At 51.7% G+C, this 140,024-nt stretch overlaps 2 protein-coding genes across 12 annotated transcripts; both read left to right on the top strand.

Moving 5' to 3' along the window:
* Positions 1 to 34,895: 34,895 nt before the first annotated feature.
* Positions 34,896 to 89,708, top strand: CREB3L1 (cAMP responsive element binding protein 3 like 1). 4 transcript variants are annotated; one of them, XM_051620398.1, is made up of 12 exons: positions 34,896 to 35,154; positions 59,950 to 60,178; positions 64,847 to 65,007; positions 66,614 to 66,692; positions 67,644 to 67,801; positions 70,621 to 70,770; positions 71,553 to 71,611; positions 73,404 to 73,472; positions 75,308 to 75,407; positions 79,421 to 79,541; positions 80,016 to 80,262; positions 89,361 to 89,708. In XM_051620398.1, the coding sequence occupies exons 1-12, from the start codon at positions 35,047 to 35,049 to the stop codon at positions 89,689 to 89,691; spliced, it is 1,812 nt and encodes a 603-aa protein (XP_051476358.1). In that variant the 5' UTR covers positions 34,896 to 35,046; the 3' UTR covers positions 89,692 to 89,708. The 4 variants fall into 4 exon arrangements, with proteins under 4 accessions (XP_051476358.1, XP_051476359.1, XP_051476357.1 ...); XM_051620399.1 differs by having other exon boundaries at positions 67,641 to 67,801; positions 79,421 to 79,535; XM_051620397.1 differs by having other exon boundaries at positions 67,641 to 67,801.
* Positions 89,709 to 89,908: 200 nt separating this feature from the next.
* DGKZ (diacylglycerol kinase zeta) lies at positions 89,909 to 139,371 on the top strand. 8 transcript variants are annotated; one of them, XM_051620393.1, is made up of 33 exons: positions 96,450 to 96,523; positions 105,208 to 105,306; positions 117,565 to 117,673; positions 118,375 to 118,470; positions 119,228 to 119,305; positions 119,614 to 119,670; positions 120,713 to 120,781; positions 121,223 to 121,294; positions 121,595 to 121,711; positions 121,804 to 121,875; positions 122,167 to 122,262; positions 122,545 to 122,627; positions 123,164 to 123,224; positions 123,633 to 123,746; positions 124,141 to 124,281; positions 124,770 to 124,848; positions 125,154 to 125,209; positions 126,207 to 126,269; positions 126,513 to 126,586; positions 126,694 to 126,805; positions 127,085 to 127,284; positions 127,570 to 127,670; positions 127,793 to 127,872; positions 128,879 to 128,923; positions 129,180 to 129,249; positions 131,047 to 131,087; positions 131,653 to 131,843; positions 132,408 to 132,439; positions 133,156 to 133,199; positions 133,546 to 133,666; positions 134,185 to 134,221; positions 134,511 to 134,610; positions 137,037 to 139,371. In XM_051620393.1, exons 1-33 carry the CDS (start codon positions 96,465 to 96,467, stop codon positions 137,151 to 137,153), a joined length of 2,886 nt encoding a protein of 961 aa, XP_051476353.1. In that variant the 5' UTR covers positions 96,450 to 96,464; the 3' UTR covers positions 137,154 to 139,371. The 8 variants fall into 8 exon arrangements, with proteins under 8 accessions (XP_051476351.1, XP_051476353.1, XP_051476355.1 ...); XM_051620390.1 differs by lacking the exon at positions 96,450 to 96,523 and adding an exon at positions 97,664 to 97,892; XM_051620388.1 differs by lacking the exons at positions 96,450 to 96,523; positions 105,208 to 105,306 and adding exons at positions 109,456 to 109,604; positions 115,977 to 116,741.
* Positions 139,372 to 140,024: the final 653 nt, after the last annotated feature.

Raw genomic sequence — 140,024 nt, 5'->3', positions numbered from 1 at the left:
GCCTCCTCTTCTCCAGACTAAACAACTCAGATGGTTCTTGTGAGACTTGTTCTTCAGGCCCTTCACCAGCTTTGTTGCCCTTCTCTGGACTCTCTCCAGCACCTCGATGTCTTTCTTCTATTGAGGGGCCCAAAACTGAACACAGTCCTCAAGGTGCAGCCTCACCAGTGCCGAGTGCAGAGGCACAACCATTTCCCTGGTCCTGCTGGCCATGCTATTTCTGAGACAAGCCAGGATGCTGTTGGCCTTCTTGGCCACCTGGGCACACTGCTCGCTCATATTCAGTCAGCTGTCAACCAACACTCCCAGATCCTTCTCTGCTGGGCAGCTGTCCAGCCACTCTTCCCAAGTTTGCAGTGTTGCATATGGTTGTTGTGACCCAAGTGCAGGACCCAGCATTTGGCCTTAATGAACCTCAATACAGTTGACCTCAGCCCATTGGTCCAGCCCATCCAGGTCCATCTGTAGAGCCTTCCTACCCTCAAGCAGATCAACACTCCCAACTGGTATCATCTGTAAACTTACTGAGGGTGCACTCAATCGCCTCATCCAGATCATTGATAAAGATATTAAACAAAACTGGCCCCAGAATTAAGCTCTGGGGAACACCACTTGTGGCTGGTCAAAAACTGGTTTAACTCCATTCACCACAACTCTCTGGGCTTAGCCGTCAAGCCAGTTTTTTACCTGGCGAGGATGATTGGACAATGATTAGGCAATGGCTAAAACAAACAAAAAGCAATACTTTTCACTGAATGCATAATTACATTTTGAACTCATTGCTGCAAGAATCCATGGAGCCTGAAAGCATAAATGTGTTCTGAAAGGCATGAAACAAATCTACTGAAGGATGCATCTGACTCAGCCCTTTTATCACTGATTGCCAGAGGCTTCCTAGAGGAAGACCCTGCATTTCTGAAATGCACCCTCTTTCTTACAGGCCTCCTTAAGTACCTGAGTTGGGACATTACTAGAGAAAGGCTGGGCTAGATGGTGCATCTTTGGTCTCCTTCAGTACTGTCACTTTTATGAATCTACAAATATAGAATTAGTGATATTTTGGTGGAGAAGAAAAAAAAAAAAACCACAATCCAAAAGGCTTCTCTATTTGTGTGTTCCAGTGGTGTATAGACTTTGCTTTTTACTTGAACAGAGTGAGACTTCTTGTCCTGTGGGTTGTTTTTTTTCTTCTGAGAATGAAAACAGGCCTTACATTATCATTCATATCACATTTATTGGAATGGGAGGCAGTTTATCTTTTAATAAAAACAGATCGTTCAAACGGGAATCACTTAAGGGGGCTGTTTGACGGCCACGGAGGAGCTGTGCTACACATCCCTACCAGCCAAGACATCATCCTGACTCTCTGCCTCGTGAAATACTGTTTGCAGGCAGCTGGTACCAGGCAGGAGCTGGCTGGGGGATGTGGTGCCCGGTGGTGCCCGGTGCCCAGTGTGGCTCTGCTGGGCCCTGAGGTGGGTTTGCAGCCACCCTCTGGCACACACCCATCCCAGCCAGCCTCTTCCCTGGAGAGATGGAGACCAGGGTCAACCCACCCAGCAGCTTCCACTAGGGGCCACTGCTACATAGAAGAGGTGAAGGAGAATCATAGTATCACAGAATTGTGATGGTTGGAAAGGACCTCTAAGATCACCGAGTCCAACCATCAATCAAAAAAAACAAACCCCAAACAAGCACAAACAACCACACACACTCCAGCAGAAAACACCCACAGAAAAAAACCCGTAGAACCTCAGCCACTAGAGCATGCCCTGAAGTGTCACATCTTCACGTTTCTTAAACACCTCCAAGGATGGTGACTCAACCACCTCCCTGGGCAGGCTGTTCCAGTGCCTGACCACTCTTTCAGTAAAGAAATTCTTCCTAATATCCAATCTGAACCTCCCCTTCCACAACTTCAGGCCATTATCAGGGAGAAGGATTAGGGAGAGGAAGAGGAGGGGGAAGAAGGCTTCAAGAAACATTGCAGTCTTGAGGTTTTATTTCCAGGCCTGAGGACATCTGTTTGTCAACCACTTGGCAAACATGTATAAAGTGCTACTATTCCTGTTGAGGTGCACAAGGGAAAAGGGGTGGCTCCTGGGAGCTGCAAGGGGCTGGATCATTTCCACCTCAGATGTTACTGACAGGGACTGAAAATCACCCCTTGACCCAAACCATTTTCCCTGCAGCCCTTGAACTTGGAGGAGCAGTGAATCCCTTGTTCTTGAAGGGACCTGTGATCATGGAAAGAAGAAATGTCCTATGGGACAGCACTTCAGAGAGGAATCAATGCATGTTATAACAACAATGAGGTTGTATTTACAAATATCTCTGTGAAATTTGCTGCTTTCTTTTCAGACTTAAAGAAAGCCTGAAAGCTTGTTTGTGTTTTCCAGCAACACTGGTTGATGTCCCAATATTACTTTCAAGACTTGCCCTTCTTTATTCTTAGACCATGGCAACAACAGCACTACTAAATATAATATTGAGACTTGACAAAATATATTTTTAACTCCCTAGTTACACATGAACCATGTCTTTCCTCACTTGCATAGGATGCTTGCTGCTTTCTAGGGCTTTAGCATGAGCAAAACTGAACTTACAGGGCCAGGGAGTAATTATATCAATGGATATTTCTGGGGGATTCATTGAAAAGTTTAAAATTCTTTAGGGAATCCCTTCTGGCAGAGATGAGAAGACTGCATGAAGAATATTAACCTTGATGGATAAAATGACATACCTTAAATTCTGCCTGCCCTCATGGAGAAGAAATGCCGCCACTCCAGATTTAGAGAGAGATTTGAGGAAAATGTCCAAATACATAGAGGTGCTAAAACAACATTTCCAGCCCGCTGCTGCCCTCAGCAATTCTACTTTCACCCAAACCTGAAAGAAATTCATTATTCCCCAGAAACAAATGTTTCCCTGCTATTTGTAAAGAGCTAAGGGATAGGAAGTTACACCCCTTCTACCATAGCATCCTTAGAGGGGATCGAAGAGCTTGTGTTTATTTATCTTTACGAGCATAACCGTCTGTCAGCGGATTATCTCCTTCTGGCATCGAGATGGCTCCTTTTCACCATCAGGCAGCTGCAGAAGCAGCAGAGATTTTTTTCGCTGATTTTTGGCTTCCTAGTTCCTTGTGTCTCTTCCTTTGGTTGCTGGTGTGAACTGCTTTGTGGGGAATCTGCCTCTGATGCCAGTCTCTCCTGCTTCTCTGCTACACATCTGGAAAGTGTAGAGTCTCGTTCTTTGTTTTAATATTGAGGATAAAATGGTGTGCTTAGCTAGATTAACAATAGTGTCATTTTGTGTCCTCTGGCTCAAGATACAGCTGCCTCCTCGATGTGCTTTGAAATTATACAGGCGCAGGAGCTTGTGCTGGGAAGCAGGGGGGATTCTCCACTGCAAGGTGGGATTGTTCCAGATGCAAAAGACTTGCCATGGTACAGCAGCACCAACACCTGACTCAGATGAGAATCATGTTTTTTGGGCACTGTGCAAAATTTAAGGAAAAGACTGACTATTTCCACCTACAAAAACATAACATAGAGCATGGGCATTCACAAACTTCAGCCCTTATCTCTGTCTGAAACTGCATACACAGAAAATGTGCCATTACCTGCCTTACTCCTACTGCCACCCTTAACCTTGGGCTTACCATCTGCAGAGGGGACATGCCTGGGCCAGAACAGAGATCGCAGCATTAGGATTATGGAGATATGGTCCTTGTCTTCATCTGGAAGAAGAGGCTGAATACAGTTAAAAGTCCTCTATAACTGCTGGCAGCTCCTTCCACATTGCCACAGCTTAGTACATGCAGGAAGCACCTTTGTGTTAACTTCACCTGAGAGCATCCCAGGTCGTATAACTTTAAGGGAGACTTAGGGGTGTGGGATGAAGAAGGTCCCTGTGACACCTTTGTCTGTGGGGGTCTGGGATATATCAACAGTGTGTGGGCTAGGGCAGGGAAGTGCTGTGGGGGTGCACCTGCACCTGGAGCACTTTGGGGTGCTGCCATGTGGCAGGGCCTAGAACAGAGTAATTTAGAGGCTGATACTTCTCAGCATTTTAAGGTGACGACTGATCACCTCAATTACAAGAGGACTGTGATGCCTGCTTTGAGGCATCACTGAGGTTCCTCAGTCCCAAGGATAGGGACAATGCCTCAAGAAAGAGGCTCCACACTGCCACAAATCACAAGTGTTCCTTAAGCCTCCATTTGGGGTGTTGTGAGACATCTCAGTTTGGCTTTGACAGGACACCTCAGATTTGCTGTGGTGCATTGGTTCTGTGAGGGGCACGCAGGGGGCAGTCAATATTCGGGGAGGTCTCCAGACTTCAGCCCATTGGTCTCAATACACCAATACTGAGGGTTGGGATACAACCATCTGGATGGGGAGCTAGCTCAAGGCACACCAGTTTTCAGAGTGCAGGACTGTGGGGAACCTCAGTTTGTGGAGGAGAGGTTGCCCAAGTGCACCTCCATGGTGCTTCCAGGATACCTGAGTATCTGGTGTCAGAAGAGCAGAGCCTGGAGATGTCTGCGTGTCTAGCTTTGGGAAGGTACCAGGAAGCTCAGCTGGAAGGCATGTATGGTGCTAAGCTCCATGTCCACTGTGTTGCTGGCTTCTTAATTTGGGAAGATTGAGCATTCATCTCCTGTGAAACCCCTGGTCCAAACAGTGCTTCTGGCAGCCTTTTGCAGTTGATGGGAGGAGTGTAGGGAAATAGCCAAGTCCAAATTTATATGGGCTTCCCATGCCTACACCCAGGCCTAGTGGCGGGGCTTGGCCAAGGGGTGGGAAACACAGGGCTAAGTAGCACTCGTGGGTATGGCAAGCACCTCCATGGTCAAAGCCAAGAGGGTGGTTGCTGTGCATTAGTCCCCATGCTGCACAGCAAGGTGGGAGCTTGCATTGCAAGTTAGGGTGATGCTCAGAAAGTGTCCTAGTCAGGCACTGTCATCCCTCCCTAGCTCCCCATCTTCCAGCCATTGTCACAGTTCAAAAGCATGGCAGAGCACCCAGGGTGGGGGAAGGCCTGCCAGCAAGAACAGGGTAAAAAGAAAAAAAGGAACCTTCACTTTTTTTCTAATTGAGATCAAATATTTGGATCAGAAGGTGAAAAGAGATTAGGGATGTTTGAATGTAAAGCAGAGGGGACCAGAGATGATGAGGTCAAGGTTTGAAAGCTAATAGACAATAGATGTGTGATGGGCCTACAATCAGTGGAAGGCGATAATCCTTTCTGCTGATGTTCAAAGAGAAATTGTAATGCTTTAGATATTTCCCTTTCAAGAGAAGGAGTGAAATACTGCAGGTACCCTGGGAAGTTGCATGAGCTCATCAGGGGGAGTACCCCGTCTCAGTGATATGTGAGGGCACATGATTTGGCAGGGGTAGGTAAGAGATGGCTTCTAGAAGTGGGCACCTGGAGAGAGGGAGGGAGAGGAGTCATGGGCAACAGAAGGACCCCCAGAGGGCATCAGGATAGGGTAGGTGAGGAAAATACTGAGTAAGTTATTTGAGAACAGTAGGCAGAAAGTTAAATTGGGATGAAAAACGTGAAAGGGAAAGATTAAAAAAACCAACAGAACCAGGGAGAAAGTAAGAACAAAGATAGAAAACCACGCTGTGAACTCCACCTGAAAAGGTGAGTTCCTCACTCCCTATCTCTCACTGCAGTGAAAGTTTGGAGGATTTGACTTGCTGCCTGAGGCAAATTATGTTAAGTAATGGGGAGGATAATGGGGTTTACACATGGAGGGATCTTCTTGCCTCCCTAGTGCTGTTTCAGCAACAAGTGTGTGGCTTTGCATTATGTCCTTTGTATAGGGAAGGGCTCTACAGTAAGTTAAGGATTTTATAGTGAAGCAAGGGTGGTAAAGGCTGGGACCAGGAAAGGTGACTGAGCATGCTCAGGAACATTTCAGTGCTTAGGAAAGAGTGTATTCATATTGTTTCAGTGATATTTTTAATACATACTCAGTTTGGAGCTGTTTTAGGGAATTATTCTGAAATGCTCTGAGGCTCTTCTCCTTTCCTCCAGTATTTCTGTCTTTCCCAAGATTCAAACAATCTTCACTTTTTTTCACGCTGTGTTTTAGGATTACTGTTGTCTTCTGTTTTCTACCTCCTTTTTTTCCCCTCCCAGACTCTCCCTCGCCCATCCTAGGATTTGAATTTCTTTTTTGTTCTTTCATTCCTTCTTTTCCCCCTTTCTTTCCCTTCAGCCCCAAGTGAATTCCTTATTGCAATTGAATTCCACCTTTAATTACTCTCATCCATGAAATCTCCCTTCTCTCTTGACCCCAAATGTACATTCTTTTACTTCCCCTTGCTCTTGCATATGCTCTTTGCCAGCTTCCCATCTTTTTTCTCCCATCCTTCCTTGACATTTTATTTCCTCCCCTTGTTTCTGCCTGTATCCCAGTGAGTGTCCCTCCCTGCCTTCCTTTCCCCCCATCCTCTTCCTTCCTTGATAGCAATGCCCTTGATCCCTAGCTTTTCCTTGCTGTCAATGCCTCCCTCCAGCCCAAATGTCTCCATCTCACCCCCTCCTCATGGGAAGACAAGCTTGGAGTAGCCTGTGAGAGAGACAAGCCTGAAAAGAAGCACTTAATGAGAACTTGAGAAGAACAAACCACAAGGAAAGCTGAAGAGGAAGCAAAGTGTGTAGGAAGAAAATAAAGGAAGGGAAATGAGGCCAGGGAGGCAAAACCAGAGAAATGAACTAAGAGTCATTAAAACACTCGGACGCAGCAAGGGGGAGAGAGAGAGAGAACAAAAAAAATTCCAGCTGGAAAATGCAGTAGAAAAGATAAGGGTGGTCCTAGTTATCTGGCGCTGTGGCAATGAGTCAGAATCTCTGAATTTCCGATCTCCTATTCAAATGTAAACAAATATTTCTTCATCTGTATTGCAGTGATGCCCAAAGGGTGCCAATCAACCCCCAGCATGGCAGGATTATTCACACACCAGAGATCTTGCAACCCCAGCAGCCTTTTTGCTATAATGCAAAGGCAGGGAGGAAGGTAGAGCACACCTGCAAAGCTGTCAGGTGGGTGTCAGGCAGGGGGGGCATCACTGGTTGGGTTGGGTTGTTTTTGTTTTTTCCACCAAATCTGAAATATATCAAGATGCTTGCTCATGGATGAGCCAGGATAAGCCCTCTGGCAGGACAGCATGGCCCTCACCAACTCTGGTACTCCTCTTTGGCCTGATGAGATGCCCAGCAGCTTGCTCCTCTGTCCTTTGCTTCCTGTAACTGAACCCTGCATGCTCCCACTAACTCTTACCTTGCCTATTCAGGAAAGTCTGACCTTTGTTTAGCTACGTGAAGTAGACTGACCCTCATTAAAAAGTATAATATTTCTGGACAAGGGAAATCTGTAAGACCTACTAATTTTGCTCTTACCTTTGGACTTGTAACGGCACGAAGATAAATCAGCATAATAAAGAGCAATTACTTTTTCTAGGTATGTCTTGCCTACATCAGGCTGTATGTCAATGTGAGACTGCCTCATCCTTTATATTTGTCAGGAGAAGATAAGTAAAGGTTGTATGGAATGCTATTTACCCTGGTCCTGTGGTATGCAGCCACTGTGAAATTCAAAGACAATTTAGAATGTTTCCACTGATTCTGCTGATCTTATTTTGCACTCCCTTTATTGAGTACAAAGCAAGTCGTACCCCAGGCGCTTAGTTTTCTTCTAAAAAAATTAAGACATTAAACATATTTGCTTTTCAGCTTGCAAATGCTCCATCCCTCTGATGCAGTGGTTCTGATTTCCTGGGAACTGCCTGTCTAGAAATGTTTGTGCAGAGCTGCTCACTGTACAAATACACCTTTACGATCCACTCATAGCAAGTACTCTCCATTTAAATCCACCTAAGTTGGTGGTGAAGCAGAAAGGTCACTGGGTATACTTTGGTGCTTACAATTGCAATCACTTTCTGAAGCGCAGAAAGTTTACTCAGGCATCGAAAATATGTTCACTCCATCAGCAAGACAGCCCAGATTGAGGCTGTTGGCACAAATTGTCAGGAATTCTGAGCTGCCCATCCAAACCAGGTCTTCTGAAGGCAACACACTGCGCCCTGTCTCTCAGGACAACAAGCCTTGACCAACTCTTGTTGGCTATTTCTGGCATGAGCTAGTGAAATCTTTCCAGAGTTTTTAGTATTGGAAGGGATCACACCTTTTTAATGCCGTATTTCAAACACATAGCAGATTACAGGAAAAGAATCTGCAAGAAAAGCCCTCTATGTTCAGATCTTCTCTTTTCCAGTGGCTTGCTGGTGGTGTGCTAGCCAAATCACTGGATTTCTCTGCCTACTCTTCCTTATGCAAACAAGGGGAAGTGATACTTAGTCATTATTATAACATCTAGGGATGCAAATTACTGTGTCAATGATTACTGTTTGTTCTCAAAATACATTCCATTTTCCTTTATCCCATTTACAACACTGGATTAGTCACTTCCAATGTTACAGAATCATAACCATTCATTCCTTCGGAAGAAGTACTACTTCCCCTGAAGAGAAAAGTGACTCCAGGGGTGGGCCACTATTTAACACAAGGTTATGCAGGATCAAGTCACTCAGATACTAGGCTGATGGAGGCTATTAAGTACAGAGGTGACCAATAAGCAGCACTAAAAAGTGCATAATATATTGAGGATACAGCAAATGCTTGTCTAATGTAACATCTGATGGCTAATGAGGATTTGTAACTCATCTGTAAGAACAGCTATACTTTCTTGCAGTGATACTGATTGCATCAGGAATTTCATAGTAGTGCAGAACAGTACATAAATTAAAATAATTAGACTGATGGGATACACAACTATTAGCACACATCATTATGCTTCCTTGAATGTGGATTTTACAAAGTAGGAAATCTCTTCAAGAACCTACCTACATCTTCACATTTTCACAAAGGAGTTTTTCACTGCTGCGTGTGTATTAGGGGCAACTTCTCCCTTGCTGAATTTGGGATTGTAAAAAAGTCTCTGATCTCCGACTACATATTGTCCTAGCAAAGGAGGAAAATGCTTTATTGAAGCTTGCTGGAATTTTGAATGAGCTTTAATCACTGCGATACTGGAGACAATTACTCGGGCTATGGCTACACACGTAATTGCAGCAATTGAACTGAAGATTGGAAACTGATAAAGCAGTTCAAGCCTGTATAAAAATCCTTTTCTCAGTTATGGTCAGTGTGGGCTTTACACACCCTTCTTTGCAGATAGGGAGGAAGTAACAGTTGTCATACAACTTGATTCTCAGAAGGTCTTGACAACATTCCGCATGGCATTCTCCTCAGCAAACAAAGAAAATATGGTTTAGATTAAATCTTCATAAAGTAGACACATGGGTGGTGAAAAAAAATAGCTTTAAAACTCAGTTATCGGTTCTTCTTTGTCAGACTTGCAGGAATTTTTAAACAGGGTCTTTCCAACATCTGTGTGGAATCCATTTTATGCAGTATTTTCATTAACAACCTGTGATGAGAGAATAAAGAGTACTCATAAAATCTGCAGACATCATCTAGCTGGGAGAGGATGCAAACAGTTTGGTGGATGGACTGAGAATTCAAAATGATCTTGCTAAATTGGAGAAAATCAACGACTCAGTAAAGAAAAGTGCAAAGTGCTACACTTAAGAGGAGGAAATCAAAGGCACAAAGAGAAAATGGGGAATAAGTGGCCAGGCGGCAGTGCTTCAGAAAAGGCAGCTCGGGGTGTGAGCCCTGAACTGCACAGGGGTCAACACTATGATGCTGTTCCCAAAAAAAGGCACAGCTCATGCAGGGTGTTGGGTGCATGGCACAGCAGGTGACTGGTTTGCTCTTCCTGGCATGGGGAAAGGCAGACACAAACTGAAGGTTTCACCGCCGAGCAGCAGACCTGAGATGAGGCTTTGAAAGCACATCCTGCAAAGAGAGATGAAGAAGGTTTGTTTAAGAAGGGCAAGACCAGAGAACGATGTGGTAACTGTTGGCTTGTAAAGATGAAATGTTCTCACCGACTGCTGGGAGCAGGACAAGGAGACATTTCTGCTTCAAAACAGAGACCCAAAGAAGGTATGAAAACACCTCCCATTTAGGCATAAGGGAATGAAGTTGTGGAGCTATCAAGGTGGCCGTGCAGTGTCCTTCAACACATTGTGACCAGCTTCCTCCAGGGATGCTGTAGGTATGCCCAGGCTGTCAGTGGGCAGCCAATGGGCATAGGATGCAGATGGAAACAAGCTTAAGGCATCTACACAGGGTGGGCACAGCTGAACTGTGCCACTTCAGAAATGAAGACAAGATGGCATATTTTGCTGTAAATCCCCAATATGGCAACCCTCAGTCTGACAGAGAAAGCAGAGCAACTTCCTCCTACCTACCAAGTTGCAGAGAAACCCTATGGCACCTGGTGGGAAAAGGCCATGAATTATGCCTCCACCCTTTCCTTTTGAGCCATTTCTGAACACCTTGGTGAGTAGATGCCAGGAGGCTTTCCAGGGAGCAATGTAAAGTACCTAAGCCCCTGTAAGTGCAGGCAGTCTCTGCTTGTCAGCTGTGTCTTGCCTGCATCCATGTGGACATTTTGCTTTTCAGTAGCTGCTAGTCTCTGTTGTGATTTAGCTGGGGAAAAAGTTGACAATATTTTCCTGTGCATTTTCATTTTTGCCCAGAGCTGGCTGCAGTTTGTTTGAATTCTGGAGCTTTGAATTTCATTGAGGAAACAAATAACCAAAGCCACAGAACAATCCTGGAACCCACTGAGTTTTTCACCCTGTTTCTCAACCAGAAGGAAAGCATAGCCAATGTGAGTGGCAAATATGGGTTTGCTAATGTCCACTGTCCAAATTCAGTGACTAATGTCTCCTTTCTTATGGATTAAATGGGTTTAGCAGATGTATATTTCTCTTGAAAACCAATCAAGAAACCTAGGCTTCTAGTAAAAGTTGGGAAGCTCTAAGGAGATTCATCATTACTTAGGAAGCTGTATCCTCTGCAGTAGACCCATGGCTGGAAGGATGCAAAAAAACCTGAACTACCCTGTTGGCTGTGGAGCAAGGGGGAGAAGAACCCATAGGACCATGGAGGAGTGTGTGGCTCAGTGGGCAGGAGGGCTGGATGGGCAGGCAGCAGGAGCTGGGATTAACTGGGCTTGCTGCATGACACTGGGGAAACTGTTTCACCTGTCCCTGTGCCACATCATCTCCAGCTATAAAATGAGATAATGAGCCTGGCTTTTCCTTATAAATAACTTAAACTTACCATCCTTATGAATGACTTTCCTTATAAATAACATGCCTTATAAATAGCTCACATGGCAAATACCACAGACTCGGTGGCATTTTTTGTAATAAACACATTTCAGAACCCAAATAGCTCAGTAGAACGGTTGCAGATGCTATTTTTCTTAAGGGAAACATGTGCTTTCAAAATGTGTTAGTTTAAAAAACCCAATTCATTGCACTGATTTTAAATGTATTAGTTAGCATCTAACCTGCAAAAATTTAATTGCAAAATTAAAACAATTAGCAAGGCAGCCCTCCATGTTCATTATACTACATCTATTTTGCACAGAAATTGAGAGCACCTGAAGCACCCCATAAAATAAGCAAAATAATCACTAATTAAAGACGGGTTTTTTTGCAGACCTGTCGGTTTAAAGTTAGAACGAGTACCTTTACCCATTGCACATAGAGTGGCTGCTTCCTCGGGCTGGAAGCCAGTCCGTGCCAGCACTCACTGGATCAAAACCAAATGCTACAGCTCAGCATAGCAGAGATGCCCTAAGTGGCAGTGAGTAATGGGGCAGTGAGGTGTCTTGTGATCCCAGTTCATGTGCATGCAGAGCAAGATCTATAGGGCAAGTGACAGCACAAGAGGAAATGGCCTCAAGTTGCACCAGGGGAGATTTAGATTGGATATTAGGAAAAATTTCTTCTCTGAAAGGGTTGTCAGGCACTGGAACAGGCTGCCCAGAGAAGTGGTGGAGTCACCATCCCTGGAGGCATTGAAAAGATGTGTAGATGTGGTGCTCAGGGACATGCTTTAGTGGTGGACTTGTCAATGCTGGGTTAACAGTTGAACTTGATGTCCTTAAACCAAAACACTTCTGTGGTTCTGTGACTCTATGATATTCCAACAGTTAAACAGATAAACAAGTTATGACCACAGACGGAGCTCGTTCACCCAGGAAATTGCTTCACATGAAAGACCCTGTCCACTCTGCTTTCTGGAAATGTTCTTGCAAGTCAGTGGCTTCTTTTATGGTGAAGCTTCTCCTGTACTTGCAGGTTGAAGTTTATACACTGGATAATATGCTTTTTGGTGGCCCCAACATGCTGCCACTCGTTGGCAAAGATAAAAAACATGGGTCTGTTTTATTTTCTGCCCATGGCCGGACAACGGCGATTCGTTGGGGAACATTTGAATTGGCATTAGCACCTTGGCACCTCTTCGCTGGACAGATGCTTTGGGTTTCTCCTCTGACTTTGGCTGGGGCTTCAGAAGCCAAGTTCATGCCAGAGCTGGTGGGCCTGGGGCCTTGTTCCCATCATCTTCCAGGAACTGCTCTTCACTTCTGAGAATTACTGAGTGCTGAGATTGCCAGCTGAGCTGGTTTCTTGTGGAGCAGGCAGAGCGGATGAACTTGACCTGGTTAGCAGGAACATACTGATCTTTGTCAAATATTTCTGACAAAGTATCCAGTGGTTTCATTTCAGTTAGGGTAAAAGACCAACTTCATTTCCACATGGTGGAAACGTGTAATTTACATTATCTTAAGAAGGCAACTGTGAAGTTCAGTTCTCCAGCCTTGTCAAAATAAGGGTCTTCAACCAGGCTGCTGCTGCTGGGCCTCCTGCACCACCCTACCAATGGGGCTATTTCTGTGTACGGGCAGTTGTTTGTGAAACTCGGCTTAGCCCTTTCACAACACCCTCTTTGCACTTTCCAAGAGCCATTTAGCACTTAGCACAGTAAGCAATATGTGGCCAAGGAGATGGGAAGAGAGGAGGGATATATCAGGGCTGACTGCTGTTTGATGGAATTTGCTCATTAAAGCAGATAACAATATCAGAAACAGTCATCAGGTACTGTGGTAGACAGAAAAAAACCCAAACCTTCCAGGGTTAAATATCCCCAGACTTTGGTTCTGACTACTTCCCAACCATTTCAAAAGCTGCAGTCATTAGAACCTCAGTGGAATCTACGTCTTTATTCAGTATGTAATTTGTTTGAACTTAGTTGCCATCAGTTGAAGAACTGGCTGATCATCTAGATATTTCCGCTTTTAAATAAGCACACACATTTGTGTGTGAGAGAAAGTGCCTGTAGGATTATCTGTTAAAAGGGAAAGGATGTCTGGTGAACTGTTCCAGGACAAACTGCTCCTGAGCAGCTTTCTTGTTCTTTCTTTCACATTGGCGGCTCATGTGTCCATGACCTGGACTTCAGACTGGAGTCTCCTGTATTTGATACTCTGCTTGCAGCACTTTGCTGCAGCCTCAGCAGTGCCTTATGTCTGGGAAAGCTCTGCCCATGCCCTCCATGGAGCAGACAGCTCAGCCCTGGCATTCCTTTACAATCCTTTGTATTTCTGTGCTTTCAGTCCATAGACAATTTTCTGTATAGTTTCCTACCAAATGCAATACACAAACTGAGCCTATGCAGCTTCACTGGCATATTTTGAAGCCCTTCTTCTAGAAAATCTTTCATACTTAAGGAGCAACTTCTATGCAGAAACTGCAGGTCCTAGTGTGCTGAGCCAACATCAAAGATAAAATATTAAAGATACTGACACAGCAGTGGCACTGGTGATCAGCTCTCGCACGTGTGAAGAATCTGTAAGGATGTCCTCATGCACCAAGTCTTTCTTCTATCCATCTGATTAAGATGATCTGCTACCATTTACATCACACTGCCAAATGTATATATACTTGCCAGTTCAGACTGTGTTACCAAGAACATTAATATCTGTGAAAGTTTCATGTTCTTTTAATTATCTGCTGCCTGTTACATGTTTGATCACTTCTTGAATATAGTTTTCCCTTTAGCCAAGCACTACGATCCCTTGTAAATCCTATTTTATACAAGGGTGGGGAGATCACTCGGGTTACCTCTGCACTTATCATTTGTTTCTCAGCCTTGTTTGGATTTGTATTTCTCTTAATTCTAGGTGGTTTTGCAAAAGGTAGGCGCTCGATGCAATTTAGAACAGAAAAGGCTGCAAAAGTGGAAATAATTCATCTCTCGCTCCTTCCACGGTTCCTCACAGCAAGCCCAGGCTCCTGCAGGGAACGGATGACATGGCACCACCGACATCCTGGCGCACGGAGTGCCCGAGTGCTTCTCGCTGCACGGCCACCTTGTAGCTGGCATGAAACGTCACGCTGCTCCCCGCATACCCGTTAGCAGCCAAGCTGTCAGTGAACACCAGCTCTACCACACCAACTGCCATCACCTCTGAGTCAGAGTCTGCTTTCTTCAGTGGGAAACACGAAGCCACAGCCAGCCTGGACAGCTAATCTACATCCTCAGTTATCTCCTCCTGAAAGATCTTCCTCCAGATTGACACCTTGGACCCGTCTTGGCATTCAGATGAGGCCAGGGCTTGTATATTAGCTGTACAGGTGGGTCCGGATGCCAAGATGGGTCCATCCATCCCAGTTCTCCCCCGAAGAGCGCATCCTCGGACACACGCATGCCCCTGTACCAGGGCAGCGACACATGCCTAACTGCGTGACAGACACACCCGCAGCCCCGACGCAAAGCCCCTCTCGCTACGAGAGGCAGCTCTGGGAGCGCCCCTGTCCCGCGGCCCCCAAGGAAAGACCCCCCTTCCTGGGCGGCTCCGCCAGACCGACCCCTCCCTCCTTCTAGGCGGGACCACCGGGGGCGGCGGGACCGCGGCTCATGGCGGCGGCACGAGGCTCCGCCCCCGCGGCGGCGGCGCCCCCTGGCGGCCCTGGGCGTGCGGGGCCTTGCGGAGTGCGGGGCTCTGGGCGTGCGGGGTCCTGCGGGGTGCGGGGCTCTGGGCGTGCGGGGCCTTGCGAGGTGCGGGCGGCCCTGGGCGTGCGGGGCCCTGGGCGTGCGGGGCCCTGCGGGGTGCGGGGCCCTGCGAGGTGCGGGCGCCCCTGGGGGTGCGGGCGCCCTGCGGGGTGCGGAGCCTTGCGGGTGCGGAGCCTGGGGGTGCGGAGCCTTGCGGGTGCGGAGCCTGGGGGTGCGGGGCCTTGCGGGGTGCGGGGCTTTGCAGGGTGCGGGCGGTCCTGGAGGTGCGGTCCGTGCTGAACGAAACGACGTTAAATACCAGCACTTTTCACTGGTATAAACACACTTAGAGCAAAAACAGCAACAACAAAACACACCAAAACCAAACCAAACCAAACTCCAGCGTCGTTTGGGGGCGTGAAATAAACCGGAGGAGGGAACGTTTGGCTGTTCCTGTCACACGCAGGGAAGCGGGTCCTTCGCGAAGGTTTATTCGTCCAGACGAGGTTGGGCAGGGGCAGGAGCACGGGCAGGGCAGGGGCAGGGGCAGGGGCAGGGGCAGGGCCGGGCAGGGCAGGGCAGGGGCAGGGGCAGGGGCAGGAGCACGGGCAGGGGCAGGGGCAGGGGCACGGGCAGAGGCAGGGACACGGACACGGCAGGGGCAGGGGCAGTGCAGGGACAGGGGCAGGGGCAGGGGCAGGGACACGGGCAGGGGCAGGGCAGGGGCAGGGGCAGGGGCAGGGCAGGGCAGGGCAAGGCAGGGGCAGGGGCAGGGGCAGGAGCAGGGCAGGGGCAGGGGCAGGGGCAGGGCAGGGGAAGGGGCAGGGCAAGGCAGGGGCAGGGACACGGGCAGGGGCAGGGGCAGTGCAGGGACAGGCGCAGGGGCAGGGGCAGGGGCAGGGCAAGGCAGGTGCAGGCGCAGGGGCAGGGGCAGGGGCAGGGGCAGGGGCAGGGGCAGGGGCAGGGGCAGGGGCAGGGGCAGGGCCGGGCAGCGCTGCCCGCCCGCCGCCAGGGGGCAGCACCGCCGCGGGCCGGGAGGCTGCTCCGGGCGCGCCGCGATCGTCAGGACGTGCGGGGCGGGGCGGCGGCTGATGGCGGCCTGGGGCGGGGGCTGCGGGGGCTGCGGGGGCTGCGGGGGCTGCGGGGGCTGCGGGGGCTGCGGGGGGCGGTGGGGGCAGGGGCACCCCGCGCTCTTGTCAGGGTCAGGCCCTGGGCCCTGGCCTGCGCCGCGGTCCGCCCAGCGGCGAGCGCTGCTGCCGCCCGCCCTGTGTCGCGCTGCCACCCGCCGTAACGCCAATATTTGTTAGGTGAGGTGGGAGGGAGCCGGGCTTGTCCCGGTCTGCACCCCTGGGCGGGTAGAACAGGTGCCTGCAGGCGAGTGCGGTGAGCCAAGGTGGATCCCGCGGGCCCTGCGAGCTGAGCCCTCCCTCCTTCCTCTCCAGCGGTTCCAGCGGCACCATCTGTCCTCGCTCTCCTGCTCCCCAAACCTGCGTGCTTCACAAATTGCCACCATTCGCCTTCTGAGCACTCCATACAGTGTGATTTGCCTTTCTTTTCCTCCTTCCACTGCTCCCACTGCTCTTTTCTCCACTATGAAGGGCAGGAAGCAATGAGTGGAGTTGAGGTCCAAGGGAGAGAACTGGATTGCTTCAAAAGTGAGGAGGGAGAAAGTACAAACAGAGTTTCTTGGCGCTGTTCCCAATGTTTTGTGCAGAAAGGTGAATAGCGGTAGGATAGGCACGGCTCTGGCCCACGTGTTCCACCTGCACAGGAGGTGGCAGGTTTCAGGACTCGAGCAGCCACCCCTGGGTTCCAGCACAGCAAGTTCTGTGCTCCTTTGATGAAGAGATTGGGTGCAAAGGGCCAACCAACCAACCATCTGATTTTTTGGGAAGGAATCCAAAAACAGAAAGGAAATTTAGCAGTCCACTCCTTTTGAAGGTAAAGGTGGCACAGATGTCACCCAAATTGCTGAGCATCTCTGTATTGCCTGCGTTACCTTTACGGGTCAAATACAGTGTGAGGGCAATGTGAAAGTCTTAACTGCCAAGGCATCTGGGCTGCGTTGGAAAGACTTGCTGCTCTCTGTGCTTTTGGAGCTAAAAGAAAATTCAGTGAGTTGCTGAGTTGAATGCTTCATCCTCCTCCCTCACAAGCTTCTGGAGGTGACAGATGTTTCCTCAGGGCCTGTTATTTTAGACACCTCCATGTTTTATATATCTCTGCAAGCCTGGTGGGTGGAATTGGATGTCACAGACAAGCTGAAAATAACTTGTATACTCAGACTCTGATATCTACTGGCCCATGTAGAAAAGCTCCAAGATCAAATTGAATCACGTTTTATGTGCCTGGCAGATGCATTGGGATATACAGATGGAGCAATGGTGGGTTAAAGTGGAGCTGAAATGTTCTGTGGAGAGGGCTGGCAAGGACTCTGCAGTAACATTGTGCCCAGCAAAACCACCCTGGCTTACTCTGCAGTTAGTTTGCTAAGATCTGCAGTAGCATGCAGAAGAAAAATTCATATTTCGAGCAATATCTAATTCCCTGTGTCACTATGGTGTAAAACTGGACAGAATGCCTTTGGCCTCCACTATGAGGGGTCCAGGAAGATACCCGGATAGATGGCCTTGCAATGCTGCACTTAGGTTGTGCCTTGAGGTAAGGCCAAGGGGCTTCAAACCTGCTTTAAGGTCCTTCTTGCTAGAAGAAATACTCAGTGAGAAAATACTGTGGTGGCACCTTAGAGTCTCAAGTTGTTAATGCCATGTCAGGTATTTTGGGATAGTCTGCTGGAAGAGGTAGACAAATAAATATGCTACATCCACATGTGTCCCGGACTCCAAAAAATATAAACTAGGGGCACATACAGAGGTGCTGGGCTGAATGCACAGTGTCAGGGCTAAGTTGTAAGGGAATATCCTCAGGTGAACTTCTCAAAAGCTGAGGTCTCTGCTTCCTTCCACATGCAGAGCCCAGGGAGTTTCACCCAGCCATTCATTAAGGATCTCAGCCTTCCCCAAGTGCAGCCTGGCCTCCTCTGGGTACAGCTCAGAACCAGCATTCTCTGGAAGATGATCATATTTTCCAAGGCTGAGCCATTCATCCATGCCAGCCTATAGAGGATATGGAGAAGCTGTGCAGAGAGGGCCTGGGCACACTCGCCCACACCCTGTAGCCAGCAGTAGGACGTTCACAGCCTGCCAAGGTAAACTGCATGAGCAGTACACCTCGATTCACAGCCAGATCAGATCTCTTAGAGCACAAGCAGTGAGTGAAGAGTGGCAGAACTTTTAACTCCTTGTGGGAAGCTGAAGACAGAACTTGTTGCAGAGGACCCAGACTTCTGGAGGATATTCCCACCTCCAGGGAGCTTGTCTCTCACGGGTTTTCTGCTCAGGGTTTCTACCACAGCACAGACTTAGCGCATGTCATCTCTGCATTTAAAGCTTTCCCCCCTTCCAAAAATCACCTTCATGTATCTGTTTCCACTTACCTGGGTGCTTCCCAAATACTGGGCTTAACCTCACTGCTGTCTGTGAGGACCCTTTGAGCACCAATATGTGATGCCTCAGATCTCCTGGGGCCTAGCCTAGTGCTTTCATTCAGGAATGGATGAACTGGATCCAGGAACCTGCCTCTTTAATTATCTGGATTCAGCATGTGCTCCTTTCCCTTTCTTCAAGGCTGCATGCCTTCCACTCTTGATTTGCACATCCCTGTCCCCATGATTGGTTGCTGTTCTCTTTTGTGTCTCTCTGCCACAGTGTCACACGAAGTGCTACTGTTGGATGTATGGTGGAAGAGACAGGGGACAGGAATCCTGCCCTCGAGGTTCTTTAGAAAAAACATTTCGTAAATGCTCGCAAAGACTTAAGCTAAAAGGTTTTCACTTTTAACCTGATAAACAAATAATTAGTCCACAATCAAAACGTTTGTGCTGATAATGGTGCTCTGCCTTTAAGGGAATTCACTTGCCTGCTCACAGGTTCCTCAGTGCAGTTATACCCCATGTTCTACCCTAATTGGTGTCACAGCCCCACTCTTGCAGGAGGAAAATGCTGCATCTTTGGAAAACTGGGATGAAATTTTAAGTGGCACATCAGGAGTAGAAACCAAGGCCTTGTGTTGGTTCACTGGCACGCAGTACATTTTGGACTTGTCTGTCCAAAACTTTGGATGACACCAGTGGGGTAAGAGGTGAAAAATTGCCATTCTGCCCAGGAGATCCGTTTGATCTCACCACGTCCAGGTGTGTTTTGACTCTGCAGGAGTGTGGCAGCAATGCCTCTGATCTTCATCCTGTTGCTGTAGTGGAAAAAAGTTACAGAAATATCACATAATTGTTTAGCAAAAAAGAAAAAAAAAAGTTTAGGTTTGTTTGTTGTTGTTTTTTTTTAAAAAAAAAAGCCTCCCAATTTTCCTGTCACTAGTTGCAGTTCAGGAAACTCTGTATTTATTAGGCAATGTGTAAATTTGCTGCTCTTTATAAATGTAAAATCAATAGCAATGATAACAGCAGCAAAGTGCTTATTCCAGCTCTGCTAATAACCCAAGACTGCTAACTTCTTGATAAGGTCACTTGCTTCACATGGACACCTCCTCTGTGTAAAACCACAGGGAGCAGAACAGAAGATAGTTGTGTTCCCTGACAAGAAAGGAAACACTGAAAGCATGTAATTTTCAGCAGGTGACAATGGCAGGCAGTGACCTTTGGACTCTTTTATTGTGGGGGCCTTGGCCCCTCCACTGACAGAAAATTCTAGGAAATTAAAATCTTAGCAAAGTCCTCCTCATTAATGGTATCTTTACACACACATTTCAGAACTAAACAAGAAAGGGGAATCCCCAGTAACCTGGTGGTGTGGGTAAAATTGCATTTCTGGAGGATGAATGGAGCAATGAGGCCATGGATTCTGTGGCTGACCCCTCTGAGCTCTGGCCTCTATCAGCTGCTTTTATCAGGGCACAGCCTGAGCAGTTTCTGGGGCTCAAAGCAGGGGTCACCTAGTGTATGTGGGAGCCATGCTTCCCCCTCTGCCCAGAGGTTCTGCAGCTCTGCTCCTTCCCATTACCTACCACCGTGGTGATTCCCTTAAGGGTAGAACTGCTGCAGGCAGCTTGTGGATGGTTCCATCTAGGCTGCTCCTCTTCCACAAGGTCCTCTTTAATCCTGGTTTAATGCCATCTGACTGGCCTCCATCATGACCTTCCTAAGGAGTTCACAGATAGACATGATACCCCAGAAGTAGTCCCTTTCCTCCTCCCTGCCCACCTCTCTCATTGAACCTGGCCTCATCTTCCTCAGTGGTAGGTCCACCACCACCTTTGGGATTTTACTTTGCTGTCCTTCTGCAGTTAATCAATCCATCTGTATATCAGTTCCCTTCTGGTTTCTTCTTTCCTGACCTCTGCCTGTGAGCCTATCCCTAGAACTAGTGACCTTCAGTGCAGGAGGACTCCTCCTTAAGTGCCGATGCCAAAGGTGGCACTGCCACTGTTAAATAACAATCATACAGTAATAATCACCAGAGGGCTGGCAGGGACTTCAGGAAGTTTCTGAAGCCTTCCCCCTCCTCTCCAAGGTGGAGTCACCCAGGAGCAGTGCCTGATGTGTGTGTGAAATGGTTCTAGCTAATCAGGAGGCTGCAGCCTCCCCAGCAGCCCCCTGCGGCCCAGGAGACCTTCCTGGGAAGAAAACCACTTTCTTGGGCGCAGCCCAAATCCTTCCTCCTGCAAATCAGGCCAGTTGTTGCTTGTCCTTCTTCTGGTGGATCTGGAGAAGATCTGATCACAGTCTGCCTAATAGCAGACCTTTTATATAACAGCAAGACAGCTTTTAGAGTAACCAAAAAAGAGGCGTTTGCTCCCTTGCAAAGTCAGGAAATTCCCTGCCAATGGACATTCTTTGTCAGGGATCCTTTGCCAGCATAGGCTGAGCACTAAGCCCCACAATCTGCATTTTCCTTTTGAATGACTACCACAAAATAAACCAAATATCACATCCAAGGAGATTTATTACATCCCTTCCAACGGCGAAGCATTCCTCAGCTACATTCCACTTCTGTCTTTTGTGCTTAGGGAAGGGGAAAAAAAAATCTCTGTGATGCCTCTGGATCCCACCCCTCGAGGGCTTCTGTCGTTAATAAAGCCAAGCAGCTGGAGCCAGATTTGTCAGACTAGTCCTGAATGGCTGGCTTGCTCCTGCTGCAAGAGAAGCCCCAGCAGTGCAGCCCTAGGATTCCTGCCTCTGCTAGAAGATTAGTAGCTCTTGGCACCACACTTCCTCAGTAAAAACACCTTTTGTTGTTCCCAGTGACACCTTATCCCTGTGGCAGCAGCTGCCAGAGTGGATCTTCTCACTTCCTAGCTGCTCCGGCTTCTCCTGCCTCTGCATGATGCAAGAGTTTGCAATGGTTTTTGGGAGCTCAGACGTGCTCTCAGGGACTCTCTGCTTGAAGCAATTGCTCTCTCCAGGCTTTGCAGTGAAGCTTTTATCCAGATGTATAAGGGAGGATGTGTACAGAGGGAGGGCAAGGGGGTACAACCTCTGCTGTGTTATTGGAGCTTAATTAAGCTTCTCCCTGGGCAGTCGCTAATTCATTGACCCCAGGACTGCAAAAAGGGAGCAAATTTACTAGAGCTCATTAAAAGAGCAGAGTTTGGAATCTGAACATTTTTATTTCAGAAGTACATGTGACTGATGTCTTGCTGATTGATACCAGTGAAACAAACACTACTCAGCAAATGTTGGTAGGTGGACTTGGCTTTTTAAATCCAAAGGAGAGAAGTGGTGAGTCCTCACATGTCTGCTTATCCTCATCAGACTCCTTGCCACCATTTATAGGTATCACTTAACTGGAGCTCTGATACCACTTTCTGCCCCAGCCTGAGATGTGCTAACCTGCCTGTCATCTCTTCCAGTGGGTATCAAATGCATTTCAGTTTCACAGGCCTCAAAAGCATTTCACAAAATGGACCAAAAAGACCTTCCCCAAACCAAAAATCAGTTCACCCACTGCAAAATACAGCCACTGCAGGCGTGGGTGAGGCCAGCCCTGCAACAGCACGAGGCAACACCCAACAGAACTGTATAGAGGAGGAAAAAGCACTGTGTCCCAGGGGAGCTTCAGGAGGAATGAAGGGAACTGGACCATCCCCTCCCAAACACCTGAGACACTGACTTCAGCAAAAATGCTGAGATAATTTCCAGTCTGATGGTGTTTGGATCTGTCTTATACAATTGAACCCCCACTCAGAGCCACATACAGCACAGAGCAGGGGTTCAAGCATGCACTGAGTCACAGATGTCTTCTCTTCAAATATCTGCAGCTTGGAGCACCATTTGCAGGTCTCCTCTGCAAATACTACTCTTGGCCTTTTGCTGGTGAGATTTGTCAAAATGAAAGCTCACCCTGTCAGGACTGCGAAGTAACAAGTATGCAAAAGAAGCTATGGGAGGATAAGGTGAGCAGAACAGTGGAAGGGATGTGCATGCCTGAAGATGAAGGAGACCATCACAAGAACAGGGTGGCTTGAAGAGCAGCCACTGGCCAGCTGACAGAGGCTGTTAAAAGGCCAGCTTTCACAAGCAGCCCAGCCAGAGCTCCCCTCGTATCACGTGGAGCCAATTCACTGTGGCTCCAGTCAGCCTTAAAAACCGTTTCAGCTGGGCTTTAAGGCAATTTAGAGCATGGAGGAAAAACCTTCATGTGTAGCAAACTGACAGAGTTGTGTGAACACCCTGGGTGTGAGATGATGCTGCAGATTTGAAGTTTCTGCTGTCGGTCTGTGAGTTGCTTCCCTCTTTTTTTCCTTGCTGAGACAGACTGGTGTTCTATTTCCTCCTCCTGTCTATCCTCGAAGAAGATGCTTATCAATCCTCTTCTATAGAGATTTCTGTGCATTCTGTGAAGTTTTGCAGGGATATGATGGAACTGGCAGCTGAGCAGCAGTATGGGCATGTGACATCCTCCATGGTTTCCACTGTGAATATATCTCTACAGTCGTCTCTGCCTATTGCTGTCCTAGGCCTGTTCACCTTTAGGTCCTTTAGAGCACTTTTCAGTTGCTTTTCTGTCTCTTCTGATTTGTAAAATGCTTATCACCAGTGAGTGTTTATAGGAAAGTCTCAATTTTCACATCATGTTTGAAGGGCACTGGTTTGTTGGGTCTCTGGGTTTAGGTAGTGCTGCAAGAATAAGTCCCTCTGAGGAAAAAGGACTGTCACTGTCTGTATGGTGGAATTACATTTGTCAGCAAGAACCCTCCAGAAGAAGACACTGGTGAGGAGAGGAAGCCAAGTGTATCCTCTCCAGAGCACATGGATTTTCCTATCCTGAGAAGGACACTTGTGACCTTCACAGTCCTCCCTGCTACTGCTTGCTCTGTCTGCTTCTTTCTCTTTCTTCTCCTCTCTCCCCAACCACACCCACTATTTAACCATTAAATATAAAAATAAAAAATATAAAAAACCACTCAACCCACTAGACCGAGGGTTTGCTGAAGAAGGGTAATTTTAAAAGCAAGTCTTTGAGGTCAATGTGTAATTGTAACTTTGGGACTATGCGATCTGAGACAAAAATAATCCACTGGGTATCTGGTCAAGGAGGAGAGGATGGCAGCCTGCAGTGAAGGGAGAGTGATTTACATTGATCAGACACCAAAAGACCAGGCAGAACTACTCACTGGCAACAGGACTATTATTTGTGTAAGATACTGCAAGATTTTCTGTCTGATGGGATAATAAAAGCTGCTGTTTGGGGTCACAGCCTCCTGGAAATTTCGTGATTTTCCATGGAAATATAGATATGATGTGAAGTATACTTACATATTAACCTGCTCATGAGGAACATCTCCTGTTTGGTCTGCTGTTTAGGGTGCTGACGTATTTTAATGGATCTCTGTTTTCAATTCTCTGCCTCAGGTATTTTATGAAACCCTGTCTTCAAAGGGTTCATGGGGCTGCAAGCCGTGCCCTTTCCTTGCATAGTATAATGGAGGATGTTTTCACCCCCATAAATGCTGGATCCTTTCTTCCCCACTCCTTCTCAGTTATAACTGACAGCAACGAGTTATGTGGGCCAATCATATAATGTATTTTACCAGTGTTTCCTCTACTGCATTTGAAATGAAGTAAAGAGCCTTTTAAGTGTCTGAATACTTCTGCTGCCTGTGAACTCTGAGAGTACAATATAGGGGGTAGAAGGGCCAGACCACAGTGCTGGTTTTGCTTATCATTCTGGTGAGAGACAGTGGATTCCCCCATCACTTGGAAATAATGATGCTAGTTCTTGTACTGGGGCAAAGCACCAACTGTCCACAGAGGTCCATGATTTTTCTGGCTCTAGAGGTGGCATGGGTAAGACACCAAGCAGCCTTTCATCTCTGTCATTCTTGAGTTGCTTACGTATTTTCTCCCAGATAAAAGCACCATAAAAATGAGTTTTACTGTGAAAGAAGTAAGTGTAAGAGGAGTGAGCACACCTGCACATTGATGTCAATGCCTGGGAGTATAGAGCTATACCTGAATTGATGCCATTTGTGTCACCATTCCAAGATGCCCAGCCATCAAATCTCCAAGCTTTCACCACAGTTCACTATTCTGCTTCTCAAACCACTGTCTGTGCATGAAAGGGATTTATTTTTAATCAGAGGCCAGCACTGGTTGCAGGGGTCTTTACTTTGTGACCTTCAATTCTGTTTCTAGGAGGAGACAGTGGGTTTCAGTACCTTCTTGCTGTGGCTGTCTCGGGGTCAGCCCTTCCCAGAACAGATGCCACTTATTCAGATGCCTCCCCTTTATTTAAGTGCTGGTTACACAGCTCCGCCAGGATCCATTGCAGTCTTAAACCACGCTCAAGGGATGAGCAATTTAGGGTTTGGAGTCATTGTGGACTAGCCCTGGAGACCTCATGCAATTGTTTTTCAACTCTCTTACACCCACAGTTTTGCTAGATTAGAGTTACTGCAGAACCCAGAGAGTTTCTGGCTTGAATTTGAGTTGGGAAAGATGCATAAAAAAAAGGAATTTGTTTTGTAAACTAGATTTCTCAGATTTCAGTGATTTGTCATGACAATGTGGCTCAATAAAACCTTTTCACATGTTCGAGCTCTTACCACGCTATTAAGTTCCCCAATGTGACAGGATACAATGACTGCAGGAGGTAAGGCTCATTTCAAATCAGCTGTAATAGAAAAATGACTTGGTACCTCAGCTAAACATACAAAACAAGGTTTAACCTGGACAGTAGTCCTAGCCATCTATGTGAGAAGACTGGATTCTTGGCTGAAGTTGTTTTCTGCCCCTTCCTAAGAGTCCAATGGGATGTATGCTTCCTCTTGGTGCAGCTCAGGTCAGAAGGAGAGCACCCAAGGACCTCCCTGCATGCCTTGTACTTCCCCACAATCCAAAACGAAAACCATAATTCAGAGCTTAGTCAGTGGGGGTGGTCTAAAAATAATAGGTTTGAAATCAGTGAATGATGGTTTCTTAGGTTTGCTGCCTGTGTTGTAGCCACGGGGGTGCATTTTCAGCTGGTTCCCTTCAACCATCAGAAGCTACCTAAGAAAAGAGCAGGGGAGGTGAGAAGCTTCCATATTCCCAGGACTCCAGGTGCTCAGGATTTAAGAAAGCCATTAAATGTTCTGAGATACCTGGAGAAAGAAAGATCTGTCCATGCTCTTAGTCCCATTTGCCACAGAAACCAGGACCTCTCATTTCTCTCAAACACCAGTGGATGTTGAAGATGAACAGGCACAGTGCTGGAGGCACTGAGTTCTTGAGCACTTCAAAGGGCCTTTTCCTTAGTGTTGCTGCCTTTGGGCATGTTTCCTGCTTCACGTTTTGGGCTGCTGCCATACTCAAGTCTTGAGGAATCAAGAGCTGTAAAGGACATGGCAACACCAAAGAGACCATGCTCAGCATGCCACAGTGACAGGTACAGGGACAGAAGAGAAAGGGACTCTACAGCCCTGCCTTGCCTTGCATCACCTGTCTATGCCCAGTCAGCTGGAGAAATGACATCTCCTTGCATCTCTGTGTTCTTGCTGGGCATCAATCTAGCAAGTGTGAGTGAGGGGTCTGCTCAGTGAGGCTTCTGAAAGGCAGCTGATAACTTTTATCTCCTTATTTTGGAGCTCGATCAGTGCATGAAGAGGGTGGCATTACAGGCTTGGGTGCAGCTGTATGAGACTTGTTGACCCAGAAAGTCACTCTCTATCTTATTTGCAGGTTGAAAAAGCTACACTGGGGCTTTTCAGTCTGGAAATGCCAGTCAAACAGGGAGCTCTGCAAAACCCACTGACCAGCGTTTCCCCCAAAGCAGTTCGTGCTCAGTGAGAGGACGGCTGGCTGGCTCAGGTGGGCTTTCCTGAGGCTGGGAGGATAGCAAGGCCAGTGCTGGGCTCCTCCCAAATGCAGCTGCATGCCCAGATGCCAGGAGCAGTGCCAGCTCCACTCTGCCTTCCCGCTGCCAGCTCCAGCCCCACGCACCACTGGGGCAGGGGAAGCCAGGCAGGGGAGTTTGCTGCCAGAGGGACATTTCTGTGTGCGCCTGGCAGCATCTGTTCCCATGGCAATGCATATCTGAGCCTGAGCTGCATCTTCCCTGAAGTTGTGAATTGAGCTTAGCTTTATTTACTTAAAGTCAACCATAATGAGTGATAGGAAGAGGAGATTGTTACAAATCCCCTTGCGCGGGCCGTAGCCAAATGAGTCAGAGGCACTGCAGGCTTTAATCAGCCCACCTGACGTCAAACCTCCCCATCAGAGGCAAGTGCCGCCTGGAAATGTCAACATGCCCAAATGGAAAGGCCAGAAGGTAAATCTTTTCCTATGCTCACTCACCGGGTAGGAAAGGACAACTAAAATTCATCCAGTTCCCCAGACACATCTTAATAGCAATCTAGCAATCTGATTAAATGCTTTTCTCCTTGTGGTCCTCTCCCATCCCTGCCATAACTGCCTGGGGACAAGGCCTCTAGGTTAAATGATCTTTCTAATCCAGCGTCAGACCCCAGATGCTGGAAGAACAAGGTGTTACCATCAACAGCAAAAATGGGCTCTGCAGGAACACGCAGATGTCACTGGAATGAACTCTCCCACAAACACTGAGCTAACCACTTACCTGGGATCTGCATTGCTTGCAGACAGAAAGTTGGGATGAGGAAGAAAGCAGCAGGAAAGAGAAGTGTATGCCAGAGAAGGTGTCAGCCACCTGTGGGCGGGTCAATGTCAACCCTGAGAGGTGGCCTCAGCAATGGGAAGCAGTCCTGGGCTGTAACAGGGGAGTGTCTTACTGGGAAGAAAAACCCTCCTGGGGTCCCTTGCTCTAGACAAGGGGAGAAGAAGACCCCAGCTTTGGATACAAGAAGCCTGTTCAATTGGGCATATTGTAATTAGGTTTGCAAAGTGGAGGGGGTCAAGCCAAGGACACCTGCACCTTTATCTTCCCCTTTGAGGAACATTAAATTAGGAACTCTGGGGAAACCATCCCTTCCCAGCCCACTCATGTTTGCCAAGGGTGACAAAGGGACACACACAGACATCAGGGGACACGAGCATGTCGAAAAAGAGGAAGGAAGAATGTAGGATGCAAACCACACCACTTAAAGCCAGGGTAGCTTTCCAGTTCCTCCAAAGTGCTCCCCACACCCAGCACTGTACAGCAGCCAGCCTGATGGGCTTCTGATCTTCTCAAATCACTTAACACTTCTCCCCCTTTTATTTTTGTCCTAAATGCAAGCACTTTGCTTTGGTGGCTGATTCTGGCAACGTGCCCCAGACATTACACTGAGGTTGCTTTTGCACTAGGAGATAAGTCTGTAATGAAGGTTTCCTTTACTATGTCTCTTTCCCTTGCAGTGAAAGTCTGTAATTACCAGTGAGGGGCGAGGCCGACAGCACTAAAACAATGTCATTTGAAAGGGGGTGAGACATGCCTGAATTGCTGGGTTGTGCTTTTCTCCTCAGCAGGACTGCTTGTGGATCTGGACCTTGCTTTTAACCCTTGGCAGGGCAGGGAATGCTGTCCCTCCATTCCCTGACCAGCCTGAGTGCATCAGATCTGCTGATTCCAACTGGGGCCGATCCTGTTGGACATAGCCCAGATGTGAGTGTCTGACTTCTCCACCATGTTGGAGGGACTCAGGGGCACAAATCAACAGGGATTTCCCCCTAGTGATCATGCAGGTAACTGGGGTTTTGGAGTTGACTCCATATGGCACATGCACTGTGTCAAAGGAGAGCTGTTGCAGCCTCCTTGCCTCAACTTGGCTAGTCCTGTTCCAGCGGCTCTTCTGCTCCCTCCTGCACCAAAGCCATCTGCTCCCCACTCTTTGATACAAGGCATCTTTTTGTGGTAAAATTCAATCAAACAGTGTGTGCAGCTATACCCCTCATCCTTCCTGGGAAAAGGATTGAGATGTAGGAAGTGGATAAGAGAAATGAGGCAGTAGAGTCCCCTCAGAATGACTCTTCAGATTGTCTGCAGCCTCATGAAGGTTGCCAGGGTCCCTTCTGCAAGCTGGCCTTGTAACCACACAGGCTAGAAGCCTGATGGAGAATCAGTGCATGGAAAGCTGAGGCAGCCACCCTTCTCTGCTGTTCCTTAGCTTCTCCTTCACCTGAATTTCCTGAAGAGGAGTTATTTACAATGTATTCAAATGCTAACAAACTGCTGAAAGTAGATGCGCTCATACTAAAATTATCCTTAATTCAATTAGTCACCCTCAAAGTTGTCTGATTCTCCAAGGAGATTGACAGGAGAGGAGAGGAGAGGAGAGGAGAGGAGAGGAGAGGAGAGGAGAGGAGAGGAGAGGAGAGGAGAGGAGAAGAGAGGAGAGGAGAGGAGAGGAGAGGAGAGGAGAGGAGAGGAGAGGAGAGGAGAGGAGAGGAGAGGAGAGGAGAGGAGAGGAGAGGAGAGGAGAGGAGAGGAGAGGAGAGGAGAGGAGAGGAGAGGAGAGGAGAGGAGAGGAGAGGAGAAGAGAGGAGAGGAGAGGAGAAGAAAGGAAAGGAAAGGAAAGGAAAGGAAAGGAAAGGAAAGGAAAGGAAAGGAAAGGAAAGGAAAGGAAAGGAAAGGAAAGGAAAGGAAAGGAAAGGAAAGGAAAGGAAAGGAAAGGAAAGGAAAGGAAAGGAAAGGAAAGGAAAGGAAAGGAAAGGAAAGGAAAGGAAAGGAAAGGAAAGGAAAGGAAAGGAAAGGAGAAAAAGGCAGTGTCTCTGCTTTTCCCAAGTTATAGAGCAGGGAAGGCAGATTGTTTATGACAAGACAAAGAAACATCCCTTCACAATGAAGAAGTGAAGGAAGTACAAGGTGATTTTCTCCCCTTTAACAGTTACTTTTCAGGTCTCATCTTTTGTTATAGTACCCATTTACTCTTTTGGGACTTTAGTTTCTGATGTACCTAATCCTGCCACAGGCAGCTCAGCTGCATTCCCAGGATGAGGGGGTTCCATAGGGAGACATTGCTAGAGTCTGGTGTCTTGTATTCAAGGCTTTCCTTTCCCTAGGTCTTGCATTCCCTGCTTCCCTGCCTGTCACCCACTCCTTGTTTGCAAGGCCAACTAAATCTATTCAAGGGCCCTAAGTTCAACCCAGAAAGAATAATAATTGCAGCATTGAGTTCTGTGGCTTCCTCTTCATTTCCCACATAGCATTAGGGTACTCACTGAAACTGCAGCATTCATGGATCCTTGCCATATGCAAAGATGCAATTAATATGCTCTTCACTTTCCCCTCTACTTCCCAAGCAAGATGGGGAAAAGAGCACAAGTTGTGGCATACAGTCCCTCAACACACACAGATGTGTGTCTCTGCACCTTGCTTGAGTGCTCCAGCATGGCTTGCATCTATCTGGACTTGGTGGTTACCAATTAAACATGTCTGCTTGCAGACAGATGTTTAATTTAATGCAGCACCAGTTCTGGGTAGCTGCACGCAAAGCAACATGCACAGCACAACTCGTTCCCTCTTTCAGTTATAGCAGCAGATTTATGAAGATTTCAGAGGCCTCCCCTCCTTTCTCTGGTCTTAGCAGGAAGCTGAGATAGGTGTGCTTTCCTTGCTGGCTCCCCTTCCTGTCCCTCTGCTGCTGGCTGGTGATGGGAGCAGGTGTGCTGGGTACCTGGCTGGAAGACATCACCCAGAAGGAAAAGAAGAGCAGCTGAAGCTGGCTGGAGGGAGAAGAGTGTGTGTGAGAGCTGCTGGAAAGAAATCAAAAGGGAGATGGATCTCCCAGATGAAGTGGGGCTGTGGAGCAGAGGGCAGAGAAAGCCTCCAACATCTGCAAGTCCTTCCTCAGAAGTTACTTTTTGCTGGATTCCTCCCCTCCTATCTCGACTTCTTTATGGGCTTTGAATTGTTCCCTCAAAACCTGAATGAAGAAGTCACATCTTGACTGCTATATATGTAACTACTTGTGCCATTGCTCGTGGCCTAAGTCTTAAGTGACTGTCTGGGGACTGCAGTGCCTCTTCTTTGAACTAGGCTGAAAGTCCTGTTTCCATCCTCACCTTGTTCTCAGTGGGACTTCAGAAGCAGAGGGGACCTACAATGCAGTAATCACTCCTTCTGTCTGTGTTGCACAAAACAGTGAGCAAAGCCACCCCTGAGCAATGCACCAAGAGGTAATCAAATCCATAGAAAAACTGGAGACAAATAAAGGCAGAACTGCTATAAAGAGCTACTGAAGAGCCAAAGTATGGAGCCTGCACAGTTCCAGAAAGCATTCATGGCTAGGAAGATGGCTTGTGGAAGAAACCAGCTACTCCATCCACATGAAAGCTGGAAAAATAAATAGCACCAATGCTTTTTTTCATGAGACTTGAAGTAAAAGCTCTACTGTGGTAGCAGTCCTGAAAGAGCCAGCCTGACCCCCCAAAGCAAGCAACTCTAGCAGCATGAATCATTCCCACATCGGCTCTTCAGGCTGCAAATGAGGGCAAATCCCAGGCAGATGACCCCTCCTGTAACAACAGAGCCTGCATGCAGCAAACCAAATATCACTGACAAAGGCAATTCACCCCACATTCCTCAAGAAACACTCATCCTCAATGGGTTTGTGAAAACTCCTGGCTCAGTCTGGAGCAGGGGAGTGAACCAAAAGCTTTTGCTTTGCAGGCTGCAAAATGGGCTGGATTGCTGTGTGTGTGTGTTCAAGCCCAGGGGCTGCTTCCCTTGTCTAGCACGTCTCACTGAAGCATGTCCAGAGAAGAGCTACCAAGCTGGTGAAAGGTCTGGAGAACAAGTCCTATGAGGAGACGCTGAGGGAACTGGGATTGTTTAGTTTGAAGAAGAGGAGGCTGAGGGGAGACCTCATTGCTCTCTACAACTACCTGAAAGGAGGTTGTAGGGAGGTAGGAGCTGGCCTTTTCTCTCAAGTGAATAATGACCGGGCAAGAGGAAATGGCCTGAAGCTGCACCAGGTGAGGTTTAGACTGGATATTAGAGAGGATTTCTTTACCAAAAGAGTGGTTGGACAGTGGAACAGGCTGCCCAGGGAGGTGGTGGAGTCACCATCCCTGGAAGTATTTACAAGAAGTGTACGTATAGTGCTTAGTGACATGATTTAAGCACTGAAAGGGTAAATTAGGTTATAGTAGGGGGGTTTAGGTTATGGTAGGACTTGATGATCTTCAAGGTCCCTTCCAACCAGGACGACTCTGTGATTCTGTGCTCACAATGCTGCAGGGTGAAGGCAAAGTGAAGGCAAGGTGGCCTGATGAGGGACTTGCAGTTTTCTCTCCACAGGTATCAAGGCAGGCAGTGGCAGCAAGACCAGGCAAGGGAGAGCACAGGACTTTCTTGTGAGAACTGGGTTGGTGATTCATTTCTCAGCACTGATAAAATGAGCTGGGTCATATATGTGCATTTGCAGTATCCAATGTTGTGAGGACAGGAAGGCTTATCTGCTGTCAGCTTGAGACCTATTCAATCTAAACATACTTGGTTACGGTTTTGGTCTCCTGCTGTGACTAGACTACAAATAAATCTAAATATAAAATCAGAGAAAATAGGGCTGAAAAGGAATTTGAGCGATCATGTGATTCAGTCCCTGTTCGAAGCTTGCCTCCTGATCAGAGGAGAGATGTATCTGTGTCCCAAGAGGTGGCTGCAAAACTTGGTTTTAAAGATGCTCCAGTGAGGTTGTCATTGCCACTTTTCAGGCACTTTGTCATTCTTATGTAGATTTTCTATTACCTTCTCTGAACTTCTATACTCAGGAGTGAGTCTGTTACTGCTTGTCCCCTCCAGTGTGGCAATGGCAAGCAGTTCTTGCCTTGCTATTTCCTGCAGCTCTTTGAATGCCTAAAGACTGTTGGCATGAGTGTAAATCTCTTTAGACCAAAACAGCCCAGTTCCCTCAGCCCCTTTTTCGGGTCCCGTTTTTCTCCAGTCATTCCCACTGCTCTCCTCTGGACCCAGCCCAGTTAGTTCCCTTCTTGTTTGAGGGGTGGCACCCCAGATGGGCATGGTATTTTGGCTAAGACCATATTCTGCACTGGTCCTCTGCAGAGCAGAAGGGGAACTTCACATTGTAAAGGTTTTGTGGGAGGATTCCTACATGTATATCCCATTTGCCTTTGCCACAGCCCTGTGAGGCTGCTAACACTGCTCCAGTGTTGTAAGGGCTGAAGTGGCCAGGCCTCTTCTGCAGCGGAGCCACCCAACCGGTCCCTGCCCGTCCCCCTGCAAGCACCTTCTGCCAGCTGCAGCAGAACATCCCAGTCTTTCTGAATTGTGATCACCTCCCCTCACCCCAACAAAACTTTCCCCTGTCCCTGGGCCTCTTTTGGAGCACAAAACTGCCCATCTGCAGAGATACCTCTCCTTTTTGGCTCCAGAGGGTCAGCAGTGACACTCTTTGAACACAGACGTAAATTTGCATTGCTTTAGAGGACTGTACCCATGTCTGCTGGGGGGAAAACGTAAATTCCAAAGCTCTACACAAGTGCTAGGGATAGGGGTTCCTATCAGAGCTCTCTAAGACAGGATAGAGCAGCTTTGCAGTGTGATACTGAAGAGAGGTTTCTTATAATCCTTCCTTGTCTGCAGAGGTGCAGCGGTGCTAGAGAGGAGAGCTGCATCTGGGGCAGTTATGTTTAATAGTAGAAGTATTAAAATAGAAGCAGGGTTTCAGAACAGGCAATATCAATTTTTTTTCTGAGATATTTTAATCTTCCAAATGGACTTCATGATCCCTATCTGAATGTGCAAAAGCATTTTTCCTTCAGAGTGCAGACAAACAAGTGAGGTTTACTTTGCTTGACCTTTTCTGATGACACTGCCACCCATGCTGAGCAAACAGGCGCTGGAGCTGACACCATCTCAGCTTCCCCAGCCGGGCGCTGAGGATAAATACAGCATGTGTCCTGAGAAGCTTCCTTGTGTTAACTTGGGCGAGGCACTGAACCAGAAACTCAGTTGCATCGGTGACTCTTTGCAGTTAGGGAAGCAATATCCGTGTTTGGTTTGCAGCAGGAGGTGAAGCTGCCCCTGCCGTGGCTCAGCCAGTGCTCCATGACCCTGAACTGTCACCCCATTAACATCTCAGGGCTCAGTCCTTCTGTCCCACACAGCTGAGAACCCTGCTGACTCGGATGTTAAAGGAAGTATATCTGTCCCCTTGCCTGGATATAGATGTTTGCTTCTCGCTGAAGTGTCTGGACCTACTTCTTCTCCCCAGTTTACAGTGGCAAAGGTTTCTTTAAACACACTGGCACCCACATTGACAAAGAGGCTTCTTTACCATTGAGGAAGGAGGAACAGCATTATTTTCTCAGCACAACTCCATCCAGGCTGAATTTACCTCTCTGACCCTTTTACCCAAAGCTTGTTTACGCTTGACTGAAATGTAAGGTAAATGTAACTGAAAGAGCCCATTGTGTGTGCAAGCATAAAGGCTTTTGTGTGCTGGAGGTAGCACAGGGCTGCTTGTGCAGTGAGTAGCCCAGGAACACCTTGCGTTGAGCTGTTACTCCTGAGATCTGTGGGGAGTGTGGAACACGAGCCTGTGACGGACATACGGATGCAAAGCCAGCGCCTGGTTCAAGCACAGGCTCCAGCCAGCCCCAAACCTGCACTTCCCCACCAGGACCCTCACTGGTGGCACCTTCCAGCTAGGTTTCTCCCAGAAAAGGTGCTCCACTGTCTTTTTCTTTCTTTTCTTTTTTTTTTTTTTTTTTTTTTTACCCCCAAATGTCTGTGACCAAGAAAGGCACTGCTGGGCACTGGGACTCCAGTCTGTTCCCTGCAGAGCCATGAAAGCAGCCACAGAGCAATAAAACATCAGGGCTTCTTCAATGGGATTATTCTAAGTGGTTTTCCAGGGTGCTGGCTGGAGTGAGGATCAGAGAGGACAGGGATCCATAATCCCACTTATCTGAAGCCATATAATCTTCCTGAAGCTCTTTAATGGTGCCCAACTCTTTAATTACAGAGCAGCCACATGGGCTGCTGCAGCCAGGCCTACCTGCAAGCACGCTGGGGAGAGCAGGGGCAAGATTTCCCTGCCGACACCGCTCCCCGCCAGGCGCCGACCCCTCGGAAGACCCATCTTTCCCAGCCCTGCTCCCGGCGGGACGCAGCGGGGCAACCGGACGCTGCCACGGCCTTTCTGCCGGCAGGGCTGACTCCGGGGCTGCTGAAGGCAGGGTCTGTTCAGTTCGCCAAACCGAAACGGCTCTGCCGGGGATCAACCTCGCCCCGCGCCCCCTCGGCGGCCCGGCAGGAGCGGGGTGCTGCCCGGGAGGCGGGCAGCTGCCTGAGGGGTGTGTGCGGGAGAAGTCCCGCCCCGCCGGCTCCCGGTGCGGGGCGGGGGCGCGCCGGGCCGGCCCCTCGGCAGCGGGCTCTGACAGCTGCCCCGAGCGGGCGGCCGCGCTCCCGTCCCCGCCGCCGACTCGCTCGGCTCCGCGCCCCGCCGCGCCCCGCCGCGCCCCGCCGCCCCATGGGCCGCCGCCGCCGGGGGGCGGGGTGGATCGTGCCGCCGCAGTGAGCCCGGCCGGCGGAGCGCGGGGGGCGGCCGAGCCCCCGCGCCGCGGGCACCATGGACAGTATCCTGGAGCCCTTCCCCGCCGAGCGGCTCTTCCCCGCCGCCGGCAGCGGCTTCCTCGACCTCGGCGACTTCAGCGAGGCGGACTTCCTCAGCAACGTGGTAAGGGACCGCCGGCAGCTCCCCCCGGAGCTGGGCCCCGGGCGGGCGGCCGCAGCCCCGACAGCGCGGACGGGACACGCCGGCGGGCTCTTCGCTGCCCCCGCCGGGCTCCGCCTGCCCCGGGGTCCTGCCCCCGAGCGCGGGGAGCCCCGGGGGTGCAGGTACCCCGGTGCTCCTCGCCGCACACGGCCAGCGCCCCCCGGGACCGGCCCCGCCACCCCTCGGCGTCCTGCCGCGGGCACCCCGAGGACGCTCCGCTGGGGAATCACAGGTTTTTTTCTTGTAATGCGCTTTTGTGGCTGATGTGGCTGGAGGGGATGCGTGTGGTCCCAGGCGGGGACCGAGGCATGGCCGGGGGCCATCGGGAGACCTTTGGGCTCAGCACCTCCGCTATCCTTTGCTTGTAACTTTTCCTCGGAGTGGCATTTGGGAGATGAAGCGTCACCCGGTTGGCCTTAAGAGTGGGCAGATTTGCTTTGGAGAGTGGCTTGGGAGGAATAGGTGCTGCCAGTTCCAAGAAAGCAGAGGGGCATTGCTCACCTCTAGGAACCTGCCCAGCCTCTCCCAGGAGCCATGCGAGTCCCTGGTCCCGCAGCACTCCCAGAGCAGCACGCACAGCCTCTTTGCTGTCCTGCGCTATCTTTCCGTGGGAGTTTGTGCTGCGAATCCTGCAGCTCTTCTGCCAGGGAGGACACAGCCCTGAGGCAGAAGGGGGACGGGCCTCACCCCAGAGGTGTTTTGGGCAGCGGAGCACTGCCTGCACTCTAAGCTCCAGCAGCTTCTGTGCAGCTGCAGCCGTGACCCGGGCAGAGATTTAGCCATGGCTTGTTATTCCTCTGTCACAATACAGGCACCTCCCGCCTTCCCGGTGTAGCACTGTCAGTGTCTCTGAGGTCTACTCTTGCAACGGGAGAAGGGGAGATGCCAACACTATGTCACAGGAGCAGGGGATAGGGAGAGAAGGGCTGCTTTGCTACACAAAACATACCTAAAGCCTTTTATGTTGCCTTCTTTGTCGAGGAGACAGTAGAGATGCAGAATTTGCATAAATGTTAAATGCACCACACTTGGTGCGCAGAGACGCACCAGGTCTGGGAAAGTGATTGTGCAGGCAGCCCCATCTCTCAGAAATCTTGCCAGCTCCTTATTTCCAAGGTACCACCGAGCCTCAAGGACTGACTCTGGTCAGGCTCTATGGGAGGCAGCAGAGTCCTGCTGTGCTCAGGCAAACCTTCCAGTGGCTCCTCACCCCAGGGCTGAGGGCTCACTCGTCCTGTGAGGCCCTGTCAGCTCGTATCTGAGAGACCTGTTGTTAAGAGTCTTGTGCTTTCCCTAATTCCATATACATCCAGTGTGGATGAAGCTCTGCTGATATGAAGTGCTTTATGCCAGGACCTCTACTCCCTTACCAAAGTGAAAATAGTGTGTATTGGCACCACCTCTTTTACCTAGGTGCAACATGGGCTGCAGTCATAAGACAAGGAACACCAATATAGGTGATACCTCTTAATAGCTTAAATACAACTTCTGCCTGCAGGCAGACCCTGTGAAAAAGAAGCTTTTGTGTAAGAGTGCCATCTGGTGCCACCTGCCAGGACAGTGTGTCTAAAGTGTGTGGTGGCCATGTGCAGGCTGGCTCTGTCCTGCCTCATTTAAATGGCCTTTCTCCTCAGAGAGCTGCTTCTCAAAGTAGCCTGCCCCTGCCTTCACATTAAACTAGGTTGCAGTGACTCAAGCATCGTTGTGCTCAGCTTGTAAGGAGAAAGGATTTTTTGTGTGTGTGTGTGGATTTTTTTCCCAACTGCCAGCACCACAAACTTCTGCTGGAGTGTCAAGCTGATACCTTCTCTTCCTGCAGATGATATACAGCTACTTCTCGCCTACCAAATCTGTCGGTGATACCAGAGCCAGAACATAATACATCACCCTCTTTGTTCTCACTCTGCATGACAACATGGGGGGAAGGAATACAGTTACATTTTCTTAACAAATTCAGCAAACCTCCTGGGATCTTGAGATGTGTTGAGAAGTAGAACTGTGCAGAGCATCACCGTGCACAATAGCTCACCAAGTTGCCAGTGCTTTTTCTTCAAAGACAGGCAAACTTTTCCAGATATTGTTCAGCAAGCATTTTTCTTAGAGCAGGCCAGGAATTTTGACCATAAAATGCCAGTATGAAACTTTTTTTCTGAGGATGATTTCTTCAGTTCAAAAAGGAAGCAGAAAGAAAAGATGGATGAACCTTACTGCAGAGACTGTGCTCCCTTGGGGCAAGAATTACATTTCTCTGAACTACTCTTTTTTTCTGAACCTCAGCTCTGCTCATGAGTCCTCTTCATCTTTAAAAATTATTCTCTGTATTGTTCATCTAAAGTTGTGACAAAGAAGTAATGAAGGTATGTCTGCAGATGCATCCTCAAAAAGGTCCTCTTCTGAAACAGAAAAAAAAAAGAAATAAAAAGGTAATTTTAATAACTGTCAGGGCTGCCATTCAGAGGGATCTAGCCAGGTTGGCGTAATGGGTTGACAGAAACCTCATGAAGTTCAGCAAGGAAAAATACCAATTCCTGGCCCTAGGATAGAGAGACTGACCCACCAAGGGTGATGGGGCAGTGCTCTGCCCTGCTGGCAAAGACAGCTAGTGGGTAGCAACCGGAGAGTGGTGGTAGATAGACAGAGGGAAGGGATTATCCCCCTCTTCTTGACAATTATAAAACTGTGTCTGAAATACAGTGTCCAGTTTTGGACTGCCTGGTAGCAGAAAGACCTTGAAAAAATCTGAGGACATGGAGGGGATGGTCATCAAGATAGCTGGGAGCTCGAGAACTTTTCATCTGAGGAGGGAGGCTGAGGGAGCTGGGCTTGCTCAGCTGGAGAAGAGGCGGCTCCAGGAGGACCTAGCAGCAGCCTGCCTGGGCTGGTGCGGGAGTTACTGAGAAGATGGAGCCAGGCTTTTTCCATAAGTGCATGGCAGGAGGATGACTGGTCATAAATTGGAACAGGGAAGGTTTAGACTGGGTGTTAGGAAACAATTTCTCACTGTGAGGAAAACCAGGAGTGGATGAGGCTGCCCAGAGACAATGGAAGCTCACTTCTTCCTCAGAGGTTTCTAGGACCTATCTGGACAAAGTCCTGTGCAACCTATATTTAATGTTGGCCCTGCTCTGAGCAGGAAGTTGGATTAGAGACCTTCTGAGCTCCCGACCAACCTACATGAGTATGATGGAGTTTGGGTTTCTCTGGAAAATCTTAAGGAGAGTGGTGTCTGCTTGGTACTTGGAGCAGAAATCTCCAAGGGACACAAAATCCTTCTTTTTACTTCACTTAGCTTCTGCTAACCAGACTTACATAAGATGACTACTAACAACATTATTAGTCTCCTTTTGCTCAGGAAGCCACTTACTGCTCTTGAACTTAAGCAACTTTGCTCACCTTTTTCTGCCAGAAGGACCTACCAGAAATGAAGCTAATCCTTCATGCAGTACTAACTTATCAATTTCATCCATCTGGTGCCCAGTCCATGATTTCTAGTCATTCCTGTGAGCACCTATGTATTCGCTTAGGGTCTGTTACAGCTGCACTCCAGCTTACTTTCTCTCTCAGCTCTTATCAGTGTTATGAAACTCTTCAAAAGAGTTTTCTTATCTTTTGAGTCAGATTCACTACAGTGCTTCACTGGGTTTGTGACAGTCTGATTTCAGAATGAAGCTAGAATAAACCAGCCAAACAAGAGTCACGTATTTCTTTTTAACCCAGTACCCCAGTGGGTTTGTTTCTTCTCTATGCTTCTGTATTTTATAGTATGAAGGATACCTTCAAAGATGACTTTGGATGTTCACATCAACACAGCTCTATTTTGACTCTATATTTACCTCCTTCTAAAAGAGAGGCATTAAGGCAAAAAAATAGCCTACATGCTAGTCGAGGTCTCCACTGTTAAAAGTTGCAAAATGGCATTTCAGGCAGTCTCAGTAGTGCCAGACCAGCTCCTTTGGGGAATGCACAGTAACGTGCTCTTTCACTGTGTGATCCTACATGCCTGGGCAATGTGACAAGTGGCATCATCTGGAGCCTCCTGGGGGACAGCAGAATGGGAGAACTGCTTGATTCCAGTGGGTTGCTTCTTGAGTACAAACTGAGTTTTGTGTCTCCTGTGAACTCTTTCCTTTAATACTGTTTGGGCCTGTGAAAAGGAGGAGGGTTGCAGGACTGGATGCAGTGAGCAGGCTGAGAGCAGTGCTGGTGCAACTTGCACCCTTTGTCTTCAGATAAAGAGATGCTGTTCACCATGGGTGATTGTCACTCTTGCAAGGAACCTGCACACACTCCCATTCCTCTTATGCCTACTGCAGGAACATAAATAGTGGTGCTTAGGTCTTGGGCTGACCTTTTTTTTGAGTGAGTTTTGTGCTGTGTAAGCTCCTTTTCACCATCTCTGCACGCAGTGAGGAGGAAGAGCTCAGGCAGATTTGGTCATCCACTTCTCATCCTGTTCAGTTTCTCGACAGGGGAGCTCTGCTGTAATGGGAGGCTGGGTCTCTGGGACTGATGGCAGTGCCTCATGGGGACACATGCAGCAAGCATTTTGGCCTTCAGTTGCCATTCTGCATAAAATTTGGTCAGTGACACATCCCTGGTTAGTCAGCCAAGTACTGGGTAAGGCAAGACTTTTTTTATTTAAGTTTTGCTTGGAACTTGCTAGTCAGAGATTCCTGTGGGATCTGGAGCACAGATTCGGAGAGGCCTGGTGGGGCCATCAGACCTGGCCTGGTGGAAATGAATCCTAAATTAATAGTTCCCAGATTTTCCTATTTTATTAGTCTCTTTGGATCCATCTGGTGGTTTCTCTACTTCATGTCCATGCTACTCTTTCCTCTCTCATAGCAGGACGTACACCTGCATAAGTTTGATAGAACAAGAGGGAATGGCTTCAAGCTGCAACAGGGTAGGCTTAGACTGGACATGAGGACATTTTTTTTCACAGAAAGAGTGGTTAGACACTGGAATAGGATGCCCAGGGAGGTGGTTGAGTCACTATCCCTGGATGTGTTGAAGGGTCATTTGGATGTGCTGTTGGTGGAGATGGTTTAGGGGACAACTTTGTAGAGTACGGATGATGGCTGGACTCCATGATCCCAAGGGTCTTTTCCAACCTGAATGGTTCTATGATTCTGTAAGTACTAGCAGCAGGATGAAACCAGAGCAGAAGACAGAAGTTCCTGGGTCTCTGAGCCTACAGAATCATCACTGCAGGGTCCTAATCAGGAAACATATTTCCATTTTGGTGATGAAGAGGAGGAGAAACTTGAATTTTGTTTGGAAGACTTTATGTTGGTACTTCCTCTGCAGAGACTGGGGATTGTTCATGTGTCCCTCATAGCTGACAAGAAACTGATAAACACTTGGGATACTCTTCTTAAATAAAAACGTTCATCTGTTGAACAACTGCTTGCTTGTGCTGGGGCTTCACTGGCCTAAATGCTCATCTCAGCTGAAGTGGGAGAACCCTTTAATTGCACTGGTAGGCCATGGCTAGGAGAGAGGCTACAGCTCAGAGCAGGAGTGTAGAAAGGCTTGTGTCCAAAACAGGGTTAAATAGTGGAGACAGAGCCATTATCTTGGTGGGGAGAAGCAGGAAGGACTTTGGTGAAGTGCTTGCAGAGTAAACAAAGGGAGGGCTTGGCAGGAGGGGGAAGCACATCTGTGCATACAGTCCACTCTGACTGAGGGAGGGTGTCAGCAGCACCAGCTGGGAGATGCTGGAGTTGTGTACAGCTTTGGCCAAATCTGCCAGGTGATCCCCATCCCCTATGGCATAAGGCAGTAATTTGTGACCACCACTTTCAGAGAGGAGGAAACCTGAGGTCTCATTTGTACAGACGAGACTGTAGAGAGCCTCTGAGATTGGCCCATTGGACCTCTTTCTGGTACCACTATGAATGCCTAAGCATGGTGTTTGGTGGCTTCTGAATCACAGAATCTCAGAATGTTAGGGGTTGGAAGGGACCTCCAAAGATCATTGAGTCCAACACCCTTGCCAGAGCAGGACCAAAACTAGGGCAGATCACTGAGAAAGACATCCAGACAGGTCTTGAAAGTCTCCAGAGGAGACTCCACAGCCTCTCTGGTGAGCCTGTTCCAGTGCTCTGTAACACCCGTGGTAAAGAAGTTCTTCCTTGTGTTGAGGTGAAACTTCCTGTGCTCAAGTTTTAATCCATTGCCCCTCATCCTATCAAAGAGCACAAGTGAAAAGATGTCCCTGCCTTCTTGACGCCCAGCCCTCATGTATTTATAGACATTAATTAGATCCCCCTCAGTCTTCTGAAGCCTGACAAGGAGCTGTCTCTGGTAGAGGGAAATTTGGAAAAAAGTGTTTTCTGAAGCAGCCCCTTAAGGGGAAATTTAGAATAAGGGATTTCATAGTCACAGGTGCCACCTTGCTATTCAAAATAAGGCCAGACTGACACCTCTGCAACATGCTCCTCTCTTGCCTCCGAGAGATGTCTACTCCTGCGCTTGCTCCTTTTTACAGCTCAAATAAGAAATGACCAAGAGTCACTGACCTATGCCTCTTGGCCTGAATGGGCTGGGAGATTTCCCAGGAAAATTCCAGGTCTGTGCTGCAAGGTCAGGTGCAGCAACCTATGCTTCACAGGCAACTTTGTGGTCAGCATTATTGTTCTTCAGGAGAAGTATCAGGAACCAACTGTGTTAATCCTCACTTCCAGGTCAATCTCAGTCTTGGGAGATTACCACATTCCACCAATGCCAGCTTTCTGCTGAGTACTGTATTTATTGTCTTTTACACATCTGAACTGCTGGGCCATCATTTCTCCACATGGGAGTTGAGAAGTGAGAGCAAGGGTGGAACAGAAGCCATGTTTCTCAGCTGATGCCCATGCTGGCACCATGGTTGTCCTGCTGCAACAGGTGACTTCTGTGCATGCAACTTTAATGTAATTTGGTGTCCTCAGGCTGAAATCATTGATCCTGTTTTCATGCTGGCAGTAGGATAGGATGGATGCTTACACGGAGCCCTTTTCTTACTCTTTCCGGTATTTGGAGCTCAGCTTGTGTGGTGAGTTGTTAGGTGTTCTCTTGGGTTGGTGCCTGCATGTTTCACATTGTCCATCAGAGCAGGAATAGCTGAAAGGTTGTGAAGAGCCAAGAGCATGGCCAGAGCAGCAGGGCACTGCAGGTAGCGTGCTGAAAGGCAGGCTGTGTCTTTCAACCCAGTTGCTCCCCACAAGTCTGCCATGCGCTGTTTACATCTAGCTAACTTTTTCCCACCTGCTCAAGAAAGCTTTTTTATTTTGCTTCTGCTTTCCTGTACAGTCACATCATTTAAGGTTTTCCTTTCCTGTAGTCTCCTGAGCCAGCCTGAACACACCAGCCTTCTCCTCTCACCCACGCCTTTCTGGGTTCTTTACCCACCTTCTCTTCTTCTTCTTTGCATCTCTCCTCTTACTGCTATTTTGTTAAATCTCCCCAGGGCTGCCTGCCTTTGAAATCATGTGGAGCTGCTCTGGTCTGATTAGTGTCCAAGTGATATATGTTTGACACTGATCTTGACATGTTGTTCAGCCAGAACAATGTCTCATGAAGGCTGGATCTGCAGATATCCATACACTGTTTCACTCCTTTCTTTCTCTTTCCTATTTTATCTTCTCACTTTCTAAGATTACAGCCATTCCTTGTCCAGGGTGGAAGCAATGTGCGTGGTTATTCTCTCTGAAAGAAGTATGTAATTTAAACCAGAGCTGGGATAATCAGTACCATCTTTAGGGCTCAAAGGTGATGCTTCATGCGAGATCATTCATTATGATCACTGTCCAGCCTGTTCCAGAGGAAACTCACCCTTGACTAGCTCAGCAAAGTTGATTTTGGCTTTTTTTACACTGTGACTTTGTCTTGATTAGGAAAAATGTTCATTTAGGTCAGTCTGGCTGACCCAATTAGCAAAGCCTGCTCAAAACACAGTAAACGTTTTTCCTAGAATAGATGCAACGTAACACGTTCAGCTCAGGGATCTGTGTCAGGAGTTCCCTTCCAACAGGAATGTCAGGGCTCCCCTTGGGAGGAATCTGGCAGCTGAGGCTGGAGAAGAAATACAGCTTGGGCCTGACACCAAGCACATTACACAGGAGGGAGCTGGATACATTGGCTTTGGACACTCATACTGGATTGTCAGCATCCCTCCTGCAGGTGAGCTTCCTTCAACGATGCCCAAGGAACTTCCCCCATGCTGAGCTCCCCACAGCCATATCACGGGGGCACTGGCTTCTCCTCCTGATGCCATGGCATGTGCAGGTAGGAGCACTGCAGCTCAAGAATAACTAATCTCTGCTGGCCGAGGCTCAGGGGGTCTACCTTGGGAACCTGCTTCTGGCTCTGCAGTATTCACAGTCCTCCCTCTCCTGGGAGGGGAGCTTTTCCCTCCAGAGGGGGTAGCTGAGGCAGAGGGAGACCAGAATGAAAAAGAGGACCCAGGTCCAGAGCCTTGATAGTTAATTGTTGCATGTCAGAGCAGCTTGATGTTAAATGAGTCCCACAAATTCATGACAGTTGAAGGAAGGAGCTGGGCAGGTGCTTTTGGATGAGCTCACTGCTGCCCTGGAGGAGGGACTGCAAGCGAGGCAGCTCAGGGAGGAGGAAACCAGCTCTGACATTTGTAAAGACTGTTGATGGAAGGTTTCTTTCAAAGCCTTTTCAGTCTCTCAATCTGAGAGCTCTTTGCCCAGGGAGTGCTGGAAATCTGGCTCTTCTTTCCAGTTAAATGTGGCAGACTCTGAGAGTTGATGAGGTGCTGTTGAGCCACAAATATAGAGTTGCCAATTGAATTATGTTTGGTTTGTTTTTGTTGTGTTTTTTCTCTCCTTATGGACAGTAGTGCAGTGAGTTTGTCGGGAATGGGAGAACCAAATTTTAGTCCCAGCTCTGCCAGTTACTTAGCATGTGATCCTCAGGGTGTCACTTACAGCAATGCAGCTTTTGCTTGCTATAAAACAGTGCACATCCTTATTCTTACTGACATGGGGCAGTGCCATTGCTGGGTGAAGCAGACTGATGTAAAGTTAGACTGGGGTGGGGTTTTGCTAGTAGATATCTGCCAGGAAAGGTCCACAGGAGCTATGACTTTGCTTCCCCAGTTAAAGGCTCTTTTAATTACTTTGCAGCTATACATGATATTTGCAGCATTCTCACTTTGCCAGATCCACCCTCCACTGATGTCCCAGCCATCCTTCACCCCTCTCCTGCTCCTTACCCCGGGGGACTGCACGTGTCCGATTCTGACCTCAGATATTTCAAGCTGATCCAGAGTAATCTTTCTGTGTCAGTCTGAATGACTGTGTTGGTCAGCTTCAGGATTTAAACTAAAGTACTTGGCCCATGCTGTTGCTGGCCTGACCTCTTTGGGCCTTACTGAAAACCAAACAATTTGTGCTTTATAAATCCACTGAATGGGCTGTACTCATACCTCATCCTCCACTGCACAACCAGATTCTGGCTCAGTCGCAAAACCTTACTTCTCCCTGGGTTTGGCACAACTTGCTGAGAGCACCCCATAACATTTCTGCCTGAAACTGCTGCATGGTCAGGGCTGTTCTGAGTTCCCAGGCTCCCAAAATATGTCTCATCTGGTTTGTATCTGAGAACAAGGTAACAAGCCAAAAGTACCAGTGTGCCATGGCTTTCTCAGTCCCTTAGCACGGCGTTCAAGACCCACATCAGTCCTTCCTGCTGCCCAGTATATGGTTTTTCAGTTTTCCTTCCTCTTTGGAGGTGCGTTTTCGCCACAGTAAGTCTGCCTGACCTGGTATAAAGTTAGGATTGCCATCCTCCACTAGGAAAAGCAATGCAAAGGTTACTTTTCAGTTCTGTGATGCTTCTGCTCTTCAGGATTTGTCAAACCTAGTTGGCAGAAGTCCAGCAGCTGGATTAGCATTAAATACTGAGCAAATGGCCTGCAGCCCTGTCAAAGCACACACCTTCCATTCTTTTCCTATATGTCTTCAAGCCCTGTTTTCATCACAATAGGAGAGAGCTGAGTACCAGATGCTGCTCTGGTCAATGCTGGGGACAGAACAGAGGGTGCTGCACTCCTGTTTTTGACACTAATTAGTACCAGGGTGGTAGCTAGAGGCTGCGAGAGCAAAACTGTTTCTCCCTCTCCTTGTAACTGCAGCCACGGTGAGCAGCCAGTGCAGCTGTAAGCAGCTGGGGTGAGCTGCAGCAGAGCAGGAGTCATGCTAATTTCTTAATTTTCCTGCATGCTTCTGGCTCCAGGGGAGCAGCCTTGGCAGCCTCTTCCTTTGTAGCCAGGGGCTGGACTCCCAGGTGAGGTGAAGGCACATAATATTATGTCAACCCCAGCAGCTACACAGCGTGGTGAAGTCACCCAGCAGCCTCGGTATCTGCAAGTAAGTGCCAGAGACCCGTGTGCAGACCAGTGCCCTTTCCACTGGTTTCTGATGCCTTTCTGATATTCAATGAAATTGGATTATATAGAGTTGCCAGAGGATTTATTTGTTTGTTCTGGGAAAAAGAGGGAAGGAGACCAGGAGGGATGGAGAACAGGGAAAGAAAGAGGGAAGAAAAAGCAAAGACAAGAGAGAGGTAGCTATGCAGTTAGCATTCCTGAGCCATCTGGACCTGTTGGCATGGCCCCAGCTGGACAGGCTCACAGGTTTATCCACAGCATGATGTAATCTCCACCGTCCATCATTTGATTTTTCTCCTTGAGCTGGATGGCTTTGTATCTGGTGCATGTCTGGAGCGGGCATTTTGATTTCCTGTTGCTATTTGTGGACTTTTCCTGGCCGATTCTCAAGAGCAGCTCGGTCGGTTTGCATTCCTCAAGCTGAAGGAGCAGTGCCACCCCGCCGGCCAGGCCAGCCTGCGTGCCAGGGAGGGACAGCCCTGCATGGCAACCAGCTGTGGTCTGCACGGTGCTGCAGTTGGAGAGAGGGTGACACCTCTGCCTGGTGCTGGGGCCACTGCAGCTGAGCTCGGGAGTCAGCTCAGCCTTCAACACCAGGGCTGGCAGGACTACCCTTCCCCGCTGCTCCTGGGCTTCCCTGCCCTGCTGGGTCTTGCAGCAAAATGGGAGGAAGGAGAATTTGAATTGGCCCAAAACCTGTTCCTTCCTTTGGAAGATGTGAGTAAAAAGCAACTGATGATCTCAGTCCCTCTCCCTTGCTAATGCCAGCACTGGGAAGCACCAGGGCTCTTGGCTGTGAAGCAGGTGGGCTTCCCAGCACATTAAATGAAGAGGTTCTGCATGTCCACCTCCATAAAAGCACACTGTTAGAATGTCTCTAAATTACAGGAGCCACACGGGAGCAAAGTGGTCTTCTTTAATACATAAATTCAATGTTTGGAGAGCAAACAGTAGAGCCATAGGTCTCCTGCCTTCAGAAGCAGAGCAACTCCCACCCTCTCACATGGCTGGAAAGGGCAGAGATGCCTAGAGGATGAAGATGGGACTTCTTCACAGTGTACCACTGCTGCAAGCAAACCTCAAACACAGTAACATGAGGGGCCTGCTTCAGAGTACACCATTCTCTGCTCTGACTCAAGAGATGTGGGTAGCTGTGTGATGAGCCATTAGGCAACAGTTTGACATAAGCACACAGTACTCGTCATCATGCCTCATCCTGCCCACATGCCTCACTTAGTTTTATTATCTCCAGGGGCTTGGGAACAGGGAAGCCGAGTGCAGTGACCCCCAGGGAGCAAAATTTTCTTCAGTGGAGAATCCTACCAGTTGGTTCAGAAGCTGTCCTCGGTGCACCTGGAGGGAGCAGGAGTGCTTTCATAATACTGCAGGGACGGCCTGTCCACCCGGGATGGACTCACTGGAACCACAGAGCTGAGCTTTTCCACCCGATTCAGCTCTGCTGAGTGAAATAGTAGCTAAGGAAAACGATGGCCTCTTTATAAACCAACTGGCAAAACTCTTGCATCTCTCCTGGGAGCAGGCCAGGGATTGTGAGTCACTGCTTAAGTGTGTTGCAGCCAAGGTAGTTTTACCCAAGACATTAAGTGAGAGAAGAGAGATCCACCCAGGAGTCCCAGCAGAAAGAGAAATAGTCATGACCACAATTAATAATAATATAATGATGAAAAGATTCAGAAATGCACTGCCCACTCCAAAAATAAAGTTTGAGGACTATTCAAATGCTGTAAAGAGAAGAGAGGAAAGAGTTGAGAAAGACCACCAAAGCCTGCATGTCAGCTGCAATGCAAGGAGTCCTGTCCAGCTGGCCTGGGTTCAAAGAGCTCCTATTGTCCAACAGCATTTTCAAGACACCATTCAAAACTTTCGGAAAATGAACCCAAGATGCAGGGTGAGATTTATCACACAATAAAGTCAAGCCAGATGTGCGCACCCTTTCGGAGAGAGGACACAGGAGGAAGGCAACGGAGGAGTGTCCTGTTTTTGCTGGGACAGATTTCTAAAATAAATTTTCTGTTTAGAGAATCTGTAGTTGAAAGGCTGCAGAGTCCAGTTCTGTGAGAACACAAGATGCTCTGGTAGGTAGGTTTCTGTACCGACCAAGGTGGAGGGTAGTTTTGACCCACGCAGGTGCAGTGGACTGGGAGGGGTGAAGCCCAGGGCAGCTGACCCAAGCCGGCCAGCCTACGCATTCCATACCATTAATGTCACCCTCACCATAAATCAGGAAGTTTGTGGAGGTGTTTGGGGGCTTCTACCACAGCTGCCTTCCTGAGAGGGTCCCGTCTGTCTCACTGGTAATCCCGTGCCTGAGGCCTCCTCCTCAGCTTGCAGTGGCTGCCATGTTCTCACTGGAGCTGTTGTGCGGGCAGCGTTGGGCTGCGCTGCTGGGAGTGCACAGCTTGTCACTGCTGCCTCAGCTGAGCATAACTTTGTGTCTTAGATTGGCATTAGGGTCAAAATTAGCTCATTCGTGTTATCATTTGTGTTTTCATTTCAATCCAGGGGTCTCCCGTCCTTTTCCTGTTTTGGTTGGGTGATAGAGCAACTGTCCAAACTGTGATAAGGAGCAAAGCAGGGGGGAACCAGGTGGCAGAGGCAAGAGGGAAGAGGGTGGCATGAGAAGGCCTGGTGCTGCAAGCATCCAGGCAGGAACAAGGGGCTGGGTGTGGCTGTGCTGGGACACATGCTGGGCACTTGTTAAGGATTTCATGTATACGCAGAACTCCATAGTTAGGAAAATTCACTTGGTGCTGGGATTAAGGGACAGAAGAGGAAGATCTCACTGATGCTGCTTCTCTTTTGTTGCACGTAAAACCCTGACGGGAATTAAGAGGTTACTGCTGCTTCTGGTCCTGGATTATAAATCTGCATAATAAGGCCATGTCTGAAAGGATGCCCAGAAGCCAAACCACTGTAGATTTTATCTTGATTTTCTAGAGCTCGCACAGCCTTTATTATCACTTTGCAGCACTGGCCACCATGGCAGGGCTGTAACTGCTTTTGCCACAGGAATCACTCACTTCCACCTGTGATTTGATTATGTTAAAAATCTAGCAATTAATTATACAGAAAGATAATTTAATCTTTGAATCTGCTGCTAATGCAGAGTTACATGACTACAACCTGCCATCAAGTAAGTCCTCAAGTTCTCCTTGCCTGCAATTAAACTAGTGTTGTTTCTGCTGTTTACCAAAATAACCCAGTAGGGTGGCCATGCCATACCACACTCCACAGATTAAAAGGTGACTTGGTTGTGTTCTCAGGAAGACCTCTGGTAGTATGTACTTTTTCATCTAAGAGCAAAAAGCCTGAGAAAACACTTTGGAGGCTTAAGCTAGACAGTCCCTCTGCAATGACTCATATGTTTTGTGACTATAGTTAGCTTCTGCAACAGTTCTGGTTCTTTTAGAAAGGGGTGGATTTATCTAAAGCCTTTACACTGAAATGAGATGTTTCTTTCTGTGAAGCTCAGTTACAGACGATGAGTCTGAAGCAGAAGGCATGAATACAGTTCCTGCACTAAGCTATGTGAAGAACCATATTTGATTACCAGACTGGTTCCTCCAGATCCCAAAACCCATTAAGCCATCCATTGTCTCTCCTTGTGCTACTCCAGGTATGTCCAGAGACTGGATTCCCAAGTCCACTGGTTTCTGGAAACCCCTCTAATGCTAGGGTGCAGATGTCTGCTTAATCTCAGACACAGGAGCTTTCAGGGCACAATAGGTTTCCTGTCTTCAAAGGAACATGGGATTTTTTCTTCCCAGAAGCTTCTGACTTTACTTGGGCACATGATTCCAGGCATTTTCACATTTCTACTTCTTTTCACTGGCTACAGGATACTCAGCTGCTGAGCCCTGTCATGGAGAAGTTTGGCTTGGAAGGGAGATAGCTGGAGACCCAGGTGTTGGGAAAGGCTTTTCACAGGCTGCCTTTCTCCTTCAGCCTTGATTTTCATCCCATGGTTGAGGTGACTGCAGTATCTCTGAGCAGTCAGATCTCCATCCTTGTCTTTGGAAACACAGGCCTTTGACCCCTGGTTCACCAACATGGCACCTTTGTTGTCCCCAGGATGGTGTTAACTCAGATTGCCCCAGTAGTGATGAATGGTCTGAGAGGTGTTACTGCTCTTTGTGGGCTAGGAATGATTTCCCCATTGTCCAGAGACTCTGGTTTCTGCAGCTCCACTGCTGAGGTGAAAATGATACCCTCAGCATTGGAGCTGAAGTTTAATTTCCTATCTGCAGCTCAGGGCACAGATTTTCCACTGGGATATTGGCAGAAGGTCAGAAATCTGCATTCCAAGCTGAATTGCTTTGAAAACAGTCCTAGTGTGGAACCCCATTCAGTCTGCTGGTTGCAAAACCCAGCCCTTGCCCAGCCTGGCCACTGAAGAGAGTCCCAGCTCTTGCTCTCTTAAGGTTTTGAGTGAAAATCCCTCACATCATTGAGTCACAAATTAGCTGGTCCAGACTTAGTTGCTCTGTAATTGCCCTTTACAAAGGCTTAAGGAATCAAAGCCACCAGTAATGTTTGGTATTAGCTGCGTGCCTCAGCTTTTGGACTGGAACAGAGTACAGCTATCTTCCTCTTCCAAGGCCTGCTTTTCTTTATGAGTCTCCAGGGACCTGCCAGGGGACAAAATGTGAATTATCTTTCATTTCATCTGAGCACTAAAGAGAAACAGTTTCAATAAGACAAATGAAGCTGATTGTAAAGATAATACAGACCTTTCCTTCTTCTCCGGATATCTCCCAGAGCAGATTCCCTCTATCTCCCATGGCACCTTTCTTATTGTTTATACTGCCTTTCTTGTAAGATGCAGAAAAAAGGCCCATAATGGCATGGGGGTGACAAGCTGTGTAAGAGCAGAGACCTGCCAACTCCAGTGGCTCCAAACCCATATTGGGCAGGGCCAGAAGCTTCCAAGAAAGATGGAAGAAATAGTAGAGTGTCATATATTCCAGTTCATTTTGTTTTTTGAATAAAATTCCACATCCCACAGACTAGGGACTGGCTTGAGCAGTTGCACCTCTCTAATTTGTTTTTAATTGTACTGAATGTTCATACTGAATTTCATTTATTTTGGAGATACTGTGATCCAGCTTCACTGCAGCATGGCAGTATAGTTCACAGAGTCATGCAGAGTGAACCAGTATTTTCTTTTGCTTGCCCTGCCTGCTGCTTTTCATCGCACCTCTCGTCCCTCTCCATCAAGCAGAATTTTTCCCTAAACTGTCCAAGCAGACATACAACACACAATTAAATCCATGTAGGCTTTTCCAGGGTAGATTCACCTCTAGATATGCAGAGGATGGGCTGGAGCTGCATGCCTAGGTTATGCAGCAGTGCTGCACACCACCAGGCATGGCTATGGAACACACCCAGTTGTGTTCTGTCTGCTGTGCCCTTGTGGGGACTGAGAAGGGATGGATGTGTCTGGGCTCTGCAGAGGCAGAGGTGGATCAGGGTCACACAGCAGGCAGGGCCTTCCCAAAGATGATGGATTGTATGCTCACACATAAGGAAATACAGTTCACCCTGATGCTAGAGCAGCTGAAAAGACTCCTGGCCCCCCATCATGGTGTGGAGTTATGGGGACCATGGGGAGTCTGCTGCAAGCTCAGCTGAGGATGCCAAGTTGAGGCAAAGAGGTGAAGCACCAATGCAGGCAAGAGGGCAGAGACCTGGGGGCAGCGATGACAATACAGCTTCTTTCTCTCAGAGCTACTGCTTGTGTGAAGTCTCTTTCTGGAGACTGTACTGACCTTGTCTTGGGAAGGAGCAAAGCAGAGGAAGAGATCCCTGCCAGCGTGTGCAGGGGTACCTGCATTCCCACTGAGAACACCTCCCACACATCCCTGTTAGAACACAGTCCAGCTGCCACCACAACAGCTCAGAAATAAAGGCGGCTTTGTTTTGTCGCAAGCAGGTGTCTTCAGTTCTCCAAGTTCAAGAAAGGCCTTGCAGGACAAACTTTTTATTTACCTTTCACAGACTCCTAGAAATAGCCCCCAAATCTTCTGCCAAATGTAGGTTAAGAGCAGCTGATCGGAATGTTTCACCCTGAGAGGGTTGTGTTCACTTCTGCATGCTGTTTTAAGTGCTGCTCTAATGTATTTTGTAGGCTGCAAGGGAGTTGTAAGTCAAAGGAAATTTGGGATGTTCATTGCATACGTAGCACACACAGAAACAGCTCGCTGTAAAGCACAGGCATTCATTCCTCTTCATCTTCCAGGGTGCTGCTGCGGGCAGGAGAGCTGCTCCTGTCTGCAGATTCAGTGAGGCTCATGCAACAGGCAAACTGTGTTCTGCAGCTGCTTTCCACTCTGGCCCAGTGGAGCTTGGTTGGCCCCAGGGGAGGCTGACGTGTTCCCCTCCTCCCTAGCATACATATACCTTCTCTGCACCCCGGCATCCGCCGGTGGTTTGAGGGCACCCAGGTGGCTACACTCGGATGCCATTTGTATTTTCCTTCACCTCCTCCTGGTCTCTGCCCTGCTCCACAGTCTTTTCCCTCACAGGACGCTTCCAGCCTCTCCCATGTCATTGCTGCCCACGCTGGCTGCTAATCCCATTTACGCTGAACACACTAAACCCAGGTGTGGGCACTCCAGTGTCCATGACTCTTCTGCCACCGCAACAGCAGGTGCCTTCAGTGCCTCCTTCAGGGACGCTGGGAAACCCAGTCACAGGCTGGCAGGCTTCAGCATCCCACATACCTTTTTCTCTCTCTTTTGTTTTTCTTTCAAGGGCAAAACCATTTAAGCTAGAGACGTAACTCTCCCTGCGCCTGAATTCCTCCCAAGATTCCTCCGCAGCGAAAAGCAGGCTCGCCATCTCTGAGCTGAGTGTTACGCAGCTACAATCACAGCCACAAAGTGTTGATGTGGCCTGTATCCTGCGTACGCTTTTAACATCACCCCTTCTGTCAGCTGGTATTTTTCTTCCCCCCTGCTGGGTCTGTAGGGAAGGGGGAGGGGGGAACCACAAAACCTTTATGCCTGCCACGGAGGTTACTGCAAACCGTGGGAGCAGTATGTACCCGAAGTCTCCTGGAAAGGCTGGGACGATGTCCTCTACGGCACGCTTTTATCCCTGGAGGAGGAAGCGCCACGAAGGGGTAGAGGCGAGGCCTCCTTGAGGGGCACAGACCGCGGGGGTCGGGGCGGGCGCCCCCCTCCCAACTACACCCCGACCGCCGCGGTCTCTGCCCCTCGACCTCAGCGTCCCCCCCCGGACTCAGCGCCCAGGAGGCACGGCGGGGGAGCCGGGCGCGGGAAGCCGGCGGGGCAGGGCGGCACGGCGGGGCAGGGCAGGGCAGGGCAGGGCGGCGGGGCAGGGCAGGGCAGGGCAGGGCAGGGCAGGGCGGCACGGCGGGGCAGGGCGGCACGGCGGGGCAGGGCGGCACGGCGGGGCAGGGCGCTGAGGCGGCCGGGCCACGGGCCGCGGGCCGCTCCGTCCTAACCCTGCACTCCTCCCGCCCGCCTCGCGCGCCTCCTCTGGCGGCGGCCTCCCATTGGCTGCCGCTCGGAAGCCCCGGCCAATGGACGCGCTCCCCGGGCTGTGGCGGCGGGCGGGCTCCGCTGGCAGCGCCGGGCGCTCCTGCCTGGCCGGGGGGCGGGGGACGGGGGGCGAGGCGGCTGCCGGCACCCGGGGGGCCTCCCCCATCGCTTCGGGGTAGCGCCTTGCCTCGGCGCCGCGCCCTCAGTCGCCGTCCTCTGATTGTGTCTTGAGCCTCTGTCGTCCCTCCTAGGTCTTGTGGCGCCTAGTGCTGGAAACTGTAAATCCATGCCCTTGGCGCGGGTGCGCGGTGATAGGAGGTTTCCGCAGCGAGCCGTGCCCGAGCCTTGCTGGGTCTTCGCGAGGAGGGCATGGCTGCTGCTGCCACGGAGCATTGGCTGTAGCACCTTCGGCCTGAGAGGCCGCAAGCCCTGCAGGGAGGGCGCTGATGGCACAGCTCACCTGTGGGAAGCAGGTCACCTGCCTTGCTTTTGGTGGCCCTACCCCCTTCTGTCATTCTGCATTATTCTGCAAGCAGCAGTTCTGCGCCCGGTTGCACGTCAGGTTCAGTCAAACCCACTGGCGCTTGGAGTCTGAGTGTCAGGGCAGTGTTTGGTTCGCCGTACTGTCCAAGGCTGTGCTGCTGAAAATAATCACAGGTGACTTGGGCATCACTGTCAAGTCTCAGAAAGACAGAAGGGTGCTGCCAGTTGGGATGTTGTCCTGTTGCTGGAGGGAAATAACAGTGGGGTCTGCAGATGGTTTGGCCTGAAGTCCTTCAGCTGTGCCATGCAGCAAAGCAGGAACAGCAAGAGGGTAGCAGGTCAGTGGCAAGTTGTCCAGGCAGAGTAGGAGCCTGGGCAGACCAGGCATGGAGCAGCAGGGAGCTGTGGTATGTGAAGGGAGAGATGAAGATCAATACAGGTCAGGACAGAGAGGCACCAGAGGGGACTGAGAGCAGGCCAAGAGGTGGTTGGGTGATCACTTGTGCCCCTTGGGATGCAGACACACTGACGAGACTGTGAGGATAAGTGTGCACAGCATCTGTCCATCCTGTCTGGATCTTGTTAACGCTGTCAGGACCTTCATTTTCATGAGGTCTAAAATTCACTGCATTTTAAAGAGAGCAGAAGGACTGTCTGGAGTGTATGGGCTCTTCTTTCCTGGAATGTAAAGGAAACCTCGGCTGTGAAGCTGGAGTGCAGGGGGCTTCATTCCTTACTGAAAGCAGAGAAGGGAAATGCAGATGTCACAGCTGGGACAGGAGATTTATCTTGGCAAGCAAAGAGGAAAAATATTTTCAAAAAGAAAAGAGAAAATTCAGAAGAATCCCCTCCCCATCTGCACTGCCTGCCAGCATGAGCAGAACCTCCAACCTGCAAAGGCCTTTCGTCTCCTGGGCCTGGGCTGCCGCCCAGCTGGATTAGCCCCTCGCAGCTTTCTCTTTGGAGCAAGACCATCGTGGTGGGAGCAGGGAGGCTGTGAGAACCAGGCTGATCCTGAAGGGAGATTGCCTCCAAACAACTCAGCTGGAGGTGGGAAGGAGAAAGTCACAGTCAAACGTTGGAAGCATAAGAGGGAAAGGGAGGGACAGATGCAGCCAGGGTGACAACAGAGGAAAGGTTGCTCCAGGGAGAGGAACTGTCCCCTCCTCCGCTGTGCATGGTGCCATTAGGCTACAAGAGTGGCATCTCCAGGCATCCTGTGTGCAGCCACGCAGAGGAGAAGGCTTAATGCCTCTCTTTTTGCTTGGAGCCTCCAGAGGTATAACACCAGCTCTGTGTGGGAGGAAGTAGAGAACTTGCATTTGGATGTCTGGATGCCTTACATTAGCTCCCAAGATAACGGTTGTACAACAGGAAAGGGTGTTCGAACGAGAAATGCACGCACACACATACAGTATGCTATTTAGACAACCCTGAGCATGAGGTCAGGGTGAAAACATGTGGTGGAAATATGTTTGGAAGAGTCAGTGCCTATGTTGGTCACCAGGAGTGGGAGGGAGCAGGAGCCGGCAGCTGATGGTTTCACACTCTCTCCACACAGCTGAGGTGGCCTCAGCCCGAGCAGATTCTCCTGAGGCACCAGAGCAGCTTAAGGCTCTCTGTTGGGCCTGGAGATACGGTGGTCGTTGCCTCCCCTGTACCTGTGCATACTGGCTTGTCCCCTTTGGGCACTGCCTTCCCATCCTCCCAGAACTGCAGTGGGGGGACAGGCAGCCAGAAAGCAGGCTTGGATCAGGAAATCCAGCACATCCTTACCATTGCGTTTCTGTCCCTTGGCTGCCCCCTCCCTGACCGCTCATTGGTAATACAGCTTTGGAAACACATCTCGTGCTATTTCTTGGCTTTGGCACATAGTTAGAAGGAGAAGGAAGGAGGGTGTGAAAGGGAGGGGGAGATAGCAGGAGCAAGTAAAACAAAATGAGACTGTGCTGTTTTCCCTTAGTACACTACACACCCACTCCCTCTGGGCCAGGATGGTAAGGACCATGTGTCCCATTTGACAGATCCCCCTTGCTCAAGCTGGACCCATCTGCATGAAAGCTACGGAGCATCTCAGCAGAGTTGCAGAGTCCTTCATTGTCACAATTATCAATTCTTGGCCGCTTTCTTGAGAAGCAGGAGCTGGCTGATCTCAGCCTGGCTGGAAGGTGCTATCAAGGAGAGTGTAGGCCTTGAAGAGAATGTGAGAGGATGAGCCTGCTCTCTTTGTGCATCTCTGTACATCCCACCTTCATTCACATCTAAGTCCTGTGGACTCTTTCTTGGACCTTCCACCAACACATGCCTGCTGGTGTGCTGAGATCTCCATTGCCACCACATTGGCAAAAGTCTCTCCAAAACCCAGCACAGTTGTTTCATTTAGATGCAGCAAATGCAGGCCTTCAGCAGTGCTGGCCCCAGTCTGGGTGGGAAGGGAGGGCTGATGACTGCCCAGCACCTCCTTAGGCATGTGACCTTCTAACCAGGATAAAGTTATGGTCCTCTTGGTCAAGTGATAAACCTGCCTCTGTTTATTGCTCAGAAACTTTGAGCACCGACCCTGCTGTGCTCTGCAGTGACCCACACAGCAATGGGACACTGTACCCTGTGACCTGCAGTTCCCCAAAGCCTGCTCTCTCACACATGTTAAGGAGGAATATGGCTGAGGCTTTCTCGGAGTTTTGCCTGATAGGTGCAGCTCCTGCCACAAGGCTGGGTGTGACAGAGTTTGCATATTCTGGGTTAGCAGGCTCAGTCTAAAGTAATTGGCAGTGATTTTGATGACCACTATCCAAACTAAGCTCTCGGCTGCTCCTCACTGTGCCCATCACAGCTGGATCTGGAGAAGAGGACAATTTTTCCTGTCACCATGTGGTTGTGTGTATGGCTGTCTATACTAATCCAAAATCTATCCTGAAATTAGCAATACTTGTTGGCATCAGGAGAGAACAAGGCCAACCAAAGAGACATGGTTGCTTAGCTTCCTGTAGTCTCCGTTGTGGATATAGCCAGCCACAAAGCCATTTCATTATCTTTGTTTGCTTTACTCTTCCTTCCCCTGCTTTCCTCTGCCTCTTGTCACCACCTTTGAGTAAAATAGCAATCTCCAGCTCTCTGGCAGCTCTGGGTCCTTTCCTGGGTGCTCTCTGAGGGTGTCTGATCCTTGGTGCCCTCTTTGATAATGACCATAATTATTATAGTTATTGTATAGACTGTAGTTAATGATATAGGGTAGTTGCCTTCTCTCCTTCATCTGTGTCTGGTGATGTTGGATTGGTATATATATGGTTGATGAAAGCTGAGAGGGGCTGCTTTGAAAGGGAGGCTTTGCCAGTACTTAGTTGTGCTGGAGGATAAGACCCAAGAGCCCGTATACAGGTACATGCACCAACGTTTCTGGATTCCTACAGAGGGTGTGAGTATCATTCCCTACTTATCACCCATGTTTTTCCCATACCGTGTGATAGGCCTCTGTCGGTTGAGAGAGAACGGGCTCTTGGGGACCTGAACTGGGGACCAGCATCTCTGGGTGAACAGTGTTGACTTCATCCTGACTTCCAAGCAGCAACGTCCTCCAGCAATGCTGCTGTGTGGTGTCTAAAATAAGAACGAGAAGTTAACTCCTGTCAATGTTGGTGACTGTGTAAAGGCTCTGATACTCAGTACCTTGCACTCATTATTCATCCCTCACCCCTTAGTGGCTGGTGGGGAATTTTTTTGGTTTCAGAATAAAACCAGAGGCACATCTCTGCCTCTTCCCTTCAGGTAGGTTTGTCCTAGAATGGGAAGGTTGACCGAGAGATCCTTGTACACATGGGTGGGATGCCACTAAAAGATAGTGTGATAAACAACTGCATAAATGCATCTTCTCAACTCTCTTCACTCCCACCTCTGGCTTTGTTAATGCACAGTTGTGAAAGAAATTTGAAGCACGTGGCAGAGTCACAGACAGCTCTCCCTGCAGCTGTCCATGCAGCCCCGCTTCTTTTCCAGGGTTACAGAGTGGTTCTAGTTTTGATAGTTAAAACAGTAGATATGATTTGAGTGCCTCTTGTTGGATCCTGGCTCTGCTGTGCTGTCGTGGTGTGTTGGCAGCCAGAACTCTGAATTCCTTCACTTTTCTGTGGTTAGATTCTCACCCTTACCATAAGGCTATTGTGTACATATCCTGTGTTTGCTTGTGTTGTTTAGAGAAAGCAAGACAAAGAACATCTGTTAGATGAGCAAGCACTCTCTGGGGTTAATGCTCAGGACTCCAAACTCTCTGCCCCTCTGTGCTTTAGGATAGGTCAAAACCTGGTTTTCCAAGTGCTTTTTAGGTAAATATCTAACCTAGTTCCATCTGCTGACTCAGCTCCCTCTGAAGAGCAGTTATGCTCAGCACAGATGGGAGGTGTTTTGTGTCACTTGATTCAAGTGCAGAAATGCTTCTAGGCAACATGGAAATGGCTGGGTAGATTTTACAAAGCTACCCAGCCAACTCAGCTTCTGGTATGGGAACAAGTGGAGAAAACTTCAGCCCAGACATCCCAGGGAGGGCCTCAACACTGGGATTTAGCATTAGTATACCGTCTTTGCCTTACCTGCTGTTGAGAGCCGATGCCAGGGGGGGCTATGGGGAAGGGAAGAACAGTTTCCCACACTTCCACAAGCAGTATCTGCCCTCCCAGGGGAACCTTGGATGGTGGTGTGTCAGGCTGTCACTCCAGGCAGTGGGAGGACAGGACAAGTAGGAAGGAAGTGAAGGGAGAGAAACCTAGTGTCAGGTAGAAAGTAGGCAGCAGGGAGTCCCCCCCGTCCCGCCCCTGACTTCCAGCATGCTCTGAGGGCATCTGAGTTTTTCAATTGCATGGCTGAGGGTTGGTGTTGGAGGGTGGAGGGCACTGGTGTGTTGGAGATTGCTGCAGCTCATTGTCTCCCTTCCCAGCTTGGTGGGAAGTGCGGGTCTGTTCAGCCAGATCCTACTTCACTCCCCAGTCTCGCCCCAACCCTCTGACAGCAAGCATAATGTTGACAGAGTGATATTGTGCTCAGATAAAACAAATATACCTTCCAGTAGGAACAGGAACCTGTAGGCTCCAGCATCCGGGGTGCTCTGGCCAACTCCTCCCTCAGCCCTAGTGCTGGGGGAAGAAAGCACTGCATGCACCCCATGCTGCTTTAGGAGCCGGGCTCTTTCCTGAGCTCAGGTCTCACACTGGAATTCATTGGCATTCATGTCTGTGCTCTAGGACCTGCATGCTCTCTCCCACTCTCTCTCATCCATACCCTGTTCCTCTTGGTATTTCAGTATGCTGCTTTAAACGCCTTTCTGCCCACCCAGACACTTTTCCAGGCTGGGGGGGGGGATGACCCAGTCTGGCTTTGCTGAGCTCTCTCCAGTTCATTTAAGTTACACAGTTCTCTCTGTGTAATATAGTCACTTGAATGTATCTCTCTTCCCTCTCCCTGAGCCAGTAGCCTCGATCTGCCAACAAATGGGATAATTTTTCAGCTGGTGTTTGGCAACCATAATTTTTCTCCCTGCCCAACCAATGCTTTGTTGTAGCAAATGGAAAAGTTAGTGATTTGACTTCTGAATAAGAGGGTATGCCCCAAAGGAAACAGGTTCCCTGTAGCATCAGGAGCCCAGCTCTGCAGCAGCACTGGCCAGATTTACTGACTGTTATTGGAATGATTAGTGGAATGTTTGTTTGTTGTTAATAGCCCATCTGTAGTGTTTAAACTTCATCGGGAAGCAGAATTTCACAGGCATTATCTGGCTGGAGAACAGCCTCATATGGTCCACAGAGGGGCTGTGAAATCCCAGAGGAAATGAAATACAACAGGGGGCCTTCCTGTTATGTTGATTCAATTGATCTTTTTTTTCTCTGATAGAAATCAGCAGCTGGGTTGATGTTCTCTGGGGCATCAGAGTGCCTATTTCTGCTGGCAGAGAACATGAGAAAGTGTCTGTCACCAAGAACAGATGCCAAGGACCATGATTTTCTGTCACACTTGCATTTTGCCATCACAGGGATTTCTTGCCTTGCACTCTATTCAGCTTATTGTCACAGTGAGATGATGCTAGGAAGCCAAAGATAGGTACCTGTAAAGGAAGGGGCAGATGTGAGAATATAGAAGTGTCTGTGGCACAGACAAATGAGCAGAAAAGATGTACATCACCACAGCCCTTTCTATCTTAATGCAAGGTGTTTTTATCAAACTGATGCAGGCAAGGGACAGGAATTGCGTTTTCCATCCAAAAAGGGCTGTTGCTGAGGTTTAGCTCTCAGACTATGGGAAGGCTCTCAGATCCCTCTTGGAGTTGACACTAATGCTCTCTCTCCCTCTGTCTTTTCTCAGCATTTCTCAGAGAACCTGGATCACTTCTCTGACAACATGGAGGATTTCTCCAATGACCTCTTCAGCAGTTTCTTTGATGACCCAGTACTGGCTGAGAAGAACCCACTGCTGGACATGGACCTGGATCCACCCACTCCAGGCATCCAGGCAGAGCACAGTTACTCCCTCAGTGGAGACTCTGCTCCTCAGAGCCCCCTTGTGCCTGTCAAGGCTGAAGATAATGCTAATGGTGAGCACCCTGCACAGCTTTGAGCACATCTGTTAGAAGAGGCCCTGGCTGGCTTCCATATATAAGGACAAACTGGCTATTCCTTTGGCTTGTGCATGGGTAATCTTGGGAAGAATCCAATCTGCTGTTGTCAAATACAGCCCATATTTTTTCCTTCAGTTTGTGCTCTGACAGTCCCATTGCTCCTTAACCAGGCTAACTTATTTATGAGGATGATAACTGGTTGTGGTTCAGTGTGCTGCCAGCTTCTGGCAAGCAGCAGGCCATGTCTTTTTAGGACCCTGCAAACCTGGGTGTGGATGCCTGAGATCCAGGTCTGTTTTGGCAGCAGTGTTTTGGCTTGAATATGGGAAGCATGAGTCTTTGGCTGCAAACAGTGCTGGTGCATGTGGAAAGTTAAATGGCTTCTTTACTAGCAGATCTTTTAGCAGGAGACAGAGAGGAACAGCCATTTCAAAACCTATTTTTAAAACAATTCATTTCAGGATAATTTATGATGGCTGGATATTTTTAGAGCCATCCTTACAGAGAGTCCTGTAATTTGTGGGACTGTGTGGGTGTCCCAACAGCTGATGGACACCGGGATGCCTGAAAAAGCAGTAGCACAGGCTCAGTACACGCAGAAGAAAGCCATTCCTTAGAGCGAGAGTCAGTCCTGGTACAGAGGCTCTCATGGCCAGGAGTGATCCTCGCTCTCTGGTACAGATGCCAAGGCAGGAGCATGGGAGCTGGCTTCTGCTGCCTCTTTGGTCCCTACAAAGGGTGCAGCCATCAGTGCCACATTCCTTAGAGGCCACTCAGATTGGTGCTGGGAGAGAGGCTCTGCCTGAGTATCAAAAAAGTTTTCCATTTACTTTTCTTTTTCCTTAGCTTTAACCCCAATACAGCCTTGAAGGGCACTCAGCCCAACCAGCGAAGTGGGTGATTAACAAAAAACAAACCAGCATGAACACATAGATACATCTTTATTTTGCCCCTGCAAATGAACAGGAAGGGATGAGGCTTGGGAATGAGAGACGCAAAAAGTGTGAGTTTGTAGAAAGCAGTGAAATGAAGTCTGCCTGCATGAAGCTACCTCAGGGACTTCTCTCTGAGACACTTGTCACCACTTCTGCTGCACTCCTCTTTGTCTGGATGTGTCCCTGCTTCAGCTGCAGTGTCTCCTGAATGGAGTGCAACACTGATCCTTGGGCAGAGGCTGTACAGCCTGTAACCCGGGAGAGCTTGAGATGGACCTCACACTTGGTCTCTGGGAGTGCAGGCCAGCTCTACACCAGCAGTAAGGCCTAGTATTAATGTGGGAGGTACAGGGGTATCTGTGCACCCAGTCCAGCAGTGGGGCAATTCAACCCATCTTTCCAGGGCTATCTTGGCTTGTAATTGGATGTGAGTCATAATGCTAGTGTAGTCCTGAGTCATGTCCAGTGTTTATAACACTGTGCAGTCCTTTTGGCATAGCTCCCCAATCCTTTTAGACATTCACTTCAAATTAATTACCCAGGAATGGCTTTTCCTTAACATTAGGCAAGCTTGGTCTGCAGAGCTCCTCAGGAATGCCTGGGCTCTGTCTAGGCTTGGAGTTGGCTGAGGATTGCTATTTATCAGCTTTTTCCCATCTTTTCTGCAGATCTTCAAAACACTTCCAAATCCTGCCCTTTCCCACATGGTTCCCACTAACATGGGTCAGCTAGGGCAAGCTGCTGGGTGCATTGTGACCCTGCTTATCAGTGGAGACTGCTTTCCAGATGGTTTGCAAATTCAGACTGGCTGCTTAACTTCTCAGTACCAGCCGTCAGTTCTGCAGGGTGTGATTTGATGCCAGGAGCAGGGAGAGCCCAAGCTGTGCACAACAGCATGTGCTGGACCAGCCTCAGGCTAGTGCCCATACTCCTGTACAGGTCCTGTTTCCTCACTGCGCTGTGCCTCTCCTCCTCAACCCAGAGCAGCTGTGGCTACCTCTCAGCCATACTTCTTCCCATTATGTACAGAGTATCTAGAGCAAGGGATGAGCTTCCTGACATGCCTCACACACCAACAATACAGGGAAATCTGCAGTTGTTACAGGCTGGCCATACCTCTGAAACATCCTCTCAGGCAGTAGAACATATGTGTCCACAGAAAATGCCTTCTCCTCAGTCTCTCATTGACCCTTTAATGGCTTATGTGTTTCTGATTCTGTAACCCAGTCGCTCCCCAGATATATCTCTGATGGTGGGAAAGAGAGCAGGCTCAGAATGTAGACAGGAAGTGGGAGGACAGAGTATACTTATTTGGGTGCCTGCTCCTTGAACTGTCTGGACTGATAGCACTGGGGATGCTCTCTCACGGAGTCGAGTCTGGATGGGGAGAGCCCTTGGTGGTCTGCTCTCCCTTGTCTAGTAACTTGCTTCAGCAGCAGTCCTCCCAGACAGAGATGCCCCACCCCTCTGAGAAAAAGAGAGAGACAGAGTTTTGCAACAGAAAGGGAGGATGAGGAAGATGAGCCTTAAAATTACAGGAAGGGAACTTCAGATTAGCCAGTAGGCAAAACCTTTCCATAGTGGGCATAGTGAAATTGTAGAAGAGATTCAGTGAGGAAGCTGTGTACTCTTCATCACTTTTCAGAGGGTTGAGATCAAGTCAGACAACCATCTGTCAGGACTGATGCAGATTTTAATTGAACTTGCCTAGAGCGGTTGGGATAGACTGGAAGCCCTCTCATAGCCCCTCATTTCTGTGACAGGCTGTGATTAGGCACAATAATTCAGTCCAAGTTTTCTGGCTGCAAACACTTCTGGCTGTGTAATACTTTGCCTCCTTCTATCAGAATGGGCTTGTCTGCATACCAGGGGTAACTGGGACTTCGCTGCCAGCTGTGGGCTTGGTGTCCTTAGCAGGACGGAGAAAATGCAACTCAGTCTGTGTCTGCACAGTAGCCTCTACGTTTTCATGGCTGTACAGTGCACCCCTGCTTGAGATGCTGCCTGATGCTGTTGGCTCTGCTGCATTGTGGGAAGCTCTAAGAAGTGGTCCAGCAGCTCTGAGAGCAGCGCATAAGTCATATGCAGACAGAACAGCCACGGGGACTCGTATTTGTGCTTGAAAATGTCCAGTCACACAGGGAGCTGGAAGGAATGAGCCTCTGCTAGAGAGACCTGTCTAGGCAGCAAAATAAGAGGTGCTAGACCAAAGACAGGAAGGCAATGTACTCCACTGGCAAGGGAACACCATGTTAACAGATACAATTCTTGCCCAGTCTTCAACACTACTGTGTCTATGCAAAAGCCAGAGGCAGGATTCTTCCCTGTCATCTCCTGAGGGCAATAGAGCCTGACTTGAGGTTAAGTTACCTTTAAGTTTAGTTCAGATATCAGCTTCCACACAAAGAGCTGCTTGCTTATACTCTTTATTGTGCAGGCTTTTCTGAAGCTTAGAAGGACCTTTTTCCCCCTCTCCTCTTGCCAGCACATCTTCTAGACTGAGACCTGCACTGCAGAGCTGCTTTGGGCAGTAGGCAGCACCCCTGGGTCTGTGAGTGCTGTATGCATAGAGCAGTGCAGAGCAGTCAGGGATTGAGCCTGACTGTGGCTTCACGTTGAGCCAACTGGGGCACTGTTTGTTGACACACTTAGCAATAGTTTGTCCTGTGTCAAGACAAATGCATTCCTCACTGTCAGATAAAAAGGGGAAGGGAGGAAGATGCAGGCTCCAGGCCAGCTAGGAGTAGCTTTTTGGCAGGCTGAAGTGTTTGAAGAGCAATGAGGGGACCAAAACTTCAGAGCAGAGCTCAGGCATTTATGCTGCCTAGCAGGTTTATTTCCCTATCTGAGCTGCAGCTTATCCACCGCTGCCTGAATCCCAGCTTCTGGGATTTCTGCTTCCAGTGACAAGCCACAGACATGCACAGGACAGAGCACACAGGGAGTGAGGGAAATGTGCCCACACAGCTCCATTCAGTTGTCTTGACACTTCCTTTCCCTGACTGCTGCTTCAGACCCTGCCAACAATGGCAGTAGGGCACGGCTGCAGACAGCAGCCCCCCTGAGCAGCATGGGGCGAAGGAAGGAGCCTCAGAGGTCAGACTGGGGGAGCAGCTGTGGGAGCAGCCGCTCAAGCAGCTGCCACATTGGACTTCCTTCCACACAACTGGACCTTCTTCCTCTTCTGTCATGCAACAAAGCTCTGGTACTTGGCACAGCATTGTCAGGAGGCCAAAGCAGCACATCCAGCCCTCCGTCAGCCTTCTGTTGTCTTTGTGCTTGCCCTCTTGCCAGGTCTCTAGCACAGAAATGGTGCTATTCTTGGTAACCCACCTGGCAGCTCTGTGATGCTGCCTAAAGAGCAACAGCCCAGCATCCTCCTCGTGCTGAGCCCTAAATATAAATAAGCTCCAGAGGATGAGACTGAGACATCACTGAGGGAAGAAGCCCTGCAGCTGTCTTCCAGCACTTGGGTTGCAGTGAGAGCAGAAGAGACATGATCCCTCTAGCTCTGTCCTGTCTGCTCCCCACACGCTGGGGGTTCATTCCCTTTTGTTCTGTGTGTTGTGGGCCTGCACATGCTTGTGTGGTGACAGTACTAAACTTGGAAAGGCAGCCTCCCCAGACGGGGGGAAGCTGTCTGCATGGGTTCTTTTTTTTCTTGTCCTGTTCTTGCTGGAGTTTGACTCTCACATTGTGCATGTTTCAGAGCTGGAGAATGGAGTGTGGTCGCTGGGGCCCAAGCTCTGCTCCATCATGGTGAAACAGGAACAGAACCTGGCTCTAGACCTGCCTGAGTCCCAGCTAGCTGCCAGCTCCATACCAGTACTGAACCTCAACCCTCTGCAGAGACTGCCAGTCCCCGAGGAGGTGAGCCCATCTAAGATCCATCGGGAACCCGGGCTCTCACACAGCAGCACCCCTGGTGATGTGGACTCAGCCATGTGGTTGCAGCATCCTGCTAGGTGATAAGCCACTGGACAGACAGGAGAAGGTGATACAAAGCCCACATACTACATTATTTGTCATTCTGCTCTTGAAATGGCAGTCAGAGGAGAAGCACACCTGATGCTGGCCAGAACTGTGTTCTGGATTCCTGCAGGCAAGCTACAAGACAGCTCATCCTTCCAGAGAAAACTATGGAAGGAGGGTGTTCTCCAGCAAGGAGGCTTTACAAACTTGGTTAAATACAAGCATGTTTCCTCAGCACAAAAGCCACTTTTGGCTTATTTTCATTTTTCAGAGAACAGTGTCAATTAATGTGATGCTAGTGACCCCTCTATTCCTGAGTATAAACCCCTGCTCTGCCACTGTCTTTATCATGGCCTTGGGCTTATCATGTGGCCTCTCACTTCTCTCAGCTGCTCACTGGAAATGGAGGTCCTGCTCCAGGTCCTGCTTGCTTTTTCCTATGAAGCAGCTGGAATTATTATTTCTGTGAAACAAGGAGCCATCTCTTTTGGTAATATCTAAGTTCTTAAGAAGTCTGTCTGTCTGAAGGAGGCTCACTTATGTCATCAGCTCATGGGTGTAAATTGGGGGTTCAGTTCATCTGCCCTTGAGTCCAGCCATGTTGGATGGGAAGGTCTGACCAGTCTCACACAGACCATGGCTATCTTGGAGCAGCTCAGTAGATAAGATTAGAGCATTTCAGGGGTTCACTTCCTTTTTTCACTCATGCTGAGCATCTTCCCATTTAAACAATCCAAAACAAATGGGTGCTTCCAGCCAAAACTGTGCACAAAATTCCTCCATTATTTACACAGCTTGAACTTGCTGTGGCCTTGAAGTTCTGCTGTGTGTGCTCAGCAGCCACACCATGGTGCTCTCTCAGCTGTGTTTACAGTCTGGAGGAGTTTGCAATGTGTCTGTTTAGTGTAAAAACTCACCCAGCCTATGGTGGGCTGGGGACTGGTGAGCTAGGGAGCTGAGGGGCAGCATAGCCCAGATGGGAATAAATCTACTCTTTATTTAACTCTCAGTTTCCTCCAACTGGAAACAGCTGCCCGGCAGCCCTGGTGAAGATCATGTGAGCAGGACAGGGGATTTGTTCTGTTTCTGTACAACCTCTATACTCCCATTTCTAATGAAGACAGATAGAGAGGAACTTCCCATGATAATACATAGGTTGATTTGAATTGCAATGTCTGGGTCTAGCAAGGGAAGAATTGCTAAGGATAAAAGTGCTCTCCCTTTTGGAGGTACTCAGTGCACAGCTTGGCAGCACATCCATCTGCCACTACTTCTTCCTCTGCAAATGTGTTTGCAGTCTGTGTGCCCAGCAACAACGGACTTCAGGGGGCTTATGTTTGGACTCCTGGTGTCTGTTCTGTGTGGTGAGAGGTTGCTTTGGGGCAGAGCTGTGAGACAGGGCAGTATAGAGAGCAGGGAAGCAGTGGCTATGAACAGAACTGTGGGAGCCCTCTGGGTGGGGACAATGGCAGTGCCCAGAGCTCTTTCTGCTTCTCTTCCACAGACTCCCATAGAAATGACTCCAGCACCTGTGATCAAAGCTGAACCCAAGGAGGTGAACCAGTTTCTAAATGTACCTGCAGGTAAGTAGATAGAATTTGCTGGTCAGCTTATCCCTGTATTACTTAGATCTAGATCATTACAATATAGGGAGGAAAGATAACACCTGAGAGCAGAGCCATGCATGCAAGGTAATACTGGGGCACAGACCAACAGAGGAGTGAGCATTGCATTGTTCCAACTCAGATCAGTGTGTGGACCAGCAGGCACACACAAAATTATTCAGACAGGGACTCCCAGGCAAAACAGGCTACCTCAGAGTTGGAAATATGCAAAGAGTGCCTTTAAAATCCTCAGAGGGACTGTAGTGTTATCCAAAAACAACCATCTAAAAGTCAGGAAATTCAGGATCCAGTTTAATTTGAAAGAAACCCAACCATCTGAAAATCTGCCGATGCACAAAGGAAAGCACTATAGGAACTCCCACTGCCGCAGAGAGACTTTTTCTTAGGCATATTCCCACCTCCATTAAGGCCCCCAGGGCTCTCCAGTACAAAGTGGGGACAGTTTTCAAGTGCTTGGCAACCAACTGAGTGACCTGAGCCCTTTGCATCAAGTGTGCTGGCAAGAGTGTTATCCCTGCGGTACTTTTGGAAGAGCTCTTCTCTTACAGAGCTTCCTGTGCTTGTGAACAAACTCTGGAGCAAAACATCACAGGCTTTGTGCTCCATTTTGGTTGACACTGGAGTCCTTTATTGCTTTGTAAATAACTTTAGTGTCTTGGCAAAGCCACTACCAGCTCTCTGACTCCTGTAGTTCCTAGTTTAGCACATTTGAGGTCAGTCTCAGCTCTGTCTTGGGCAGCGTTCAGTCCAGCCTTGTTCTCAGACTCACCCTGTCTTGTGAGACTCATCACCCTCTCCTTTCAGTCCTGTGTCACGGCAGTGTCTTTTTCTGTTGCCACTCAGGGTCCTGTACCTGTACCAACAGTCTGACATGAGAGCCATTGACATTATCTCCTTATTTCTCAGTAGATGACCTGGTGCAGATGCCTCCAACTCCACCCAGCAGCCACGGCAGTGACAGCGATGGATCCCAGAGCCCCCGGTCCCTGCCTCCCTCCAGCCCAGCCCGACCTGCTGCTCGCTCTTCTGCTGCCATCTCCTCCTCACCTCTCCTCACAGCACCACACGTAAGGAGGCATCAGGACTTCACTGGGACACAGGGTTCCTGGGTGCTTAGGGTGGGCTGGAGGCTTTCTGAGGCTCGTGTGGAGGATTCTGCCCTTTTTAAGGTCTCCAAGCTGAAATCATAGAATCATAGAAGCATAGAATTTTAGGGGTTGGAAGAGACCTCTAGAGATCATCTAGCCCAACAGCCCAGCCAAACAGGATCACCTAGGGCAGGTCATACTGAAATGCATTCAGGAGAGTTTTGAAAGTCTCCAGAGAAGGAGACTCCACAACCTCTCTGGGGAGCCTGTTCCAGTGCTCCATAATCCTCACAGTAAAGAAGTTCCTCCTCATGTTGAGGTGGAACTTCCTGTGTTCTAGCTTATACCCATTGCTTCTTGTCATATTACTGGGCACCACCAAAAAGAGACTGGCCCCTTCCTCTTGACACCCATCCCTCAGATATTTATAGCACATGCAAGAGAAGGTTATCAGGAGTAGTGAGCATGGATTTACCAAGAGGACTTCATGCTTGACTAATATGATAGCCTTCTGTGATGTTGTGACTGAAATGATAGATGCAGGGAGACCAGAGCATATAGGAAGGCTTTTGACAGTCTCCCATAACATACTTGTGAGCAAGCTCAGAATATGTGGGATAAAAGAATGGATAGTGAGATGGTCTAAGAACTGGCTACATGATAGAACTCAAAGAGTGGTGATCAATGGTGCAGAGTCCAGCTGGAGACTTGTAATTAGTGGAGTCTCTCAAGGATCAGTGCTGGGTCCAGTCCTGTTCAACATCTTTATCAGTGACCTTGATGTTGGGACAGTGTCTTCTCAGCATGTTTGCTGATGATACAAAGCTGGGAGGATTGGCTGATTCACCTGAAGGCTGTGCAGCCATTCAGCGAGATTTGGACAGGCTGGAGAGCTGGGCAAAGAGGAACACTATGAGGTTCAACAAGAACAGAGTCCTGCACCTGGGAAGGAACAACAAAATGCACCAGTACAGTTTAGGAGGTGATCTGCTAGAGAGCAGCTACGTGGACAAGGACCTTGAAGTCCTGGTAGGCAACAAGTTATCCATGGGACAACAATGTGCCCTTGTGGCCAAGAAGGCCAATGGTATCTTGGGGTGCATTAGAAGGAGTGTGTCCAGCAGATCAAGGGAGGTTCTCCTCCCCTTTACTCATCCCTGGTGAGACCTCACTTGGAGCACTGTGTCCAGTTCTGGGCTCTCCAGTTCAAGAGGGTCAAGGATCTACTTGAGAGAGTCCAATGAAGGGCTACAAGGATGATGAAGGGACTAGAACACCTGCTTTACAAGGAAAGGCTGAGAGACCTGGGGCTTTTCAGTCCAGAGAGGAGAAGGCTGGGGGGGGATCTAATTAATGTCTATAAATACATGAGGGCTGGGCATCAAGAAGGCAAGGACAAGCCCTTTTCACTTTTTCACTGTGATAGGATGAGGGAGCAATGGATTAAAGCCCAAGCACAGGAAGTTCCACCTCAACATGAGGAAGAACCTCTTTACTGTGAGGGTTTCATAAGCACTGGGACAGGCTTCCCAGAGTGGTTGTGGAATCTCCTTCTCTGGAGACTTTCCAGACCTGTCTGGATCCCTTTCTGAGTGTTCTGCCCTAGTTTGTTTTTGGTTTTTGGTCCCACTCTGCGGGGAGTGGGGGAGAGGGGGGCTTGATGATCTTCAGAGGTCCCTTCCAGCCCCTAATATTCTGTAATTCTATGACATTAATAAGATTCCCTCTGTGCCTTCTCTTCTCAAGACTAAACAGCCCTAGTTCTCTCAGCCTTTCTTCATAGGAGAGATGTTAAAGTCATCCTTGTAGGTTTCTGTTGGACTCTCTCCAGTAGATCCCTGTTTCTCTTGAATTGGGGAACCCAAAACTGGACATAGTATTCCAGGTGTGGTCTCACCAGGGCAGAGTAGAGGGGGAGGAAAACCTCCCTAGACCTACTGGACACACTTCTTTTAATGCACCCCAGGATACCATTGGCTCTCTTGGCCACAAGGCCATTTCCAGCAGGATGGCCCCAAATCTGTACTGGTGCCTGGTGTTATTCCTCCCCAGGTACAGGACACTACACTTGTCCTTACTGAACTTCATTAGGTTCACCTTTAACCCAGCTCTCTAGCCTGTCCTAGATCTCGGTGGATGGCAGCACAGCCCTCTGGTGTGTCAGCCACCCCTCCCAGTTTCGTATCATCTGCAAACTTGCTGAGGGTACACTCTATCCCCTCATCCAGGTCGTTGATGAAGATACTGAACAAAACTGGATCTAGTACTTATCCCTGGGGAACACCACTGGCCACAGGCCTCCAGTTTGCCTCTGTTCTCTGGCAAGGCAATGCGATGTCTTAGCCACAGGGGTGTGGAAAAACAGTTGTGCTCACAGGAGTGAGGACGTGCAATGAGTCTTGCACAATACCTGCCTTGGTTTAGGAAGTGCTGTCTTTCACCCTGTACTTTGGGAAATGGCCTTTGCACTGGAGGACTTTGAGGACATTAATGGAAGAGAAGGGAATAACTGAGAATTCCAATAACAAGACTGTTTTTTAACCATTGCCCAAAAGTTCTTCAGCAGTGTCCTGCAGTGCAAATGTGTAGCCAGCCTCACCAGGGAGAAGCAGCTGTCCTCCTGAGTAAAAGGGGAAGGCAGCTGCAGAGCTATGCCCGCAGGATCAAGCTGAGAGCAGGAAAGAGCACTGCCCTGCACCTGTTTGCACTGAGTCCCTAGCTGCTCTGCAAGGCTTCAAAGAGAACCACTGGGATAGGACTCCTTGCTGATGCTGAGAGCTGCTCTCTGTGTGTTTCAGAAGTTACAAGGGACCTCTGGCCCACTGCTCTTGACTGAAGAGGAGAAACGCACCTTGATTGCTGAGGGCTACCCCATTCCTACCAAGCTCCCCCTCACCAAAGCAGAGGAGAAAGCACTGAAGAGGGTCAGGAGGAAAATCAAGAACAAGGTGACTGTTCAAAAAAAACCCATAATCCTACAGTTCCCATGATTCCAGAGCATCCTTGGCTGACCAGTGCTGTAGTTGCCCTCACCTCCTCAGCTGCAGTGCAGCTCAGAAGAGGTGGGATCCTCCTGCCTTTGGTGCACTAGTATGAGCCTTCCAACCCACAGAAAAGGTGCCATGGGGCATCTTTGCATGAGTGCTGTGCATGCAGCTGTATCTGGGGAGTGTGGCTTCCAGCCCAACTCCTGCAAGTGTGTGGTCTGTGATGGGCACCACAAGCTAAGGCATCAGAGATCAGGCCTGGTCAAGCCTTGCTTGGGGGTGGGGAAGCAAGAGCCATTGCATGGTGGAGGATGAGTGATGCACAGAGCTCATTAGCCAGGCAGAGGCTGTGAGACTAGACTGTGAATAGAAAGCATCCCATGGAAGAAATTATGAGACCCTGAGTCAGTCACCCAGTGACTCAGAAGTGGTCTGTGGCCACAGCACGTATCCATGTGAGTCAGACGAGTTCAAAGCAACCCTGAAGATGCTCTCAGAAGCAAGGGGGTCCAGCATACTGCAACAAATGGTTGTGGCCTACAGGCCAAAGAAGGCTACATCCCTGCAGCATCCATCCCTCCCAGTTTTGGCCTCAGACCAGTAGCAATGGCAGACTGGAAGGTGACTTCCCCATTTACCTTTAGGGGTGCTGTGTGCAGGGAGCAGACAAGATGAGGGAGCCACAAAGAAATGTCTAGAGGCTTATGATAATGACTCCTCTCTGATGGCTGACCCCCTCACAGATCTCTGCTCAGGAGAGTCGCCGGAAGAAGAAAGAGTACGTGGAGTGTCTAGAGAAAAAGTAAGTTCCTTCTTCTCAGTCCTAACTTTTAAAAAGGAGCCCTGTCCATGCACAGCCCGCCTTTCTAGTGCTTTTGTCTCTGAATTTCTCAAAGAGTACGATTCCTTGGAAAGCTGGCTGCACAGAAGTTTGGTTTGGGATCCAGCCCCTACTCCCCTCTCTCCTAGAAATTCTCTTGCTGGATAAAGATTGTTCTAGAAACCTTTTGTTTCCAACTGCTTAGTTTGGCTGGTCCCCTGCAGAACACAGGCCATTTTGCCTACCAAGAAAGTAGGATTTGAGGTAAGAAAGAGTCATGTTTCCCCCACTAGAAGTTGCCTATATTCTGTCAGTCCTGTAAGTTTCTGGCCCTCTGGGGGACTGAACACAGCTTTTACCCCTCTCTTCTCATGAGGGTGGACACAAAAGCATTTGACAGCAATAAAAACCTTGAACTAGAGTTATTCCCCACTCTCTCTCCCCTTCCACATTTCCCTGCATGAGCTTTGTTTTTCTCCTTGCAACCCTGAGGTCCTGCATGCGTGGCAGGCATAAGGCAAAGGTGACATCACATGACACTGATGTGGTAGAAAATAACTCTTAGAGACCAGAACCTGTGATCCTCTTTCTACTATCAGCCCCTGATGGGCATTCCCAGTCCAAGAAGAATGCTGGGGTCCAGGTGCAAACTCACATGTCTGTTTAAATACCATCTTGTTCCTGTTACTAGCACCATCCTGAATGAAAACAGATGATTTGAGTCACCTTCAAGTTCTCCTGCCCTTCCATAAGCAGCACCCTGGCGTGCACGTGTGTGTCCAGGCATCAGAGCACGTGACCTCCAGTTAGTGTCCCACACTGACACCCAGATCCTTCAAGCTGGGGATGGGGAGTTGGCTGGCCTCGCTCAAGTGGCAGGTCCAGGGCTTTCTGTGCTGGGGCCTCTTCCCCAGACGTGGCTGTGGTGCCTGTATGTGCTCAGCGGTTTGTTACACCAGCGCGTTGCTGTGACAGATGGCTTTCAAACAATGCCAGGTTTAAATGTGAACCAAAAGCAGCATTCAGGGAATTTTGTTAATGCTACAAGTATTTGGTCAACTTGGCTTTCTGTAAGAGCTGGTTTGTCAAGACCTGTACTTTTGAGTCCTTTACCGTTCAGTTTGACACCTTTGTTGCAAGCCCAGTTTTTACACGGAACACCTGGTTCGGAGGCAGCACTGGAAACCTCTAGCAGGATCAGGCTGTGTTCCTGGCCTGCCTTCCTCCGAGCGTGCAGACATTCCCCTTTCCTCCTCCCCTTAACTAACCACTTTCCCTTCCGAAGCAGTGGCAGTGAGCCTGCAAGTTCTCTGCTGCCCTCAAGTGCCTGCAGTCGGAGCTGGCCCAGCGTTTGCACTGAACTGCCTGGTCTACGTGGGCAGGGTGCACAGTAGGGCCAAGGTTCTCAGTCTGAGTGGCAGAGGTTTGAATTTGCCCATCTCCTCCTTTTCCATGCTCCTTAGAGGGGTTTGGAAGTGATGGAAATGCCTACATAGCTTTGGTCTGTCCTGACTTGACCTCCTGTGACTGGGTGCTACTGACTTTCCCAGCCCTTGGGAAAGCCTGAAGTCACACAGCTGTCCAGCTGCAATCTCATCCCTGGTCCTTTGAGGCTGGCTGAAGCCAGCTGGGTAAAGGACATCTGGCTCCAGGACCATATCTGCAGGTGATGGATGGGGCCACCAAGCCTCCACACCCTGAGAGAGGCAAGGACTATATTTGCTTTGTTTGTCTGGCCTCTGTAACTAACCAACTATGGGTTTTATTTCCACAGAGTTGAGACGTACACAACAGAAAACAATGAACTCTGGAAAAAAGTGGAGACCTTAGAGAATGCAAACAGGTAAGAGAGGCTAGACCTGACCCTTGGTGGGCAGGAAGGGAAGCCTGGGGAGTGTTGGGGCAGGAGGGCAAGAAGAGAAAGGCAGGCTCCCCCAGTTCCAGGTGAGATAAGTCCTGCTCAGTGAGGCACTGGTTTTCAGCCCGTGGCAGCAGCAAGGCAGCTGGGTTTGGTTAGTGAGCCTGGAATGTTTGTGTTGGGACCAGGCCGTGCTGCAGAAAGGGGAGGGATGGGGGGAAGGCATCTTTCTCACATCTCTTCCTCCTTCTCCCTGTAGCCCTTTGGGCTCATGTTGCCCTCCCCATTGCCCTCCAGGCCTCTGGCTGTCTCCAGGGCAGTTGCACTGAGGGAAGCCCCTCACACCAGCCTCTCAGCCCCATTATTTCTGCTCTTGGCCTCTTCAGAGGAATACAAGGCCCTGGGCATAATGTGGTTGTTTCAGGTTTCTCTTGAGAAAGAGCTGAACAGACTTGGTGAATAACAGACTTGTGCTCCTAATATGCAGAGCTGGTCAACTGATCACCAGGGGAATTTGGTCCCGTGGAAGCAAATAATGAAGACTCCCACCCCTGTAGCTGGGATGGGCAGCAGGAGCTGGAGGAAGGCCCAGCTATGCTCCCTCTAACTGGGTGCAATAGGTGTGAGCAAGGACAGGGCCAGCTGCTGAGGGAGGAAGCTCATTTCTATAGCCCTGTTTCTATAATACCCAGCTACAATTGAAGGGAAGAGCCAGTCCCCCCACCCCACTCTCTGCTGCCACTACAGTTTGTGGAGTACTCTCTAAGGCTCTGCTGCACTCCTTCCTACCATCCATGACACAAGTGCTGGAGCCCTGGCTGCCAGGCCAGCCAATGGTGCTGGGACCAGGCATGGTCTGGCTGAGGTGTGTGCAAGTGGCTGAGAACCTCCCAGCTGCCCAGCTACTCTCATCCACAAGGGACAGCTTGATGCATGTCCTTGCTGGGAGTGCAGGCAGCCCCTGCTGCTGAAAAAGCATGAGCCCCACCCTGCAAAATCAGGAGATTGGCCTAAAACGCAGGATTTTTAAAATTATTTTTTTTTAAATAGCACATTGTGTTCTTTCTGATTTGGTTTGGTTTTTAAGAACTGCCAGTGGGATGCCCTGTGCTTCTCTTCACACAAACAAGGAACAGAAGAGAATTTGGAAAAAGACAAAGCTGGGATTCTCCTGCAATCTCCTGGCTCCAGGATCTGGCATTTTATAAAAGCTCAAACATATTTGTGTAAGCCAGTTAGTATTCCCAGGGGAAAACACTCAGTAGTCTGCATTTCAGTAGTTTGCAGCCCTTGGGAACTGTGTGCTCCATGGTCTCCCTCCTCACAAATTTCATCACCAGCCCAATGAAGGGTTCAGTGGCTCTGAGTAACACACCTACCACTATTCTGTGCTTATGTGTGCTGATGCTCATGTTCAGTTAAATGGGGCAGAGAGACCTTAGCATGTGTTCCAGCCAGGGCAGCCAGAGAATGAATTAATCGCTGAACTCAATATTTGCCTTTGCCCATATCCCTCTTCAGAGTTTGCCAAGATGGAAGAAGCTGGAGGAGAGCAAAATTGGTTTTTATTTCTCTCTACACCATATGGCTCAGGGCACAGGTCGAGATGCAGAGCATGTATCTCTTGAGAGAAGGGGGAGCAGGCAGGCCCGTGCTTGAAGTCTGACCTGACTACAAACTTCAGCCACTCTCCCAGAGTTTGGTTTTCCTGGTAGCCCACCTCTCCACTGCTTTGGGAGATGACTGGCTGGGCTTTGAGGCACCACTTCCTGGTTGTTACCTCCTTATCAAGTCTTAATTTGGGTTATTTCCTATCCTAGGACTCTGCTCCAGCAGTTACAGAAGCTGCAGGCTCTAGTAGCTGGGAAAGTCTCCCGACCTTACAAAATGGCTTCCACACAGACTGGGACGTGCCTAATGGTATGAGCTTCATATCCATCTTCCTATTTGCCATGATTTCCCAGACAGCTTTGTGAATTGCTCATCTCTTCCGTGCTGCCTGGCTCTGTTGCCACTTACATCTGATCTCTCCTTTTGTCTAAGAGTCACCAGAACTGGGCCCTGTGTCATACATACATGGGTCGTGTCAGTTATTGATGCAATGGTATTAGAAAAAATCCTGTGTTTTCACTGTCGTGTTCTTTGGGCAAAATAGCACTTTATTTGCTTTTCATTTGCTATCAGCCATTCAGCAAAAATCTTCAATGAGTTTCTAATCATAATGGGCAGAGTTTTCTTTTGCGGAGTTCGTAATGCTTAATGTTTAACTCAGCAGGGCAGACAAACAGTTCAAGAATTCCCCCCAGTGGGCATTACCTCGCATTTATCAGCAATAAATGGCGTCTGCTCTTGCTATAGGCAAGCACATCAGGCTATGTTAAATCCACCTGGAATTCTCTTTGTTTGCCCTTTTGCCTAACCAAAATGATTCAGGGTTGTCTGCTGGTTTTAGTAGTCCCTGTTTGCCTCTTGTTTCTCATAGTGGAGAGTGGTTCTCCAGAGTGGTTAAGCAATATTGGCTTCACTGTGGAGCTTTGGAGCATGCCAGTATGTGGCCATAAATAGACTGAATTGCTTATTCTTCATCCCATTTTTTGCCAGGGGGAAAGTTTCTGATCCATTATAAAAATATAACCTTCAACCCTGTGATGTCTTTGCAGGATTGTCGTAGTAGCTGCTTGAGACAAATTTGTCAAAGTTAGTTATCTGTATCTAGTTATTCTGTACTGTTAACAGTCATGAAATCCAAACAGATGGTGAGGTGCTTGCCCCACTTTCTCAGCACCCTCAGTGTCCTGAGGGGTTGTTTTTTGCACTTGGTTCAATCAGTTTCCTTGGTTCCAGAGCCCCTGTTCTGAAATTTCTAGCACTTTCTCCTTTCAAAATCTGCTGAGACTTCTGCTACTCTTTGCTGCCTCTGTGTCAGACCAGATTTTAATGACCTGTCTTTTCTGTTGGCTGCTCTGTGGCTTCATTCCCAAGTTCTTTTCACATTTTGGGTGTGACCCAGCTGAGCCCAGTGACTCATTGCTCCTTAATGCAGCAGCTCATCAGAGCACCCCTGGCTCCAGCAGTTCTTCATTGCTGCTACCTGGAATGAGCAAGTCCAGGAGAGATGCTTTGCAGACATCCCCAGAGCTATAGGCTGGCAAAATACCTAATTTAGCTTCCCAATAATGTCTTATCTTTCCTTGCTGCTCCCTTCATTCCACGCATCCCAGCCCACACACCGACTCACTCAGGCTTCTTAGTTCTGAAGCATTTCAAGAATTCGTAATTGGTTATTCTATCTTTGGCCAGTTCATCTCTTAGGCCTCCAAGTTTTCCATTTTCAAATACAGCACTCCTTATCACAACAGATACGTAGAATCATCATGCCTTGCAGCATGGGAGTGGAGCAAAGTACCCTTCTTTTTTAGCTCTGTGTCATTCCTGCTGGGTATTTGTCCAGCCAGTTTCTGAAGGCCTCCAGTGATGAGAAGTCCTCAGCCTCCTCAGGCAAACCATTCCAGTGCTTTGTTATCTTTCCCAGATAAAGCTTTCTTGCTATCTTGTCTCAGTCTTCCTTGCAACAGCTTAAGCCTATTACAACTTCTGCCCACTGTAAGCAAGATCAGTTTACACTCCCTTTGTGCAGTACATTTTACATATGTAAAAACTGTTGTTTTCAAGCAACTCCCTTCAGTCTGCTTGGCTAAATCACCATAATTTCTTCAGTCTTCCCTTGTAGGTTGAGTTACTGAACAAACAGCAGCTTGTTCCTGGAGCGCTCTTCCAGACTTTCTCCAATTGCCCTGTGTCCTTTTGGAAGTACAAGGCCCAAAGCTGTAAAATTGTTCCACCTGAAGGGCAGTGCAGACCCAGCCAGGCAGCCAGCAAACTGTTCATACTGCCTGGGCTGAGATTTGCCCTTTGCAAAGTGACACCCACTTGTGCCCACTTTGTGCTCTGTAGTCCCCAATCCTCTTCTGTACAACAGCTGCCTGGCCATGTCATCGCTGACATGTTTTCTTTACTAATCAGTCCTTCCACTTCACAGGTCTCAGCAGGTCTTGGCAGTGATCTGTATGGATCTGCCCAATGTTCCTGTGGATCACTTCTCCCCATGGTCAAGATTATTCTGAATTTGGATCCTGGCCAAAATCCAGCCTACTTGTAGTCTCTTCCATCTGAAGATTTGATGAAGTGTATTATCCCAAGTCAAGCCTAAAAATATTGAATCTTGCCAGAGTCATAATGGGTCTCTCCACTACTCCAGCTGCTACTTCTTCCCAATTTGACAGTGAACCATTTGATAACTACACTCTCAGGATTTCTGTGTTGTTTTTTTTTTATTATTAATTTTGCCTCTACCTTTTCAACTGGATTTGCAGTATTTTCCTCTAGCTTAGTTTCTCCCACTTCTTAAGAGGTCAAAATGGTGAGATGGACGAAATCTGTGAAATAAATGGTACTCAGAGTCAAACCAAGAGTTATTGCTATGAGCAATTACAGAGCTTGAACTGGAACTGTATCCAAGCATCAATCAGAGTTAACCTGAAACAAAACAGATTAAAAACAATGCTGGTTTGCAAAGCCTCAGTTGAAAGCCCTGTTAAGGCAAGATGTTGAGTACACTGCTCTTTCTCAGCCCATAAAGCCTGTTTTGTTTTAGAAGAATAGGCTTCACAGGGCTGGCTCCCCTTTCTGGAAGTTGTGTTTGACTGTGATAATTCCAAGCAACATCTATTCAGAATTAATTTTTTTCTCCTGTTTTTGTGGAATAAGGGTTCTAAATCCCTAGTGTGCTGATCTGATGTGCTTAGCATCTATGCTGCCCATGTTTAATTTTCTTACTTTAAAGCCACCTATGAAGAGTCTGGACAATTAAAATCCCTCTTTACATCGTGTAGTATTCCTGTGCTATTATGTGATCTACATCTCTTGGAATCCACTGGTGGTCAAAATGACCTCCATGTACCAGCTTCTGTGTGTTACTTAGATATAGCTATTCTGAAAAGCAATCAAGCAATTGCTGGCTGTCCCCACAGGTCAAATGTAGCTAGTTTGTACCTAGGCAGTAGAAATGACCAAGAAGCATTGTCTCTTTGATGTGCTCAGTCTGAGCACTGAGATGGCAGCAGGTAGTTACACACCACCCACGGTACGTGGATATTCAGGTAGTAAGAATTTGGCTCTGTATCGTTTCCCATGTGTCCCCTCTTGTTCTGTACAGGTAGTTCCCTAAGCTCTATAGAGTCCCTTACATTCAGCACTGGCATCTCACTCTGCCACCATTATGGCAGAATTTGCAGACCTACCAGAGGAGGATTTCCAGGGAGCTTTCATCTGCCTCTCTCCTTTATCACTGCCCAGTAGCTCTGACTGGTCTGCCTGACAGCAGAAGGCATGGACACATGGTCCTGCATACGTGCATGCCAAGCATAAATTTAACCCTTTCCTTGGACTCTCCATCCTTGCTGTCAGGTATTAGGAGGCTGCAGTTCTGTTGTCACTTTTGTCCTCACATGGCCAGTAGCTTCTTTTTGCTATGTGCAGTGGTACCTCACAGATTTCTCCCAGTGAGCTTGTTTTCTTACAGGCCCTACTGAGCCAATGGTCAGGTTCCCTTTGGTCAAGGAAGAGTTAATCCTTTCTGGTGAGCCTTCCTTTTTCTCAGCTTGTTCCCTAGCTATGCCTTCCACCTTCTCTCATCAACTGGATGCGCAAGTTCTCACCATTGAACCAAAAATACTTCAAATAAAGCAACACAAGGAAGCTTCTCACTTCCTGTAGGTTGGTAGCATGGATTAGCAGAGCAAGCCCTTCCTTGGGGGACCCCAGCAACCCAGTTGCCAGCCTGACCACATGTCCTCATACAGCCCTGTGTTTGCTTCAGGGGAAGTATTTCCTCATGGCTAGCAGCACTAACTCTTTTCTGACCTCTGCTCTAGGTCCTGGCACTCTGTTTTGTTCTGATCCTGGGATCCCTGATGCCCTGTCTCCCTGAGTTCTCTTCAGCATCGCAAACAGTGAAAGCAACACCAGCACCAGACATTTACACAACTAGTAAGAGTGAGTCTAACATGGTTCTTCCATTTCACCCTGTCAAACCATTTCCTGCTCTTCTCTCAACACTCCTGGTTCAGGGATAGTGTCCTGCCCTTGGTGCCCACCCCATACACTGGGGCTGTGGTAAGGGGAGACTGCAGTCCTGTGAGTGGTACAAACTCTGATAACAGCACCTTATTTGGGCCTTTTTTCAATCTCTGCTAACCATTGTCCCAAGACATGACAAATGTCAAAGGAAGAAACATGAGGAAAAAGTCCCAGGGCAGATTGATTGTCTTCTGCAAAGCCTGTGTGCCCAGGGGGACATTTGCCTCCTGAAGCTGGGGGGAGGCAGGTGTCCTGCAGAGCAGGTCTCCTGCACAGGTACACATGGGCAAGGCCATAGCTGGGTGAGCATGTGCTGAAACCACCACTGTGACCCACACCCATGCAAGAGACCTTGTCTTCATCGTTAACCAGTGCTCTCCTTTTTTCCAGTTCAGTCACGGAGCCTCCTTTTCTATGATGAGGGTGCTGGCTCCTTAGAAGAGAGTTATAGCTCCTTCCTAACCATGGACCATCCCGAGGGGTGGGAAGCTGAAAAAGGGCAGTCTGAGGACGGAGGGCCTCATCTAGCCAGGACACATGAGACGGCCAAATATCTGAGCAAATCCCAGCTGGAGGGTTCTGACCAGAACCAAACTGACCCAACACTCACCCACCTCAAAGAGCAATTCCATGAGAGGTAAGCAGGTGGGGGCCACCCTCTGAGCCCAAAGACACAGCATGGTATCTGGGAGTGAGCAGCAGGCATGTTCCCTCTGCTGCAAGCTAAGGACAGCTGAGCTGCCTGAGACAGGCAATTATCTAAAGAGCAGGGGCTGGAGGAGACAAGTGCTGTAGGGAGCATAAGACCAAGCTTATTTTCTAGAGCAGAAGTCTGGGACTCAATAAAGCATTGTCTCATTGGCATAGAGCTAAGGAGGACTGGGTGATTCAGATGGTCCCAGGATTCCTGGTCATTCAGTGCCTTGGGGAAGGTCTCCATCCTCGTCAGAGCTAACCAGCTGAGCACACAGAGAGGTGAATTTGCATAGGAGGCTGCAATGAACCTTGAACCTTGACTGATGCCTTGTCTTTTCTTTTCCTTAGGGAGACAAGTTCCAGTGAGACAGCTGAATACTTGTAGCGGCTGCTGGACCTCAAGGCCTCATCTTTCTGATTGCAGCATTCCCTCCTCACTGAGCAACTGAGGAGACTTGGTGGGAGAGGACACTGCATTCAGACACTCTTAACTGGCCTTGGGTTCAGCTCTTCCCCTTCCCCATGTACGCCCCTGCCCCCTTAGTACTGATCTCTCTGGGGAGTCTCAGGACTGCCAGAACCAGCAAAAAATGTCTGGCGAAGCCTGAGATGCCCTCTTCTGGCCTTACCTCCTGCTTACATGAGCACACCCTATGGGTGTGGGCTCACCTTGGAGTGGAGGGAGATATGGGGAAGCCCTCAAACTATTCAGGTCTCTTCCCAAAGCCTCCAGACCAAGGGGGCTGTCCCAGGCATGTACCCCTTGGCTACATCAGATGCACCTGAAGGAGAGAGTGTGCTGGATTTACTGTCCTGCCAGGGCGGCTTAGGAGTGGGTGATGCTGGTGCTGGAGAGATGGCTCTGGAGAGTTTGAGCTCATTCCTTCCCCTCCATCTGTTACTATGTTTCTGCTTCCATTGAGAGAAAACCTAGTTCTTCTTTGCTCTGGTTTTCTCTTTATGGACATGCCTATATAACTTCCACGCCAACTATCTGCAAAGATCTGCACACAAACGGAGTGGGGGAGACAGATCCCAGACAGATAAACCACCATAAAAATTAGCCAGCAGCTTCTGGGCAACCAGAGCTCTGAAACAGAGTGCAGTTTTCCCCCACAACCCAGTTCTTCCCATCCTCTGCACCCCTGCTTTGACAGGGGTGGTATTTCCCTTTCTATTCCTAGCTTGGGCCCTACAGTGCGGTGCTAACCAGGCCAGTGGCCTTCTCACTCCATTCTGCAGGCCTCCTCCTTTGAGAGTGGGTGTGAAAAACCTGCTTCCATAGCCTGATCCCCATCCCAGCTCTTCATCCCCAATTCTGCTTCATGCCAAATGATGTCTTTTTTAGGAACTGCCAAGGAGAGCTCTGCAGCCCATCAGATAGGCATCATTCCCCTCACATACTCCATGTGCACAGCAGTGTTGTGAAAGACACTGAGGACATACTTGTCATCTCTGGTGACAGGTACATCTGTCAGGAAAGACTTGGCATGTTGGAATTGGCCAGGGTCACCAAAGACTGTTTTAGACCTCTTCCTTCAAGTCTTAGCACCAAAAGTAGCAAACTCATGCCATACCACACCCTTCAGGCCAGCCCTGCCAATTTTGGTGCTGAAATGAACTCACCTCAAGCCTATGTCATACTCTTCAGCACCCAGACACCCATTTCTGACCCTTCTTCCTCCCTGACAAAAGCCCTGCTGAAAGGCTCAAGTGTCTGCTCACTCCATTCCCTCAGCTGCCATTTGATGGAAGAACAATGTGGGACATGAGTATTGGAGATCTGGGATCCTGTGCACTCTGCCAGGTCTCACAGCAGGCACCTCTTTGGCTTATTTCTCTCCAAGCACCCGGGACTCACTCTGCACTGCCCCAGCAGCCCCTCCTCTCCCTCCAGGCTGGGAGTGGAGAGGGCTCTCCAGAGAGGAAGGATGGGACGGCTTTTGCTCAAGGACTGGGAGAAGTGAGGAAAGGGCCCTCACATCCCTCTTTTCTCCCTTTTAAAAACTTTTTTTGCCCCGTGAAGCCATTTAGGAAAAATTTGGACACAGCTAGCTGCAACCAACGTGCATGGCCAGTGGGATGAGGAAGAGGAAAGCCTTCAGCATAGCTCTGCTTTTCTCGAGGTTCACACAGGACCCACTGGCCACCAGATACCACTGCCTTCCCTGTCTTCCACCCCAGCACAAAGAACCACTGCCGGGTCCAAGCACACCCTCCTCCATCCCAACACTTCCACTGAGCATGTCCCAGTGCCTCCCACTCCCACCGTTGTACAGAGACCAAGAGCAGAACTCGTTTGTACATAATGAACCTTATTTTGTATTATTGCCAATCCCTTAAGATATTGTATTTTGGAGACTCTCAGATCCTATTTTCAGTATTGTATTTTATTAAGAATTAATGCGGGCTTGGCATCTATGAACTTCTTTCTTGTTAGCAGCTCACTTTCCCCTTATACTCCAGCAGCTGCCTCTTCCCTCCTGTTTGTTTTTTGTTTGGGTTTTGTTGGGTTTTTTGCTTTTTCAAGCCACCTTTCCCCCTCCTCCTATCACTTGCTCTGCATTTGCTTAGTGAAGCAAAATAAAAACAAAATAAAAAGATGCAGCATCAGCCCTGGGTTGACGGGTCCTTTCATTGAGGCATGGTTATCACAACAGCCCACATTCAAGCTCCTCCCCTCCTGCTGCCTGACTGTCCTGTTCCCTGGCCACATGCAGAATTGGTTCAGTGCTGGGACCTCATGCTCAGTGTCAGGGGTTAGAAGCAAACTTGCATGTTTTATTTCCAGCACCACTGTGATTTCTTTTGCAGTTCTGAAAAAAATCAGGACTGTTCTGCCTCAGTTTCTTCTCTCTCTGATATACACCCAACATAATCCTCTTGGAAGGCTGAAGATCATGGAAGAAAGTTTATGAGGTGCAATGAGCTTCTCTGATGAAGGGACTATGCAGGGGTCTGTACAAAGAAGACATTGCTTGTAGCACCATGGCTCTGGTCCCACCCTGTCTGAAAAAATACTTAAATCCTTCAGTTAACTGTAAAAACAGAGCAGCTGCTCAGATCAGTAATGACTTGGGACTGGGCTGTCTGTCAGCCTGTACCCCATTTACATCTGCAAAACCTGATCGGTTTTGTCCTGATTTTGTGTGAAACACAATACAACAGGGAAAGAGAACACAGGAAAGCTCTAAGTGAGTTACGGAATCACAGAATCATTCTGGTTGGAAAAGAACTTTAAGATCACTGACTCCAACTGTAACTACCAACCATTAACCTAACTCTGCCAAGTCCAGTGCTTAAACTATGTTCCTAAGCACCGCTTTTAAACACCTCCAGGGATGGTGATTCAACCACCTCCCTGGGCAGCCTATTCCAGTGTTTAATTACCCTTTCAGTTAAAAAGTTTCTTCTAATATCCAATCTAAACGTCCCCTGGTGCAACTCAAGGCCATTTCCTCTTGTCCTGTCACTTGTTACTTGGGAGAAGAGACCAAATCCCCACTCGCTACAACCTCCTTTCAGGCAGTTGTAGAGAGCAATAAGGTCTTGCCTCAGCCTCCTTTTCTTCAGGCTAAACAACCCCAGTTCCTTCAGGAGCTCCTCATAAGACTTGTTCTCCAGACCCTCCACCAGCTTCACTGTCCTTCTCTGGACTCTCCAGCACCTCGATGTCTTTCTTGTGTTGAAGTGCCCAAAACTGAACACAGATCTTGAGGTGCAGCCTCACCAGTGCCAAGTACAGAGGCACAATCACTTCCGTAGTCCTGCTGGCCACACTATTCCTGATACAAGCCAGGATGCTGTTGGCCTTCTTGGCCACCTGGGCACACTGTTGGCTCATATTCAGCCAGCTGTCAATAATATCCCCAGGTCCATTTCTGCTGGGCAGCTTTCCAGCCACTCTTCCCCAAGCCTGTAGTGTTGCAATTCATTAGGACATGGCCACTGAAAGCACTTCATGCAATCAGGCCCTCCATAGAGGGAAGGCAGCTTAAGCAGGAGCCCCTCTCAGAGATGCCAAAAGGTGTCTGTCTCCCACCTCTGGCTGGACTGGTGCAGTGCTGGTGCAACCTTTGCCACGGGAGAAGGATATGAGTCTTGGGGCTTGCAAAGACCACTTTCTGCAGATTACAATTTCCTTGTGGAGTGGAGGAAAGAATTGAGCTATTGCTACATTGTTGTGACAGTGGCTGTGAGGGAGGAGCTCTCTTGGCTCTCTGTACTGCCGAGAGAGGGTTTGACACGGGGTCCGTGGTGGGTTAGTCTGATGCGAGTTTTAGAGACTCCTGCAGAGCTGCCTTCCCCTACACACACCCACAGATCACAGAATCACAGAATGGTCATGGTTGGAAGGGGCCTCTGAGATCACTCAGTCCAACCATTAAAAAAAAATCAAAATCAACCCACACACACACAAAAAAACCCACACAACAACAACAACACAACAAAAAACACCCACCCACCATCACCCAACCTACAATCTCGGCCTACAATGGTCTGACTAGAGCATGCCCTGAAGTTCCACATTTCTTAAATACCTCCAAGGATGGTGACTCAACCACGTCCCTGGGCAGGCTGATCCAGTGCCTGATCACTCTTTCAGTAAAGAAATTCTTCCTAATGTCCAATCTAAACCTCCCTGCCGCAACTTCAGAGCATCTCCTCTGGTCCTGCCATTATTTACTTGGGAGAAGAGGCCAACACCCACCTCCCTACAACCTCCTTTCAGATAGTTGTAGAGGGCAATGAGGTCTCCCCTCAGCCTCCTCTTCTCCAAACCAAGCATCCCAGTTTCCTCAGCTGCTCCTTGTATGACTTGTTTTCTAGACCCTTCACCAGCCTTGTTGCTCTCCTCTGGACATGCTCCAGCACCTCAATGTCCTTCCTGTAGTGAGAGGCCCAGAACTGCACACAGTACTTAAGGTGCAGCATCACCAGTGGGGACACGTACAGGGGCACAATCATGTCCCTACTCCTGCTGGTCACACTATGCCTGATGCAGGCCAGGATGCTATTGGCCCTCTTGGCCACCTGGGCACACTGCTGGCTCATGTTCATCCAGCTGTCAATCAGCACCCCCAGGTCCTTTTCCTCTGGGCAGCTTTCCAGCCACTCCTCCCCAAGCCTGTAGCGCTGCTGGGGTTGTTGTGGCCAAAGTGCAGGACCCGGCACTTGTCCTTATTGAGCCTCATACAACTGGCCTTGGCCCATCAATGTAGCCTGTCCAGGTCTGCAGATGGAAGGAAATGCCTGACCTTGCCCTGAAGGTTGTGTCCTGGGCCAGTAGTTTTAGGTCAAGGGTCTGACGTTTTCCATGCAGCACCTTGTCCAAAAGCAACCTCCTTCCACTGTGAGACCAGGTTCCTCCCCTCTCCTTCCAGATTTCCCCCAGGCAAAGGGCTCCTGTCTTACTTGTGCCTGTGCAACATCTTCAGGCACTGCCTTCCAGGGAGATCCTGGCCTTTGCCTTCCATGCACGCTTCAAAAATATCAAGGGAAATCGGTGCAAGGGGAGAGCTCTTAAAAGGACAATTTCTCGTGCTTTGGCTCCTTTAACACTGATACAGCTGGAGCAACCAGAACCCCCATCCATCAGGAGCAAGTTTCCCTTCATCTTGACAAATCCTCCTAATTCTGCAGTCTACCAGATAACTCTGAGCTGCTCAAGACAGGCACATTAGGATCTTTTGATCCTCGCTATGCCTCCCAAAAGTAGCCAGCCAATCACACCTTCCAGTTTGGCTACAGCGACTAGAGCAGAACAAGAGAATTAGCAAAGCAAGAGGGCACCTTCTATACAAGTCACCTTCAGCCTCACTCAGTTACACTGGGTCTGCTCCAAACGTCCCCAGCCAGGCTCCACCCCACGAAGCCAGGCTTTTTCCCACTTAGGGTCACATTTCTAACAAGCCCCTGCACTGTCGGTACGTACAAGCCCTGAACAAAAGAACACTAACAGAACACAGGCTTCATTTTTCAGAGACAAATTATTCCCAACTGTTCTCAGTTACCAGGCCAACTTGAAAAAAAGAAAAAAAGAGAGAGAAGAATTGGCTTTGTGGCTTGCTGCTGCTGAGCGGGCCGCTGGCAGCGCGTGGCAGGTACGCTGGGTTTGTTACAGAAGGACATGTGCTATTTAGGACTCTCAGAAGAGCATCCCTGCTCTCTTGAATCTGGCGTGGTCTCTCTTGCTGTCACCATCTGGGACTGTGCTAGCAGTCCTCACACAGATCCATCACAGGATTGGTCCTGTGGCCTGGCAAGGCCTGCCTGGGCTTTTGGATACCTCCCGGGGAGATCAGGGTGGCCGCACCTCCTGATGCCCCCCAGGTGGTGAGGGCTTGTTAGCAGTGGTGGCACCTGGTTGAACCCTGACCCAGCCTGCTTCAGCCTCAACAAATCCATGTTGATTTTCTAACCTGGCAGTTGAAACAGGGCTTATGGGTGAGCAGGGTGGAGGTTCATCTTCTTGAGCCCAGGGAAGGAGACTGTAGTCTCCCAGAGCTTTACTCGCTAGAAATGCTGCTTTCTAGAAAGCCCGTGCCCAGCCTGTGACAGCAATAGGGAGGACAGGGTCTGTATGGCAACACCAAGCTGCCCTTGCACTGTCTCATGTGCCCACACAGAAGAAAATCCCTACCCAGGGCTCTGGAGAGGCCCTCTCCTGCCTGTGCCCCAGGTAAGTGGGTGAGCCCCAGGTAAGCAGGTGACCTGGCTCAAATGAAGGGTGCCTCAGGTGCCAGGAGGACAGAAGTGAAACCACCCAGCCACGCTCTCCCTAGCCAGCATCTTCCTGCTCTTCCCAGGTCCCCAGGGAGCCCTAGCAGCACCCTTCAAGGGAAGGGTGAGCCCGTTAGTGACAGACACGTGAAACACCCTGCAGAGACAAGTGGGCAGAGAGAGATGCAGAAGCCTGAGCAATCCTCCTGCAGGCATACCCCATGATGCCTCCCCTTCTCCAGACACACAAAACCTGGATGCACTGCCTGTGTGACAGCCGTACACTTTGGCACATGAGCAGAAAGCAGATTCTAAGGTAAAATCCTCTGTTGGCTGCTCCTCCCCCCAGAGAGGCTTTGTGTGGGGTAGGATCAGTGCCCATGGGAAGGCAGGAGGTACCCACTGTCCTGCCCCTCTCCCTCCACCAGAGGCAGTTCAACGCGGTATCAGGGCTCTGTTGTGCCTGCCTCTTAGGAGGTTTCCTGCAATAAGGGCCTCTGCTGCAGTCCCTGAAGTGCCCTTTCCTACAGCATGGATGCACCCATCAGGGAGAAACGACCCCCAAGTGACTCTACCCCTGTTCCAGCACCCAGACCCCATGATCCCCCAGGCTACAACTTGCATCCACCCCAGCCTGCCTAACCCTTTCCTCAGCATGGCAGCCATGGATTCCTTCAACCATTACGGACAAGACAGATGTTTGCCAAAATCTCCTGGGAGCACAAGTGGACCTGCATTCTGCATCTCCCATAGCTCTCTGCTCTCTGGGCAGCCCAGCTCTGCCCTGCCCTAGCAGCCTGGCCAGTGCAGGAGAAGGTGGCTCTCGGAGCATCCAGCCAGTGGGGGCAACTGTGCTGTAGGGCTGGCAGAGAAGGGCTGTGCTGTAGGGCTGGTGGTGAGAAGCAGCGAGATGCCTCAGGTCTTTGCACTAGCCAGATACTTGCTGCTTGTCCCTTCTCACAGCTTGCTCCCAACCTCTGTGGTGCCCAAGGAGAGCATGGAGCAGGGCTGTGCTTTGGAGCAGGAAGCACTGGCAAACTCCCAGACAGATGCTGGTCTGCCCATCAGGGAGGACTTGCCCAGCAGCACTGCAGTTTTCAAGGGGAACAAAACCCCTGTGGGGGCTGGAATGGCTGAGTCACGCAGCGAGGGGGTGCAGGGCTGCCTGCAAGTCACGACTGTGCAGAGGAGTGGGCTCAGGGGCTGCCATGCCCCTGAGAGGCACAAATCCCCCAGCAGGCACAGGACAGGGGGAGATGTCATCATGACATTTAGGATCAGGCAAAGTGGAGGTGCCAGTGGGCTGTGGTTTCCACAGAAAGGCACAGCCCTTCTCCAGTCCCTGCTGCTTCCCAGGTCAGGATCAGGAATATGTCATGCCATGGCACCCTGCAGCAGAGGTGCCACAGGGCTGTATGGACGTGATGGGGGGTGCTAGCAAGAAGGATGAGCTGTCCTGACAACTCGCAAGCTGATAAACAGAGCAGGCTGAGGACAGATTCCAGTGCCTGTCATGACAGCCCTTCACAGGAAGACACTGTGATTAGGGGTGACTGCAATGTGTTCTTGATGTAATACATGATTGTAGGACCTTGCCATGGGCAGCTGATGCAGGGGGTGGCTCTTAGAGACCCAAAGCTCAACTTTCCCATTGCCCAGCAGGTGAAGCCTCAGTGTGTGAATCCAGAGCAGAACAAATCCAAAACAAGCAGCCAGGCACATATGGGAGCTTTGTGGGGATTTATCAATCCCACTTGACATCCACAGCACTGGGGTGGGTGAGGCCGAGGCAGACCAGAGCTGGGACTGAGGCCACAAAGTCCAGTCTCAGGCCAGGCCAGACAATGGAACTCTCCTGATGGATGTGGGCAGAGGACACAAGGGTCTTTCTACCTCTGGATGCCAGGTTTGAAGAAAAAAATGCCTTGAATTAGTAAAAAGCAGGGATAATATAGCCTCCCAAGTGGTGAGGAACTGAGTGAGCGTGCTGGGAGGAGGGAAGCAGGTACCTTGCTCTGCTGGGGCTGTTGTCACGTAGTTTTTCAGGCTGCCTGACTTTACCTGACTGCACGTGTGGTTGAGTGGCTGAGATCCAGCTCCCTGAGCAGCCCTTGCAGGCAGGCAGATGCTGGCGAGGCTGTGAGCAGGGAGGGGCAGCTCTTTTGTCCCCCTTCTCTGCCTCCCCAGCCTCTGAAGGGTTAAGTGCCAGTTTCCGAGTGTCTCTAAGGTGACACCAGGCTGCCTCCTCGTTGCAGCTCTCCGCAGCCACCCTCCCCACGCACACACTCACGCTTTCTTTCTGCTTTGTCTTTTGAGGGCTGCTGCAGGATCGGTGCACAGGCACCTTCCTCCTTCTCCCGCTTGGCTGCTGCTGCCAGGGACACCGAGAGACGTGCCTGGCGCCGGGGAGACCTTGCAGAAGGTACTCCGGACTCTCCTTCCCCTGCTGGGAGCACCACCATCCCTGGATGCACTCTCTCCTGAGAATTCTCCAGCGGGTGCCGCATTTCCCACTGCCTCGCCGCTGCCCTTGCAGTGCCGGCTGCTTCGACAAGCAGCACGGAGGTCTCCAGGTTTCCATCAGCTGTTCCTCTGCTTTGCTGTGGCAGGGCAGTGGAGACAGAGGAAGCTGAGCTGCAGCACCTGAGCTCCTGAGCTGCCTAAACTGCTAACAAGAGGCTGATAAATACCTCTGCAAAAAAGTTGGATGCTGCTTTTTCTCTGTGCTCATGCTCCTGCGGGTAGTTAAGCATCACTGAGATCGTCCCACGGCCGTGGGGAGCAGCGCTGTGGGACCCTGCCAGGCTGGACTGAACTTGCTGAGAGGTTTGTGGGGACAGAGCAGGACTCCCTGCCAAGAGAGGCACCTCACTCCAGCATGGCTGAAGGTTCTGGGAGCTGGAGAGACTTCACCCGTGCCAGGGGTGACAGCGAGGTGGCCAGGGGGGCCATGGCAAGTCTCCTGGGAGCAGCAGATGCAAAGAGCACCAGGCAAGCACAATGCTCGGGCCTCCGTGGCATGAACCCAGCCTGGGAGATGAGAGAAGCAGTGGTGGTGTCGGAGGTGGAGGAGCAGTTCCTGCACTTGGCCATCAGAAAGCAGGTCTCCTACAGGTAGGAGCTCCTGGGTCCCCAAGCACTGGGGCTGGGCTGGGGCAGAGGAATGCCTTGTCCTGGGGTATCTCCCTCCTGTGAGTCAGGGATGGCTCTTCCCAGTGGCCACTGGTGCCTTCTCACCAGAAACCATCTAAGCATAGGCTCAAGGGGACCAGTTAACCCCTTTCCCTCCCCACTTATGCAACAGCCCACTCCCCAGTGTCATCCTCACAGGCTGCCTTATTCATCCTTCTACCCAACTCCCCCTACCCATCCTGGGCTGTGATGTCTCCCAGGCCCCTCTCTAGGCAGTCTGTGCTCAAGAGCCTCCTACAAGCTCTGGCACAGGCCATGGGCTTGCCTTTTCCCTCTTTCTCTGCAGCACCTGCTTATCACCATTCAGCATATTGGATGCAAGGGACTTCTGATAACAATGATTCTCCTCCTCCTCCTCCTCTGCCCCAAGGCAAATGTTCCCTTGCTTGACTCCCAGCCCCAGAAACCTTGATCCCATCTGGGGACACTGAACAGTGATGCAAAGATGAAAGGGCTGAGGGTGGGGCTTAGAGTGGAAACATGACCTGTGTGGGCACCTTGCAGCAGGAGGAGTCCTGGCTCTTGATGAGATTCTTCTGCTGGTACTTCTCTTAGGACTCAACTACCCCTGCTATAGCCAAGCACAACTAGTAGAGGCAGAGTGTTTTTCATAGTTCATATGGAGCTTATATGGGAGCTATTGCCTGGTGATGCTCAGGTGAGCTCTTATTCCCAAGTCCAGCCATACTGTCCCAAATCCTGCTTAGGTCAGTACCTCCAGGAGCTCAGCTCTATTCTTTCTCACACCCTCCCCTTTTTTTCACTGTTTAAGCCCTTCTTCCATTTAGTATCCCTGAACTTTGCAGAATGACTCTCAAGTGTAAGTGAGGAGAAACCCTTCAACTTGCCTCTGTCTGGAGTGAGCATTTGCAGGACTGACCCTGGGCTGCTGTGAGGGTCTGGGACCCAGTGGAGGAGAGAAAGCAGGAGCTGCCTCCTTACCCTTCCCCTGAGCTGGCTTGGCTCAGGCACATCTCTGTGTCCTCCTGGACTCAGTGTCACCATGTTATGCTGTGCTCAGCAAGTGCCAGGTAGTTTACAAGCAGGTGGAAAACCAGCACGGAAGATCTTGCAATGCCTGCTTACCCTGGTTGGCAGCAGTTGGACGGGCTCTCCTGCCACTGGCCTGGGACTCAGGGACTCCAGGGTGCAGGGGTCTGGTGGGGGGCCGATTTGGGGCAGGAGCTGTTGGTCACCTCCCAGCTGTGCTTCCATGTCTACAGCAGCCCTTCTCCCAGCTTGCAGGGGTTCTGGTGCAAACTGTGAGTAAATTGCTCTCTAATACTGCAGTAATGGGAACTAATGGGAAACTGTATTAGTGCCTGCAGAGCAGGAGGGGCCCCAGAGCTGACTCATCTCCAGCACTTGTTATTTCTGCAGTGGGTGGCAAGCAGGAGCTGGGGTGGCAGAGCCCTCCCCGAGGCAGTCCTGCACCCCTGAGCCTCGCCATGAGCTGGGGCAATGAGCAGCCCTCCTGGCCCTTGTTCAGTACATGAGGCTGCTCACCAAAGTGCTGTGCAGAGCTGGGAGGGTCTCTGCACTGATGCCACTGAGGATGAGGGGTGAGCGTGCCGAGTGGAGGGAGCAGAGCAGGATTTTCTCTTCTTAGCACTCTTCCTGCAGATGTGCACGGCGTGTTTTGCAAAGGAATTAGCCAGCTGCGATTATCCAGTCTCCCTGTGGGAGGAAGGGACCATATTGCAACCTAATTTGATTAGCCTGAATTTGCTCCAGAATTGTCTAAGGTTGCTGGGGATTGTTCACATCCTGCTCGTCCTGCCCCAGGCGGCTCCGCTGACACACTCCAGCCTGTGCAAAGGGCCTCTGTCCTCCACAGCCCTCACCAGGAGTCTCTTTGCAAGAGGGTTTGCTCCATCCAACGTGGGCTTTGCAGAAGAGAGGAGTCTGGCAGGGTCACAGGTGATGCCGCAGCTACCTGCAGGCCAGAGGTGAGGGAGGCAATGCTTGGAATCAGCTGCCTCCTCTACCCTCTGTTTTGAGCAGCAGAGCAAAAAGGAAGGGGAAACATGAAAGGAAGTGTCTGGGGGTAGAAATCTGCTTGTGCCATCCTGCAACGCCCATGCAGGGTTGGGTCTGGCTGCTCCGTGGGGCAGGTCAGGTGGTGATGGAGCTGTCGGGTGAACCTTTCATCTGGTGCCCCTCCTGCAGCAGGAGAAGCCCTGGGGAGGATGACAGAAATCCCCTCACCTGCTATCTGGCTCTGAAGACAGTTACTGAACCCTGGTATGGAGTTTGGAGGGCCTCCTTCATAGGCTGTGGGCATCACAGGTGTCCTCAATGTCAAGCAAAGGTTGGAGGTGCCATCCTCCTGCTGCCATCCTGCCTGCTCCTGCTGGGACCCATTAGTCATCACAAGGGGAAGGTGGCATGAGCTGTTATATAAAGGTTTTGAAAGAAGCAGAAATTATATTAAAGCCCATGAAAAGAAAGTTCCTTCCATAAATAGCTGCTGTGGTGTATGGAGGCACCTCGGGCGAGTGGAAGAGAGCTCAGCGCTCAGGTTATATTTAGGGCTATGAGTAGCAGTTTTGTGCCAAGCTTATTAATGATGCTGGCTTGTGCACCAGATTTGCACATTCTGGGACAATTTTTCCAGCTGGGAGGTGCTTCTGCGAAAACAGAACGACCTTGTGCCCTCTGTCACTGCAGCAAACCCCAAGCAAGAGCCAGGGCTAAGTGACTTGCTCTTGGAGAGTCACTTCAGCCAAGGGGAGTCCAAAGTCAGCTCCTGTTAGCTTCATGTGTCTCCACCAAGGTTTGTGGTGGGGCAGGAGTGCCTCTACCTCCCCGAGCAGGGCAGCTTCAGTGGCAGTGAGGTGAGTTAGAGGCTGGGGGAACTTTACTCTAGGAAAACCCATGTGACCTGGAGGCCTGGGATTGGGTGCCCTTGCAGCTCTGGGCTCTCTGCAACACTTGCAGTTGCTTTTGGGGTGACGCCTTTCTCACTGCCACTGCTCCCAGCAACCCAGCCCGCAGGGGTGTTCACCCAGAACTGAAACTACAAGCGCACAAAAGCTTGTTGTACAGGCTCCCTGCAGGCTATATCTATGGGATGAGAGACGTGCCAGGTGTCAGACTAGACCCCTTCTGCTCTCAACCCCCTCCGGAGGCAGTGCCCAGCCCATGGAGCCCACACACCATAGGGCTCCTCAACAACATCTTGTGGCGTGGGCAAGAGGGGTCCCTGTGGCTCTCTGTGCCCCCTGTCCTCCGCCTGGTGTCATCCCCTGTGGGGCAAAGCAAGGTATCCCCTTGCTAGCTCCTGTCCTTGCTAGTGAGATGTGGGGCACCTCAGTTGCTTGGCATGGTCCCCAGCTGGCAGATAGGACGAAGCTAATGCATCTCACAGGCTGTTCTATGCTGGAGAGCTAAATATAACCCAGAGAGGGAGCGGAGAGGGCTGCTTTGTAATGTAAATGGAAGGGAGCTGGGTCACAGGCACAGGCAGGGCAGAGGGGAGAGTCGGCAGGGCCTGCAGGGAAGAGGGAGGTGGGAGCCCTGTGGGGCAGAGGGAGCTGGATGCTGCCCTCTGCCATCTTCTCTTCCTTCTGCCTTCAGATCTGGCTGAAGTTCGGGTTTTTCTGACGTCCCAAGGCAGAGGGTGTAGGTCCCCTCTGTCTCAGCTGGGCAGGGGCTGTGGAGGAAGGAAAAGAGAGCCTCCAGCTGCAGGGAGGGAGAGGTGGAGAGGGGCCACCTTCCTCTGAGTCCTGCCTGCTAGCCTTTTAATCATGTTAGCCTGACTGCACAGAGCAGCATAATCCAATTCCCATTCATTTCCAGCAAGCCAAGCCTGCTCCACTCTGACAGAGACATCTGTCTGTGCATCCCTCTCTGCAGCTGGGGAAAGGAGATGGCTGGCACTGCCTGTCACAGCCAGAGAGAAGCTCACAGTGCCAGGAAGTCCTAATGAGCAGATGGCTTCTCACAGACCTTGGTTGGGGGGGGTGACAAACAGGTGTCTTACCATCCCTTGCCCTGACCCCTTCCAGAGATAGCGAGAACCCCTGCTTGAGGGCACAGTGGCTGTGAGAGCTGCCAGGCACCCTGGCAGTCCCACCACTGGTGGGTGGTCCTACCATCAGGCACAGGGGTGGGATGGATTTGAAGTCAGCATCACACAGTAAGCAGCGCTGGTGTGTATTCACTCCATGGCTCTCATCCTGGATTCTCCTAGGTGCAAGGCAAAGGTAAACTGGGGATTGGTTGTGTTTAACAAGAGATGGAAACATCCCAAGAGGTGGTTTTGGAGAAAGTGGGAGACTGTAGGTACAGCCTGGCTGTGCAGGAACATGCCTGCAGCAGCGCCAGGGTGGGACAGCATAATGCAACCCCAAGCCCCATCTGGCAGCAGATATGGTTTAAGCAGATCCAAGACCACACTGCTTCTGTCCTACCTCCTGCTGATATTTTTCCGTTTCAGGTGGGCCAGGCCTGCTCCCTGAGGCAGCAGAAGTGACAGTTAGCCTTCCTTAGTTGTCCCCACAGCCACAGCAGCAGTCTTGCACGCAGTGGGGGTAGATGTGGGGGGAGCATGGCATGGGAGTCTCTGAGAGCAAGCCAACAGGGAGGTTTGGTTAGGGACTATGGAAAACTGCAGCTGCACACTCCTGGTGGAGAGATCTGGGATCCCTGAACTGATGTTGCCATAGTGGCCATCCCCTCCCTTATCTGATCCCAGCTCCTGAGCAGGTATCCTGCCAGGCTTGGGCTAAGCAGGCAGCTTAACCCTTTCCTTACCAGGGGACATATCAGAGAGAGACAGTGACATCCCTCTCCTGGGCTGCCAGTAGAGAAGCCAGTACCAGCAGGGTCATCCCCTCTGGTCTCCTGATCAAGAACAGCCAGAACCAGCCTTTCTATGGGATTCCCCATGGCTTTACACCAGCCCAGAACTGTGGAAGGACACACAGACACACCACAGAGAGGAGGGCAAAGGTCCTCTGGACAGGGTGTGTTACTCCTCTGTAGTCTCAGCAAGCCCCAGTGCTCCCGGGGTAAGAGCAAGAGAGGCACAGGGCAGCACAAAAGGAAAGCAAAATGTCTGCAGGTAGGGAGCAAACGTGACCAACCCTTGCGGCAGGGATGACAAACGCTTTTGGTGGTAACAAAACTTCTCACTCCTGTCTCTGTTAGGCATCCAGGACCTGCCTTTTCCTCCTTCTGCACAGTCATTAGTGCAGCGGGTTGTGTTGGGTTTCAGAGCTCGCCTGGTGAGATCAAGGTCTACCAGTGTTTATTTTTCCTTTTGATGATGGAATCTAAAGTGAAACCATGTGCCCCTTTGCAAATGCCATCCGTGTGGGCTGCAGGGGCTGGTTCTGCTTGCTGGCTGTTCTGTGGCCACACAGAAGCCATCCACAGACCCTTTCACTGATCTGAAGGTCTGCTGGAGCCAGAGCAGACCAAGCAGTGTCTAGCTGTGAAGAGCCAGGGGTTTTGGAGCTGAGGACAGGCTGAGCCTGCAGGCTTATGCTTCACTCTACAGACCCACACCAAGGGATGGATGACGAATGTCAGTCTGTCTCTCTGCTCTTTGGACGCTGGCCCAGAGCCTGCCAGATGCTTGTGCTTCCTGCAGTATCCATCTTACCCAGGTGTTTTTTTGACAAACGCAGAGTGAGAAGACCCATGGCTGGAGGGTGTTCGAAGACCCAAAGTGCAGGGGGGACACATACAGCTTGGGGGGTAGCGAGTGCTGCAGTACCATGTGGGGTAAGGATGCACATGGCACAGGGTGGGCTGCAGGAGGCCAACTGCACTGCCATGGCCCCGTTTGCAGGCTGCTGGAGCAGCTTTAGGAGAGGTGGCTGTCTTGAGCCCAGGGGCTTTTGAAGAGCAGCCGAGCAAGGGAGGGGAGGCTCCTGGGCGAGGAGCGTGGCGCGCCAAAGCATGCTTTTACTTGCCGAGGGCACGTGTGAGGCTTCTCCAGAGAGGGCCCAGCAGAGGAGGTGGCCCCACGCCGTGGGCTGCCGAGGGAAGAGCGCGGCGCAGCCGGCTGCAATGACAGCCGCCCTCACACTTCCAGGAAGTGCAGCGAGAGGAACCAGGTGGAGGGTGCAAACAAAGCCGGGGCTCTGGGAGGGTGGCCGGGCGGAGGAGCACTGCCAGGGACCTGCCCTCAGGATGACTCCGGAAAGCGGCCGCTGCGGGAGGAAGAGCGAGAGTGAACCCCGGGCCGGCTGAGTGCATCAGCTCGTGCTGCGGCAGATGTGGCGGCACCGCTCCTGGGACGTTCCCCAGAGCCCTCCGGGGGACACAGATACAAGGTACCTGCTGAGCTGGGCTCTGTTGCCTTCCTCTTGCTTTTGGGAGGCCAAGGTGCTGTGGCTGCTGCTGACAGCCTGTGCTTCTGGGGTGGGGGAAAGGCTTCCAGTGCTTTCCCAGTGCCTGGCCAGCAATCCTCTCCTCTTCTCCCGGAGCTGGCACCAGTCTGCGCAGCACAACCTCCCCAGCAGGGATGTTGGAGGGTTGCGTGGGAGCTCTCGATGCCAAGCCTGCCAGTGCATAGGGTCAGTGGGTCTTTGCCTGGGCTGTCAGGTTCCTCCTGCAGCTGGTGGGAGCTGCAAGGTATGTCCCCATCCCCACCAGCCCTCCTGGGAACAGCTGGTGGGCTGGTGCTTGAGGTGGCCAGCGGGACCTGCCCCAAGGGCATTTACAGGTCAGCACCAGTGGCCACCCTGGGCTGGCAGCTGGGACCCTGCCAGGCAGCCCCTGCAGCTCTGACTTTCAGCCTGGCTTGGCACCCTCTGGGGAGCAGGGGAAAGCAGCCATCGAGGCCAGCTCATTTTCCATGCAAAAGAGGGCTGCCCATCGCTCCTGCCAGGCGGGAGAGCATGTCCCTGCTGAAGCAGCCCAGCACTGCCAGCCATGCCGAGCAGGCCAGCCCCGGCCCTCCCAGCCTGCAGCCCAGCCGGGGACCCCGGGCAGATGGGGACGCACAGCAGGGCAGACGGCTCGCCGGGCTGGGCAAAACCCGAGCCGGGAGCCGCAGTGTCCGCCCCAGAGCGAGGCCGGCGGTGGCTCCCGGTCCCCGGAGAGGGCGGTGGCGGCGGCGCGGCTGTTGGCTCCGTCCCCTCCGTCCGGCGGTGAACAATGGGAGGCGGGGGAGAAGGAGGCGGGGGGCGGGAGGCTCCGCTTCTGCCGCCGAGCCTCTTCCCGAGCGCGGGGCGGCGGCGGGGCTGACGCTCCGCTTCCTGAGCCGGCAGCGGCGGGCGCCGGGCCACGGGGCCAGGAGCGGGGCGCTCGCCGCGGGGCGCAGGCGGCAGCAGGGGGCGCTGCCGGCTCGGGGCGGCCTCGGCACCGCCGCTGAGCGGCCGCACTTCCTGCCCGCGGCCGGCCCGGCGGGGCGGGGGCCGCGGAGGCCGCGCCGCCCCCCGCCTGCCCCCGGGGCCCTCCCCCGGTGCGGGGCGGCGGTGAGCGGCGGCGCCGAGCCCCGAGCCCGGCCATGGAGGCGGCGCGGCCACCGCCGGCCGGCGGCTCGCCCTCCACCTCCTCTTCCTCCTCCTGTACCGCCACCACCGCCGCCTCCTCCGGGGCGTCGGGCGGCGCCGAGCCCGAGCGGGGGCCGCCACCGCCTTCGCTGGGCCGCCGGCACAGCAACAAGCGCTTCACCGGCCTCAAGCTCTTCGGGCGCAGGTGAGCAGCGGGCGGGCTCCGGGCAGCTCCTTCAGCGCCGCTCCAGCACCTGGTGGGGGAGGGAGGGTGAGGAGCTCGGTCCCCCGGGGCGAGGGCTGCCCAGGGCCGGCTGGGGCATCCTGGACGGAGGCAGCGGAGCCGCTGCTCGCTCCCGCCCGGGGGCCCTGCCACCGCCGGGCAGCTGTCAGGAGCCGCTGCCTTCCGAGCCCGCCCGGGGGGGCTTGTCCCGGCTGTAAAGTCGGCGGCCGGCGGAGCGCCACCGCCGAGGGATGCGAGACGTGGTGTGGGCATTGAGCTGGCGTTTTCCTGCTTTGGAGCTCTTGACACGAGCGCTGGGAAGTTGGGAAGCATCGCCCTTGCAGTGCCCGCTGCCATCCCCGGGGAAGTCAGAGCCGTGTCTCTGGAAGATTCGTTTCCACCTGCTCAAAACCGCCTGTCTCCGTCCCCCTACCCCCACACCGTGCTCCTGCAGCGTGGGGCAGTAGCTGTGCCAGACCTGCGCTGCCTGGTGGGATCCCAGTTTCCAGCTGGTGGGATCCCAGCCTTGCTCGCTGCCACCCCAGAGGGGTGCTCATGCTTCCTGCAGCCTTCCTGTCGGCCTCCTGGGATCTGGGAGATGTTCGGCCCGTGTAAGCAAAGGGGTGCCCCTGCCCTCTGGAGATGTGTAAAAATACTGAATAACTGAGGTCTGAAGTGACCTCTGGAGGTCATCTGGTCCACCCTGCTGCCTTGAAGCAGGGCCGGATTTGACCAGGCTGCTGATGGTGAGTTTTGAGTGTCACCAGGGTGGAGACAGCACAGTCTCCCAGAACACCTGCTCCTGTGATTCAGCTCCTTGGGATTCCGTCCCCCCCCCCCCCATATCTATTCAGGGTTTCCCTTGTTGCATCCTGTACCCTTTGTCTCTCAGGTTATTGCTGTGCAGCTCTGGGCAGTGTCTGGCTCAGTCTTCTCTGTGTCTTTCTGTCAGGTAGCTGAAGATGGTAATAATATTCTCCCTTAACCTTCTCTTCTACAGGCCAAGCCACCCCTGGTATCTCAGCCTCCCTTTGTATCTGATAGCTCGTGCCCCCAGCAGTCTTGTGGCCCTCTGCTGAACTTGCCACAGCTCATCAGCATTTTTGGCATACAGAAGGGACCTATAGCAGGATGCAGTGTTCCCATGTGGTGTCACAGGTGTTGGGTGAGGAGAAAGGGCCACAATTTCAACCTCCGCAGCCAAGCTGGAGCTGGGAGTGGAGAGCTTGCAAGGTCACCACACGATAGAGTAGTGCTCTTCTCTGCTCTGGTTTCAGAGCTGGTGGCAGTGGCTGCCTGCAGCTCCTGGCAGTCTCCGGCCTGTCCCCAATACAGCATGGCATCTCTTTTTGGCTGCTAGGGGTTGAGGCTGCTGTTCCTGCAAAGTGTAGCAGAGCCTGCATTGAGGGGAAATTCTCCATGCATGAGCAGCTTTCGGCCGCATGGACACATGGGGGAGAGGCAAAGTGGGATGGGCAGGAGGTGCTAAGCTGAAGGGAGCCAGCATGCTTGCTGGGATGGCTAAGAAGTGCCAGGTTGTTTGGTGTGTGGATGCTTCTCTCACTCTGATGATGGACCTGGCTTCCTCCAGCTTGGGATGATAAATGTAGCACCCAGAGCTGCAGGGGAGTGATGAGAAATTCCCACAGGCCTCCAAAAAGGAAAGGGCTCCCACACATACCTGTGGCAGGTGGGCTTGGTGGGAAGCCATGCAGGATAATTGGCTGCACACTGCCAAATTCGTGCCCACCTGAGCATCAGAGCTGAGGGTGACGTGAAGTCCCACCTCCTCTGAGGCAATTGCGGGGGAAGGCTTTGCTGCACTTTCTTTTGGCGAGAAGTACAGCTAGTTCCTGTCCCCCGAATGCTTTCCAACAGCCATCAGTGAGGAACCCTCTTTGATTCTGGGCTTTAGCCAGGATACATGTGAGCGGGAAGCAGGTATAGAGGAAACTTGGGCAATGGGCAGAAGTTTTCCCCACTAGAGCAGTGAGTCTCTGGAGAGCCCTAGCTTCAAGGAGAGAGGTCTCCCAAAGTGGGCATGTACTGCTGGGCTCTGCCTGCAGCCACACTGGGAGGCATGGCCATGGCCAGATGAGGTACGGGTCCACAAAATGGCCAGAGAGCCCACCTTGTCCCCAGAGTAGGTGAGCCCTGAGGGAATTTGAAGCAAAAGAGGGGCAAGCCCCTGAGCTCTTGCCTCCAGTGGTACATTAGTCTTGTGTTTTGCAAGCGGTCTTATTTCTGTACCTTGTAATTGTCTTACAGGAGGGTGGAGTAATTGGCTCCAAAGCTGACAGAGACAAGTGCACAATACATGCATCCGGGCCATGGATGGGTAATTCTTTTAATTGGGCTGATAAAGAGATTGGGGCTGATCAGATAATAGGTGGTTAGGATTAAATTTCCTTCCTAGGTGCCCCGTTTCTTGTGTTGTGAGTGAACAGCACAGTTTACCCTTTCCGGGGGGGGCTTGGGGAGGGAGTACATGTGCCCCTTTCTTACTCTCCCCCATGCCAAAAGAGTGGAATGCTAAAATGGGTCTTCCTGTGGACTTCAGGGTCTTTAACACATCCCCCTTCAGAGGAGGTGTGTGTGATGGCTGGGTCTGCTGTGGCAGCATAGCTGTGAGCGTAACCGCCATCAGGGCAGCCAGTGGGGCAGTGTCCCTGCAGAGGGTGTGGGTCCAAGTTTTTGGCTGTGGTTCTTTGTCCAGCACCATAGCCTGCACGTGAGCACAGGGGCACCTGCCGTTGCCCCAGGGAAGGTCTGTGGGTGGCATGGCATGTGGGTAAACGGCAGTCGAGAAACTGAGCAGAGCACCCGCCTACGTCTCTCTGGGATGTTGCTTCTTACTGTCTTTCTTGCAGCTTGATAATGACACCCATGTGAAAGCTGGGGGAGATGTGCCAGTGGGATGGTGGCCCAGCCTTCCTCATCCCCACTCTGTGGGGGGTGGAACCGTCGTGTCCCCCCCAAACCTGCTGGCCCCTTGGCTGATGAGCAAGGCTTTGGGTGTGCTTTCCCCTAGGATGTGTGTGGTAGAGGGGCTGTGTGGTGGGGTAAGCCCCAGGCACCCTAGCAGATGGTGGTGAGGAGCCTGAAGTTTGCAATCTGCATGCTGGCAGGCTGAGAGCAGCACTTACTGCGGGCCAGGCTTTTTCACAATGCACCTTGCTGCCAGCTAGCTGTTGAGCAATCCTCCTCCATGCATGTAGCTTTTGCACGCCTCTAGCTCTGAAACCTTCCACCCTCTGCTCCCCCTCTAGCTCATAGGTGATGGGTGGCATGAGCTGGGCCCAGGCCAACGACACCAGCTGTCCCGGGCATTGACACTTGGGCTTGTTTGCAGGACAAATGGGATGTGCTGGGAGAGCTGTTGCCACTGCCATGTTTACTTTTTGCTCTCTGCTCTGGGTCTGACCTCCTGTGGGGTGGGTTTGAAACTTTTGATCTTGTTGGGGGGGTGGGGGAGAAAGCACTGGGCACACTGAGCAGCCGTGCCTGTTGGCAGCCAACACAACCCCCCGCTGGGGCTGTTGGGATGAGGCAGGGAAGGATTAGAGTGCGGGGGCCTGGCTGCTCCCATAGGCTGGGGCCTTCCCTGGCATGGTCCCTGCCTACCACGTGTCTAGTCTCTCCAGCCCCAGGCACTTGCGGCAATTCCACTGCCCTCCTGAGATCAGAGCAGGGGCTGCCTCAGTGCCCACACTGGAGAAGGTGGCAGGACCTCTAATCTGATTAAGAGTTGGAGCATCCCTTCCAGGAAACCCTGTAATCTCCTCAAGGGGCTGAGAGGAGGGAGTACAAGGAACCTCTTCCCTCCTTTTAACAAAAATGATGGGAAGAGAGAATGGCAGTGGAGCAGTAGGAGGGCACTGGGAGCAGGCACAACTCTTTGCAATAAAGACAGTGTTGAGAGCAGAGAGGCAGGGCCGTGGATGTTGCAAGGGGAGTGAGTTTGAGGGCTGTTTGATTGTATGGGTCCTCTTGGGGACTAAGAGCAGATGCACTTAGGGCAAGGCCAGCCCTCTAGGATGGGCGGGATGCTCTTGTGGAAGGCAACCTGAGCTCCAGCAAGCAGTGGGGGATGCAGTGTAGGATTTCCTTCTCTCATCATGGTGTCATGCCTGGGGAGCAGACAGTCTCCCCAGAGACTTGGCAAAGCCTCTAAATGTGACTTCCAGCTCCGCTCTTGGTGGAGCTCTGGTTTCTTTTTCCCAGGTGACTCCATGAGCTGAAGCTCCTGAGCTAACTTTCAGCCACACATTCGCTTGCCTGCTGGCTCAAATAAACAGGTACTGGCTTTGAGATGCTGAGCTCAGGAGCAGAGCTGGGGCTGCAGGCTGAGGCTTAGGCTCCTTGACCCGTTGGCCCATAAACCGCCATTTTCAGAAGAGATGCTGTCTGGTGGGAGGTAAATTGCTTCTGCCAGAGATTTTTAGAGGCAGAGATTCTGGTGCAGGACCTACTCAGGGACATGGACAAGGTGTGGAAATAGGGGAAACCTGTCCTGCTGGTTCTTGAGCTGGCACCAAGCTCAAGAGGAAAGAAGACAGGTAAGAGGTAAGAACCTCTGTCTTTGCGATCCCAAGTCCAGGAGCTTTCCCCAGATCTGATCTCCAGTATTACAAAAATAATACCCCATGTTTCTGTTGCAACTTGCAGGCCCAGCAGCAGCTGCAGTCTCTCTCTGGGAGGTGGGTGGCTTTCTTCTTCCCATCAGGACGTCAGGTGGAGGCTTAAGCTCTGCCGAGGCAAGCAGGGAGACTGTGCTGGCCAGGCCAGTATCCAGGAGGGGTGGAGTCCTCCAGTCCATTCCAGGACCTCTGCTCTTCTCCTGTCTGTGGTTTAGGGGTTGATGCCTGGGGGCGTTAACTTTGTAGTTAACTGTGAGCTCTGTCCCCAGGGGAAACTCTTCCTCATTGCAGCAGGGACTAACCGAGAGGACCTCTTCCCAGCCCCTGCAGTTTGAAGACAGTAGGTGTTAATGGGCCTCAGCCTTGCCTGCTTGGCAGGTTGTGCTGTCTGGGTTAGGCTGTCAGTTCCAGTTTCTACCTGCAGCTGTTGCTCCAGTGCCTGGGAACGAACAGCCTGCTCGAGCTTTGCCCATCTCATGGCTGTCAGCCTTTCCCAGTGGTTCAGGGCTTGGGGAAATGAGCCAAGCATGCCCTGTCCTGGAGGAGACCTGTGCAACTAGCAGGGAGCAGTGGGAACTGGGAACCTGTCTCTGTGGAACTGGGGGATGCTGCCTAAGATATGGGTGCAGGACAGTAGGTACATGGCACTGGTGTGGGAAGTCCCTTTCCGGGGGCAGAGTTCTGGCCAGAGGTAGTCCCACCTTTGGCTGCCACCCAGTCCTTCACACACCCTGAGTCTGTGGGAAATGCCTTCAGTGCCTTGGAGGCTGCTGCCGGTGGGTATGGCTGAGCTGCTGCTCCCCTGGCATTGCCACAGGATGCCAGCTTGTGGTGGGCTCTAGCCACACCACAGTCTGGTCCCAGCCTCACAGGGGGTGGGGGGGCCACTCCCAGCCAGAGAGGCATGAAAATTCCCCCTAGGACTGGCAGGGAAAAGCCTGCTGTTTGCCCCTTCCCTGGCTTGTCTCACCCCATCTCCCTTGCCTTGCTTGCCAGCCACCATTCTCTGCAAGGTAGGAACAGTCTCGGCTCCAAAACATGAAACACTGTGGGTTTGCAGAAAGTCAGGTGGTGCTGCTGGCTGGCTGTCCCAGGAAGTCCGGGGAGCTAACGAAAGTCTGGTTTCTGAGGGTTTTCCCCTCGTTTTGGCGCACCTTGGCTCCCACAGGAAGCGTGGGCGTCGGAACAGCCCGTCCCTTGCTTACCGTTGGCAGCCCATGTGTGAATCTGGAGCCGGGGAGTGGGGAGACTCCTTCTTGCCTGCTCCCCCCTGGCTGGGGGTGTCTCACCTCCTCTCCAGAGCAGGACACACCAGCGGGATGAGGACAGAGAGTCGTGGGGCAGAAGAACCTGAAACATCTCAGAGCCTCTTCCCAAGCTTCTGGCCTCTCGGCACAGCTGGTAGCCAGCCTGGGGAGGGAGTGGGGGACTGTGCACCCAGCCACCTACCAGCCCCTTCCTGTGAAAGTTCCCTCTCAATCAGATTATCTGTATCTAGTCCTGCCTCTCTGCCCTGGCCCTGGCTGCGAGCTGCTTGGATCCAGTGTTAAGCCTCTTACCACCCAAGCCCGAGGTCACCACTGAAGGGGACATGGCTTGGGGCACTCTGGCAACAGGCACCCAGCAGCTGCCACTGCTGAAATGTGGCGGGGGGTGTGTGCGCAATGTTTTCTGTGGGGATTTTGCACCCGTCAGAGGCTAGCAGATGGCAGGATTAAGTTGTGACAGGGCTTCTGTCCCATGAGAGCTGCCAGGGTGTATGGTTAGAGGTACCCTGCTCCCCAGCCTGGCTCCCAGCTGGGCTGCGGGTTGGCTTGGGGCCAGGAGATGCTTCAGCAGAGGCTGCCAACAAGGACCCCCGGCCTAAGCTAGAACAACAGTGTTACCCGCCCACAAGTTTTTTTGTCATTTGGACGAAGCAGATATGGTGGGGATGGGTGTTGAAGGGCTCCCAAGAAAGGTGCTCTCCCTCTGTGCTGTGTCACCAAGAGCTTTGCTCCCCAGCTCCTGGCTCGTGGTGGGTCAGGGCTCCCAGGCCCTGTATGCAGGGGCCACAGGATTGGGAGCAGGTGAGCTGCCCTGCCCTGCCCAAACAATGCTCCATGCAGGCTTGGTGAATGCCTTAATGATTTATTTGAAATTCAAATCCATGCCTGGACCCAGTGGTGGAGGTGAAGGCTGCCAGGAACCTAGCTGGCACAGGGGAGGAGGAAGGGAAGGAAGCTGGGCTCCTTTTTTGTGGCAACCTGGCCAGGTCCTTGAGCCATGCACCCTGTGAAGGTGCAGGGCCTGGACACCCTTAGGCTCTTGCACCCCGCTGGGTTGGGCTGGAGGTGACTCTGGACTGGGCTGAATTAGTATCCAAGAAGTCCAAGCGTGGTGCTTGATGTTCACTGACTGGCTCCAAAGGGAGAAATAGCCTTGTTGACCCCAGCTCCATGAGCATGTTACCTGCATTGACCTCCATGCCTGACAAAATGGTGGTGGCTTGGGTGCCATCAGGGCACGTGGGGTCTAAAAATGCCAAGGCTGTGGGGAGAGCATGCCATGTGGAGGGATGGCACCAGGGCAGCAAAGCCATGGAGGGGGAGGACAGTTCTGGGCAGCCAGGCATGTTTATGGGGAGGGCTTGCTGACCACTTTCTTTATGTCCCTAGACTCCACCTGCCCCACAAAGGTGTCTTCCCTTGTCTCCAGGGCAGCCAGCCCAGCCGATGGGGATCCAGGAGGATAAAGCACCGACCAGCGGTGTATAAGTACGTGGTAATTTTATTGGCTTGCACAGGCTGTGCAGTCCCAGCAGCTGCCGCAACAATTTCTGCTCAAGAGCTCTCCTCCCTCCCACATCTTGCCCCACGTCACCCTCTTGTGTGTGCACTAACAAAGGCTGCCAAAAGCTGGGCTGCCTGCCTGCTGCCTGTGTCACTAACCTTGTTCTAGAGGGCATTTTGCTGCCAGACTTTCATCAACTAACATGGCAGCCCCCGTTTTGCTGATGTTTGGGGTGAAGGTCAGTTGAGGTCTTCCTCCTCTGTTTTGTTGTGGGCATGAGGGCAGTAGTACCTCAGTGCATGCTGAGCATTTTGAAGAACTAAGGTGACAACACCGGAGGGTGTTTTAGCCAATGGTTGAGGCAGCCTGAAGTTCAGTAGGGCTGGGGCTGCTAGACATGGTGGGAAACCAGAGCCTGGGAGGCAGTCATGATCGCTGGGATGTGGTTGCTGTGTGGGAGCCAGTGACCTCCACTAGCCATGGTGTTGGGGGCTCATGAGTGCTCCTTAAGGTCATGTGGTGGTAGGGACAAGTCTGAGGCCCCATTCCCAGGCTCTCTATGCCATGGTCTTTGTGCAGCAGCACATCAGCCTGGTCAGGATTTGGCTGTGCTTGTGTGAGTGCTGTGCAGAAGCACTGCTGTGGAAGACCCCTACTGAGGACTGCGGCTTCGTGGCTTCTCCTAAACGATTTTTCTGGGTATCACACCACCTGCATGGCATTCTAGGCCTTTCCAAGTTTCTTGCTTGGTCTTCAGCAGTCCTGTGGTTGGAGGTGTCTGGGGCGAGAGGCAGAGTGCCTGGTTCATGCTCTGCGGAAAGGAGGCAGATGGGATTTGGAGAAGCCCAGAGCGAGGTGGGTTGAACACCAGAGGGCATGGTCGCTCTCCGGAGCTCTGCTGTGCAGCTCTGGTCCTTTCCCCGGGGCTTGCTTAGGCTGGATGTTGTGACATGTCCCCTCTCAGCGTCGCTGGCCTTGTCTCCTGGTTTTGCTTTCCTCTATTTTGCAAGGAGCTTTTGCAGAGCATTCACATGGAGCTGCTTTTGTGCTGCCGTGGGTGAAGGAGCTGGTGAGTTTGCTGGCTTAAACTTGTCAGTTGCTGCTGTGAGCTGGCTGGTGCTCAGAGGCAAACCTTCAGCCAAGGCAGCTGTTAGCTTGTTGCTACATGGGCTGGTGTGTCCTGGTAGCACTCAGAGCCACACAACAGCACCTGCCCAACCTCTGCACCTAGAGCCTGGGTTGCTCTCCCTGGCTCTGGTGGTGTCTGGAGCACATGTTGTCACCCTGTGGGAGTGGGAGCAGAGAAACTGGGGGAGCAGAGCAAGGCAGCCTTGTGCTATTGCTTTGTGGTGAAGTGTTAGCCCCTGCCAGGAAGGAGGAGAGTAGTTTACTCTCTGCTTTGGCAGCTCCTCTTTCCCTGGGATCTCTTCTCCAAAGGATAGCAGGAGAAAAGAGCCCATCGAGGCTGCAGAAGCTGGCAGTTGTGAGGATGTTAGGATGAGAGAAGAAAAGGAAGCACGTTAGAGCAGATATGCCGAGGGCATTTGGAACAAAAAATGGCGGAGGAGAAAAATCAACGTTTCTTGCCGTCCTGTTTGTAGCAGAGGGACAAGCTGACATTTAGCAAAACCTAGAAGTGATAGATTTAACATTACTAAAGGGGGTTACTTTAACTTTGACATGATGTGGGGGAGGAAAAGATTTGGTAGCTCACTGCCATGAGGTGAAAAAGTGAAACCAAAGATAAGACTTGATATCAGTAACAGGGTCACAGTTATAGCAACAAATACATTTTTGGGTGGCAAGTTGGCACGTGCTTTGCTTAGTCATGGGGTCATGGTGAAGGCTTGGGACACAGAAATAAGAGGTGTTTTTCCTGTCTCAGCCTCAGGTTTTGGGGGCTGGGGGGGTGACTGGAGATCAGGTTTTTTGGGGGTGCTGAGCAGTCTCCCCCTTGCAGACACCTGCAGGGGCTGCCACTTGTGGTGTGGTTTCAGGTGCGTGGGACCAGGGTCTCCTTGCTTGGAAGGCCTTGCTCAGGCTGTGTGGGACTGGGGAGCCTCTCGGCTCAGAGCAGTGGTTTCTGGTTAAACACAGCAGACCGAAACCTGTGACAGCAGAACAGGGTGCTGAAGGTCTCCCTCGCCACCCATCCGCCCATGTGCATGTTTGTGTGGTAAGAGCTTACTAAGTCACAAGGGAAGGAAGACGAGCAGGAGGAAGGCTTGCTGGGCTGGCTTGAGGAGAGGGTTCTTGGGCTTTCCATTCCAGCTGCTTCTAGGAAGAGGGATTTGGAGAACTAGTGACCTGGTGTCTTGCTGATCTGCTTGGCTTGGAAAGGATTTTGGGGCCAGGTAGAGTCTGTCCTGGGAATTGCTCTGGGCTGTTTCCATTTGCAAGTCCAGGTCCTGCTGTCCCAGGAGGGAGGTGAGACTGTGATGGGGGTTAGGAGCAGCAGGTGGTGTCAGAGGGGTCTCTGTTGTGCCTAGACTGTGAAGGACAGGGAGAGCAGGGTGGGCACGGAGCAGCTGGAGAGAAGCTGCCTTCTGGAGAGCAGCTGGCCGAAGGAGAGGCTGGGGATGAACTGCACATGCCTCTTACTGGGCTGGACAAGCAGCTAGTTACAGCAAGATTTTAATTTTCTCCTTGATAAATAGATCAGAAAGACATCCTGCCAGTGCTAGTGAGTGGGTCTTAAGAGAATGGACTGGGGACACTTGTGCAGCCTCTCCTCCACCACCCTCCTTCTCCTGTGGTCACAGCCAGCACCGGGGCCATCCTGGGGCTGTGAGGATGCCAGCACCTGCTCCACTGCTTGTGCCAGCTAGCCCTTTCCTGGCACTGGGAAGGGAAATTGGAAGGATGTATACCCTGTGTAGGGAAAGAGGCAGAGCCCACTATCCTTAGCAGCTGTGAGGTCTGAGGGGAGAGAGGGCTGAGCAGGAGCAAACATCTTCTTGCCTACCCATAGCATCTCCAGCCCCCCCTTCCCTTCTGGTGCTCTGAGAAAAGGGCCTGCAGCAGCCTGGGTGGTGGAGGGCTTTGCGCATGTATCCTCTCTTGCCCCCGGCTCCTGCTGTTTCAGAAAGGCCATGCTTCTGTCAGGACAGAGCCAGCAGCAGTGGTGGTAGCTCAGCCTTTGGGCCTGGCTCCCCTCTGGTTAATGGTTTCCTGTGAACCTCTTTCAAGATACCCATCGGGGAAGGCAGCTGGCTGCCTTCACCACGCTGGCAGCAGCCTCCCCTGATGTTTTGTTACGATCGTTTTACTGTAGTCTCGCTCCAGGCCCTGAGGATGCTGGGCATGGTCCAAACTTGCGTACGCATGCTCCTACGCACAGAGAAGAGCTCCCCGTCTAATTTTAGCCGTGACATGTAGGCAAGTGGACAGGGCAGGCAGGCGGAGGCAGGGTGTGAAAGGACGAGGTCGCAGCTGCAGCCGCCTGCGCCGACTCACCACGGCCCGGTGCGTGACTATCAGCTCCCATTGCTGGGAAATGACCAAAGCAACAATAGCTTTGTGGGCATCGTGGAGTGAGCCAGCCTTGGGTGTGCCCCCCCCACCCCCCTTCTCTGCAAAGGCCAAAGCAGAGATGGGTTTTGTGGCCCCAGAAGGGAGCTGGGTTGCATTTGGCCTGGGACAGGTCCCTGAGGGCAGCTGGGGGACCTGGATAGCAGTGAAGCGTCACGGGGAAGTCCCCAGCTTGGCTACGAGAGGTCCCATGATGGGGTTGCAGCAACAAGCGGAGGCAAAAAGTTCCTGAGATGTCTGTGGAGCCTGCTGAGACCAGACTTTGTCCGTAATTAGGAGCAAGTTACCTCCTGTGCAAGGGCACGGACGTAGGCTGTCCACAGCAGGCTGCCCTCCTGAGACCCCTCTATCTTCACTGAGGTCCCAGGGAGGAAGGAGAGAATTGCCTCCTCGGTGGGTTCCTGCCCTTATCTCCTCTTGCTGCTCCCGAGGGAAGCGGTGGCATCCCCAGGCTGCAGCGGGGTGCTCGGAGGGCAGCTGGACGCTGTGCGGGACTCCTCTCTTTCTGGCCCCCCCTTGGTGCATGCGCCTCTGGCCGGGGACGAGCCGGGCTCGGGCTGCCCGGGGAGGAAGTGCTGTTGGTTGTTTTAGCGAGCGCTGTCAGGACGTGCAGCGCCGGGAGGAGGCGGAGGGAGAAGCCAAGCGCTCGCTCTCCAAACTAGGGCTTGGCTGGGGAGGCTGCCCGGGCGCTGCTGCGCGGCCACCGCCACCCCTCGGCACCTGCGGGGACCCCTGCGCCGCTCCGGATCAGGTCACGGGGGGCTTTCCCCACGCTCTCCCCTTCCCTCCTCCTCTTCCTCGTCGCCCACGTTTTGCTGCTTTTGTTTGTGCCGGGCGGGGGCTGGGAGGGGGCTGGGAGAGCTGGCCCTTAGCTTGTGGGTATGGTCTGAACGAGTACCGGGTTTTATCTCGCTGGGGAAGGTCAGGGGAAAACAGACCCTGGAGTCATTCCTGGGGCTCTCAACCTTGCTCCCACTGAGGTGTGTTTGCTCCTGGAGGCTGAAGTGAGCCTGCAGGGCTACAAGCGGTCTCCAGGGCTGAGGCAGGGACTCTGTGAAATGCAGCTGCTGTGGCACTCGGTGGCACCTGGTGTTGTTTGTCCTTTGGAAGGAGGGCAGCAGTTTTCCCTGCCGGAGGTGTATTTCTAGCCTCCCAGTCTGCTGCCTCTTACAGCACTGGCTGCATCCTGCCAGCCTGTGTGGCACAGGGATGGCAGTGGGAAATCCACAGGTGGCAGAGGAAAACAACACCCCTGCTGCTTTGCCTCGTCGCTTGGCATCTCCCGTAGTGCTGGTGGCAGTGAGACCTCCTTCTTTTTCTGGGAGCAGTGAGGTGCCCTTCCCAATCCCTACCATCGGCTGGAGGGGGCTATGCATCTCCCATCTTTCTGTTGTCTGCGTCTGTAGCAGAGTGCTCTCTTGGATTTGCTTTGGGGAATGCAAAGGTCTCTGCATGCCTTTGGGAGGTCCAAAGACTTCCCAGCCCTGGGCATGACTTTATGTGCTCTGCATCTGCTGTGCTGCAGCTTTATCTTTACACCAGGTTCATCACCTCCTCCTGCATGTTGTCCTGCCCAGGGCAGCACTATGGCAGGATGTCATCCCCATGTGCAGGGACGAAACTCCGGGCCTGCTTGGGAAGTTTGGATCAGACAGCTGAGCTGTGGGCCCGGCCTCCCTTTAAATAGCATGTCCCTCTTCTGTGGGAGGCACAGAGCTGTGTCTACTGAAGAAAGGGATCAGCCTGGGGGAGGACAGTGGGAATCTTCTGAAGACACCATGGGCTGGGCACTGAAACTGCTGGGGTGCCCTGCTGATCCCCCTGCTGCTTTGCTTCATGCATGTTGTTCTGCAAAGGAAGCTCAGAGAGGAGAAACTTTGCAAGTCCTTCCCAGCCTGTGCTGCTGGTCCTGCTGATGGGACCAAAATAGAAAGTGCATGGCCTGCCTCTCCCCCGACCCTAGCTCTGCCTCAGTCACAGAACACTGCTGGTGGTTGCTCACCCTTTGCATTTCATCCCAGATTAATTCCCTGCCTAAGGCTGTCAATCTTGCTGTTTGGCTCCCCAGCCAAACACAGCAACAGATTGTTTAAATCAGGCCTTTTGGGTCTCTTGATAACCAGGAGGCAGACTATTTACTGTAGTGGCAAATAAACTTCATAATGTTATGATGGTGGAAAGTTGTCAAGGGATATGAACACCCGGAGTCAGCCCAGGAGCCTTCAAGGAGACAGCTTTGGTTTAAATTAAGACAAAACACTGTCTTCCATGGATTTTGGGAAGGAAATCACATTGTTGTAATGGGAACATTACTCTGAGCCTCAGGGCTGGCAAACTCTTGACTTTATGAAGCGTAAGTGGAGGGGCTGAGTTAGTCTGGCAGATCCTTAAAGCACATCTCAGGTTTGCCCTGAGGTGGTGGTGAAAGGGAGGTTGCACCACAGTGTCATGCAGAGCTTGGGGAGAGACAGGCTGGAGCTGCCACCAGACAGATACGGGTTTACGCTAGGAGTTGTAAAAAAGTCTCAGACTCTTCTGCTCTCCCTGTTCTCCCAGCAGTCCAAACTTGAGAGCATTTTGTGAGGGCCAGGCTGGAGGGTGGGATGGCTGATCCCTTTTGCCTTGCCTTGGTTGAGGCAGAGCCAGTTGGTGGGTACTGTCCTCAGGTTGCTGTGTGGCTGTGGGCAGTTCCTTCCACCTGGTTTTGCCCCTTGGAGAAGCTGCAGTGTTTTATTTCTTTACCTTGCCTACAACACCCTGCAAGCAGCTGCTGGTGCCCGTTCCTTGTGCTCATTCAAAGAAGGTGGCTTAGAGGCTGCATCTTCTCCAGGTGGCATCCCCAGCTCTCAAGCGAGTGTGAATACCCTGAAAGGGGTGTGGGGTTAAAAGTCATTGGTCATGTCTCACCCCTGGTGTGGACTGCAAGGTGATCCACCCACGGCACCTGTAAATCAGAAGTGATGCCTGACTGGTGATGCTGAGCTGTCGCTGCCAGTCTGAGGTGTCCCCTGAAATAAGCCCCATGGGTGAGTTTCAATTCTGGCTATCTTGTTCAGGGATCCCAAACCCTTTTGTGTCTGGGGTGTGTCAGGGTATTTGCATCAGATCCACATGCTGGCACTGCTGTGATGGCATGGAGCAGAGGGGTGTAAGTGTGGGAGCAGGAGACGGCAAGTTGTGCTTTTGCATGGCCATGTGCAAGAATGGTACGAAGAAGCCAAACTGACATTGCTGCCTGTCCCTTCCTTGTGCAGTCCTGGGGCCTCCAGGCTGGTCAACCAAAGTGGCCAGTAGAACTGACAGGTTTCTGTGCAAGTTAGTAAAGCCCTTAGATGTTGCCTGGGAGGCCTTGCTCTCACTGTCTATGCCCAGTAGCCCTGGCAGGGGTTTCTATGCAGCTCTCTGCAGAGAGGGTTGCTAGGACTGTACATGTAGAGATGTCAGGGCTGGGAGGAGGTCTGGACAGACCATCCCTGCCCCTGTGCTGGGGGAGCCTCATCTCTTTTCTCATGCTTGACCCAGCATGGGGGAGCTCCTGACTCTTGTTTTATTTGTGTGATATAGGAGAGATTACAGCTGGAATGAAAATTTTGGGTAGAAATAAACTGCATAGTTTGGGAACTTGCTAATTGCTATGCACCTCACTGCAACCAAAGCCCTGAGGGCTACACCACATCTTGACCAGCATGCTCCCTTCCCCATCTGGTACAGGGGAACCTTCCTCAGCAGACCTCATCTATGCAGGTTGCTCTTCATGGTGCAACAGAGTGGGCTGGCCAGGGAATCCGAGGGAGAGGAGAGGTCAGTGACTGATGCCTGGGAGCAGGAAAGGAACAGGGGACAGAATCTCAGCAGGGGTGGTGTGAGGACAGCAGTGTATATGGGAAGACTTGAGTATCAGAACACTGAGGTAGTGTGAGGTGGTGCGAGCTTGTGATGGAAACTGAGGCTGAAGGCAAGCTGTATTCAGCAGGGCAAGGATGAGCAGCTGCTCCCAAGATGGGCTCCCAGGCTCTTGTCCCTTGGTTCCTCTGGTGTCCTGGCAGGGAGGAGACAGGCCCAGGAGATCTTGGTGTCAGTCAGGGGTTGCTATTAATAACACACTTTCCCTGTGGTCGAGTTGTACGAGTCAGGTGTCCTTGCCAGGGGAAGAAAGCTTATAAACTGAAACAGGTTCCTGCTTGCACTGCCAGCTCCAGTGCCACAGCAGCTCCCCAGCACCTGCAGCAAGCCGAGATGCAGCCAGACACCATCAGGATGGGCCCTCGTCATGGAGCAGGGCAAACTCTCAGACTTGTTTCCCCTGCTGTGGCCCTGTGGTTGGAAAAAATGCTTTCCAGTCGACTTAAGTGGAGGTTTGCTGAAAGGTCAGGAGGAGCTGATGGCATTTTTCAGGTCCAGACTTCTCTAGGACTGCAGGCTTGTGTACATGGGGGTTTGCTTCAGGCTAGTGCAGCAAAGCATTGTTGCTTGCCCACGCCCAGGACATGTTCCTGCTTCAGCAGCATCTCTGCCCACTGATGCCACGCAGGGAGCATAGGAGGCTGTGGAGATCTGAGGGGTCTGGTTAGAAAAAAAAAAACATACTACCCAGGAGATCCAATTGCAGATCATGAGCAGACCAGAACTGCTGGCTCCTTCCTCATTCACAGAAGGAGATTGAAATGATAGAGCAAAGCTGCTCACAAGCAGAGTTGATATCCTAGTGCGTGCAGCAGTACTTCCTTTCCCTCCCACCCTGCAAATGCCAGGCTGCCTCCATCCAACCTCCTTACCTAACTGAGCTGAGCGATGCAGTCTGCAGAGCAGCCACAGGTGCCAACTCTTCTCCATCTTGTCTCAGCTACAAACCATGTCACTGGTTTGTAACTGTGGGGCACCCCCAGCAGTCAGTCCATGTGCTCCACCAGTGGCAGCTCTCAACACCTGTGATACACCATTTGGAGCTCAGATTGGAAAAGATGGGGTTATCTTCACCATCGTATCTGGGCTGCCATGTGCTGCTGTCGTGGGCCGTCAGAGGGTTGCTTGGTGATAATCTTCACCATTGGTGGCCAGAGTGTGAGTCCATGTGCCACTTGCAGACAGCCCTGAAGATAAAAAGGGCCATAATCAGCTAGTACCCAAACATAAATGTCAAGCCAAGGTTGTTCTAGCAGATTTCCTCACGAGACTGTGGTGCAAAAAGGAAGGAAGCAGTGTTGAGAGATCCTCCTACCGATAGCAGCAGCTCAGCAAGCAGTACAGCAGCTTCAAACTAGTGGAATATCTGGGACAGGAGGGAGCATCCATTCAGCTCATTCAGGGTATAGTTGGACAGTTCATCTCTCCCAGCAGGTGAAGCCAGCCAAAAGGGGTCTGCTGTAGTGTGCCACTATCAGGTAGTGGGTTTTTAAACACGTTTTTGTTCAGATAATTTTTAACACCTATTGGTAATGATGCAATTTACTGTGCATCATCATGGAGACAATGGGGAGAATGGAGCACTGCAGTGTCAGGCACAGGCTGGAAACAGAGTGATTAGCAAAACATGCATTTGCCCTCTGCAAAGATGCACAGTCCTTGGTGGTGTCATAAGTAACCTGCTGCTGACCATGTACCTCCATTGCTGGCTGTGGTGAGACTTAAGAAAACTCTCCAACGAGGTTGTGTTTTGGTTTCACTTTCAGTTTAGCCAGGCTTTAGCTGCCCCGATGTTGCTCTTTGAAGGGCAGTGGTGTCCCCTCCCTTCCCTCCCTCCTTCCTTGTGCTATGTTACTGCTTACAGGCATGGCAATGAGTCTGTAGAAACTGAAGAGCTGGTTTCCTTGTCTACCAGGCTGGACGAGACCAAACCAAGCCAGGTCTTCACCAAAAATACAAACTAAGCTTTGAACTCATCTAAAGAAATAGGGATACAGCCCAAAGGGTTGCTTGTGGTGCAAGCACTAATCAAAAGCTTCAGTTTGCATTCCAGAAAGTAACACGTATGTCCCATCACACATGCATATCCCAAACATAAAGGAAAGCTTCTGACAAATTTGCCTGTTCACTCAGACCTCAGGGCAGTGGAGGTTTTGGCAAGGGTGTTCTCCTGAAAGTTGTCTGGTATTGCTGACCTGCAAGCAAGTGCATAAAAGAGCATGAGGAGGAAGGTAGAAGCAAGTGTAGCAGGTGCCAACCTTACTGTAGTGATGAGGGGTGTGCCTGTACCCTTGTGATGGATAGAGGAGCAGCCTTGTACAGCATGGAAATTGTTGAGAGTGATGGTGCTGGCTTCTGTGTGCCTACAGACTGCTGTGATCCAGAGTCCTCTGTCTTGGGAGCAACTGAAGAGCCACAAGTTTGCTTCTGCCAAACTGTGGGTCTTGGTGTTTTTTTTGGGTTGCCCTTGAATAAATCCTCTCTATTTCGTGACTAAGAAGAGGCAGCAGCTGGAGGGTGGGAAATGAAGCTACTAGCTCTGGAGGAGGGGAGTGCTGTTGCTAGCCAAATTCAGCCTCTTCTGCTCCAGCTGAGCTGCCTGCAGTGAAACCACCTTAGCGCATTCTACCTGTGGCCCAGGGCTTTCCACGGGATGCTGCAACATCCAGGCAGTTTGTCAAGCTTTGAGGGCTGGGCAGGGAAAGCTAGAGAATCCCAGTTAAACTGTTTCCACCAGGGGAGGGACGTTTTCAGCAGGACAAATGGGATGATTTTCAATAGCCTTGCTCTGTGTATACTTGCTTGATTCTTGTATTTCTTTAGGTCTTGCAAGGGAGTAGTTTTGATTTGCTGCAAATTCAGTGGAGCTGGTGCATAGGCAGTATGGTTCCCCCAGGGAAACCAGGCAGGCCAGTGCCAAGGGAATGAAGGAGAGTGGTGGGTGTAGTCACCAGAGCTGATTGGCACCTCGGGATGCAGGGCCTGTGCTGATCCCACAGCGGTGAGCACAGGGCATGGCAGGTCCCAGCCAGTTGGCGATGCCTGCCCTGCCTTCACAGCATCTGGGTCCCAGCCCTGCCACATGCCCTGGGTGGCATCAACACGTCCCCTCTCCCTGAGCCTCTGTCCCCTGCTGTCCCTTTGCCTTCCTGCCCTGACCCCGGAGCCGAGCCCTGAGACTTGGGGGAGCCTATTGAATTCCTGGTCTCTGTGTTAACAGCCACCTTCTGGGTGCGATGGAAACCTTCTTTAGGCGGCACTTTGGGAGGAAGGGGCCGCGGCGGTCCAGCGCGGTGGCCGTGCCCACGGGCAAGGTCAGGCGTCGCTCGCAGGCAGGGCTGCCCTCTGCCTCGCTGGCCCAGCGCCGCCCAGCCCTGGCCTGCCTGGGCCTGCCCCAGCGCCCCGGCGCCCGCCGCCGCTCCAGCACCACGCCGCCCTGCCTCAGCCCCAGGTTCGCCGTCCAGACGAAGCGCGGGGGCCGGGCACCAGCCGTCGACACCCACCTGGTCGGTCCCTCCATCCTCCTGGCCAGCCTGGTCCCCACCGGAGAGGAGGGTGACGGGATGCCCCGCCGCAGCAGCTCCAGATTCGAGTCTCCGGAGGACAGCGGTGACGGCGCGGTGGCGGGAGCCGGGCGGTGGGCTGAGGAGAGGTGGCTGGCTATGCTGCCCCGGCTGCGGCCGCTCCAGGCCGGGCGGCTGTCGAGGGGCCCCCGCTGCCTGCGCCGCGCCTCCTCCCACCGCCTGCCCACCGAGGTCACCTACGGCCGGGGCGCCGAGGGCTTGCCAGGCCGCTACCGCCGCCTCAGCCAGCGGCGCCGCTCCAGCGACAGCCCCCGGCCCGGGCTGCTCCCCTCCAGCCACCTGCGGCTGCTGGCCCCGCGCTGCCCGGGGGCAGCCAGGCACCCCTCTGCCGCCCTCCCCGAGTGCTTGGGAGCGAAGCCCACCCTCCACGCCGCCCCGGATGGCTGGAGCCCCCGGCTGCTGTATGTATGGTGGCAGTGTGCCAGCGGGCAGTGCCCGGGGGAGGGGAGGCTGGGTGCAGACCCAGGCTCGTGTGGGAGGAGGGAAGGGGCTCAGTGCCATCGTCCCCAGCTGCCATCAGTGTTCTGCACTGCTGCTCACATCCCCCAGGCGTTTCCTGCTCTGGCCAGTGCTATCTCTGGTGCTCTCAGTGCAGCCTCTGGGGCTTGTGGGCATCCCCTCCTGCCAGCCCAAGGCCAGAGGGACATGGCAGACCGGGTTTTGGGCTGGAGATATGCACTTTCTTAACATGGCCAGCTCTACCAATCCTTTCCTCCACCCTGGCACACCTGGGTGAAGCTCTCCAGCCCTGAGCAAACAGCTGCTTTTTTTCTGGCTGGTTGTGCTGGTCCCCAAAAACAACCTGGGCTCTGAGGTGCCTTGGTATGGAAGAGCTGCAGAGAACTTTTGTGGGGTAAGGGCTCTGGGTTGTTCCTGCAAAGGCAGCCCCAGCACCACTGGAGCTTGGTGGACCATTTCAGCCTGTTTTGACACAGACCTGCCATCCCTGTCAACCCAGCAGGCTCAGGCTGTGCCTTTTGCAGGATGCAGAGTGTGTTTCGCTGAGCTGTCAGTAAAGTTACCAGGACCTCTTAATCTCACAGGGCTGCCTCACAGGGGCAGGTACTCCTTGCCTGGAGGTGCTGGGGATTTGCCTCATTTCCAGCGACTTGGTCCTAAGGATGCTTTTCTGTTCCAGCCTCACCATCCATACTAGAAGCAGGCTGTGCTTTGCATATATTTCTCCTTCCCTGATCTAATAGCTAGTCTTCCTGTGTCTTTCAGGAAAGCCATTGCCAAGTCCAGCCTCCAGCACATGGTAGCCCAGCCAAATCCTGCACTAGCCCTGAGGAGTGACTCGGAGAGGCAGATACGCAACACTGTGGACTGGAGCGTAAGTTACAGCATGTTTTGCTGGGCATTGTATGGAATGGGCTTCTGGCAAAGAAGCAGTAGGCTCTTCCCATGCTGAGGCTTACCAGGTGACTTCAGCTTTGACATATTTATGGCCTCCACCATTGCCACCAGCTGGTGCCAGCGTCTGTGCTGCTGGCAGCACCCCTTTATGCTGCAAGGCACAGGTGGTTCCTGGGAGGGTAACATAGTTATTCACCTGCCAGCTCTTCTGCTCCTGGCATTCAAGGTCTTCTAGTGGCTGGGACGAAGCAGCAGGGGCAAGACCCTGCTCCTTCGCAGGCAAAGCCTTGCAGGTTTTAAGCCACATCCTGGGGTCATAGGACAGAGGCTTTTTTAGGAGAGCCCTCTGCATTGAATTTGCCATGATGCCTCTCTCATGGAGCAGTGGAAGCAGCCCCCCTGTGCAGGACACTGCAAATGGGCTGTGGGTCTTGGAGCTGGTTACCTGGGGCCCTCTCATTTCCAACGGCTGGGCCATGGCAGCAGTTTTGTGAGGTTTCCTTTGCCCAGATGTTGGCCCTCATTGCTCTGTGCATCTTTTCTCCTAGCTTATTCCTAGCTCCAACCTCCCACACCCCAGCCTTGTCCCAGTATCTTGTCCTTCACATAAAGCATTTTAGGGGCTAGGACGCCCATCCGGGCTGCTCTCAGATAAACCCGTTGTCTTGTGCCTTTCAGGAGACTGCGGTATATGGGGAGCACATCTGGTTTGAGACCAATGTCTCTGGGGACTTCTGCTATGTTGGGGAACAGAACTGTATGGCCAAGCTGCTGGTGAGTCACCCGGGGCCATGTGGGCTGTGCTGCCACCCGGCGGAGACACCGCAAAGTCCCTGCTGCTGGGGGAAACGTGGGAGACTGGGGGGCTGCCAAGGCAGGGAGTGTGTCCCTCCTAGCTCTGCGTGCTGGAGGGCTGTGTTCTGGTGGGGCTCAGTTTGCAATGAGAACCTGAAACAGGGTTGCCACTCATCCAGAGGTGGTATGAGGGTGATATTCCAGGCAGAGGCTGTTGGCATCTCACACCCTTAGAGGGACAATCTGAATCTAGGATCTTTCGATAGAGGAGAAAAATGAGTGCTGGAGACCCGGGCCTGCTGCCTCCTGACCTTGCAGGCAGCACTGATCTTAGAGGATTGCTGCAGTCCTCCTTCCCAGCTTGCAGGCTGGGTCTTGCTTGTGGTGCAGGACACAGAGCACTGACACCATCCTGTGCCTGCCCGTGGGTCTTACCGTGGGAGCCCGGCAAGTACCTCCCAGACCAGCTTCCATGGTGCTCTCAGGCAGCGTCAGTAGACATCAAGGACTGGATAGTGGGAGGGCACCTCCCTGCTCTGTTCCAGACTTGACAGCATCTGCTCTAGGCACGCACTTAGATCTCTTTGCTTGCAAGGAGACTAGGTGTAAAAAACTTTCCTACAGAACATGTTCTGCTTCCTGAAGATTGAGGAGGTGTGAGGGAAGGCTGAGCTTGCCAGCCTCTGAACACTGCTATTTATATGCATGTTTTTCTTCCCCTTTTCTTATCCTCCAGCAAAAACCTCTCTCCAGGCGTAAGTGTGCAGCCTGCAAGATTGTAGTACACACACCCTGCATCGAACAGCTGGAGAAAGTGAGTAGAGCCTGTTAAGCCCTCTGTGTGGCTTGCAAAGCTGGAAGTCTTCCTGGGCAGTGGTAGAGAAACTCTTGGGTAGTGAAACACAAGGAGACTGGGGAACATAAAAGAGGGGTCTTCTGAGGAAACAATACCAAGAGGAGCCTCTAGCCCCATTTTGTTCAGTAACAGATAGGTGAGAGGTTTCACGGCAAGCATCAAACATCTCCAGAGGTTCTGGGCCTGCTAGAATAAGACAGAATCCAGTAGGATTCCTTTGCGTATGATGGTTTTACTGATTCCTCGTATGTGTGTTCAATCTACAGATAAATTTCCGCTGCAAACCTTCCTTCAGGGAGTCAGGATCTCGGAATGTACGAGAGGTGAGAGATGTGCCTGGACACTGCTCACATCTGCCTACCCTCACCTTCCCTGTTTGACAGCATCTTTTGCCACCAGTGTGCAGGCATCATGCTGCCTCCTGGCTCCATGGGGATGGTGCAGTAAAAGGAATGTTTCTTTTCAAGGCAGCAGCACAGACTGGGTGTGAGGAGTGAGGAACCTGCAGGCAGCCAAAGCAGAGCATCTGCTGCTTTGCATGTTCTAAAGCTCTGGTGTCTGCATGGGGGGAAGCTGCAAACAGTGTCTTCTGGGAGAGTTTTTTCCCTGTTGTGCTGGTCCTCAAGCAAATAGAGGAGACTGTGGCAAACAGCAGATCCCCGAGTCTCTCACAGTTTCGAAAGGGACAATCCGGGCTCACTTCTTGTTTTAGCACTCATTCCCATCCTGGGTGCTGCAGGTACTGCAGGGAGCAGTGGAAGATGCTCACAGTGGTGCTGTTGGACCCCTTTATCCTGTGTTTTAATGTACTAGGAGTCATTGGTGGCCTGGGACCTGTCTGCTGAGCTGCATTGGTGGAAGCACCTGTCAGCCTTCATGCTTTGCTCTCTGGCCTGTGGAGCCAGCATAGTCCCCACAGTGCTCTGGGGTGGGTGTGGATGGCTCAGACATGAGCCATTATGGTAACACAGCTGCTGCCCCCACACTGTGTTTGTGTTGGGACAGCAGACGAAGTAGGCAAAAGGTATTCAAACACAGGGCTGCTTGCTCAGAAATGTCAGTGTGACACGTTAAGGTGAAGCTTTCCGTGTCACTGTAAACTTTTTTTTCAGTTCTTCCTTTGATTCTCTGTCCATGCAGCCCTCCTTCCCGTGTTACTCTTAGTCCAGCTCCTTTATTTGACCTTCAGTTGCTTTTGCCTTCTCCCAGAGGGTAGGGACTGGCACATTTGAGCAGCAGGCGTCCTGCGAGAGCAGAGATCCTGGCTGGCCTGGGGTCTGGCTCTGTTCATCCTGCCTGTTCCTGCCTTCTGTCGCATGCTGGGCCTTTCACTTTCTTTTTTTCCTTTTTTTCTGTTCCATTTAGCCCACAGTTGTCCGGCATCACTGGGTACACCGGAGGCGGCAGGAAGGGAAATGCCGGCAGTGTGGCAAGGTAAGGGGGATGGGGATTTGGTTTGGTTTTTTTCTCAGCCTGAAGGAAAGCTGAGGTCAAACCAGAGACAAGAACAGGGCTGAGGACCAGAAATATCCCACTCTTCTGTTTAGCAGCAGCAGCCTGCAGCAGCAGCCTACAGCAGCACCAAGACGCGAGCCCTGTTTTGCACAGTGAAGTGCTACATAGGTGCTTCCCACATCACTTTCTCCCCTTGGGCCAAATCAATCTTGGAGGAGACTGTCTACCTGGCATGCTTTCCTGGGGCAGTAGGAACACCCCTGCAGCATGCAGTGGTCTCCCTGGTACAACAGTGGTGGTTGGGGCTCCACTTGCAGGCACGCTCTCTTTGTTGAAGTCTCTCTTAGTGGTGGGTAAGTCCTGTTGGATGGTAGAAAGCTGCAAGGGAATTCCCTAAGCCTCTTACTCTTCCCTCTATAGGGTTTCCAGCAGAAGTTTGCCTTCCACAGTAAAGAGATTGTAGCCATCAGCTGTTCCTGGTGCAAGCAAGCGGTGAGCAAAGCCCCTGTTTAATGTCTTAGCAGCCTACTCTGCATCTAATGACCTCTGCTTTCTGCTGGGACTCCCCAGGCTGCTTCTCTGCAGCTTACCCGTAACAGCTCCTGTTACTGGGAAAGACTGTACTGTGGTAGCTGGGAGCTCCTGTGAGAAGCTTTCTTCTCAGTGCTCAGTACAAAATTCCTGCATGGTTTCCTCCAGCACTCCCTACGTTGGCATGGGGGAGCTGGGAGGAGAAGATGGCTGTCACCAGCAAATTGAGTAGCTGAGCTTTGTCTCTGTCTCCTTCCTCAGTATCACAGCAAAGTGTCATGTTTCATGCTGCAACACATCGAAGAGCCCTGCTCGCTGGGGGCTCACGCTGCTGTTGTCGTTCCTCCCACCTGGATTCTGCGAGTCCGACGGCCCCAGGTAACTCATCTCAGCTCTTGTGGCTCTTTCAGAAATCCTGCTTGCCCAACAATTCCTCACAGAGGTTTTGGGTTTGTTTTTTTTCTCTCTAGAATCCACTGAAATCTAGTAAGAAGAAGAAGAGGACATCGTTCAAGCGGAAATCCAGCAAAAAGGGGGCTGAGGTAAAAGATGAGGGGACAAGGAATTACCTTGTCTTGGAAGAGTGTAGGGGCTGGACAGCAAGGAGCAGGATTTGGAAACAAGGGGGCTTTGTGAAGTCTGTGCTGAGGTTAAGGAGGGAGGGGTGGAGGGAGGATGCCAACTGGCAGGGCAAATCCCAACTATAAGGCTTACAGAGTGGCTGGTATATTCTCTTCCTCCCAGTCCTGATCCTGTATGATGTTAGGTCTCAGCTGGATGTGGGAGTTTGTATTGACCTGCATTTGTTGAAGGACCTGCTGTGTCTCTTGCAGGAAGGAAGGTGGAAACCCTTTGTCATCAAGCCCATGCCAGCTCCTCTCATGAAGCCCTTGCTGGTGTTTGTGAACCCCAAAAGTGGTGGGAATCAGGTATGGCTTTGTCCTACATCTCCTAGAGAAGGCAGCTCTGTGGGTGCATTGCCATTCAGTTGCTAAGGACTCAGTATAGTTTTGGTGATGTCTCAGCTGCAGAAGATGCAAAGCAACCCCCATACCGCCAGTTTGCTGCCTGGCAATTCCCACCTAGGCCAGGCTTTGCCTGAGTCCTCCCAGAATGCCATTGTCTTGGCCTGTCCTCAAGACCAGGTGCCTTCTTCCCCCTGTCCACTGGGAGCTCCCTGTTCCCTGCCTTAGCCTTTCTTGTCTTCACAGGGAGCCAAGATCATCCAGTCCTTCATGTGGTATCTCAACCCACGGCAGGTTTTTGACCTCAGCCAAGGTGGACCAAAGGAGGCGTGAGTACTGATGGAGGCAGCACCCTTCTCTTCCTATCCCTGCCCCATAAATTCCTCTCCAGAGCTTCTGCCATGGCTGGTGGAGGCCTGATGCTCCATAGCTCCCTTGCACAAAATGGCCTCCAACAAGTTCGTGCTTTGAGAGGCCTGTCTAGGATACCTTGTCATCAGTCAGTGTTTCCTGCTGGAGGGCTGGTGTGATCTTAAGACTAATGGGAAAGAGATCAGCTGTGGAGTGACATTCCCAAGTCTAACTCATTATGTTCCATTAATGTCACATGAGTCTTGTCTGCTTGCTGTGTTTCGGCTTACCTACGTGTACATGGACTGTGAACACCCTGCTCTTCCCCTGCAAGAGCTGGTGAAGCCAAAGTTACTGTGGCTTTGCTCACTGCTGTGAACTGCTGTGGTGAGGGGGAGAGAGACATGCATGTGGCTTTGTGAATGCAACAGGCTCTGCAAGGGCAGGGAGCCCTGCAGCCGCTGCATAACACCTTTGGTGCCTCTTTCCTCCTTATCCTCTCTGTTCCTGGCAGGCTGGAGTTGTACCGCAAGGTCCACAACCTCCGGATCCTGGCGTGCGGGGGAGATGGCACGGTGAGTCCTCTGGCCCCTCTGTGCCTACTGTACCCTTCACCCCAGGCCTCTCCAGTGCCAGCAGCAGCCCTTCTTGCTGTAGTCCAGAATGGGGCAAAACGTGCGCACTGTGTCCGTAGTCCAGCTGATGGCACCGGGTACTCTGGGTCCCCTCGTGCACTGCTCCGGAGAGTGCTAGTCTGTGGCATGAATGTATTTGTTGCCCTTCTGGGGGCCAGTGTCCTCACGGAGCTTACTACTATCTCCTGCAACACCCATTTGGAACATTAAAGACTGTGAATAGCCTTCGTGGTGGCTAAGGGGACCCATCTCTGCCCTTCTGCCATCCCTAGTGATCCGAGTCACCTCCACCTGCCTGCTGGTCCCTGAAATAGCCAACTGTTACTTTGTGCTCTCTTCCTCGAGCAGGTGGGCTGGATACTCTCCATTCTGGACCAGTTGCGCCTCAACCCACCTCCTCCCGTGGCCATCCTACCTTTGGGGACAGGGAATGACTTGGCCAGGACGCTGAACTGGGGTGGGGTAAGTGATGGGCAGAAAAGCTCCCTGCTGACAAAGAGGGGCTGTTGACTCCGGTTCCGGTTGCAGGGGTGGGGAATTGCACTAGCTGGCTGTTTTGATTTCCCCTAGCTACAGACCATCAGATAAGTTCAGTTTGGTTGTTAGTGTTCTTCTGACATTTGAATTATTCTGAATCAGTTTATAATGTATTAGGACATTGACAAAAGCAATAATTATTTCAAACTTTAGGAGATTTTTAAAAGGAAGGTGTATTTTGTTTTTTAAGTCCCACTTTGTTCAACATTCAAGTACAGTTGATCTTTTCCACATCTTTTGCTCTGTGATGTCTTCCCAAACAAGAAGACATTTCTGCAGAAGGCAAGTAGGAGACTCACCAAGTCCTGCTCTTCACCAGGGTTACACAGATGAGCCTCTGTCCAAGATCCTGTCACATGTGGAAGATGGGAACATTGTTCAGCTTGATCGCTGGAACCTTCATGTGGAGCCAAACCCTGATGCGAATCCTGAAGAAAAGGATGAGGCAGCTGCTGACAAGGTAGGACACCTCTACACAGTCATTCCCTGCACTAGGGGTCTGTCCTCATTCTCTCACTTGCTCAGACAGCCCCAAGCACCTAGGGCTACAGTGTTGGGCTGGCATTTCGCTGCTCCAGTTCCACTCTTGTCCTCATGGTTCTCACCTGTGGCATTCATGGCAAGGCATGTAGAGAACTAAATGTCCACCAGACATAGCTTGCAGTAGGTATAAGTCCAGTCCCCTCTGAGACTGTTTCTTTAGCTGAAATGTGGGTGATTGCATGTAGCTGGGAGAACAGTGCGTGTTCCTTTGGGCCATGTCCCTTACCCCTAGGAGGTGGGATCCATCATCTCAGCCTGGTGATCTTTATGTTTTCCTGGGGAGGAAGGCAAGCCTCTGCTCCCTCAGCCTCATGAGCATGGTGCATGGCTCTGCTATATTTTGACCACGTCTTTACCATGGCCACATGCTGGCAGCCTCACCTTTGTTCCTCCTTTCCATTTCAGCTCCCCTTGGACGTCTTTAATAACTATTTCAGCCTTGGCTTTGATGCACGGGTGACTCTGGAGTTCCATGAATCCCGAGGTACAGGGGGATTGGCAGGGCTGGGGCAGGGTCTCTGGTGAGGGCACGTCCCAGAGGTGGGCCCACAAAATACTCCTTCGGAAAATGAACAAGATAATTGCCCCAGGGACAGGGCTGGAGGTGAAACTTCAGGAGCAGGTGGAGGCTCCAGAGCAGGAAGAGAGGTGCCTGCATGGGAAGAGAGCTGCCCTGCTTGGGGCTGCTTCTGAGCCGAGGCTTGCTGGAGAGCTATGTCTGGGGAGAGCTGACAAGTGAAGTATTTCCATGTTCAGGCCAATGACCGGACTTTTTTATCCTTTCCCTAGAGGCCAACCCAGAGAAGTTCAACAGCCGGTTTCGGAATAAAATGTTCTATGCTGGGGTGAGTGTGTGCAGTATATCTGGGCATGCCTTCATAGCAGCCTTAGCATCAGCTGGAGCACAGGCATGGCCCTGGCTCCTGTCCACACCCTCGACTCCCTCATCTGAGTTACACTGGCCTTCACATGCACCCAAGCTGAGCCGCCCTTGAAACTGGAGAGGTGCTGGAGAAAGGCTGCAGCCCTGGGAGTCACAGCTTCTCTTAGGCTGAGAGTGCTGCTGGTGGTACAGCTTGCTCTTGGGCCTGTGGTACAGTTGCTGTCTTGATGTCCTGCCACTATTGTTCTTCGGCTCACAGACGGTCACCCAGGCAGGACCTCCCTGGAGCTGTGGGGAGGCAAGGCTGTCCCCCCTGCAGAGGAACAAGAAGCCTTTCCATAGAGTCCCCACATGACTTTGGTCTTGTCTTTTATACATTGGGCCAGTTACAGCTGCAGGGCTAGTTATGCCACCTTCCTGTATCTCACCTCTAGAGCTTTGTGTCTCAGTGTTGTCTTTGTTCATCCTCAATATAGTTCCCTACCCATGTGGCTGGATGACCATTATCTGAGTGTTACTAAAGGCCAAGTGCTCCTCTGTACCATCTCACACCCCTCCTGTTTGTGTCTCCCCTCCTCTCTGTACACTTAAACCCAAAGGGAACCCTAGGATCTATGTAATAGAGACCATAATGTCTCCTGGTATCTCTAGGTGGTGTCACATCAGCTCTGCTTTGTGGTACTTCATTGCAGTTTGAGGCTCTCAAAATAAGATATCCACCTTTCTGGAACTGGGCTGCAGGGGAATACTGGGGCATATTACTGAAGGTGCCCTGAGGTTTTTGGTCAGAAGAATGGTTCAGGTTGTTTTGGGAGGGGAAAAAGGGAGGGGAATTCTGCCAATGGACAAGGAAAGGGTTTGCTGCTTTCAGCAGCTGAGGTCTGAAAGTCAGTGGCAGGGTTCCTGGCTGCCTGTATCTGTGAATGTGTGGGTGCTAACGCTGTCTCTTGCCTTGGCAGACAGCTTTCTCCGACTTCCTCACGGGGAGCTCCAAAGACCTAGCGAAGCACGTCAAGTTGGTTGTGAGTGTGCAGGGATGCTCTGGGCCAGGGAGGGGGTTGAGCTGCTGAGCGGTGAGGAGCAGTGCCTTGGTGCACTGGATGCCTCGGGATTGGGGAGAGGATGTGTTCTTGGGACTTTTTGGCTTCCCCTGGCTTGGAGGACAGTCACTGTGGGGAAAAGAGAGGAAGGTCATTTCCTTCCGGGTGAATAGGGTGGACCAAGACCCCCTTACAGCAGCCTGAGTGCCCCTGTGTCACCTCTAGTGTGATGGGACAGACCTGACCTCCAAGATTCAGGACCTGAAGCCCCAGTGCCTGGTCTTTCTGAACATCCCCAGGTGAGCAGCCCTGGGACCTCATGTGCTTGGCCTCTCATCCCCATGCCACAGATCCCCGCCCAGGTTTGGGGTGGCCTGTACATGCATCACTTGCCATCCCTTCACAGGTACTGTGCAGGTACCATGCCCTGGGGCAACCCTGGGGAGCACCACGACTTTGAGCCGCAGCGCCACGATGACGGCTGCATTGAAGTTATTGGCTTCACCATGACATCCCTGGTGAGTTGGTGCTGTTGCCAGTTGTAGCTAGCAGTGAGGGGAGTGACTGGTCCCATTGACCAGGCATCAGCCAGTCTCACAGCTTCCCACCTGAGGAGCTGAAGTGCTGGCCTGTGTAACAGTGTCTGCAATCTGAAATTCAGGCGAGTTGCTGTCATGCTCTCATCTCCATGGATCCCTTCCAGAACTTAGTTCACTTGCAGCATCTGGCTCACAATGGGTGCTCCCCTCATCCACACCACAGTCCATGCTCTGCTCTCACTCTGGACCCTTTCACAGGCTGCCTTGCAGGTTGGTGGCCATGGGGAGCGGCTGTGCCAGTGCCGACAGGTGGTTCTCACTACGTCCAAGGCCATCCCCATGCAGGTAGATGGAGAGCCCTGCAAGCTGGCAGCTTCCTGCATCCACATCTCCCTGCGCAACCAAGCCAACATGGTGCAGAAGACCAAGCGGCGCAACTCCATGCCTCTGCTCAATGAGTAAGTTCCTCAGATCAATCTGCCACCTGCTTTCCAAAGCAGAAGGGATGGAGGGGGAAGGGATGGGACTGATTCATCACTCCCAGAGGCATTTCAGTCAACTCTCAAGAAAGGCCTGGAAAGGGATCAGGTCACAGAAGTATGGCCAGACCCTGATGCTGGGGAAAATGCCAAGCTCTCCACCCCAGGCTGTGATCTTGCCTGTTTTGAAGAAGTGAGTGGGATAAGAAGGAAGTGGACTGTCACTTTCTAATCCCTTCCCTTTTTCTTCCCCCCTGCACGCAGCCAACAGCCAGTGCCCGAACGGCTGCGGATCCGCGTGAGCCGAATCAGCATGCGTGACTACGAGGCACTGCACTATGACAAGGAAAAGCTCAAGGAAGCCTGTGAGTGACCAGGGGGTGGGAGCCACAGTCCCTTAGTCTGGCCATGTCCTCTGCTTGGCTGTGTGAGGTGTTGGGAATGGGGCGTGGGCTGCTACCTGAGTTGTCTGTGCCCTGTCACACAGCTGTGCCGCTGGGGATCATCGTGGTTCCAGGAGACAGTGATTTGGAGTTGTGCCGGACCCAGATTGAGAGGCTGCAGGAGGTGAGGCTTTGTGTGGGAAGTGGTCATGGCCGGATGCTGAGGATGGTGGGGCTCAGGGAAGTGATTTCTGAGCTTCCTTGACCTGCATGCACCAACACCCATGCTCCTGCTCTTGGTAGCAGGTCATGGTTTACCTTCACCCCATGGTGGAAGCAGGATCCTAAGCTGTATGGCTTGTTGCTCCCTGCTCTGTCAGGTTCTCTAACCTTGCTCTCCAGACTGAGAGTGTTGATGGCCTAGAAAAATCACAGAGCAGTGGAAGAAGCCAGCATGCATCATATGGGGGTCTATCATCCCCTGGGTGTTTAGGGAGGCCTTTAACCTGTCCCTTTGTTTGCTGTGCTGTGTTCCTTCAGCCCTCTACGGGCTCTGTGTTTCCTGGTGCAGTTCTGCCCCTCCAAGGGTGCCATGATTAGGGTTACTCCCCTCTCCAACTCATTTGCAAGTATTAACTTGTGCTTCTGCCAATATCCTAGTGTGTGTCCACGACCCAGACATGGGCTGTGTAACCCCTGCTCCTGGTGAGCAATGCCTTGTGAATACATAGCATGTCCTGCAGGGCTGAGTTGCAGAGCTGCTTGCCTGGGCTGGCATGCTGGCATCTACTTCTTGTGCTGCCTGTTCTGCACACCTGCTCCCTGCCTGCCCTGTGCCCAGGCACTGGTGAGGATGTGCAGACAGGTGCATGGCATGGCTAGCAGCTCCCTGGCTCAGAGAGCAGGGCCTTCCTGTGGCATCAGCCTGGTAGACTGATGCCTCTGCAATCTTCTGTACCTGTAAAGCTGTGCATTGAGGCTGGTGACCCTTGGTTGCTCAGTGGTTTACCTCATCTCTCTCCTTGGGCAACCACTATGCTCTGACCTCAAAGCTGGGCAGTCACCAAGGACTTTGGCTGGGCAGTGTGTAAAGCCAGATATGGCAGCACATTAAGCAATACCAATGGGACAAGAGGGACTGGGGGACTGCCCAGACAAAGGCTGTAACATCACACCTTGCCTTTCTGCAGGATTTTCTTCCACAGCCCTCTGCTTTAGAGAGCCTGCTCTTTCAGGTGTGTATGGCCTCGCTCCATTGCCTGGGCTCATCTGTCATGTGCACCATGCAGGTCTTGTGGACTTGTCTTGTGGCTGCTTTCTCTCCAGTGAGCTGGTGCTTGTTGGCTCCAGTCTGTCCCATGCTGCCCCCAGTTGCTGTGTGATCTGCCTGCGTTAAAGTTCTTTCCATCCGAGCACCTGTGGGTCTTCTGTGTCTGCAGGGGCCTTGGGGAGGCCAAGAGACATTACTTTATCCTCTCTTTTTTTATGCAGGAGGGAGATGGAGCCAAACCAAAGACACTGTCATCCCAGAAGCTGTCACCCAAGTGGTGCTTCCTGGACTGTGAGTATCGTCTTACCCAGGAGTCCTGACTGTGTCTGAATTTGGGGAGTGAGGAGACAAACCCTTAGTTACAAGTCACTGAGGGCCGCGTGGCACTTGCGCCTTTTGCAGGATGGGGTCTTTGCAGCTTTGCCGGTGCTTTGCCACAGGCTGTGTCTCTGGCTGCTGACCGCCAAAAGCTGAAAGCAGCTTCACAGTGTGTGTGTCCTGTCACTACGGGGCTGCTGGGGTTGCTGTGCTGTGTGGTGCAGGCAGGGGGCCCCCCTGCTCCGGCATACCGGCAGCGAGGCTCACCGTGAGCATCCCAGTGCTATGGGAGCAGGATCTCCGCTGGGCTCCAGCTGCTTCTTCCTTGCATGTGAAAATAGCTTTCTCCTCTCCCTTTGCCTTCACTGACCAAGAGGCTCCAGAGGTCTCCCTCTGTACCTGGAAGCTGGCCGAGAGAAATGGCTGCTGGTGGCACCAGTTCTCCTTGACTTCCCAGAAGCAGGGTGTAGAGCACAGCAGAGCAGAGCTGGTGGTTGCAAAGCAGACCTGGGAAGCCTTGTGCTAGGCAGGAAGGATGCAGCTTCTCCCTTTGGGATTCCAGCCCTGCCTGTTGGGCTGCTGGTGCTGATGCCCCCAGCTGTCAGTACCAGGACTGCTTTCCCTTCTCTTGCCAGTCTCCCAGCAGCAGGTTCTGGGCTCAGGAAAATGTGTCAGGAAAGAGGCCAGAACCTCCTTCAAGACAGCACAGGCTCATTCAAGTGGCTGAATCACAGGCCTTCAGCAGCAGCTCCCTGGCTGTAAATCTCCAGCCAGGACAGGATAAATGGAGCTTTTTCACTTCTCTCATCTGCTGTGGCCCATTCCCACTCTGTTGGCAGAGAAAATTCCCTGAGTCCCCAAGCATCCCACCACAGCAAACTCTAGCTGAGTAGGCACCAGCAGCCTGGTAGGGCTCAAGGGAAGTGCCAGTCTGTGTGAGGACTCAGTTGTCCTTGTGCTGTGCTCTGGCCTGTCCTCCTCTCCCCTGGTGATGCTGTAGGTTCCCAGACCCTCCCTGCTCCCCTGGAGGGTAGTTGAGTCTGGCTCCAGCACAGCTACTTGCTCCTCTCCTGCTGTGGGCATGAGCAGGGGGTTCCACTTGAACAGGCTGCTGCCAGCAACACGCTGGGGGCTGGTTTGAAGCTGTCCTGCTGTCCTAGGAGGCAGGGGCTTGGATCTACAACTGGTGGTGGTGTTCTCCTTTGTATCGGGCAGTCACAAGCTTAGACATGGCTTGTGGTGCTCTGTGAAACATTACTCAGTCAAGTCAGTGGGAGGCTGAGCTTCCCTCTTCTCCCAGCCCTGCTTAGTGCCCCCATTTCCAAGTGCTCTGTGATGAGGTGCATCATGGTGAATCCAAGCAGTTCCTCACCTGGTGCAAGCGAATGCTGAGATGTGCATTGCACAGCCCTGACCTACATCTGCTTGGACTAAAGCAGCTGCAAGGCTGGAGCACTCAAAAGGCCACAGTATCAGCTAGGCTTGTTCTTGACTTCCCTGTGGCTCCCTGACAGGAGTCATTGAGGAGAAGATAGGAAGCAAAGGCACGCTGCACAAGGGCATGGTTTTCTGCAGGTGCAAGGGGGTGTCTCTAGGGTAAAAAGAACAGCAGGGTCCCGAAGGGAGGGGGCTGCTTCTTGTCAGGGGGTGCATTCATGTGCAAGCCATGAGGTGGCTGGATAAGTTCACTATCAGTCAGTGGTAGAAAGTGGCCATCTTCCTCATCCCATGCCTAGAATCACCCTGTCTTGCTCTGTTCCTGTCTTACAGCAACCACGGCTGATCGCTTCTACAGGATAGACCGTGCACAGGTGAGTGCAGACTTGTCTTCCACTGTTGTCCCCCCCAGCATCTGCTGGAAAGGTGCTTGGATGTCCTCTGTTCATGTGAACTGGCAGGCAGGCTTAGCCTCTGGGATGTGCAGATCTCACACCATTGCCCTGCTCTGTGGCATCCCCTGAGGGGTGGTGTGACAGGCCTGGCCCAGGACCAGCACCGGAACCTCCAGATTCCTACAGAAAGGGAGGACACATGGGTGGGAGCACAGAGACTTAGGTTGGAAGATGCCTGCAGGACCCTACAGCAGAGGGGTGAGGAATAGCAACTTAGCAAGTTGATAGGTACTGACTGACTGGGGTCATCTTAACAAGGGGGATGTGGAGATGAGATGTATGGGTCATCTGCTAAGTTAGCGGAAGATAGGAAGCCTCAAAAAGACAAGGAGATGCAGAGGCTTCCCAGGCACAGGTCTTAGGACTCTTCAAGCCACCATCACTCTGCTGAGCAAGTGGGTGGGCTACAAGGTGTGGTATATGAGGGGATAGAGCTATACAGAAGTAGGTCTTGCTTCTGAGGAGGCTAGCTTGTGTCTTTCAGGAGCACCTCAACTATGTGACAGAGATCTCTCAGGATGAGCTCTATGTGCTGGACCCAGAGCTGGTGATCACCCAGACTGTGGGCACCTCTCCTGCCATGCCTGACCTCGTCGACTCATCTGCCACACCAAATGAGCACCATTTTGCATTCCCCTCCTCTTCCACCTCTCCATCCTCCTCTCCTGCCCCCAGGTGAATCTGGAATGGGGATGCTGGACCTCAGGAAGGATGGGCAGTGATGGGAGAGCCAGGCTTCACAGTATTGATCACTGGGCCAGATTACAGGAGGGCTCCCTGAAAGCGAGCAGGAATTCAGTGCTGAGTTAGACCAAGGAGTGAGATGCCATCCTGTCTTCACTGCTCCTCTGCCAGTGCTGCTGGAAGCAGTGAGGCATCACCAGTTGGTTCATCCATATGGTCAAGCTCAAGCACTTGGCCCATGGGGCAAAGAGCATGGGTGTCTTTTGGTCCAACTGAGGCCAGTCATGGGGCTGGGTGGGCAATGGAGCTGGGAGCAGCAGCAGAAATGGGAGTGGGGATGGGGAAGAACCAAGATTGGGGAAGAACCAGTATGAGGGAAGAAGCAGATGGCATGGCCAAAGAGCAGCAAAGTCCCTTGGCCTACCTCTGCTCCTGCCTGTTGGAAGAGTGCCACAGGCAGGCTTCTCTGCAGCCATCCCCCTACCCACAGTGTGGCCTTATGGGTGATCTGCTGCCAGGACTGGCATAGTTACATCTTTTCTGCTTTCCTTCCAGTGCTGAGCCTGAGTGCTGCCTCCTGCACAAAGGTGAGTCCTGTCACACCCCCTTGCAGGTCATGCTGGTTTGAGTCCACACCATAGGTTTTTCTGTCCCATTTTTTTCTGGACATGCAGGCAGGAACCCTGCTATCTGTGTCCTAGGTGGGAGGCCCTCAGGCAGGTGACCTCAGACCTGGGCAGGAGAGACCTGAGTGATTTGTGGAACAACCCAGCCAGGGACCTTCTTGACTCTACTGTGCAGGAGGGTTGAGGGGTTAATCCAGAGCTGTAGGCTGAGTTGGGGGGCAGGGTAGCCCAGGAGGTGGGAGCACAAGGTCAGGGGCCTCACCAAGCTGAGTAAATGGAAAGAGTTTCCTGGAGCTTAAGCGGAGCCCAATGTCTGGAAGTGTGAGTGAGTCATGGGTGAGAGGTGTCTTGGCCGCTGGCTGATGCCCAGGAGATCTGCTTCCCAGTCCATCGCAAGTCATCCTGCCCATGGGCAGAGGCTGCTCCCCTGCATGCACGTCTCCCTGGGGCTGAGGTCTGGCTGCACCACCAGCTATGTGCTGTCTCCCTCCCTGGCTCATCCCTTATAAGCCTGAAAGTGGAGGAGCCATGTGAAACCAGTCTCACCAAGTGGTTAGCACCTAGAGGAGCTCCAGCTGCCTGCTCTGAGCCTCTGATGTCCAGTCCTTGGCTCCAGGGTTAGATAAATGGCATTATAGCCTGGCTTTTTTGACCCTGACCATTTCCCTTATTTGCAGATGACCTTCTGATAGAAGCTGCCAAGAGTGGCAACTTCAGCAAGGTAGGTGCTTCCGCTGCCTGCTGTGATTATCAGACAGAGCTGGCTCTGGGCAGTCTCCCCACAGCCTGCTTGGCTGGTGTGCCCCTTGGGCTGTGAGAAGTCCTGCCAGCTGTTGTCCGTTACTGCCCTGGAGCAGTTCCTGTTGAGGACTTTCCTCCAGGAGGGGTGGCTGGAGACCAGGCAGTCTTCTGGCAAGGAGGGAAGGGACTTGGCAGCACGGCTGAGCTGCACAAAGCTCCCTGCCAGGCCCCAAATATCCACACAACCTGCTGGGTACATGATGCTGAGGCTTGGTGCTTGGAGCTAGGAAAGGCACCTCATCCAGAGCAATCTGGCAATTCTGTAGTTCCAAGAGCTGCACCGGGCTGGAAGAGACCTGATGGTGCGAGACTCCTCAGGCCAGACCGTCCTCCACCACGCCGTGAAGTCAGGGAGCAAGGACATCGTCAAGTACATCATCGACAATGGTGAGCTGGGGCCAGAGGGCCACGCTTAGCCAAGGAGCCTGGCAGCTGAAAGAGCCCAACCCTCTGCTTGAAGGAGGTGCTTCTGAGCTTGGATCCCTTCTCTCTGCGTTTGCTGCATCTTCCTTCTGGCTTATAGGCTTTCCCTGGCATCTGTCTGCCAGTACTGGGGTGCCCCCTTGGCTGTTGCCACAGCCTGGCAGGGACCAGTGTGTTTCTGGGAAACATTCCTCAGTGTCCTGCTTCTGCCTTCAGGGCAGCTGACCTGTTGTTTTTGGCAGCTCCCACTGAAATAGAGGCTGCTTTATTTTTGTTTAGATATTTCTCTAAGTGCACAACAACTGTTCTCCCTGGGCCCAGATGCCATTGCTGGCCTGAGTGCTTTGGAGCCAGGGCCTTTGCAGACTGCATGGAAGTAGCAGCCCCTGTAGAAAGATGCAGAGTGCAACTGGGGAGTAGGTGGGTCTGTCTCTGCCCCACAGCCAGGTCTCACTCATCCTGCACTGTCTTTCTCTCCACAGCCCCTTCAGAAATCCTTGATGCCACAGAGGAGGAGAAGTAAGTTGCTGACTGACTAGTTTTACTTGTTGGCCAGACCCTCTACAAGGTGACCAGTTACTTGGGCACTTATCAGCTGCCCTCGCTCTAATTACCAGCTGTGGTTCCCAGTCCACTCTGGACTGACCAACCCCAGGCAGCACCCCATCTCTGTCAGGGCTGCCTGGACAAGCATGCAACCCACCATGAGCTTCTGCTGCAGCCGAATTGCAGTCCCTTGGTGCCACCCACACGTACTACATTGTCCTCATTCAGGGGGGACATCTCACATCTCCTGCTTTCTCCCCAGTGGTGAAACCAGCTTGCACCAGGCTGCAGCCTTACGCCAGCGCACTATCTGCCACTACATCGTGGAGGCCGGGGCTTCGCTCATGAAGACGGACCTGCAGGTGACAGCAGGAGTGCTGGCAGTGGGGCTTTTGGGGGGAGCCAGGGGGGCTACCAAGATCAGAGCAAGGGTGCTTTGGCTGGGGTCTTTGCCAGCCAGAGAGGAGCCGACATGAAACGCCTATTCTTGCCCAGCAGAGCCCAGCTGCAGAGGGGTTAAATCCCGCTCCTCCTTGTGCTTCTCTCCCTGTTGTTTTATTAAATTAGAAGTGAGGAGCTGGAATGTCTCATCCCCGACTCCCCCTTCCCACCCTCTGGGGTCAGAGCAAGGACAGTCTCTCTATGAACTCCCTCCCAGCTTCAGGGCTCCCCCCACTCTCCCCCCTGGTCGGCTGTGATGGGGGAGCTGGGAGCTCCTCTCGGGGGCTGAAGCTGGCCAACAGGGAGTGGGAGCAGGCAATGCCAACCCTTTTTCTTACAGGCCAAGTTAATTGAGACATGCCTTGGTGCTGGGGATTTGTGCCAGCCCCAGCAGAGGAGTTGCAGGAAGGGGGCTTGAGGCCATGTTTTGGTACAGGAGGTTCCTGGGGCTGGTGTGCAGCAGAGGGGACGTAGTTGCATCTGTCTGGCAGTGGCTCATAGTGATGGGCTGTTGCAGGGGAGATGTAAAACAAGCCAAGGAGATGCAATCTCTCCATCTGGGACACAGGGTAGGGGCTTAGCCAGGGGGTGCACAGTTGCTGGGGCCAGTGGAGCTTGGGGACTGCCTCAGACAATGCGCAGCCCGCCTTGCCAGCTGCCAGGGGGATGCTGTAGAGACAATCTCTGGCTCCTCATTGTTCCTCCTTGGTCCTGGCCAAGGCGTGGGCCTTGCACAGCGCCCAGAGTAGGGCTAGTGGGGCTGGAGACTCAGCCAGCAGCCATGGGATGAGGTGATGATGCCCAAATGAGGGGGTGACTGTGGAGAGGCAGGGGGAGACAGCAGGTCTGGGGGTATGGTCCCTCTCTGCCCCCAGGTCCCTCATCTGCCTGAAGGAGGCGATCAGCCCCCGAACTGCAAGCACAAAGGGGAGCCCTGCTCAGGCATGATGGCTGCCCCAGGGAATGGGGCTTGCACGTGCCTGTGCAAACGTGTGTTTGGGATTGTAGCTGTCTGGGGACCCCCCTGCGCTGCTGCGCTGACCTTGCGTGGGCCCTGGGTCACAACCTGCCTGCACAGGCATGAGCCCACCTCATTAGAGACCCCAGCATCAACCTGTAGCACGGGTTGGAGCGGGCTGATCCTGCACCCTGCAGCGCTGAGGGAGGCCGAGCCTTATCGGCTGGCGTGCCTCAGCCCGGCCGGGCGGGGGCCCTGGCAGCTCCGGTTTCAGGCTGCGGGCTGGCAGCCTTGCGGCGGGGCTTCTGCAGGGGGACAGGGAAGAAACTCAATTCCTCCTTTGCTTTTCCCCAGTTTGTTAAATGAGGGCTTGTAGTCAGGGGCTGCAGGGAGGAAGCCTGCAAGGAGAGCCTGTGCTGAAGCACAGAGTGGTCTCCATCCCCCTGTGTGTGGGACCGTGGGGCATACCCAGTCTTGGGGTGCACATGTGAAAGAGGGGATTTCTTGCTGCATCCCACCTCTCTGCAGCCACGCATGGCTGGGCTTTTGTCCACAGCTGCATCCAGGCCTGGCAGAGGCTCCGCATGTCTGACCATAGCTACTGCAGAAACACACAATGGGTTGCCCTGGAGGCCTTGGCACCGCTCTGCAGCAGCTTGTGCCCCGCTGTGCACCCAGGGACAAGCTGGGCAAGCCGGGTATCCCTTCCTGGGGCTGGATTTCAATGGCCACGGCAGAGTGCCAGGTTTCTGCAGCCTTTCTCCGCGGCATGGCAGAGCCCGGGCACTTGGTGAGGAGGAGTGAGGAGCAGGGGGAGGAAAGAGGGAGAGGAGATGGAGCTGGGAGCTGTTAACAGATTTGCTTTTTATGGAGTGCGGGAGTTCATTAGTGGACACAGTCCAGATGGCTGCAATAAGCTGGTGAAATGTGATCCTCCTCCAGGAGCAGGAGCGCTAGCCAGGCTGCAAGAGGCAAGGGGGGTTGGTATTCCTGGGCATTCCCCAGACATACCCCTCATTCCTCACCCTCTCCTGCCTGCTTCCCCAGCACTGGGGAAGAGCAGGCCGTGGGGACCAAGCTTTGTCTCCTCTTGGGGCTGCTGGTGATAGTCAGGGCAGGTCTCTGTCCTGGCCTGTGTGCAGGGCTGGTGGCACTTCAGGGGACAGCTTCTGGCCCTGCAGCAAAGTCAGGCTACTTGGGAGCACACTTTTGCTCCATGGGGAGCACATGGGCATTTGGCTACCATCTTCCTCGGGGCCTGGCTGCGGGCGCTGCTGGTCCCAGCTGCAGCCACCTTTTTGGCCGGTGAATAGTGGGGGCACCTTTGGGTGCTGAGCCAGTGTTTAGGCAGCGCTCAGCACTCTGCCATCTTTTGCCTCCCATATACAGGGAGACACCCCCAAGCACCGGGCTGAGAAAGCCAATGACCCCGACTTAGCTGCCTACCTCGAGAACCGACAGCACTACCAGATGATCCAGCGGGAGGACCAGGAGACAGCTGTGTAGTGCTCGGCGTGCCTTAGCCCAAGCCAGCTCGGGCAGGACAAGAAGAGGACAGTGGCAACTGGCAGAGCTGTGAGTCTGGCCCAGCCCTCTCTAGGTGTCAACCTGGTCTCTGGAGGAGATGGAGACAGCAGAGCTCTGCCCCAGGCTGGGCTGGGACTCTGTTTATGAGGACAGTGGGTATTTGGGACTTGAAGCCTGGCTCTTTGTGTGTCCCCCTCTTCACCCATTATCCACCATGTTCCCTGCCCTAGGTGGGCTCCATTCCCCAGTCCTGTTGGGGCAGGCCAGTCTGAAGCCCTGGGTCACCCTTGTCCATGGGAGTGATGCCAGTGCCCCTTCTGCAGGCTCCTACCTATGATCCTTATGGGATATTTTTGCTTGCCTCATCTCCCTGCCAGCAGTGCCCCTCCTTTAGATGCTTTGCTAGGTTCATCTCCTGATCCTCCTCTCCTGTCTGGCACAGCTGTGGGAGGCACAGGTTGAATGGGCAGACAGCAGAAGCCATGAGCCTCAGACTTGGTCCCAAGGGAAGCACCATGACTTAATATGCCTGCCTCCTTCTCCCTCCTCTTGGACTGGGGCTGTCTCAGGTCTCCATGTTGCCCTTCCAGGGCCTTCTGCCCTCCTGGTTGCCTTTGGTGCTCAGCCAGTCAGCACTAGCCCAAAGTAGGAATGGCACCAAGGAAGGCTGCTGAGCCCTCCCACCATCCTTCCCTGCACAGGGCTGGGTGGGGAAGCCTGAACACCCAGGGTCTGCTGGACATCTCTTCATGAGCCTGCTGCAGAATGTAGCTGTGGTGGAGAGCTGTGCTTGATCTGGGCAGTGGCTGCAGTGGAGCCCATTATATCTCCCAAATGCTGCCTTAGATCTGACTGCCCTCCCTGCTTTGGCTCCCACACCAATGCTGCATGTTGTGCTGGGCTGGAAGGGCAGTGCTGGGGTCAGTGCTGCTCTCAGGGATTCCCCCTGCCCCTCCCCAACCTGTCAACATGCATCCTCTGAGTCTGACTGCCACCATCCCCCAGACTGGGCACAGAGGTTTGCAAGGAAAACTTGGGAGCTTGCCCAGTCCATGCACAAGCTTCTTGAGCAGGCCACCAGCTTGCCCTCTCCAGTTTTAGCAGAAAGAGGGATTTGGATGCACAGGAAGCATCAGGGCTCCAAGCCCCACACACCTGCAATGGGGTGGCATTTCACCTATCACCTGCCATGGGGGATGAGACACCCCAACCCACCTCCCCTGCAGATGCTGTGGGTGCTGAGCATCTGCAGAGGCATCAAGCCAGCCCTTCAGCAAGGCTCTTGCATCACTGACAGTGGCTGGAGACTGGGAGGTGCCAGCAGAGGAGAAGAGCTGATGGCTCTGGGCCTTGCAGACCTGCCTGGCACCTTGGGGTGGGCAGCAGTTGCGCAGCTGCTCACAGCTTGGGTCCCAGGAGGGACCTTGCAGGGTCTGTGCGGTCCCACCTGCATGCACACCCAGCTGTGCCCACTGGATAGTGCTGGTTGGCACCACTAAAATCTCTCCTAATACCAAAAAAAGGGTATGAGGATACCACAGAGAACCAGACTACCATTCAGGCTTTCTGGCTAGGGCACGGAGTTCCCTTGGAAGACAGAGGATGCTGTGTTGAGGAGCAAAGGCACAGGGCAGTGCAGAGTGCCAGGGGCCATCGGCAGTATTGGCCATGAGTAACAATAGCGTCCTGACACCTTCACAGCTGGGATGCTTCAACAGCACCCGGTGTTCCCATCAGCAGTGCTTGCTGGCCACCAACAGGCAAGGCAACGTCACCACTGCCCCCTAGATGGGATGTCCAGCCCGAAGGCGTTTACAACCTTAGCTTCCCCCTTTCTCCCCGTTTTTGTATCTTACCTTGTAGTTTTTGTACAGGTAGTTGAGAGACACACTGTCCCCCTCCCTGCCTGGCCCCTCTGTGCATGTGTGAGCTGAGTTGCTGTGCAATTCCAAGCCTGGCTTGTATTTCAGCAGGAGGGGGTGTTGGTCTCCCTGCCCATGGAGGGCAGGGGTTCTGTGCAATACCTGAGTCTGTGTTTCCTAGATGCTGTTGTAGGACTGTATTTTTGTAACTCTGTGAGGATGCTGGCTCCAGCAGACCCGTGGCCTGGTGTGAGCCTGCATTCCCATCGCTTTTCAACTTGGACCGTTTGGATGTTGTTGTTTCTTGCCATTGAAATAAAGAGATGGATGTTTTAGTTCCTGTTCTGCTGCATCTGTGAGAATGTGATGGGCACTGCATGAGTAAAGCCCCTTGAGGTTGTACCCCAATGCTTCTAACCCTGTCATAACTAGGGATACTCTGCAGAGTTCCCTGTTTGGCCAGGTCCTTGCCCAGTTTCTTGCACAGCATCCCTCTGGGATGGTTGCTGGATACAGTGACTTTGTCCTGAAGGACCTTTTCTCCACTCTGTGGCCTACATTGATCCTCAGTGAAATGGGGAACAGGGAGAGAGCGCACTGCCATCCCGAGTGAGCCAGAAGGGCTTGGATGTGTGAGTCAGGAGCTGGCAGCTGGCTGTTCCTGCCCCACTCCAGTTCCTCTCTCGGGGAGTCCTGGCATCAGGCCTGCAGCTGCACAGCTGTTGATGGGTACTATGGCAGCATCCAGCCTCCAGATTTCAGAATGTTTCTCTTGTCCCTTTTTTGTGGTGACCTGTCCCCAGTCACTCTGCTTTGTGGGGAACGAGCCTGCTAGGGCTCATTCCCAGCTCCAGAGGGGAACTCTGGGGTCCTGTCTCCAGTTCTGAGCACTGGGGTTGCTACAGCAGTGAGTGTTGGGATGATCTCCCATGGGAGGACCACTCTCCCATTATAAAAGCAGGGTATTAGGAACGCTTCTGCTTCCAGC

This window comes from Apus apus, chromosome 5 (genome assembly GCF_020740795.1).
Source record: "Apus apus isolate bApuApu2 chromosome 5, bApuApu2.pri.cur, whole genome shotgun sequence".
Lineage (NCBI taxonomy): Eukaryota > Metazoa > Chordata > Aves > Apodiformes > Apodidae > Apus > Apus apus.
Note: the sequence above shows the minus strand (reverse complement) of the source record. Positions and strands in the feature narration are given on the sequence as shown.

Bases quoted from the DNA above. Each gene is read 5' to 3' on its own strand.
- CREB3L1 (XM_051620397.1), top strand. From the start codon at position 35,047: ATGGACAGTATCCTGGAGCCCTTCCCCGCCGAGCGGCTCTTCCCCGCC. The intron at 66,693-67,640 runs GTAAGTAGATAG...CTTATTTCTCAG, and splicing joins GTTTCTAAATGTACCTGCAG to TAGATGACCTGGTGCAGATG. The intron at 80,263-89,360 runs GTAAGCAGGTGG...TTGTCTTTTGAG, and splicing joins AAAGAGCAATTCCATGAGAG to GGCTGCTGCAGGATCGGTGC.
- DGKZ (XM_051620388.1), top strand. From the start codon at position 115,993: ATGGAAACCTTCTTTAGGCGGCACTTTGGGAGGAAGGGGCCGCGGCGG. The intron at 121,712-121,803 runs GTAACTCATCTC...TTTTCTCTCTAG, and splicing joins TGCGAGTCCGACGGCCCCAG to AATCCACTGAAATCTAGTAA. The intron at 126,270-126,512 runs GTGAGTGTGCAG...TGTCACCTCTAG, and splicing joins CGAAGCACGTCAAGTTGGTT to TGTGATGGGACAGACCTGAC.